Here is a 144179-nt window from a genome sequence, read left to right on the forward strand (position 1 = left end):
GCATAATCCTCAAATCATTGCAGGTTTCCCAACAGAACATCACCCAGAGCATCACACTGCCTTTACAGACTTGCCTTCTTCCCATAGTGCCATCCTCATGATGTAAACAATAATGTGATTGATCTGACCATGCCAGTATCCTCTACTGCTCAGAGGCCCAGTTCTGATTCTCACATGCTCATTGTACTGTAGGTGCTCTCGGTGCTGGACACGGATATCTTTTAAGAGATTACTTAAAAAATAATAATCCCGAATAAATAAATAACACAATTTATTTCAGCTACAATACCCAGGCTTTTAAATCTGTTCATTATTGATTTCAGACTATGTGGAACATCTGCAAGTTCCTGTGTTTGAGCTGTTACTATGGAAACAATTACTTAACAGAAGAGACAAATGAAAAATAATGCTGCACACCTTCCGATCAATCATATTAGAAAAAAAAAAACAACTAAATAATTTAAAATGAAAGAATTATAATAATGAAGCATAGATTTCATGTGCATTATTTAAAAAAGCTTTTTCACGTGGATGATTGAGGAAGCCGTCTGCCTGGATACCTTAATAACCAACCTGACCTTTGTTCAAGCACTTATCATTATAAAAGAAATTGTTCTACTGTTTTTTATATTATTTAATTATCTGTAAATGTCACCAGCGGTAATCTGCTTTCTACTTAGCAATTCATAAACGTAACAAACTCGTGAGGATTTTTAAACACTTAAAATGGGACAAAAATAATAAACGTTAATTTTGATTTCGTAAATGCGCCAATGTCAAAGTTGTTAGAAAGTTGGCTGAAAGTTGATTTATTCTAATGTTTAAAACATCTTCTGAAAAGTATGGCTGGTCTGCTCGTCTCTGCACGATTACACCATGTAATTAACGCAATTTTGTAGTCCTGCTGTGTAATTATATGTACTGTTCTGGATCTTACTCTTTATACACACGCATAAACAATGGGTTTACATTACACTTTCCAAGCTAGTTACACTTCATGTCCTGGGTTGTGTTGTAGGTTGTTGCTTCGATGCACAACTTTGGGACAACAGTTAAACTGACTTATGTCCCTAAAGCCCCCGTGTGGTTAAATGGAGTTACTGCAAGTCATTTGTTTTTTTTTTTAAATAAAATATCTAAAACAAAAACAAACAAAAAAATCCAAACGATATTGCCTAATATTACACTATTTTTGATCTGCATCCAGCAAAGATAACATGACTGGGTAAATGGCAGAGATTGTGTTAAGACTTGTCGAGCGCATCATTAAAACCTGGAAGCACAATAGTGAACCATCAGCTTTACAGAGAAAATGTGGTCAGAAAAATTTTTAAAAAGTTGAAAAGTTATATATAAAAATTTGTTTGCTATAGAGCTTAAAGATGGAAAAAAAATATTTAACTTTTTGTGATGGGAATGAACTGAAAGATTAGGTTATCATAGGGTTATTCATCCCTTATGCCATTATTATTATTATTATTATTAAAATTAAATGAATATATAAGTTGTGCTAGCGAAGCACGTACATGTTTAAACTAACTCACTAACTGCCAACAAATGACAATTTTAATCCTCCACCTGAAAAACACTACCACTACTAATTATAGGGGGGGACCATGAAAAAAAAAAAACCTTATTACAGTCAAATGTAAGATTAGCCATTCCATGCAAGGAAAGTTTTTTAAGCAAAACTTGAAAGATGTCAAATATCTTTAAATAAATATATAAATGCCGATGGTTAGACACACAAATCACACCAACTTAGTATTAAACCCCAACTGACACTTTCTATTAATTTTTGTAATCTATAACCATAAATAATGTAACATTTACAGACATTTTAACATAATTGAGAATTTATGTAATTATTCAATTTATACGATACTTCATTTAACTCACATTATATATTATTTAATCACTTTATATAATATACTTAATAAAAAACTTAAGTATATTAACTTAAAGTATGTAAACCTTGTACTGAACTCAAAATTATGAGGGGCCATAATTTTAGAATTATAAAATGGAATGTGCTACTACTAATAATAAATAATAATAATAAATAATAATTATACACAGCTGCAAACAGTTAGTCAAGATGTGGTACACTTAACCTAGAGCTGTAAACTCCGAACTGTTTTAAATTGCATATTAATACAACAAAGAATTGCTAATATATAGCAATATACAGTATATTATGTGCGCTATACATTTGCTTTTTGGCGGCTTTGCTACCAAATTCGTTAACAGACCACGAACGGATGATTTGCCGTATCGGCAAACCAACCAAAAGAATTAGTAAACCTTTATCTGATTTAATGAAAAACTCCAGATCTAGCAACCTGAAGAATCATTTCTCAACCAATCAAAATTGGGGGGAAAAAAAAGAAAAAAGTTTTTCTGTTATAACCCATTTTAATTTGATTTTATCTTTCAGCATGTAACTTTCAGATAGGGGGGAAAAAAGCTAACCTTGTCATGATCATACACGAAAATCAAAAAATTAAATAAAATACAAGAGTAACCGACAGACATCATGGATAGTTAGAATACGTTTAATAAAAATAATTAAACCTCAATTTTTTTCTCTATAGAGACTTCATAGAAAGTAATTCAATAAATTAGAAATCACTTCTTAAGACATGTAATCTCCACTACATGAAGTGTGTTTTTTCCGTTTTTTTTTTTTTTTTTTTGCATCTAACACAAGAGCACAACTTTTGCAAATATTGCAACTGTCCAAAGAACAAAATCCAACAAAAACAAGAATGATTTGTAGTATCGCCTATCAAGAGCATAAAATAACTAAGGAAAAAAAAAAAAAAAACACAGAAAGGCCATTTTCTATTCGTCATTTCAACATCTATTTCTCATAGTTGGAAATAATAATAATAATAATAAAATAAAACAGCTTTACAGTAGTGTATATGCGTTGTTTTTTTATTCTGCTTGCAAGTTGCATGTTGGGAAGGAAGTGATCTGGTCAGGGTCAGTGGTGCAGGATTGGATATGTAAATCAACACCATAGTCATTAAATGGTAATATCTGATGGATTAACAGGAGGTGGGGAAAAAACCTAACTTTTAAAACATAAAAATAAGTAAAAATAATAATAATAATAATAAATTGGCCAGCTGTCGGTCTTGGAGATATATTCACAAGATAATTTTTTTTCATGGGATTTTTTTTTTTTTTTAAACAGGATGTAGTTTTACACACACTTCTTCACAAAAGTGAAATAAAGAAAAGGATTTGAAATCGTTATTATTGTTGTGTAATTATTATATAACATGAGCAAAGACAGATGTTAACAAGTTGGGAAGTACAGAATGTGCTCAGGAGCAAATAATTTAGACACATTTGATACCATGAATATTAATTATTATAATAATAATAAAAATCAGGATGATATTTATAATATTGAAAAAAAAAAAAAACATTGCTATTTTAAGAAGTACGGAAATGCGAACGCGTTCCTGCCCTCGTGTCTGAGGGGCAGATTCAGAGGTACGGTGTAAGAGCACTTTTCAAAAAAGGGCAGTTTAAAAAAGTCAGTCAGCACTTGCGGATACACTGATGAGACTGGAAAGTGCGGGAAAAAAAAGATTTGAAACAGTGATGTTTTTTATTAAAGTGTTCAGTTCAAACGTTGGAGCTTAACAGCTGAGGTTTCTTCAGGAGTCGAGTGAAAAGAAAAACAAAGCAAAACAAAAACAAACCAACGTACAACCCTGGAGTTTACTATACTGCTCGTTAAACATATCATCGTACATAATGTCATTATTAGCGATGAATAATAAAACTGGCACTGGCACTGGAAACTCCTTCGTGGAGGTGTTATGCTACGAATGTGACGACCTGAAGCACTTTTCCTCAATCGATCCTGGAGGAAATGCGTGCTGTTTTTTTTTTTTTTTTTTTTAAATAGCGCACGATTCAGTATTTAATGCACGGTTCCATGCACGGATCGACGACTGGAGATTCGAACAACAGAAAGCTGAGATGATGCTTTTACACACCCCATAACACACATACATACACACACAAATGCTGCATTTCTGACCTGATTCTCAACCTCAGGACCCGAGGAACTGCGCTTCAGCATATTAACACCATCTTAGTTTAAATTCTCGAAAAGAATGCGACTCTAGATTCTCTAGAGTTTTTTCCCCATGCACCGACGACGAGATGTTTATACACACCAACAACGTGATTATTAGCTTTAAAGACTGCTTTAAATACCTTAACTTGCCTTTTTAAAATTTATTTATACCTACAAACATTATACCAATACTTTAAATGTTCTGGAAAGCAGGACCATCATAAAGGAGCATCGTGGTTATGAAAGACGACGCAACATAAAAGCAGCACATGCCACAAATTAGCAGGAGGATTAATGGATGCGTGTAGAGAGAGAGAGAGAGAGACACACAAACACATGCTAAAGGAAGCCAGCTGATTTAGAGGAAAAACAAGGGGCCTATATGTTGCTCCCACACACACACACACACTCTAAAATAGGCATTGTAGGTTCGAGCCCTGTAGTACTACAACATGACGCAGCACATACTCGCATGTTTTTGTCTTTTTTATGTTTGTTTGCTTTCCCACAAAAGCCTTTCCAGGAACACTTGATTCATTTTACCAGCGTTATTCCAGTTTATTACGGAATGACATTTGGTATGAGAACACACGCACACACAACTAGATTTCATTTCCTTCAGAAACGCAGCCTTAGACAATCCTTACATCTACATCACCTGACAAGTACTGTAATAGCATTACACTTATACTGATAATATCCTGGTCCATTTCATGATCCAACTTTTAAATTATGGATTTTGGTTGTATTTTTATGGAAAGAGATACCAAAAAAAAAAAGAGAAAAAAAAAGTGGGAACACAGAGTACAAACAAGAAACGCTATGTATAAGACAGAAATACTATTGTTTGTAAAAGTTTGAAACGTAAAAGGAAAAAAAAAAGTAGGAAGGAAAGAAGGATGAGGGAAGAATGGAGAGTGGAGCACGGTGACTGCGTTATCTACAGCTTCAGTGACATTCGTTAGCTGCCTGTGTTATTGCTGAAGTTATAAAGAACCGGACTGTCTGAAATTCAGATGTCGTATGATCCTGCAAAATTATTTACCAGAAAGAAGAAAAAAACAAACAAACAAACAAAAAAATAGTCAAGTTCTGTTTCTTCCACACAAAATATATTAATTATACAGCTCGGCTTGAGCGATAACGTCCTGGTTTTTCTTCTTTGTTTTTAATAAAATTAAATCCCAATATAACTCATACAGTAATGCCAATGATTTTCGTTTTGAATTCTTGTCTTCTGCAATTGTACATCACTGTGCAATACAAGTTCACCCCCCAAAAAACAAACAAACAAAAAAACTACTAAACTTCCCGGACATGCAAAATGTCTTTTCGTTTTTTTTTTTTTTTTTTAATCAAACAAACGCTGTACCTAAACAAACACCGAAATCTCATTTCAGCATTTGTGGAGTTCCGTCATTTTTTTTTTTTATCCCCCAAGCCCCTCCCCTGCCATCTTTATTACACAACACTTTCGTTCTCATATTTACACGGGAAAAAAAAAAAAAAACACAAACCTAAATCATTTTGTAAGTGCTCTTATATATACGTGTTTACATGTGTACATTTCTAAGAGATGTAATATAAATATATATGTATTTATATTTATTTATAGAATATATATAAAGGCTCAGTCTTCGTCAGTGGAATCAGAGTCCTCTGATGACGAAGACGAAGACGAGCCTTCTGCGTCTGAGGAAGACGACTCCGCCTTCCCCGAGCCCTCTGGACCACTGATGTCCTTCTGCTCTTCAGGCTCCTCCCCTTCGTCCTCCGCGTCCTTCTCCGAGCAGCCTGAGCTTTTGTGTGTGGCGTCGGAGGAGGAGGCGGCCTGAGCTGGAGGGCCGGGCTGAGGACTTGTAGCTTGTGCCTGATTGGCCACAGGCATGTTAAGGCCTGGGTTGAGAAGCATCCCTGGGTAAAGCATGCTGGAGAGCAGCAGGGGGTTGAGGGCCAACGCTTGGCCTGAGGCTGAAGCACTTGTCGAGCTTGGACTTTCTGTCCTCTCCGACTGGATCTCTGAGGTCTGAGCCGCCGCTTCCCCGCCGCTTTTCTTCCCTGAATCCTCGCCAGAGGCAGCTTCCTGTTTTCCCAGCAGATTGCTCATCCCAAGCAGGTTGGGCAGGCCGGCCATTCCCGAGAGCATCATGGGAAGCATGGCAGCCATGTTGGCAGGGTCAGTCTGGAGGCCCATGAGTCCTGCGGTCAGCTGGAAGCTCTGAAGGCTCTGCAGGGCCTGCAGGCTGTTCATGTCCAGGCCGGAGATGAGCCCGTTGCTTAGTAGGGGACCGACGCCGAGAGCCGCGCTGGCGTTAGCATTAGCGGTGTTAGTCACTTTGGCCAGAGCGTTTTTGGGCCGACGACCTCGTCTGCTCACCTCCTCCGGTACAATAGGACCTGTAAGGATGCGGTCAAACATGCTCTCCGGGAGGTAGCCCTGGACAAAACGAGAACGTGTGGTTTGATTATAAAATGCAAAGAAGATGAAAAGGTAACATGCTGAAAATGCCATAATGATTAAAAGCCTAATCTTGTAACAACATTCAACTTTTTTTTTTTCACTAAAAAAAAGAAAAAAAAGAAAAAAATATATATATAACTATATAAAAAAATATATATAACTGACTATAACAATCACTAAACAAAAAAGTGACCAGACTAAATTTTGGGGTTTTGTAATTTTTTATTTCAATTTGATAGCACTTAAAACGGAATCTCTTACCGACTGTTTGACAACATCTGCCCATTCAGGCGGAATTCCATACTCTGGATTTTCCTGGAGGAATCGACTCAAATCCTTCAAAGGAGGAGCAAACGCACCACCGATCTGTACACAAAGGAAAGACATGATCTGATACAAACTGATGTTAAATAAAAATAAATATAAAAAAAAATCCACACAACGCAGCTAAAAGTGTTATAGTCTGCTGGGCCTACAGGTCATTAAATTGTTCAATTTAGATTTTTCTGGTCAAACCAGATTTGCACGTCATGATGATTCACACTGATAATTTACTTTTTAAGTGACTACACTTTTTGCCTGTCCTTTGAAATGGCACTCGAGTACAGCACTACATCTTGTACATAACTATATCTTTGCTCGCGCTACCTGGGCTAAACTCTCTCAGAACTTTCTTTCAGTTGGGATTCGTTACTAAAACCCAAACAGGTATCATATTCATACTGTAGTTTAACCAAACTAGTGTAAGTGGATTCATGCGGCAATAATGTTGTACAGTGTCTTGACAACACTTTGTTACTAGGCTCTAAAACAAATCATCGTTTCATCATCTCACGAGTTTATACATTTTAAACATCGGACGCGATTTTATCAAAAAGATATGCTTGGAATTTTGCCCTGGAAGAATGGAAAGGAGTTAGTCAGCTGTATTTGTTAAGGGTCAAAAGAAAAAAAGACGCTGATCATGTCATCGCTGTAATTATGCGTACAAGTAAAATAAAGCTGGCGTGACTTAGAATTATATGATAAAAATGTCAGAAAAATATAAAAATGCTAGCACTGTGAACATTGGGAGCGTTTTAAACCTTGCGAGCGTTCCTCCTGTTAATGATTTGGACTCTTTCCTCTCCTGTCAGGCTGTTGACATCAATCTTATTAGGATTTCTACAGCGATGTCTCTTCTGCTTCGGCCGTCCGTCCTGAAACTGGATCTTGTTCAGCCCCTGTACAAACAAACCACAATCGGTAAACAGACGGGCTTTAACGCTCATCCCGAACATGTAAATTATTCCCACTTCTTATACGGCTTAAGAATAAAAAGAAAACACATATCGCTGTTCGTTAAAAGACAGCTCGTGAATTACATCACTGTGCTGATGTTGACGCTTTAATAAAGTTAATAAACAAGTTAAAACCCCATTTCTCCTGATGTACACTACACAGACAAAATGATTTTAAAAACCATGCTTTACTTTATTACATGATTATCTCTGCAGCTGAAATCATGTAATATGCCGTATATAACTCCAACAACCAAGAAAACTAGATTTTGGACATTTACCACATGGACATCCAAGAAAGCATGTTCTGTTTATTACCGGAATGAAGTCTCCAACATCTGCCACGAAGCCTGGGTGCTCCTTCAGCCACTGATCTAGATCCTTCCTTTTGGGAGCGTCATCCCCGGCAAGCCGTGTTCCATCTTTCACGTTTATGACAGGGACTCGGGTCTCGGTGTCCACCGGTCCAACAGCCTTAGAGGTGCCGGGGGTTGAAGCAGGGGTTGTGATCCTGCTCCATCCTTGAGGGACCTGTAAATAAAGGAACCATTTGAGCATCTAAATTTCCATACAATTTTTACAGTGAGCAATTTTTAAAAGTTAAAAAAAAAAAAAAAAAAAAAAAAAGAGAGATACAAGCAGTCCACGACTTACAAACAGGTTTTGTTCCGGGAGCACGTTTGTAAGTCTGATTTGTTCTTAAGTCCGAAATGTTTGTAAGTCAGGGACTACATGTATTACATTATCCCACTTCCTGTTGTTAGACCTTTATAGATTGCTAAAAAAATAAAAAAATAAATAAATTAAAAAAAATCACACATTCCGCATACCTGATCCACCATCACAGTAGGTCTGTTCTTGTTCATGAACAGATGATCCATCCCTTCTACATTCTTCCTTCTCCCTCTCCTCTTCTTCATCACTGGCTGATCATTGACCATTCCATTCAGTCGCATTTGTCCACTCAGGGCTGCACAGAAAACATGACTTTATGACTTGTTTTTATAAATGTGGTGTGGGGTGTGTGCTGTGGTGACAAAGGGGTTTACCTTGTGGATAACTGTTCTGTGTTTTAGTGTAGTCAGTCAGGCTGCTATCAGACGCACTCTGTAGTTCCTGCAGTCTAGCCAGATACTGCTGCTGGGCCAGAGGTCCCTCCTCTCCATCTAGAGGGCGCTTCAGTGGCAATCCCTGCTTCTGGAAAGTCAGTTTCAGACTGCCTTCCTGCTAAAGGTTGTAATAGATATTGGAGGTCAGATTTAAATTTTTTAAAACATATATATTTACAAAAAAATGTTGGATTATTAGCAGGCTAAGCTCAAACTGCAATTAGAAAAAAAAAGCAAATCCACCAGAAGGTGCGGGTTAAATTAAAATAAATAAACAGAAGCAAAAAGGGTGGTAAAAAAATTAAATGAAACCATAATATTTAAATTAATAAAAACTTTAGCAGAAGCGCGCCAAGTACTGCAACAGCCACTGCAGCTTGGCTTTTCTTTTTTTCTGTTTTTTCAGCAAGGGGTGGGGGAGAACTTAAAAGAACATACGTCATTTATTTTGACTGAGAACTCCTTTTCTCTGTCTGCATCATGCTTCTTCACCTTTGAACCCTGAGGAGAGGCTGCGGGGTCATCTGCCAGATTGGCAGCGTGGTCCATGAGCTTAGTGGTATAGAACGAAGACACTGCAGCACTTCCCTCATACGCACGCCGAGCCCCGGGCCACTTTCCCTTCAACACCGCCTGACAAATACTGTCCAGTCGGTTTATCATAACACGGTCCTGTAAGGCGAGATAAATAAACACAAGAATGACTGACTGGTGCCGATTCTTACATTAAACCCACCTTCGTTGAAGTGCATGTTATTTTTTTTTTTACCTTTGGCCAGTAGGAAGCGGCGAGCATGTAGCCTCCACCATGGAAGGGGTGGGAGAGGTTAGCGACACCGTTGGTCACGTGACTGTCCTGCATGTCATCATGTGTAGTGCTATGGGATGCTATGCTGTCCTCGTCAAAGCCTTTAACGCCGGGCACCGCTGCAGCTTCACACAAACACACAACGATAAAAAAAATTAAATGAAATAAAATCATTACAGCAGAACGTATTCCATAAGATTTGATCTGGAAAACCATTCCAGAGAACTTTGTATGATGTTTCCTCTGCTTCAGAGTTTGGATTACAGTACGGTTTTAAAACAATTCTTCATATATAGTGTGTATATTTACTGTTCTTTGAAGCCTCTTCTCCATCGCTCTCTTCAGAAGATGAGGACGACGATGACGAAGACGATGAACCGGAAGAGCAGGAAGACGACGAGGACGAGGAACTGGACCCTGACCGCGATGAGGACGAGGACGAAGACGAGGATCTGGACGACGAGCTGGATGAGGAGCTTGAGGAAGACGCGTCCGAATCCGTGTCTGACCCGGACCTCCTCCTCGCCTCTTTGCGACTTCTCTTGCTCAGTTTCTTCTGCTTCCGACTCTCGGGGTTGGGCGCGAGCGGCTTCGTCCTGGCTGCCTCCATCTGCCTTTCGTTGTCTCCTTCTTTCGGCCCTTCTCCTGTAGGTGTGGGAGGCCTGAGGGAAGGCCAGCTCTGTGCCCCTGCCTCGTCCTCTCCCTCCTCCTTGGGCGTAACCTCCCTAGGGATGGAGTTAGTTAGTGGTAAAGGTGAAGCCCCAGGAGTCTGGCTCTGTGCTAATAACGGGGTCGGGGTGCGCGTCTGTCCGAGCAGCAGGGCCGGGTTTTGGGCTTGGCTTTGTGCCGGCGCTCCCTTGTTTTGGCTGTAGTTTCTCTGGGCCGCCATAAAGCTGAGCTCGGGGTCTCGGAGGATGTGGTAGTCAGTCCGGCTCACTCCGTGCTTGGCCGCGCCGATCAGCAAATCGCGGTCGTGAGTGCCTGTCTCCCACCACACGGGCAGATCTGAGCTGGCCTGGCACAGCGCCAGGCGCTCGAAGAGCTGAGGGTGGCGCAGAACCTGTTCCCGAATCTGCCGCAGCAACTCAACTCGATACAGCGTACGCGAGGCGCGCTCTTCTGTGATCGGCTGGATGGAGAGCGTCGGATCATCTGTATCTGAAACAAGGGGCGACGCAAACGGCGTATATATTTATATACGGTTTATTATAAAAATCTATAAATTTCATCTATAATATTTAGACATTCATAGCGACAAACAAATATAGTGTAAAGTAAAGCCACCAATCACAGTGGAGTCCAGATCTCAGAGGGTTACATCACACTTCACCCAGAATTAAACCGTTAACTCACAGAGAGGTGTGTGTGTGTGTGTGTGTGTGTGTGTGTGTGTGTGTCAGACTCACCGCCCTCCCTCGGTGGTAGGCGGCAGACCCGCCTGCACATGGCAGTGAAAGCGCAGAGGTATTTGTGGAGACTCTCATCTGTCTTCTTGTGCAGCCGAGCCATGGCTCTGAATTTGGTCCAGTCGAAGCGGGCCAGTTCCGGATCGAACACGACGCCGAACGTGGACACCACGCGGTAGAAATCTGCCTCCTCTCTCCTGGTCCACCTGTAAGAAAGAGACAAAGTCATCATCAGCTGATCTGAAGGACTATGTACAGGCGTGACTGTATCCGGTCTCTAAAATGTTTACTTGCGTTGCGTGCGAGACTCACCTTTGTTGCCGCTCGATCTTGGCAGCAATTTTGGGATTGATGGCTTCTGTAAGCATGGGGGGCATGGGGCAAATGTCAGGGGTCATGGTTTGCTGCGTCTGGTGGATCTGAAGGATCTGTCTGCTCTTGGTGAAGCGTTGTGAAGCAGTGATCAGGCGCCGCAGCCGAGCCGTTAAGGCGGACGAAGACGGCCAGTACGCTCCCGTTGCGACGCCCAAGGAACTGCCTCCGACGTCCAGCATGGACCCGCCTTCTACACACACACACATACAAACATAAGTCATAAATGCTATGTGTTAGTGCTTTAAACACACTTCACTTCATGTGGTTGGGTGTATATTTCTAACTACAATTACAATTTCCGAATCTCCAAAAATACACAATAAGTCATTTCCATATTAGTGTTCCAGAAGTCCTAAAAAAACCCTGATGGTTTGTTAAAAAAAAAAAAAAAAAAAAAAAAAACCCAGCAGTGGCCCAGTGATGCACATTCTGCACCCTGCACTGCACTCTGTCCAAAATGTCAAAACTACCAGTGATTCAGGAGTTCTGTAATGTCTGGTGGGTCCAGAAACAGGAACATTTGTAGGCTTTCTCTAAAAACTGATTTGGGAAACACTTTCCTACCAGTTGTTAAGCTGTTTAAGTACAACACAGCAAAAAAAAAAAAAAAAAAAAAGAAAGAAAAAGTAATATGGGTGCGAGCTGTAGCGTGGACGTTCTCATACCTCCTCCCGTATCTGTTATGATCAGATCGCCAGGAGAGGACGCATCATCCTACAGGAGAAATGCATTTTTATTACCATGCAGAGTCAATTACAGTCTTTCGATTACAAATTTATTACTTTTTTTTACGCAATTGCCTTACCTCCATATCATCTTTAAGTAAAGTAGGAGCAGGCTTGTACTCTGGATCATCACCATCCCTGCAGAAGCAAAAAAAAAAGAAAAAGAAAAAAAAGTCACATCCATACGAATACTAACCATTCCCTTTATTTTTAAATCATAATCGTAATAGCCCTGTACTGTGCATGTGTGTCTCACCCGTCCATAAAGTCGTTTGCTCTCTGTTCAGCAGCGATGGCCTTCTCGTCCGGCCGGCCGACCCGCTCTAAGAAGCACAGAGCGGGATCTGCCCGAATAGTGTTGTACTTCTCATAACCTGCAAAACACATGTGCTGATTAGTCAGGATTTAATTTAATCACAAATGCACATGAAGAACCCGCTGAAATTCAGGGAGGTAAAGACGTGAGAGCGTAAGACTTTCACGAAGTCGTGTACGTGTGTTAATAACACAGAGTGGGGAATAAAGATCTTGAACATTTTAAAGGCGTATTAAAAATAATAATAAACTAAGCTCGATTTGCTTTTCATCCGTTCCTTCAAATCCTCCAGAGATCGAAGACAATGTTTGAAAGCCACATGGGCTTAAATCTGGTGACCGTGCCGGCCATCCTTATGTCTCATGTCCCCTTAAAGAGATCGAACATTCAGAAAACACAATTCCCTCAACACTCCCGAGCGACCACAGTGCTGTGTGAGCAGCGGTTCTGTCCTGGTGAAATCACACGTGTATTCAAATCGTCCGATTTGAGGTGCAGAAATGTCTCCATGCACACAATTACTTTCGTACCGCCTTCCTCGAAAAAGTACAAGCCGATCTCATTGAAGTTGTCGACTGCACATCAAACCGTTACGCAAGGAGAGTGGAGCAGTCGTTCGTGGAATTCATGAAGGTTCATGTTCGGAATGGTAGCAAAAATTCTGCTTGTTTACGGCTCCACTGATATGGACGTGACTTGATCTAAGCTCGTTTTTATAACGTGCTTAAAAAAACCTCACCCACGTATTTTAATGCCATAATTAATAACCGTTAATAATCGACATGGGAGAAATCCTTTGCGATCTCTTCCTAAAGTGTATGACTAAGTGTGTGAGCGTGTATATCCTTACCATGCTTGAAGACTCCTATCAGTAGACACTTGTCTGCGACCATGTCCCACCACATAACAGGAAGCTCTGAATGATCCGGCTCAGGAACCCAGATGTCTATCTCGCTGTAAGAGCAAAGCAAAGCAGATGGTTAGGGGCTAGGACGAGATGCGTTTTTATTAAGAAGAGGCTTAAAGCTAATCTGACATTTAAATAGTAGCTTAGTCATGTTGGCTGGTGTCACTACAGAGATATAAAAACCCTGCTGCAGGAGGAAGAACAGGTATATAGGGAGAAAAAGATTGTTTTAGTCAACAAATGAGTTTTAAGTCACCAAATCTTACACAAAATTTTTATGTTTTTCATGAAACTTAAGTGTAATTAAAAGCAAGTTAGTTATTCTAATCTTGGTAGTTTCCTTACAAAAAAAAATCTTTGACTAGAACTGTGATGTAAATGTCAGACTTGTGTTAAAAAGCTGTAGTTTTGGTTGATGGACAGCAGATGGCGTCCCTGAAACCCTGACCAATGGACACCCAACAACGCAAGCATTCTTGGATGCCAATAAAATTAGCGAATGCGTACGTACACCAAAAAAAAAAAAAAAAAAAAAAAACTTCCAAAAATTTTTACGTATGTAAACAAGGCTTTTGTTAAAAAATTGTTAAAAAATTTCTTTATAAAGTATCTTGACTTCTATGCTGGTTCCTGAGAGATAACCATACATATTTTTAATATGATTAGCTAAGATCTGTTGTAACAAACTTGAGAAAAACATGACAAATGCAGTACAAATCTTTAGTTTTATTTTTGGCTGAGAGTAAACTTTTTCACACCATAAAAACATAAACCTATTTAAAACAGTTGAATGTTTCCGTAACCTCAAATCCTCTTCCCCGCCCACTCAAAGCAGTTTTACCACAGACAAATAAATAAATAAATACCACATCACAGTCGTTTGTTAACAGAAGTGTTGTGCAAGTACACACATCACAAGAGCGAGTTCAAAGTTCTCACACACACATTAAAATGGCAATGGCAGTCTGCCTTTAAAGCTGAAAATTCTAATGAACTAATGTTAATAAACTAAAGTTGACGGTTCCATAACAATTAACTAGTTCACTTTATTTCTTTGTTTTCTTTTGAATCGGGAACGGTCATTAAACTTCATATTAGTTATAAAAATTTGGTACCGAAAAGTGAGGCATTTGATGGTACTGAAGGAGCAGGAAGTGTGTGTGTGTGTTTTGCAGAGTCAAGGTGAAAGGGCTCTCATGACTCACCTCGCATCGACTCCATCCAGAACTTTTTGACACTGAGAACCAATCAGCTCCTGTTTCAGATAGTACAGCATTCGCACCCTCAACAACACCCTACACACACGCAAGAAACGAAAGAGAGAGGAACACAAAAATGAGAATTTCAATTCATCAATTTGCAATATAATAGATTTACATTACATGTGGGAAATGAAACACATGGGAGTGAAACGTGCTGTTAGAGGAAAATTACGAGTTGTGGCGTTGTGTACACTTACTGTTACTGCACTACAGGTACTTGATTTGCTAATAGCAACCCATACTCAAGTGTTAAACTCCTCATTTAACCACGGCGGACTGTCTATAACTTCCTTTTTTCAGAAACTTAATCCATTTGTCTTGCAATTAACCTGGTACCAAGTTCTGAACACTGTCGACTTCTACCATAAAAACTAAACTTGCATTACTGACCTCCATACAAGTCCCCGCTGTACTTACTGTATATAAACATGTTATAAAACTCTGATTTATATTGTGCAACAGTCAGAGATAAAATCAACACCACTCGACTGATCCGGATCAAGTAGTGTCATGTGCATGTGGAGTCTAGACCTACTGATAAGCACAAAAACACACAAAACTGCAGAGTCTGACATTAGTTGCATTCCAGCCCTGAGGGAAAACTCAGACGTAAGCAGAGCTAATATACGTGTGTGTGTGTGTGTGTCCGAAAATAAACAAAAGAATACTTTCTAAGCCTTACTGTGACAGAGCCAATAGGGTGGGGTTGGGGGAAAACCGAATCTCTGACACACACCTTTTAAGATGAATTTAGAAGCAAAATTGAAACTATATGCCTACGCTTTGTGTGCATCTGCTTTATATTTTATGTCCAAAGAGCCAGACTGGTCTTGTATATTTAATGTAGTCTTGAAGAATAGCATCTCCAGGTTTTCTCAAACACTTATTATTATTTTTTTGGTCGCTGATTTTCAGTTTAAACAAATTTTAGTTTAAACAAAAGGATCCTTTTTTTTTTTTTGGGTGCAGATGATGACAGATGATCAGGTTGATGATTAGTATACTGCTGATGCTGAATGCTAAGCGGTTGGAACAGATAAGAGGGAAAATGAGGCTGCTACTGAAGATGTTACATAAACAACCGATTTTAAAATGATATTTTTAGGTACTTTGCAGCCTGTCACAGTAATAAATGAGAAATGTGAGCCAGTTTATTCTATATAGTGCTGATCTCCTTATCATGATATTCAAATCATTTTACACACATGAGGACACACACACAAATATATTAATACATTTGTGTACAGAAGTCCAGAAAGGCCAAGAGTCATTTCATTTCAAACATTCGCTCCCATTTCTTTACTTTAATCTAAAACATTTTAATATGAAGTAATGAGGGGATCATGGAAAAAAAGAAAACAGGGGGCTTTTGCACCGTCTGGTATTAATCGCCACATCGATTCCAAAATCTAATCCTAAATTAATTTTTAGGATTAATTTTAAATTCATAAACTTTTTGTATATTTAAGGTGATAATACGGGGCTGTTCATCTATGATGTCATGTGTTACAGGAAGATTGAGTAAATTTTTTAAATATATACATTATATATAAATATATGATATTTACAGAATCGCAAATAAAATTTAATCGGCACCTGGGTATTGCGATAGTAATGTATCGTGTAATGTAGTAATGTCCCTGGTGATTCCCATCTCTAATATAATTTATGATTTATTGTCTATATATTGTTTAAAAACATACTCAAGACAAAAAAATGAAATAAAAAAAATGAATTAAATTATTTCACACACATTAGGTCACATACACAAATATATTAATACATTAGAAAGGCCAAGAGTCATTTTATTTCATTTTTTTCTGTACGCTCATCAAGACTACAGCTTATTATTGCTTCTGATCTCATATCAAATTAGTGTAATAAAGACACGGTGTTATTCTAAAATACCTCAAAATACCACTCATCACGTTGCATATTTGCACATGGTCTACATTTTGCACCCCTGGAACTTTGCACATGGTTCTGTTCATGATTAGATGTTGCTGTTCTTATTTAAATCCAGTTTGAGTTTTTATTGTAAACATTAAATTTTACAGCTAAATGTTTTCTATATTTGTATTGTTTTTATTATATTCTTATTTAATTTATATTTTTTATTGGAACATTTAATTTTTTTAATATACTTTTTATGTTTTTATTACATATTTTATTATTTAAATACGCTTAAAAAAAATTAGGTCATGGGTGGCTGTACAAGCATTTCACAGCATGTAAAACTGAGTATTATTGTGTAATTAGAATTTTAATCAACCACTAGGTGGCAGCATAAAGCTCTAAAACCTAGTTTTAACTCTCACAAACAAAACCTTCACTATGTGGGTTTAAACATTCATACTTCTAACGCACACACGTGCTCTGACACCTACATGGCTGTGTGTTTACGTTAATTACAGAGAACACTAACATTTGAACATTACAGTTTAACCCCATAAAAATTAAGCATTTTTGCTTAAAAAAAAAAAAAAAAAAAAAAACTTACTTGTTACAGTGATGCTTAAGATGCTTTTTGTATCCGTCGTCAGACAGCATGTGCTCCGGGTTGTGCTTCCTGAGCCACTCGGCTTTCTGAATGTCAAACCCGCTGGACTGAGTCTTCATCTTCTTCCCCTTCCTGCCCCGAGGAACCGGTGTAGAAAGTCCTGAAGGGGCAACAAAACCACATGGTTAATCGTTTGCTCTTTCCCTTTTAATTTTCTCCATGTGCAGAAGCATGAAGAGTTGTTGGTACCTAAGTGGTTCTGGAGTTCTTTGGCTCTGCCGTCTTCTGTCGGAGCGATTAGGTCCCACATGAAGCTCTTGATCTTGTCGTCGCCTCTGTAGTGCACTAAGCAGTAGGCGAGCAGCGCTCTGCAGATCCACTCCACGTCTCTCTCGGCCAGCTGCTTCTTAAAACGGCCGTGCTGCAGGATGTCCCTCCAGCGGCCCCACCTGAACACGCAGAGGCACCGTTACCACTTTAACAAGGTTTCGTGCCACAACTTTTACTAACTAGAGCATTAAACGTGTCATTGTACGATGTGTCAACCTCTGACATTCATTGAACTTAGCTTTATTTTTACTTCCTAAAGAAAAAAAAGTTAATCTATAGTTACTCCCTAAATTTCAAAATAAATGCCTTTATAAGGTTTGTTGATTTCTCTACAATAACTTCTTTTTATCTTGACTTAACACAAGGTGTATATGTTCTCGAAGAACATATAAAAACAAAAAAAACACACACTCACCCATAAACTAAGAGGTTCTTCTCTACCCTAAAGCACTCTGTGCGTCCGTAGCTGTTGAGGCGGTCGTGCGGCCGTCTCAGTTTGGGCTTGTCGTCTCCGCTGCTCTCGCCTTCTGACAGTTCGGCCAGTTCGTCCTTAGTGGCGCTGAAAGGCCGCGTCTGCTTTCTTACTCTTGGCGTGTCGATCACGAGGCTGTTCTGTTGGTCAGAGAGGGGAAAAAAGAGAGAGAAATGAAACAAAAACAAAAATAAAACGGTAAATTGTAGACGGCAGAAGTCATAGTTCGTACAACACAATTTCTTGGTAGCTATTTTATTTCACGCAGAAAAAAAAAGTATTAATTGACAAGCAAGAGTTTACATTTCACGTCTTCAAGTATTGACTTTAAATTAAGAAAAATTATTTTATACAGTAAAATTTTTTTCTTTGTTTTTAATTCAGAACGTGATTAACCAAAAAAACCTTTATAGTGTTTATATACTGTATATTTTTTATTCAATTTAAGTTTTATACATGCTATCAGGTACCTTTATTTATTTTAAGCATTAATTTGTAGAAAGAACAACTTGTCTACTTAGGTTTGAAATGAGAGCATGTGTCTAAAAACTCCATTCACATTTAATAATAATCTAAAATAAAAATAATATCCTCTTATGAAAAATTAAGATACATTAGACTATTTTCCAGAAACCTTCAACATATGTAATATCATTTGATATCAAGCCAGTTTTTTTTTTCCGTTTGTTTGAAGCGATGCCTGATTTTCTCCACCGGTCTGCACTCACTCTGCCGTTGACGGTGTCCAGATCGATCTCGGCCTTCTTTGCCCATTTATCCCAGAAGTTGGGATCGTCCAGTGAAATGTCTGTGCGATTCCCAGAGGCTACAAAACTGGCCTGGGAAAATTGGGAAAAAAATTATTACACATAAATAAATAAACGAATAAATAAGTAACGATCAACGTATTGAACAATGCAGAAATGTACTGATTTTAAAGACTCTAATAAAAGACTGTCAACTCTTGCAAAAGTCGTGGGAAGTTTTTCTCAGTGGACCGGACGAACATGGTCAAAGCCACTTCTCAAATTAAGTATAATCACTTCCTCTGCCGTGCTCGACTTTTTCAAAAGAATGAAGAGATTCTCTGAACTCGCTGAGCGTATAAACATTCCTGATGAAATATCACCTGTATGAACTCGGCAAAAACAAAACTGAAAGCAGATCTCTTTATAAAAACTTCACAGTGTGCTTCGCTTTGCTATTCAAAAGAGGATGAACTTTGATTCAACTCCTCTTGGATCGCTCCTTCGGGCTTAAACGAGTTGCCCGAGTTCAGCGAGTGGATTAAACAGAGCTGTTGCACGTCCATTAAAAAGAAAACCCCGTTTCCGTGGTGTTTGAAAGGTTCAGTAGAAACAACTGCGTAGTGTTGAGCTACATAATATATAATAATCTTTTGTCATGCTTTGACCATAATGATAAATACTCGACATTCATTATAACAAAAGCAGAAATAATAATACTCTTATCATCAGCATTAAAATCATACCACTATGAACTGTTTTTTTTTTTTAACATAATATATTGACGTACGCTAGTAGGCGTTTTCCATCCTGTCTGTCTTATAAATAGTGTGAGAAATTCGCACCTGCCTCCAACCAAACGTGAAAAACATCTCCCCATTTAATGTACTGCCTCTGATTAATAGTGCTTAACGGAAACTAATTACAAAGTAGATCTAAAGTTGTAAGACAAAAAATAAACCTTGGCGAAAGTGGACCCCCGTCCCTCCGACTCGATTGTGATGGTTTTAGTTCTGCGTTGCAGGATCTGGTCGATGTCTTCCTCGCAGAACTTGGCGCCTTCGTCCTCTTCGTCCATGAGTGCCCCGTATGCACCGCGCCTCAACAGGTCCTCGATCTCTTTCTTAGAAAGCTGCTGCTGGATCGTCTACAGGACAGAAAGGAAGCGGGAAGTTAGAATAAGTGAGTTGTAGACGCTAACGTGAGAGCTATTTAACCTTCATGTCGAGTTATTTTTGGACGAACAGTCTGTCCCTGGTCAATGTACCATGTGATCTGATGTCTGACCGCGACATAAGAACTGACGTAGGGTGAAATAGATTTTGACTCCTTACCCCTCCTCCTCCGAGGCTGTTGTCTCGCCCACTCATGCTCTGCAGCACAGCTTTGTCCAATCCCAGTTTGAGACTGGCTCTGTCGAACATCTCCCGCTCATACGAGTTTCGCGTGATGAGCCGGTACACCTTCACCGCCTTGTTCTGGCCAATTCTGTGGCATCGAGCCTGGGCCTAAATTTTTTTTTTAGAAATTAACGAATGAACAAACAAATTAAGGTAATAAATAAGCAACCGAAATGCAACATTAACACTGTTTACTTTTATAAAAAAATAATTCTCAGGTAGGTCACTAGACTGCAGTAGATATTTAAATACAGGTAGTCCCCGACTTACGAACATGTTATGTTCCGTTGGCACGTTTGTAAGTCCGATTTGTTCCTAAGTCTGACAAAGTCTTACATGCCTTTGACACAAATATACTAAAGCATACCAATCCATTTAACCAAGTCTCTGTCCCATTTCCCAACACTGTCATTATGTGGCCAAAAACCATAACCATGCCTAATTTGTGAGTAAAATGTACAGTGCTGTCTTTGGGCCTTTAAATCCGAGGGGAATCCCGGAGGCCCTTTTGTCTCAGAGCTGTTTTTTTGTAAACTTTGTTTTGTTGAGGATTTTCCTGAAATTAGGATTATTGACAATCAGGACAGTTATTTTCTAACATCATGCTCCCGGACTGATTCATTAAAACCGGTGAGGTCGACTCATTTCTCCCACTTTTTCTACCGGACTTTAAACATTTTACACATTCTCTTACACACTGAAAATATTGTATAGAATTGTAAATATTGATATCTGGTGCACCGCAGTGTCTATTTATTGTACAATACATGTGAGCTACTTCTGTGCATTCATATGCACATTCTATTTCATGCAAAAATTCCTTATCCTTACTCAAACGTTCGTAAGTCAGGGACAACCTTTAAAACCCACAAATATTTTTGTTACTCATGCAAAGCTGGCACTGATGACTTCCTTGGTGTTAGATTACTAAATTAAATCTTTGCTTGTGTGTGCGTCTCTCTCTGTCTGTCTATGTGTGTGTGTGTGTGTGTGTGTGTGTGTGTGTGTGTGTGTGTGTGCGTGCGCATGAGTACCTGCAGGTCATTTTGAGGATTCCAGTCCGAGTCAAAGATGATGCAGGTATCAGCAGCAGTGAGGTTTATGCCCAGGCCCCCAGCTCTCGTGCACAGCAGGAAGACGAAGCGGTCCGAGTCGGGCTTGCTGAAACGGTCTATCGCAGCCTGGCGAAGGTTTCCGCGCACGCGCCCGTCTATCCGCTCGTAGAGGTATCTACATACATACACACACACACACAGGACAGAAGATTAGGAGTTTTTTCTTTTTTTTATTTGCATTTCTTTCTTAGTATTTGCCTCTAAACATAATAGAAAGACTAAACTTTAGTTTTAAGATTTATTTGAATTTCAGCAGCTGAGAAACTCGAGAAGTGTGAGACTTACTTACACAAAAGGAAGGAAAACTTTATTTAAAAAAAAAAAGAAAACTTTTTTATTTAAAAGTAAAAATCCAAGATGTAAGTAAAGCATGGATAAGCAAGTGCAACCTTTTTTTTCCCCCATAATCTACACATGGCCAAAGGTTTGTGGACAATTATTTTCCCCTCTCTGGTCTTCAAGCTGAGGTCATTTTAAGTTTGATTCAGATCATTATAGACAGTTATTGTAAGCCTATAAAAAATGACCAGTTCATAATTTCTATAATATTTGTCAATTTTCAGTAACTACGTTAAACATGTGGACAGTTTGGACTTTAATGGCATTGTATTTGTATTTCCTTGTATTTGTATGGAAAACAATCTTTACTCAATCTTTAGTGACTCTTCATTTGCAGGGCTGTATGTAAATGTAAAAAGACTCCGGTTGCTCCGTCATACTGGGCTCTCAGTTCATGCCCTCACCTTGGACAGTTGTGGATACGTTTGCTCAAATGACCTGTGTTTTTTTGTCTCATAGGGGCACTTTACATTTCTGTTTTTTGTCATCACTACTGTTTCGGAACGCATGAGACAAACCAATTTTAAACTTCTGTCTTTGTGTGATGCAGCGTTACAATTTCCTTTTACTGAAAATATGAGGGCAATAATAAAAATAAATAAATAAAAAAAACATGTATTCCAGTATGACAATGCTCCTGTGCACAAATCCAGTCTCATGCAGTGGAAGAACTTGACAGGATCAACTGGAACTGGAGCCTCCTGAAACCCGACACCAGTACCAGAGCTCAGGAGCACTCCTGAATATGAATAAACACAAATCCTCACAGTCATGCTCCAAAATCCATCGAAAAAGCCTTTTCAGAAGGGTGGAGCTTATAACAACGGTAAAGGGTGAATAAAGGTGAACTGGAAAGTCCTACACACATACAGCAGTATGAACGACAGAGGTGCACATACTTTTGGCTTTATAGTTTATAAAGTTATATTTCTGGGTCTATAAATTATTAATCTTGCGCTTGAATTGAATTAATCAATAAGTGAGAAACGAGTAGGGTTATAAATAACGCAGAGCTGGACTTCACGCGTTCTGTCAGTGAAGAAGCGGGGGGAATTAAAGCTCGGACGAATCGACAGATTATTACTGGATGCATTTAAATAATGAGACTCAAAGTACTTGGATGAGGTTTTAAAAAAATAAAAAATAAAAGAAATTCATTTTACGGCTGGATTGAGCAGTGAAACAAAATTAAATAAAATAAAATAACAGTTCAGAAATACACAACATGTAGACACCTAGACAAAGCTATCAAGTTCCTAAAACTATATATACTTATCCTGTTCTTTTTTTTTTTTTTATATCATTCCTGTAACTTGATTTCTAAGAGTGAATTTTTAAGGAAAAAAAATCCATTTCTCTGCCCCCAGCTTTCTCTCTTCCTCCCTCTGACCTACTTCAGTCTGCTCAGTGCTCCAGGCATTTTTCCACGTCTGACGTGAGCTCTCCTGGGTGTCTGTACCCTCCAACTGAACCATTGCTACACCTGCCAATCGACTCTCTAGGCAAAGACACACACACATGATATCTATTCCTAATGCTGCAAATGATTCTTCCCTCAAAACCACTCACTTTAAACACCTGCGGTTCTAAAATACATCCACCAGGAGGCGCTCTTTTATACTTTCCGCACGACCGAGGTTCTGTAAAGAAACGACCTAAAACGCACCGTCTCTGGATGAGGTAGTCTTCGAGGATGTCGAGGCAGCGCACCATCTGAGAGAAGATGAGCACTTTGTGGCCGCCGGCCTTCATTTTAGGAAGCAGCTTGTCAATGAGGACGAGTTTTCCAGCGGACTGCACCATGGCCTGCAGGTGGAAGTCCAGGGCTGAGGGGCTGCAAACCTCACGGAAATCCTCCAGGATCTTCTCCTCTGCGCCTAACGTCGGAGAGAGAGAGACGTTTTAATGATGTCAGGACACTAGTGGGTTAATTATTCGTATCTGACACACGTGGGACGTGACTCACCCTTGATGAGGTAGGGGTGATTGCAGCACTTCCTCAGCTCCATCATGGTGTTCACCAGGTTGGGGACGTTGGCTTGGCCGGCTCCTTTGGCCAGGAAGGAGAAGTTCTTCTCTAAAATGGCACGGTAGTACTTCTTCTGGATGTTGGTGAGCTCCACCTCGATAATCGTCTCTTCTTTAGGAGCCAGCTTCTTCTCGACGTCCTCCTTCAGGCGGCGGAGCATCATTGGCTTCAGTATGCCCTGCAGCTTCTGGACCTACACACACACACGTAACGTATAACACTTGTCTGTCAAACCCCTTCACAAACACCCCTGTCGCTTATCCACTCACCCAACCACCCACCCTCAGACACACACACACACACCCAAACCCTTTTAACCACCCATCATCTCACACACACCATTAATTATTTACCCACACACACTTCACCCAAACACACCCACACACACTTCACCCAAACACACCCACACACACTTCACCCAAACACACCCACACACACTTCACCCACACACACACACACACACACACTTCACCCACACACACACACACACTTCACCCACACACACACACTTCACCCACACACACACACACACACACACTTCACCCACACACACACACACTTCACCCACACACACACACACACTTCACCCACACACACACACACACTTCACCCACACACACACACACACTTCACCCACACACACACACACACTTCACCCACACACACACACACACTTCACCCACACACACACACACACATCACCCACACACACACACACTTCACCCACACACACACACTTCACCCACACACACACACTTCACCCACACACACACACTTCACCCACACACACACACTTCACCCACACACACACACTACACCCACACACACACACACACACACACACACTTCACACACACACACACACTTCACACACTTCACACACTTCACACACTTCACACACTTCACACACACACACACTTCACACACACACACACACACATCACCCACTTCACCCACACACACACACACTTCACCCACACACTTCACCCACTTCACCCACACACACACACACTTCACCCACACACTTCACACACACACTTCACACACACACTTCACACACACACTTCACACACACACTTCACACACACTTACACACACACTTACACACACACTTACACACACACTTACACACACACTTCACCCAAACACACCCACACACACCCACCCCACTTCACCCAAACACACCCACACACACCCACCCCACTTCACCCAAACACACCCACACACACCCACCCCACTTCAACCAAACACACCCACACACACTTCACCCAAACACACCCACCCCACTTCACCCAAACACACCCACACACACCCACCCCACTTCACCCAAACACACACACCCACCCCACTTCACCCAAACACACACACCCACCCCACTTCACCCAAACACACACACCCACCCCACTTCACCCAAACACACACACCCACCCCACATCACCCAAACACACACACCCCCCCCCCCACTGCACCCAAACAAACACACCCACCCCACTTCACCCAAACAAACACACCCACCCCACTTCACCCAAACAAACACACCCACCCCACTTCACCCAACCACACACCCCCCCACTTCACCCAACCACCCACCAACACACACCCATACACACACACCTTCACCCAGCCACACACTTCCTATTAATTATTTATCCATCCACCCCCCCCATACAGTCCCCATCACCAACCTGTTCCTCTGTCTTGAGGTCTCCAAACTCCTGCATGAAGGTACTTTCAGCAGGGAAGCGTGTGGGCTCTAAGAAGTGCAGAAGACTGAACAGTTCCTCCACGGTGTTCTGCAGCGGCGTCCCAGTCAACAACACTTTATGCTCCTGAAGGTCAAAACGCAGCACATCAGCGATGGAAAACAAACAGCGCAAAATGTCAAAACTGTGTTTATGCGTATGTGCGCGCGCGTGTTGTCATCTCTGTACCAGGCGCATGAGTTTAAAGCCCTCCAGCAACTTGCAGTTCTTGTTTTTCAGCCGATGAGCCTCGTCGATGATCACGCAGCGCCACTCGATGGCGTTGAGCTCGGGGCAGCCTCCTAAAATCATCTCGAACGTTGTGATAACCGCCTGAAACCGGTATAGACCTCTCACCACACGGCCCTGAATGAGAAAGAGAGAGAAAAATAGAATGGCAAACAGTAGGGAGAGACATGAGACAGAGAGAGACATGAGACACAAAAAGAGAGAGAGTATTAGAAACATAAAAGAAATAAAAAAAAGATATAGAATGGCAACAGGAGAGACAGAAACGAATAAGACATAAATATAAGTAAACGTACAAGTGAGAGAGAGCGAGATAAGAAAAATAGAGAGAATATGAGAAACATGAGAGAAAAAGGGTTAGAGTGAAGAGATAAATGAGGAACAAAAAGGAAGTTACAGAAAGACGAGACAAAAGACAAGTGATAGACAACAGAAAGGAGAAAAATAAACAGGAGAAGGAAAGAAAATGGAGAAAGAGGGAGCGAATGTGAGAGAAAGAGAAAAACAAGAAACAGAAAAGAAAAGTGTAAGAAAAAACATGAAACATGAGAAAAGTCATAAAAGGCCAAAAAGATAGAGAAACATTTTTTCAAAATATATATATATTCTTAAAAATGTTATTGTACACAATATATTTAGTGTCAATTACAGGACAATGAATGTCCACATTTTTTATCTATGAGAATCAGAAAGAAAAATTTCTTTAAAGAAATTTTTCCTGGAAATGTTGTATAGTAGAAAAGAAAAAGGTTATGTAGTCATATTTTTGCTTGATATTTCTTACACCTACACATTAAATAAACGCATAAAGGCAAATCAAATGTCTCGAGTATATAAGGTACATGTTTATTTAGCCTCTGTCTGTGTGTATGTGTGTAAACTTTAAGCTACGGGTGGACAAATCCCCTCTGAGCTCCAACAATCTAAAGAACCAAGACTTCACTCTCTTCATTATACACACACAAACACTCATTATAAACACCCAAGAGGACACATTATAAAGTGGATAACGTTCCCGAGTGTACAATCTTCCTGTCAGTGTCGCATCACTATGACTCTCGCATCTGTACAATGAGAAGTGTGTGTGTGTGTGTGTGTGTGTTTACCGACCTGAGCGTCTCGGAAGTACATCTCATATTGCTGCAGCATCTGACGGCTGAGCGCGCTGCCGTGATAGACGATGACGTTGAGGTGGGTCCACGTGCGGAACTCGCGCTCCCAGTTGGCGATCGTGGAGAGCGGTGCGATGATCAGGAACGGCCCCTTGATCCCCGTCGAGTGGATCTCGTCCAGGAACGTGATCGACTGGATGGTTTTCCCCAAACCCATCTCATCAGCCAAGATACAGTTACGCCTGAGAGAGAGAGAGAGAGAGAGAGAGAGAGAGAGAGAGAATTCTTTAGACGACTTAAAAGTCATGTCGTGTACACTTGTACTTTCGTAAAATGCTAAATGCTTATTTATTCTAAAAAGGTTTAAAATACTTCTATATTAAATAGACATAAAAATAAGTATATTTTAAAACAGGATTTATACAGTACTTTTTTTTTTTATATTAAAATAGTAAAAATTCTAAGGAGGAAAAAAAAATCTAATTTATGTAGCGTGTACAGTACTGTGCAAAAGTCTTAAGATTATAGTATATATATTCAATTAAATTACACGTGATAAAGTGTTTTGCACGGTGCCTAAAGACACAATTTAAACATTTGTAATTGATGTAACGATCTCAGCAGCAACCTCATTTTCTCTCTCGTTAGATGTTTGTTTTTTTGTTTTAATGCTTAAATGATTCAAAGGTCATTGTGTAGCTTAAACGTAAAACCTCCGTTAGGTGACTAGGACGGCACAGTGGATTGTTTGTTAGCACTATCTGTTAGCAGGGTCTGGGTTTGATTCCCGCCACGGGTCTGTGTGCGTCCACCCACAGTCCAAAGACTTGCCGATTAGGCCAATTGGTGTTCCCAAATTGCATGCAGTGTTTGAATGACAACTGCCAGCCCGACCCCTTAAGTAACTGCTATAGAAACGACAAATATGGGAGTATCTGTCGCCCCGGTTTATTTTATAATTTTATGAATATGAGTTTCTTCCAGAGTTTATTTTATTAAGTTTATTGATTTATATCCAATAGTTCCCTATAATTAGTGTGAACATTAGGCATGAAAGGAAAAAATAAAGAGAACTAATGAAACACCTTAGAATGAAAAGTTTTAGAAACATTTTCAACTATGAGCGCTACAAGTACGTGGAATCACTAGATGGGTATAATATGAATAACACCTCAATCAGTAAACACCTCGCTCGGACCCGATCCAGCCTGATCAGAATAAATGAGAGGGGGCTTTGATGATCGGATCAACAGGTAAATATTCGCCAAGTAAACAATTGATCTGATCATTGAAATAAATTCTTTCTGCAAATTTTTTTTCTTTTTGCCCAACATGGGAGTAACATTAGATAATGTTGAGCGAAATTTAGCTTTCATTCCTGATCAGTAAACTCTTCGTCCAAACGATTCTCTCCCACTTTAAATTTAACGGGTCTCTGGATGAGGAAGGAGCCCTAATTGGCTCGCCGTATCATACAGAGTTAGGTATCTAACCAATCACGGAAGCGACTGAATTCGTGCAACTAATAAGGCGAGATTTATCAAAGATGGAGGAGAAAAAGGAAGTTATATTTGGATTAAATGCTAGTTAAGCTCAAACCTCTAATTAATACGATTTCTTCTCTCTCTCCCTCTTTCAAATTGAGGTGGATTAAAGCCTGTTTGTATTGTTTCTGCACTGTATTTGTTTCAGCTTTAAAAAAAACCTCGGAAGCGCCACTAAAATGAACAATGGGTGTGAAATCTCATTGTGTTTGTGCCTCGGCTTTTCTGAATACGTCTGTATGAAATAAGATGGGGTGTGTGCGCGTGTGTGTGTGTGTGTGGTTGGCATGTGGGCTCAGACATGCCGTCAGCTGCATGCTCCACTGGTTCCTCTTCCGCACTACTTAACAATCTGGCGCCCGGATCCACGTCTATCCCTCTCCCTCTCTGTCTGCGCGCTAACCGCTGCGTGCTCTAAAAAAAAAACTATTTTCTCTCTCTTTCTAACACATACACACTATATCTCTACTGGATTCCTTGGTGACACACACACTGGATTATCGCACCTCTGCAAAACTGATGCAGCTACACAACACTGTGTGTGGGCTTATTAGCATTATAATAATAACAAAAAAATACTTTCACTTTCTTCCACTTCCTGAAGTGCTTCGGGTTGTAAACAATTACTTTCCAGCATTAAAGGTAAACCAAACAAAAAAAAAGATGCTATAGCAGAAAAACGGGTGCGAGTGTGCAGTCAGTTGTTATGGTCGGGGAATATTACAAGTCATTAGCACCTTGAGTCTGCTTTCAAAACTCTGGAAACTGGCACAGCAAAAACTTTTATCCCTCTATAATAAGAGAAACTCATAACCTCATTAAAACTATTCCCTTTTAATCCCTTTATCGTGTCTATGCTAGTGTAAGAAGAGTTGAGAGGACTCAATTAACAAATAGTGTGTAGAAGCAAGTTTATCATTTCCTCCGGTTAACCTTAGTGTGAGAGCGTGTGACACTTTCGGATTTCTGCATCGTGATGTATCGTCACACCCTTTATCCGGAGAAAACATCACTGACCTGTTGTACCAGTTGAAGAGCAGCCAGTTGACGCCTTCCAACTGGTATTCCCTGAGACTGTTCCCGTTCCGGTACTCCCTCGATTGTTCCAGCTTCTTCCAGTGACTCGCTGGGGGGCGCTCCTGAGCACAGTAGAGTTTATATGAGTGTGTTGTGAGAGTTGCAGCAGCTCGGAGATACGTTATGTATTTACGGGGTTGTTTGTATTAAAACGTTTTTTGTTTGTTTGTTTTTTTAAGAACTCTGATTCAAATAAGTGAAAGAGGGGGTTCTTACCATTCTTCTGGAGTCTGGTTTCGCTGCCTGCAGCTGCTCAAACTCCACAATCTTACTCTGATCTACGTCTTCCTTGAGCTCCCACGTGCTGTCTTCATACGGCAATGAGCACCACTTCACCAGGTAATACACCACCGGCTACAAAATACACACACACACACCTTTATTACACACTGACAATAGAGGAAACATGAATGCATGCACATTGTATCCTGTACATCTGTAATATATACACAGATAAGCCATAAAACTAACACTTAATTATATATGTATACACTATTGAATTATATTTCAATAATGTATACATATAATAAAACTAAAGTTGGCGTGTCTATACATTGAAGATGTTTAAGAAAAAAAAAAATCATTTTAAGATTAAGAGTAACAAATGGATTTTTTTTTTTTTTAATGTTTGCGTTTGTGCACGCATCACATAAAAATTACTAAATAAATTTCAATGGGGTTTTCACAGGCGTATCTGGCCGAGCTTGAGGCAAAATATAGACTTTGCTTCATCACAATCGGCCCAAGAGAGGAGAAGATATGCTACTTTGAAATTTAAATGGAAAACGCCCTGATATCATTAACAATAATAATAAAAATAATTAGTTCATCTCAAAATTTAACAGATGGCGCTGTACATTTTTAATACGCGTTTATGAGTCTACTAAAAAAAGATTTTAAAAAATTTAACATGATATTGCAGCTTCATTCAGCACACTTTACGGTGACACACAAACACTTTTTTAGCTCACTCCAAAATTCAACAAATGGGCTGTGCATTATTTTAAAAACCCACTTGTAAAAGTGTGCAATTAAATTCCACACGAATTAAGTCGTAGGCACATCTATTACATTATATATCAGTAAACTGGTGCATCAAGCACCCTTGGGAAGTGCTGAACAATCAAGTCTGATCCACAGAGACCTTCACCCAACACCCACCTGGTGCCAGACACCACACCATATAACACCCCCAGAGGTCTCGTGAAGACACCCTGAGGAGGCCAGAACTGCACTGCTGGCACAAGTACAGCTGCAACTAATGACTAACTCGATAGCTGAATAATCTATCACTTAAACAAACGATCGGCCAAACAGCTCGTGTCACAAAAACTCAACAGGTAGCAGTTAAAATAAGCTTGCTAAAGTTGTACGCTACTAACAATGAAGATGATAAAAGGCAAATTCTTGACTCAAGAACATGTCTTTTAATAAGCCTTATGGTAAGTGTTTGTTTATTTTTTCAACTTTGAAGTAGGGCTAAAATGCTTCTTCGAGTAATTCGATTACAAAAAATGATCGAGGTATAATCTTCTGCCTCGAAGCTTTTTTAAATGAATTTTTAAAAGTTGGCATTATGTTTTTGAGTAATTATTTGTTGACCGCGCGCTTTTGACAAAGTGCGCTTCCCAATGCAAGCCGCCAGTAAACACCAACGAAGAAGAAGCTCTTACGTCACCCAATAAGCGGAAGGAGGAGCAAACAGTTAGCTGTGTATTGATTTGACAGAGTTCTGTTGCAGCTGCAAAATAAGAGAGCGATAAAATTTTTTTTTAAAAATCAGCCAGCCAAGAGATGAAGAAACCAGCAAAAGAAAACGACAGAAACTGTCAGTAAAGGCTTATATGTTATTTCTGAGCTGTAAATTTAAAATTTTTTGGTCTGAAAGTTTAGTTGCACACCTTAGTGTTTTTGTATAATTATTTATTTCAATGTGTGCCTTTTTTTTTTTGATACTTAGTCATTTGAAATGCCTTTTTTTTGTATCTGTGAAAAGGCTTTAAAATAAAGTTTGTTACTCAAATATTTTACATTGCTGTTTAATTAAGCAAAAGTAAATTTTATCCGATTACTAGATTAATTTTTGGTAGAATACTCGATTACTAAAATATTCGGCAGCTACAGCCCCACCCTGAAGTGATAAATATTAGCAAACATCCTCTTAACGAGATCGCTTGTGCTATCATCTGGTGTTAACGGATAAACACAAAATTGTACATTTAATAGGTATGTATCACAATTTAAATCACAAAATCATAATCGCAATATCGTTTTTTTTTTTAATCATCATCAAATATTGCAGCGGTCCTTTTTTTTCACAAATTCAAGATCTTTATTTACAAAAAAGACCTTTATAAAAGTCCCAAATAAATAAAACGTTGTTTTTCCCCCATTTGCTCGGACACGTTCAGATCCTGGTGCATCATCATGAACTTACAAGAAATTATCCTGTAAGTATCCCAGCTATCACCACCTGAAGGCAGTATAATTCAACTGACTCTTAAAAAAGGCCCGCGTCCACCCGCTGCCGCTGAAAGTGTGTGTGTGGACTCGCTCCAGGGTGTCAACAGCATTTTTGAGAGACTCTTAATGCTGCTCCTCATGTGATTTAATACACGAGGTCTCACTTAATCAACCGGTCAGTTAAAGTTGTGAATGAAGGTTTGTGCGAAGTGAAATGAACCGAAAAATTAGCGCTGGATTTCGGGAGCCCTCGAGGGTAAAAAATTATTTAAAAAATGGTGCGTGTTCGTCAGTAATTACCTAGAAAACTCTATAAACACAGCAAATGGCAAAAGATAAACAAAAAAAAGATTTTCTGAGATAAAGGTTGTTTAGATGTCTAAGACTAAGATGTCTAAGGTCTTATTAAAAAAAAAAAAAAAAAAAAAAAAAAAAAAAAACTTACCTCTCCAGTGTCCTTATCCTCACAGTACGAGACCTCCAGGACTCTGTCCACCTCTACGTAATCAGGATTAAATGGATCCTCCTCCATCTACAACACACCAACAAAAATTATTACAGGGTGCTTGTAACACACATCATCCACGCAGCTCCTATTTTAACGAACAAAAAGAGCCAAATTTTATGGACTAGTCATCACGGATGTCTTGTCCTGTTGCTTAAGCATAATCCCTATGAATGATGCTGATATCTCTTTAGACCTCCTTTACCTTTGATTAGGGCAAGCAATGTTGTGTTTGAAAATGATTCCTCACGCTCCCAGAACCACTCTTTTACAATCCTGGTTTATACCGTGCCATCAGGGAAAAGATTAAATAAACTCCATAGATGTAATAACCTGGTCATTCAGTACATTTAGGTTGTCAGCAAACTTCATTTTTTGCTTTTGAGTATAACACTGCCTCCAGAGGCTTGAATACGCTTCCCTTCTTACCCTGACGCTTCCATCACTCTGGACAAATCAGATCACCTGATCTTTGTCCATCGCTCCAAAGTCTGAACTTTAACCTAACTAAAGACTTTTTTTATGAAATTTTAAAAGTTCTTATCACATTTTGTGCGCGCTCTTACTTTTACTAGTAAATATAATCATGGACTTTACTGCGTTGTTATAACAAACTTAAAACACTGAGCATTAAAGTGATTCCAAATCATGCTAATTTGTTATGTTTTTCCTTTGTGAAATTGACGTTTCAGCCCTATCCTTCCAGGTTTAATAACAATAATAATGCACTGGATGTTTTTAACCCAGTTCCACCTGTGGAAATGTTTTCTGTGCTTCATACAGGGAAATAATTTACTCCTTCTGAAATGCTACCTTTTATTTTTTTGTTCACGCAATATATCTGACCTGAATCAAACCTACAGAGGAAAAAAAAAAAAAATAAATAAACTGGACGGACTATAAGCTGATCTTTTATATATTCATCGAGGTGTGTTATTTAGTTCAAAAGCAGCACTACTGTAGATTTCCTCCACACACAGCAGATCCTGGAATAGAGTGTACTGTGACATAACAGCACTTAGCTGTAAACGGAACAAAGGGGAAAAAAAACAAAAATAAAATAAAATCAGTAAATGAACTGGAAAGCGTGCAAATCCACAATGACACACTTACATCGGCAAAGAAGTGCGCTCTCTGCGCCTGTTTAATCTTAAAGCGCTTGATTTTCTGCTGGATCCTCTTGTCCTTCACCAACTGCTGCTCTGTAGCCCATTCACAATGCAGATAAGAGCTATACACACGCACACACACAAACAAACACACAAAATCAATTTGCATTTCTGTGCGTAAACACGCCAACTCACAGTCAACAGCTTTCTCATCCTTCCTTATGTATTACTCGGGCTTGTGTAAGGAGATTACACATTATTAACATGAAACGGCGACGGATTTAATTTGCTTTAATTAGGGGGAAAAAGAGCTGATCAGAGCAGGAGAAAATCCAAAACCAGAACTAGCAATTTGGCTAGCAATATGCGAGCGTGCCTTGTGAGTTTCTACAGAATTGGCGCTCAGAACATAATAACAGAGTCAGGAACGGATTCTATACTGAAAGGACTTCAAAGGGGAAAAGGAAAGAAAAATATTTATCATCAAAATCTTCATCATCTTGGAGAAAATGAGGGGAAAAAACAAAAAAGAGACGACTTACTAGTTTTTGTATTTTACAAAAAACTCCTCCACTTCAATGACAACCCCTGGAGACACCTGTTGTACAGAGAACATTAAAAAATTATTTAATTAGGCGAACATAAGTCTACATCATTTTTAAAATACTAAACAGAAAAACACTAACGCAAGGCATAATTATTGTGTGCGTGTGTGTATAAAATAAGTATTTATGAGAATATTTATGAAATCTTAATGAGACTTACCAGTACACCTCAGTCACCAGATACGATAACAAATCGGCACTGAGGTTATCGTCATGATTAGCATTACAATTCTATAAGTAACATGGTTTTATAAATTTTGTAACCATTTAAGACCTTAAAAAAAAAAGTTTAATGATTGATTAAACGCAGACCGTTCCTTAAAACAAATACAAAATAGCTTCGTATACAACAGATTAGGGCTGCTCAATTATGGAAAAAATCATAATCACGATTATTTTGGTCATGATTGAAATCACGATTATTTTACACGATTACTCATTGACTTTGAACAGAACAGTGAATTCTCCTTAAAACAGATTAAGACAGATAAAACAGATAAGGGCAAACAAGATCAACAATGTAGTGTACTTCCACAATCTTTTGAAAACAAGTAATAAATAAATTATAAATAATAAATTATTATAAATGGTGTCGAGATAGCAAAGCATAACGCTTGTCTGGAGTATTTATCATTTTCCTGAATCTTTCGTTCTTAACCGTGCTAAAAGGGCACATGTCTTTGGCTAAAAAGTATGCAACGGCATCTGTTATTTTTTTGTGCCTTTCTGAGCTGGATGGATACGGAGATGCACTGAAGAGCGTGTCTTTAATGGATGACACGTCCGCTTCTTCAAATCCAAACGGTTCCCAAACAACAGAATTGCTTCTACCTCTTTTGATGTTGAAAGACTTCTGTGGCTGCTCTTTTTCTGCCATCTTCACTCGCGCTGATTTTTAAATGCAATCAGATACTACATACGCAACTTCTTTGCTGACAGTATAGAGTGAGAGAGTTCTGGCTTCTGGAAGGGCGAAAGTGCCGATGCGCGCGCACGCCAGAAGCAGGTCAAAATAACTTAAAAAAAAGTAAATAATCGTGTTTCTCGATTACACCATTTTTGTGATCGTTGAGACCTGAAATTGAAATCGAAATTCGATTAATTGCACAGCCCTACAAGAGATTAACATTAACCTGAGCAGCGTATATATCTATATCTGTAATTCGCCATAATTATTAATTTTAAACAAAACTTAGGCAATAATTCACTCCCACCCCATGGGATGAAAACGTGTAAATAGTTCAGGGTGTGCCACCTGTAGGATTATAGCAAAACAGTGACGATTTATTCGTTTTACACGCATCATTTGAAAGGCTGCGAGCATGTGAACGTGTGCGGCTTCTAATACATGTGATTTTTGTAGAATTCGCGTTTGCAGTCTTTTTTGGGACTTGTGTAAGCGTGTGTACGGAGTGGGTTTGAGACTAATTCGCTCACAGAGTTTTGGGAAAAAGGCAGATCTGATGCTTTTAAACACGGGTGATTTTTGATAAATGTAACGCCATAAAAAATGCATTTCTGTTGCATTACTTGGAATCTTCTGCGCTCGATACAAAATCGTTTATGTGAACAATGCTGGTCACTGGCCGATCGACCGGTTCATCTCCATTATAAATGTAAAAAAATGTTTTTGGAGTCAGAGTGGCGATACCTGAATGACACAAAAGAATCACGACTCATAACTGAATTGTGACACAATAAAGTATGAGGTTGTCCCTACAACTAACACTTTAAAAAAAATATATATATAAATAAAAAAAATGTTCACACCACAGATTTGACATTACCTCTTTCTTCGCTATCCGAGAAGCCATTATTTTATCCACCACAGCTCCCTCTTCCTCACTGGGGTTCTCCTGGGGAAAACGAAAAAAACACTTTCACTTTCATTCGGCAGTGAATCACCTGAACAATGAAGAACGTCACAAAGTAGACGGCCAACCACGTCTGTTGCATACAAAGCAAACTCGTTTTATTTCTCTATATAATCCCCTGCTACACTAATGCTCTTATCCTAGTGTTTATTACTAGTGCTTGGACACTATCGAGGTAGACAGTTTTCTCATAACACCTGCTTCATGGGTTTGCAACACCGGCCTCCCAGAAACTTCTTTAATGGCCCGAATTGGTGGTGTTGATGAATGATCGTGTGTACAGTTCACACAGACAGATGCATCTCGTCCTCAAGATGATGAGAAATCATCAGATCAGGCGCTCCGCTCACTGAACGTTCACGGGAACTGCAGTGTATTCTCGCACGTCTCAATAATCACAATAAAGTACGTACAGTACTGTAATTTCTATTGCCATTTTACCAAGCCCTTTCCCTACTTACACACAACAATATAGTGTTTGCACAACGTACATATCGAGTGACATCCTGTTTCACAGAAAGTATCCTTAAATGCACAATATTTCCTACTGGTTCCTGAATTTTTAAAACACCCTTCATATATTTCACAATCCTAAAAAAAAAAAAAAAAAAAACATTATGACTTTTTGCACATCACAGTATTGAGCTTGTTAAAAACACAATATCATCGACCGGCTCTCAAGATTCTCACGCATGATTTTTCAGATAAAAAAAAAATAAAATACATGGTCATACAAGAAGCACTCTTCCTTAGAAGTGCACTGTGTGTGTGTGTGTGCGCGCGCGCGCGCGTGTGAGAACGTTCCGCTTGTGCTCACCACAAACAGCTGTACTGCAGGCTCTTTGTGAGTGTTCGTATTGATCTTCTTGGCTTTAGCGATGACCTTCATTTCCTCATCAGACAGCCGGGCCTCATGTTCCTCAGCGTACCGCTTCCTCTTTATCTGTCTGTTTGAGCGACGCTTCTGTAACAAGCACACACACAAAAAAACATGAGATAATACATATACAATACACGATACCCCTGATATTGCACTACTGGTCGTCCCCCACTTGCGAGCAAGTTCTGATCCTGGAGCACGTTCGTAAGTACGATTTGTTCTCAAGTCTGACGAACTGAGTCTTGTACGCCTTTGACACAAATACACAATGTAAGGCATGCCGCTCAGATTTAGTCAAGTGGATTGGTATATCTGTTCCCTGTCCCTGTCACCCCCACCATTTTCCCCCATGTGGCCAAAAACTATAACCACATGCCTAACGAGTCAGCTGACCTTTTTTAAATTCAACTCGGGAGGGAGGGACGGCAGACAGTGTTTACTGTGCGCTTGAACGGACGCCATTTTTCTCCCAGAGCTGTTTTCCACTATATTGGACTGTGAACTCCGTTTTGTTGAGGATTTTCCGAAATTAGAATTATTCACCATTAGGACGGACAGCTTTACAGGACAGACCATTTCTATCATCGTGTTCCCGGACTGATTCATTGAAACTGGTGAGGCCGATTAATTTCTCCTGCACAACCACACACATACAAAATATACCTGACTTTAAACATTTTTATACATTTACTTACACACTGAAAAAAATATTGTAATAAATTGTAAATATTGATATCTGGTGCACTGTAGTGTCTATTTGCTTGCATCAAAAAAATTTCGTTGAACCACGGTCTGTTCGTATCTGAGGAAAAATTTATAACTTGAATGTTCCGTAAGTCGGGGATGACCTGTATTAATCACGTGATAATAGAATTATTAAAATTTTACATTTTAAGCTGCCAAGGAACACACACACTTCAGCGCATCTGATAAACCTTCGACACGACCTAGTCGTTTTAAATTTTACATTTATTTCTAAATAGATTTTTAGCTTGATGCGACTTACACCTTGTTAGATTAATTAACAGTAACGACTTCCGTTACGCAGCATTCGTCACCTCGTCAGCAGGTTATTAAATATTATATAAAAAATGTATAATAATAAAAAACTGACTCCTAACCAACTTTAAAATGTAAAGTAACACCCGTTCTAGCCACACCCAATTCTTTTGTCCAGTCAATGAAAAAAAATTAAGGGGTGCATAAGTAGACGATGGCATCCTGCACTAGATCTCTCCCTAAAAAGCTGAGCAAAAATCTTGTACTCTACACGCGAGTAATGTTAGCGTTACAGCGTATATCATTTCAACGGATTATCACAGAGGCTTAGGCATGGATATTAATTTATGTGACATTTAAAACTAATTACATGCACTCTACTGTCAGGACACACACACACACTACGTGTCTTTAAAACCAGTCGTCCATTTTGTTCACAGCCTCGTCCCTTATGAGGCCAAATTAGTTGGGAAACTTGTGTTTTAATCTTTATTTTGGGAGCTAAAACATTAAACATTTTAACTTCAATTAGGTGATATTATTATAGCTATAGTCAGATAACGGCTTCATCTGCAACCTCTCTATTTAGAAGACCAAATGCTTAGATTTTTACGTTGCCTTTTTCACCTCAGAGTTGCAGTCGAAGATGATGAGATCATCTTCGAGATGAAGTCGAATCATCGAATCAAACATAAAGCAGAGTTTCTCTACACACCAAGTATATCAAAGGTGGAATTGTATTTATTATTAATATTATTTTGTCATGTTTGTACAGTTGGTTTAAATTAAATGTAATTTTGTTCATCATATTGCACAGTTTGTTCTTACAAAATGAATGTCGATCTATAAGGCACAATTCTGGCCCCTAGATATATTTATTAAAGCATAGTAGGGAAATTAAAAAGTCTAAAAATGCTCAGTGCCACATTTTTAAACCAAAAAGTGTTTTGCTCTTAGAAAATAAACAAAAAAAATAAGCACCTTGCATACTTTTCACTCTTCGAATAAGGGTGAATGGAGGTGTTAGTAGGTTGGATCTCTGAAATGTAAAATTAATTAATCTATATTAAAAAAAAAAGGAAAGTGGGCGTGTCTGAAAAAATAACTTAAGGGGACATAAGATGAGTAATTAAACATATCAGGATTTTTGTAAAAAGTTGTCTTTGTGCACGCATCACGTAAAAACTAGTGAGGTCACTTTAATGGGGTTTTCACAGGTTTATTTGGCCGAGCCTGAGGTAACATATCGTCTTTGTTTCATCACAATCAGCCCCCGGGAACAGAAGACATGCTGCTTTGAAATTTACGGGGAACGCCCTTATAATAATAAATAAAAAATTTTTAAAAACGACATTAAAAAAATCATTAGGTTGTCTCAAAATTAAACAGATGGCACTGTAAACTTTTTTTAAAACATGCTAATGAAAGTGCGATTAAATTCCACGGGCACATCTAGTATCAAATAAATCTAAATACTGTGTTAAAGGTCACATGTATTTGTTGTGCGCAGAAAGAGCACCGCAAGTGTATGTATGTGTGTGTTTATATGTATATATATCTTTTACACCTGTGGGGGGTAAAAACTTTCGCCTTCTCCCCACACGCTCCTTTTAGTTCTGCCTCATCTTCACGACTGTGGGATTCCACTTGAACATTTTTAATTGTGTTTAAATTTGCATTTCATTAAGCAATATTTGTTCTCAGTTACTTTTTATGATGTAATGACCCAGTCGAGATGAGTAAGGACACAAGTTATAATCACACACAATGGCCGTCTAAACCAAACTGTCCTGGTAAAGTAATAACGTGCTGCATTTATACAACTCCGAAAGAGCTGCGTGTTTGTGTGCAAGAGAGAGTGAGTGAAAGAGACCAGCTTATACAGACACATCAGCCAATCAGTGTGTGTGCACCAGAAGAGGCCACTCTTAATAAACTAGTACAGTGTGCCTGAGCGCCCTAAATATATCTGTGGCCTAAATGTCAGAGCGAGAGCTAATAAAGACAGAGAGAAAGAGAGAGAGAGACTTTCAATCCGACCAACTGAAAGACCTCGATGTCATCGCTGTCGGGCCTCGTGGTCTTCAAGAACACGTCAGAGCCACACGGGCCAACTGAGTCATCAACAGCACACTGCCTTAATTAACACTCAGGGCTTTAAGCTGGATAATTAGATTAGATCACATGTTAGAGAGAGATAGACGGCTAAAAAGAGAGATAAAAAGATGGGGAAAAAAGAAATGGAAATAAAGACAAAGAGACAAGATAGAAACAAAGGAAGAGATAAAATTGAGATGAATAAATAAACAATGCAGGAGTTGAAATAAAGCTACAGACAGAGAGAGAGAAAAAGAGAGAGAGAGAGAGAGAGAGAGAGAGAGAGAGAGAGAGAGATACTGAAAGGAGCTTCAAAGTAGAAAAAGAAAATATAGAGACAGATCCAAATACACATATATACACACACACACACACACACACGAGAGAGAGAGATACTGAAACTTGGAAAAGAAAATATAGAGATGGATCCAGAAAAATATGGCTAGAAAGAGAAAGATAAAGGGATGGAAAAAAAGAGAGCGGGAGAGAGAGAGAGAGAAAATATGGGTAAAGGAAGAGGCAAAGAGAGAATGCTAGACAGACAGCTAAAAAGAGAGACAGATAAAAGAGAGAGAAGAGATGAAATTTAAGAGAGATAAAATGAATAGACATAGTCAAAGAGTTAAGACAGAGCGATAGATATATTTAAAAAAGAAGCGATAGAGATCAAGTAGGATATGGTTAGGGAGAGAAATAAGATGAGAAGAGTGATGTAGAGAGAGAGAGAGAAAAATGAGGATGGATGGGGATGATGTTATCAGCTGTAACCCTTTAGTTCATCACGGTCTGTGTGTGCAGCCTGAAGTGCTCTGAGTGCTCACCGAGTCGTCGTCTTTCGAGGGTCGTCGAGGCGGTGGTTCATCGTCTGTGAGCTCGTCTGAGGATTCCGTCTTGCGCTTCTTCTTCTTCCCGATCTTTATCACAATTTTCCTAAAAAGATTTAAATACACACACAGATCAGTTTCATCATCAGAATAACTGCTACAAATTTCTAACGCACATTAGCCTCGACATCCCTCGCACTACATATCTGAGAGCAAAAGTTTGTGCCCCCTTAATCTTCAGTCAAGCTCGGTGAAGCCAAGCGCCTCATCAGAAATTTAAAAAGCCTGTGATGCTGCTTGCACGTGTCAACTAAATTAAAAGACGTGGTGTTGAATGACTCCATAGAAAAATCAACACACCGTGTGTTGATCGTGTCATGTCTTATTTGTGTTTAAGCAGAACTTTCGAGCAGGTTGGAGCGAGTACAAAAATCAGGATTTCTAATGTAATAAATCCCACAAACGTAATTAATTTCACACAGTCGCACTGGTAGTCACTGGAACATGTGTGCGGGTAAAAATCTTCAGCTTTTAACATTGTAGTAACGTTCCACAAATGTAAGACGAAACTTATTACGTTTGTTGGATTTATTACATTAAAAGCTGCAGATTTGTGGACTGAAATCACGTTAGCGGCTGATACAAGAGAGTCAGGAGGAAATCAGAGAAAACGCTCACAGCTGATGACAAGATAAGAGAGAAAGGAGAAAATAAAAAGGTCAAATTAGGACAATTATATCACCATTTTGTATTTTATTATATGGTTTTTACTTTATATTTTATTTATTTTTTTTACATTTAACTGTGCTAGGTCTTATAAATTTTCCTGGTCTGCACACCGACTGTAAATGTCATCACCCACATCATGAGTACACTGTAAGGGTGTGTATGGGAAAAATCTAAAAGATATCCATTTATCTATCGAGTACATTGACTCATTTTATTCCTGGTTAGCCATATTGTGAGCATGCGCGGTTATCAGCATTATAAGCATGTGCTTTTCCGCTACAAAGCAGTTTCCGTAAAACGTGGAAAAAATATACGCTGTGTTTTAGGATAGTTTTTTTTACCGATTAAAAAAACGATTGCCATTCTTCATAATTGCTAGATTAAAATACACATCAAATCAGCGTTCTTATCATGGTTTCACATTTTCTTTTCGAGTATGCCTTTAGTTTGCAACAGCAAATGGTTAAGATGATGACAGACACGACTTTCACAACAACATTTTTAATCTTCTTACTAAAACCACACGTCTGTATGACTGGACGAGGTCGTAGGCAGAACTAGTAACGAGTACAAACCAAGTATGATCCGAGGAAATTTCTCACAGGCATGACTTCCTTTATTTTTAATCGTCTTATGATGGCTGTGCGAAGATTTTATCACTCGGTTTAACGTCCACTCACTCTATGAGTGACCTCATCTTTCATAATTATGACCATATTAACAGAGTTATTTTTTGTTTCCTCCCTTTCTTCATTACAGCTACATAAACTTCCTGTGCATTTGTCAGGAGTGTAAATTCCCTGTGAGCTTTGTGAAGCACCTGTTCGCCTCCAACTTTATGCTTTAACAGCACGAACACACGGCTGATAAATCAAGCAATTTGCAAAGCAGCACTCTAACTGTTTCCTGTTGGCCATTTTTCACTGATACAGAACACACACACACAAGGGCTAGAGAACGCAAACCTTCACCCAACAACAAGTGACGTTCGAGTCAAACTGGGACTCGTGACAAACTTTCTAGTGAAAGCAGCATGGTACATGAACTCTGTTCAGAAGCACGCAATGAACTCGGCTCCAAGTTATCACCGCATCCCCTGGGCAGTCCGAACCTCGCGGCAAGCTATTTCAATACGTTTTGACCATTAGAGGAGTTCCTGGGAAGTCAACATTTCAGACATGAAGCAAGCAGTCTGATTTTGGATCTGGCGTACTGAGGAAACTTTCTACCTTGATGGGATCCAAGCACTAGTAAAACACTGAGGTAAAGACTGCTTTTATTTTTTTTACCCATCATTCCCATGCCCTGTTATTCTGCATAAACCGATAGTCCCAGTCTGACCTGAAGAAGAATGCAATCAATAGTGACCATTTCGTTGTGTTTCGTTGTGATGGCGTAAGGCCGAGTCTGATAGCACAAGTTGAACAAAAACAGATCAGCGCTAAAGCAATGCCTGGAACCTAATCCTGTCCTGTGTTTTGTGTGTGTGTGTATACGTGTGTGTGTTTTTCTTTTTTTTATCCACTTAGACTTCCACATGGCGGTTTATCCTTCTCTTGCTCCATGCCAGAGGGAGAACAATATATTCTATTCTTTGTAGCTTAAAAACGAGTATGGTTATAGAGGAGTAACTTGTGTACAACGAAGGAGGTGAAATCTCCTCCAAGCCACCGTTTCACGTTAAAGAATATTTTTGTTTTGCAGGCTCACAACAATCCAAACTAAAAAAAAAAAAAATTATTGTATACAAATTGTAAAAAAAATTGTAATTGTAAAAAAATAATTGTATAATTAAATACATTAGTTGTGTTTAAAGGTGCGAATGGTGCTTGAGTTAAAGAGAAAGAAACCCGAACCGGTTTCAGATCAACATGGCTGAGTCTTCGGAGATGTCCGTAATGTTCAGCGTCTACTTATGGCTTTTGGACGAGACCTGGTAACGGAGCTAGAGAAATGCTAACTAATGGCAATCTAGATTACCTAGGACAAAAAAAATAAATAAAGAAATACAGGTCGTCCCCGACTTACTAACGAGTTCTGTACCAGGAGCACGTTCGTAAGTCGGATCTGTTCTCAAATTCTCAATGGTTATAGAACCGCGCTCTGTTCATATGTGCGGAAATTCGTAAGTCGGGGAACTACCTGTAAATTTTTAGAAATCGTTTAAAGCACATGCGCAACTTCACTCTGGATAAAGACGGCTGCATAAAAAAAACCTTGTAATGGTTTGTCCTTTGTCCCACCCACATGTAATTAAAACCTCTCTTTTTCCTTTTTTTTTGTTTCTTTGTTTCTTCTGTGTGTTTATCTAAAATTTCCACAACAGCAACATGATGTAACTAGTATTGTTTAAGCCAAGTACAAAGTGATGACCTTGTGTTTCGCTGTTAATCTTCTGCCTCCAGTCCAGTAAATGGTGATATTGCCAAACCACACATAAACCAAAGAAGCAGCAGCAATACTCTTAAAACGTAAGTATTTGCTACGTGTGCTAAACAACTAGCTATACGCTACATAAAAAATAAAACACTAAAAAAATGGGTTTTATTCCTCTTACACCAGAAAAAAATGTAGCAAAAATAATTACTAACAGTAGTTAGTACTACAGTAGTTTTTAGTGTAAACCTGCAAATTTTTAACATTTATCCAGCACAACTGTCACGTCAGGGTGGATATTAAAGTAGACAAAATTACGCCTTTTGACCAATCAAATAAAAAAAATTAAAAAAAGTTAACAATACCGCTTAAAAAATAAATAAATTAATTAATTTAAAAAAGCGCCACACTAAGATTACGAAAATTTTTCAAGATCGGTTGCCAGGCAACCAAAGCACGGGACAGATGCGTAGACGTAACCAGACGGGGAATCAGCACACGGCGACATGAAATCCGAACCTCTCTCGTGAAGTCTGGGCTGAAGTGGCGCCGCTTTTCAAGTCAAACCCTTTCTCTTTTGCTAGTCAAATCGTCTGTGTCACCACACGCTCGTCTTTCTTTTCGTTCTTCCTCTCCCCAGACATTCGTCATGCTGTCCAGGTGTGTCCGGGTCGTGACCCGGGCGGACTCACGCACGTACTTGAGGGATGGCGTTACACTTTACTGATCTCTGGGACTAATGCCACTCCCTGGTCGCCTAGCAACTAATAGACAGCGTCAAGCGGAGAAAGTGGAGAAAGAGTGTGAGGGCGGCAGACGCTGACATCATTTCCTGAGCGCGATATAATGTGATGTAATGTAATGTGATGTGATCTCCACAGCAGCTGCGATGAGCACAAAGAGAGGGAAAGAATGGATTTCCAGGAAATCAAGAGACAAAAAAAAAGGCTTTTAGATTGACCACAAACTTGTGAACTCTAAATTGTGGATTAAAAATAGAAGAAATTCACTCGAATGATTATTACCAATATTAGCAAAATGATTCATTAATCACGCCGCCGCACAGAAAGCTCACTGTAATAAAGAAAACAATTAACTACTACAAAACTAATGCACTTCTATTTAATTACAAAAGGTATGAATAACGAGTTACAGAAAGACACCTAAAATAGAGAAATGATTACACTAGCATGTTTAAAATACATTTTACATACAAAAGAATAGCTTAAAACATGACGAAAATTGTTAGTAAGGAAGTTAAAAAAAAAAAAAAAGTATAAACTAGCCTGCGTTGAATATGACAACAGTCGTGTTTTATATAAAAAGGGGAAGCAGACGTGGCCTGTGTACTTCACACAGAGAACCTCTGTAACCTCAGACACTAAACGTTTGGGACTGTCGTCCATCTACAAGCTCTTAAACTAATATCCGAGTTTCAACGTTAAATGACACTAATTATAGCTAAATTTATCGATTAATTAACTCTGACTTTAAGTTTGTAACATAGTTAAATGTAACAGCAATCTATTCGAAGAGAGACAGACACAGGGAGTAACAACAACTCGATTATAAAAAATTAGTACATCCCAAAATCAGTTGACCTGTTTAACTCCCATGTACTGGCACGTTTGCGCTTATCGTTCGCCAGTCCCTGGGCTGTAAGCGTGATGTGCTTCCTCGTGAACATGTGAAGCGAACCTTGCGATGCATGCTGTAAAGAAAAACACTATTCAATTAAGTTCCTATGTTTACACGAACAATGTTTCTTCAATTCCTTTAAAATCATCCTGATTAGAGTCCAACTTAACGGTTTTCACGGACCCTGATCTGACTGCTGAGAACCTTTAAACGGCCACCTATCATTCTTTGCTACTGCACATGCAATGAAAGAAAAGATTGCAAACGGTTTTCATCCATTTTTTTTGTTGATTATGTAGCAAGAGCAATATTCGAAGGAGATATCCATCTATCCATTAGTATATACCCCCAAATTTTCCAATAACAATAATTTATGCATATAATAAAATTGTCAAGTTGTTGTGTATGTACATTGAAGATATTTGTGAAAAAATAATTCAGCGGACACAAGATGAGTAATAGATTGTATCAAGGTTGTTTTTGGCATTTGAACACACTGAACAAATTTTAATGGGGTTTTCACAAGTGTATTTGGCCGAACCTGAGGTAACATAGTTTTTTTTTTTTTTTTTGCGATCAGCCCGCGAGAAGACATGGTACTATGACATTAAAATAGAAAACTCCCTTACATCATAAAAAAAAAGAAATTATATATATATATATATATATTCTTTGGTTCATATCAAAATTCAACAGATGGCGCTGTACGTTTTAACACGCGCTTGTGAATGTGTGATTAAAACCTGCAAAAAATATATATATAAGAATGAATAAACACGATCTCATACCTTCAATTCGCCGTTCCCTCAGACGGTGGATGAGATCTAAATGTTTACTGGTCTAATAATAATAACAATACGTACCTAATAAATAAACTATTAAGGGTTCGGACTCGTCCTACCGAGTTGGTCACACGACGCATTTTTATTATATTGGGGTTCGTAAAAATGCACATCTTGTAATAAAAAAACGCACCTTTTCCAACGAGATGCACAGGATCAGCTAGTGCCTGGCAGAGAGAGAGAGAGAGAGAGAGAGAGAGAATGCCATTCCTCTCAACTAATTAAGCTCCCTTGGCACATCTGGCACTGACATCACTATAATTCAAACCTGTCACCTCTAACGCTGGATATTATTCTCTTAACAGGAAGCGCTGTACTGTACGTCTCTAAGAGTTTAATTTAAGTCAGCTGGGGAAATCCTCTTATGCTGAAGAGCCAAAACTTTATGGACACTCACTGTAACCATCCCGTCTACGTGCACTCATTAAACATCTTGTTCCAAACTTATTTCCTTTACCCACTCTTCCCAGTTCAATTTTTATTTGTACTGTGCGTTAAACGATGTCGCACAGCAGCTCGACAGAAGAAGAAAAAAAGTAATAATAATAAAAATGCGAGGTACTACATGTTAAAAATTGTGTACTTTTGTGACTTCGTAAGCTTGTCCCTGATAAGCAAGCTATAGGTCATGGTAGCAAGGTAAAAAAAAAGATCACTGCTGTGTGCAGGTCTAAGCGAGTTACATCAGTTCAGCAATGTGAGCAAAAATGAAGAAAAAAGGAAAAAAAAAAAAAAGAAGTGTGCAGTGATTCATTTCTTTCTTTTTTTTTTTTTTTTTTTTTTGTGGTCTGAGGGTGTGCCTGGTGCCGAATCAACTCTTAGAAGAATGTAAACAGAACCGTTTGGATATCTGTAAACAAAATCCGGAACGATCCTCTAAAAAAGGTGAAAGTTTTTTTTTTTTTAAGAGAATCGTTACTGGTGACGAGACACGGATTCATCACTATGAGCCTGAGAGTAAACAGCAAAGTATGGAGCGGAAACATCCTCAATCAGTAAAAAAAAAAAAAAAGTTCACAAGTCAAGCATGAGCTGGAAAATTCATCAATGTTTACATTTTTTTTTCCCTTCCTGGGATTCTTAAGGGGCCAGAAGTATTGGAACAGGATCAGGATAAAGTTTCTCTTCAAGCTTATTGAGAAGCTGAAAACGAACCTTCAGATTAAACGCGGACACTTTTGTCCACGCTATCGATTTAGTTTTGAGGCTCAACCTTGTATAACTGCGGGCTTTGAGGTTAAATGTGCGACGGTATAACAGGAAGTGCGTTCCAGTTAGCACAAAGTCCGCTTTGTTGAAGTTACCAGCTGTGCATTAGTGGACATTTTAGATACAAAACTGTTTACGGCAACTATTTATGTTGGAGCGTGACAGTGTGGATGGATTTAATCCATATAGTGCAAACTGTTTATAAAGAGAGAGACGGGGGGATATATATATATATATATATATATATATATATATATATATATATATATATACATATACATATACACACACACACACACACACACACAAATACATACATACACTTTATTTATAAATATTTATATTGATAAAGTATGTTATTTAGTGGTATGTGATAATAGTAATAGTATATTCATAAAATACACATCACACTATTTTTCTTTTCTTGAAGTGTGTATACTTTTTTGGCTGACTCAACATACACACATACATAGAGTATACATCACTGCATCATACACCACACAGTGTCACTCCACCCTTTCTATTTCACTCAGATCAGTGCAGGAATCCTAAAATCCTCCTCGCCCGAATCAAGCAGCTCGTCTTTTCTCCTTTCTTTTTTCTTCTGTACAGTAATGAATAAATCCTAACGAACGCTGCACTAACACTCACTGCATTATTGAACTCCACCCAACACTGCATACGGCCGCGTCTAATGTATGCGTTTCGCACGACACGGAACTGCAAGACTCAGCAACTACATCCTTAAAGATCTCACAGAAATGCCTACCGAGTTTAAAGTCAGGATGTTTTTTGTGCTGCAGCGACTAAATCTTATTTTACAGAACTGATGCGGAACGCAGTATGTAAGCGTTCAACGAAAGAAAAGACACCACCTACATGATGTCTGCAAACTGCACGTACAATGACATTTACCCATAAAAGGTTTATTTAATGCCGATTTAGTTTCACGCGCATGGCCACTCACGCTAGTATCTCGTTCGTTACGGATACGAACTAGGTACACCGTTGCGAACGTTTAACGTTAAAGCGGTTACAGCACCCATCGGTTTGGTTTGTTTGGTTGTTTGTTGGTTTGTTACTGGATCACAGATCATTGAAACCAACTACAATGGGGAAAAACTAAATAAAATAAAATAGTGGATAAAATTATAAGATCTTTTAACATGACATTTTTTCCTTCATTCGGTGGAAGAAACTCTAAAAAAAATTTTAATTTGAAATTTTAATTTGAAACATTAACAGTAATCCTTTGATCTCTATAAACCGTTAAAAACACCCCCCCAAATTAAAAACGTACCGTTAACTGTCTCACGCTCACACACTTACACAATTAGTCTACTTGGTTTAAGGATTAAGTGTACATGAGATCTCGGGGTATATTACCCTATTTAAGTGCACTCCTCTGTTGTTTTATTTCGATCTAGAATGGCCAAGTTGATTTTTTTATTTTATTTCCCTAGGCAGAATCATCTACATGTACTTCTACTTCCTGTATTCAGTGTCGTGGCACGTGTACCAGGGACATGTCCTCAGATTGCGCACACACACAGAGACTTCCTAAATCATGAAATGAAACATGAAGGCTTTTGTACTCCCTTTGTGCAGAACCGTAAATCATAAAATGACTTTGTGGGCTTCATGATTTTCACTTTACAAGTTATGGTATCAGTATCACTATGGTTTACAGTCTGTTCTGTCAAACAGCCATATTTCTCACTAGTTTAAAAGTATTTAAAACTAGAAAAGTATTCATCACTGTAGACACTGAAATGCAGGGTAACTCGTAAGTCATTGATCAATTGATTAAAATGTCGCATCTCAAACGAGATGGTTTAATCCTGACAGTCTCTACTCTTCTGCTCCACACTCCAGTCCAGTATGTGTCAGTAATGCAAAAACTGTCCATTAACTCTGAAGAAGACTACGATGACGCAGCGATACTCTTGGAAAAATGTCATGTTTGCTGAAGAATAGAGGCACATATAGTTTGTGAGATTTTTAAGTAGTTTAAAAATTTTGGACCTTTAACATTTCTAAATTTACAAGAAAAAAATAATAAAAAATGATAATAGAATAATGCATTTTATTTTTATATAAAAAGGCGTCTTTCTGGTTACCCAAGGTCGCCTTCCAGATCAAACCAAGGATAAAGTAAAAAGATAAAACAAGTTAACATTGACACAAAGATAGCGTTTAGTAGTAATTATATTAAATAAAAAATGCGAGTGTCATAATGTAAGATGATTAAAAACAAACGACAATTCAAAAAGAAATTTAAACAAAATATCGATTAACATGCAGAGTCGGTTTCATCTCAGAGCTCTTAATGTGCGACTGTTGTTTTACTTTATTTTTCAAACTGTTGATCTTTGCTTCGCCCCAGGCTAAAATCATATTTTATAACTTATAAACCTGTTGTGGTTCTTGAATAAAGATCAGTGCTGTTTTACCAGTGAGGAGGCGCCAAAAAATCAAGATGCACCAATCCAATCCGAACATGGCTTAAGATGCAAGTGTTTTATCGCACTTTGATTAAAAAGCCGTTAAGTAGCATGTGACGGTCGATAACGGGCTTAAATGTATGATCACAAACCTGGAGTCATCCTGATTGCGTCTGATCTGTCTTTCTGACAGACTCGGGGAGGGATTAATCTCTGTTTGACAGTTACGTGTGATTTATACAACGATCTGATGAGAAGTCGAAGCTTTAGTTAATGAAAGCACAACAATGTTCAGCCTGTGTTTTTTTTCTTACAGTTCACCTTTTAGACAAAATATATGAAACAAAAAGTGATTGTTTTAACAGTGTACTGTTTTGTCTTTTCTTTATTAAAAAAGAAAAAAAAAGAAAGTCTCGGAAAAGTCGTTTATGAATAGTGCTTTATTCTGCTCTTTATTTAGGTTTCAGTTTCTTTCTACTAAATATTACACCATGACTAATCCCAGTACTGGCATTCATCTTGAACACGCACACAAGAAATTCAACCTAGTTAGGCGCTCATCGCTATTGCGCTTTTTACCCACAATCCACCAGGATTCCAGGACTATAGGAACCAGGGTGTGCTGAGAACTCAAGCGGTCAAGCTGACCCGTCCTCGGCTCCTCCTTTACGACCAAACGCAAGCCGCGATTATCATCAGCTCTTTATGGCGACGCCAGTAACCGCTGACGGTGCGTTCTCGTGCCAAAAACACAGCCGTGGGCGGAGAACACGCCAATAATGCACGCTCTGGCTGCACAAGGTCTTATGTGAAACGCGAAAGCCGAACTGGAATTATGCTGGCGCTAAAAAAAAAAAAAAAAAAAAGATCTTTTGTGTTGTCGACTGCTGATCTGCATCGAGCCGTCTATGAGGTTCCTTAACAGAGTTTGAAAACTGTAAAACCAAACAACTAGGGGTCGTTCAGGAAGAAATTATCTTTTTTTTTTTTTTTTTTTATACAAAATGGCTGAGATAGAGGTACAGATACAGTTCCCAGAGAATTAAAGTCACGAAAGGCACTTTCACTACACTATGAGAATAAGTTTCCTGGAAAGCAATTTCCCATAATGTACGGCAAATTACTGCAAACATGTGACGTTGTGTATTCTCATCAGACGCAGATTGGTATCCATTCCTTACAAATACAGCTTCAGATGATGTGATATTTATTCGTGGCCCCCGTTTCCTTGGTAACAATGCCGTCGGTATGGCATTTTTACTACACTCATTATTTATTTATATTATTTATTTACACTTATTTATTATTTTTACTACTATTTTTCCCAATAAAATGTCACTGAAATTGTGTTAACTTTCTGATGGAAGACTTCTCAACTTCACAGAAGAAATGTCAGAAAAAAAAATTATAATCATCATGAATGCACATGCTTGGAGAGATCACTTTGACCTTTAGTGAAGTCTCATCCCAAAAACATACAGCAGAAACCTGAGCTGTGTGTTTAGTTTAATAGGGAAAATAAAGGTGATGAGAGATGTAAGGAATGAGGCTAAACATCTGCGTCATTCATAAATAATAAAAAAAAACCCACATGATTGTAAGAATAATCAAAATGAGAGAAAAAACAGTATTTTATAACAACTGAATATTTCCATTGACATCAGACTGAATTGTAGCTTCTTTTTTGTATCTTAGGCCAAACGGAGCTAAAAATAAAACACTAGGGCATAAAAATATGTTTATTTTATTAGTTTCATGTGTGAAACAGCAATGCTTCTGAGTCCTAACGCTTGATTCCAAGCCGATGACTAACTCGCTTAGTGTTTAGAAAAAAAATCTGGATATGTCAAACCCTGAACTCGAGGTCCAAGCCATCAATCGTACAGCACAGTTACTCTGCTGCAACAGGAAATTGGATTACAACATCCTGTCAGTTAGACTTTTAAAACTGCAGGTTTAAAAAATACCAAAAAAATATATATATATATAACTCAATCTGTATCTAGTGCGACCTCTACTCTTGTACACTTCCTCCATGTTTCACTGTATTTTATCGTGCACAGAACGAGCTTCGACGCTGATCTTCTTACACAGAGCGTGTGGGGGTGTAAAATTAAAACACATCTATCTAAAAATAAAATAAATAAATAAAAAAAATCTGCCTTGCACAACCGGAACACGCATCCTGCTCGGCTTTTGTGCAGCTTGCAGCTGAAGTATTTGGGTCAGTCACACAGCTAATTTGTTTACCATAGCTGGCAAGTCTGTGCAGAAATTTCACACCCGCTGCCTTTTTTTTTTTTCCTGGAATGCTGAATATGTTCATACTTGGCCTTGTGATATAAAGCGCGCGATGCGGCGTCCTCTCAGATAGCAGAGAGAGAGAGAGAGAGAGAGAGATCGATTTTTATAGACGGTGCTCGAGTGTTTATTTAAATCCAGCAGAACATGAGGGACAAAACCAAGTCCAGGTGGTCAGGACGAGCCAGTATAGTGTCTGAGATAGAGCGCTGTAATCCATGGCTTTAACAAACAAAGAAAAAGAAACAATCCTAAGTCGTTCCTAGGTTGGGAATTTCACCCAATTTTTTCGTAGACAGACCATTATTTTGCCAGATCACCTTATCTGGTGAAAATACGCCACCTGACTCTGATAGTGTTGGTCCGACTGGGGCGGAGGACGGCCACATTGACAGGAGACATCCACACGGTGCATATCCCTCTGCTTTTTTTTTTTTTTTTAAATACATCCCTTGCGTCCTCGCATGTTTGATTAGGTTTGACGCAATTGGTAAAAGACATTTGTCCTGCACTTCGCGGTGTCGGAATCCTTGGATGTGAAATACACCAACACTTTAAGACCTTGTCACCCGGATTTTAATACCCAACACTAGTCTTTATAGACTTTTCTAGAGCAAGTCACTATCTTTATGCTGTAACTTCGGCTCGAGCTTGCTCTTTTCACAAGTACGAATACATAAGTAGGTGAAATTTTTTTTATTTATTTTTTTTAAACCTGCTAAAGATCACCTTATATTAATATATAGTAAATAACAGAAAAAATTAAAACGGCAGCAAGAAATTACGATTATTCTGTGTTAACGAGCTTAACAAAAACATCTACAAACATTTATCTAATTCGTCCACACAGGTTTCAATTTAATTTGACTCAATTGTGCTAATGTTTAATGTCCGATTCGTCTCGTTCAGCTACACCTCTTACAAGTATTAAAACTAAAAAAAAATTAAAAAGTATCTAATATGAACTGGAATGTTGTGTAATATGCTGTGTAACTTTGTTCTGTTCTTGATTGTTTAAACGTCATGTCTTATACAAAAGTTTTTTTTTGTCCTTCCGCTAAACTTTCCAATCCATTTGGTGGCAGCGCTGTACAACTACACAAACCTATGGTGAAAAAGAAGCGATACAATCAATTAAAGCATTTTTCTTTTCTGAAGACAACAAGAATTTACCGCTTGCTGAAAAAAAGTTTAAAATCAACCCCAAATCGAAAACCGACAAATGGATCCAATTAAATTAAACCATCAACAAGACTGACTCAACTGCACGATCAATTAAATCGACCCGGCGAGCTCAGTTAAATATATATATATATTCCGTTGTGATCATTCTCACGAGTTAAAAAGTCCAACAATACATCAAAAAGAATTTGCTAATCTCAGCCAATCAGACCTTCCGTGACGACTTGGGAGTTTTAAAATCTAAACGCTGACTCTTAGCATTAGTACTCAACGCTAAGTCCAGTTTTTAAGCTATGGATTCATTTCTTCTGTTTATTAAAAAAAAAATAATAATAAATAAATGTCTATTAGCTTTTAAAGGAAAACAAATAAAAAACTCGATCTGAATATGGGCTGATGTGTAAGGTTTCAGGATCAGTATCTGAAAGGAAAGTGGCTAAAATAGCTTCCGACGTTACTTTGGAGATCGCTGAGAGAAACTCAGACACCGCATGCCCTGTATAAATGCTGCTTTAATATCGCAAAGAGCCTCCAAATGAGGTAACTGATAAGTGCTGGACTTTTCTGCATGAGCTTTCAGAGAGGCGCTAATACAGATCTAAAGCCTCCGGGTCAAAACCCGATTCCTCTACTTCACCCTGCTGCGTGGGCCATCGCTCATATTAAAGAGTGAATAAAATAAATAAATAAATAAACAAACAGCGGGGGATGGGGTTTTTGAGGCAGATCGCTGAAAATTAAGTGTAAAATGAGAAGGATGGCAGTCATTAGAGGTTTGAGGTTCCTCCTGACAGGTGTGTCCTGGAGCAGAGCGCCAGTCTGTAAACGATGTCGCGTGTCAACACTGATCTAGGGTCAGAACTTACCCCTCTGATAATAACGCTGATGAGAAGACTAAAAAAGGAAAACTGATCCACAGTCAGTGAAGAGCCCCCTCTCTCTCCCTAACACACAGCCGTTGTATGTACAGGAGGACTTTCACCTCTACTCGACCTGAGCCTCAACTTATGGACAAGACCTGTTTTATCCTCATCCACTCACATTTGGACCGAAAACCTCGCTTAAACTACACAAGCGCACAAACAAGCACATCACTTTACAAATGTGTTAAACGTCTGATCTGGAGCTGATCTGATGAATCAAATCTTATGATCTCTAAACAAGGGGCCGAAAACTGGAAGGACCGTAAAAGGCAAAGAAAAAATCTAAAGATTAAATAGTAAGATGAAAATGATAAAACAATGGAATTAAAGAAATAAGTAAAGAAACTAATTAATGAGTAAAAAGGATTTTTAACATGACAAAAACAAAATTAAATATAAAATTGCGAAAAAGAAAGAAAAAGGGAGAGAAAGTAATGAGAAAAAGAAATTGTAAGGTGAAGGAGAAGGAACGGAAACAATGTAAAAAGGAAAGTGAAAGTAAAGGAAAGGAAAATGAAAACAAAAAGATAAGAAACGAAAAAGAAACAGGATGAGAAAAAGAAACAAAGAAAAGAAAAGAGTAAGGTGAGGATACAAAGAGTAAAGAAACAGGAAAAAGTGACAAAGGAAAAGAGACCGTAAAAGAAAAGGAAAAAGAGTAAGATGTGGACATGAAAATGGAGGAAAATCAGTAGGGGAAAGAGTAATGAAAAAAAAAAAGAATTAAAAGAAAAGGAAAATAGAGCAAAGATATGATATAAAAGAGAAAGGAGAAAGGAAATAGGAAATAAGAGAAAGAATAAGGTCAGATAATTAAAAATAAAACAGAAAAGACAGGTAAGGAAAACTAAGATAAGGATATAAATAGATAAAAAGAAAGGAAAGGCATGAGAAAGAAATAGGTAAAGAAGGAGTAAGGTAAAGAAAGAGAAGAAATGAAAAGAACAAAGGGAGGTGAAAATATAATTAAGAAAAAAATGGAAATAAAAGTCTAAGCTGAGGATATTAAAAAGAGAAAAAAGGTTGAATAATGAAGAGAAACAACAAAAAAGGAAAGAGAACAGAAATGAAACAAAGAAACGGAAAGAGTAAGGTGAAGATATACAAGAGAGGAAAAAACAAAAAACAAAAAAAAGTAAGGAAAGGAATTAGGTGTAAGAAAAGGAAAGAATAAGCAATGTTAAATTATATGAAAGAGGGGGAGGGAGAGAAATGACGGAGAAATAAAATAAAAAAAAGATTATGTCAAAGATTAAATAAAAAAAAAAAAACTGCTGCTTTCTAGTATAAAACCTGTTTTTTTATCTATAAACTCAATGAACTATTGTCCATGTATGGCTCGTCAGGTTCGAGTGTTACATAAGCGTTCACTGTTGACTTTTTAAAGGACACACACACACTCGAGTGCTGCTCTGTAGACGTGAGGAACGCCTGTTTGAACAAAGAAATCCGCTTCAGAGTCTGATTTTCTCTTGGCTCGTTCCGTTAGTCTTAATCCTGACTGCAGTGCGCTGACGTTTATATCTCAGGTGTGTGTGTGTGTGTGTGTGTGTGTGTGTGTGTGTGAGAGAGAGAGAGCAGATGATAGGAACGAAATCTGACATATGCGTGGTGTGAACTTTTGGACAGGCTTATGGTTAAAAACACTACAATCTGGAAAGTAAATCGCTCCGGTGTCACACCTGAACAACTCTGTAAAGTCAGAATAGGTTCAGGTTCAGCAGAGGGGTGGGGGGGTTGGTGGGGGAATTATTTCAAAATTATATTCTTTTTCCTCCGTTGTCACTCTGTCTTTAGCAGACAGTAAACAGACCTGAACTTTACTCTTACCATCTCGTGCGCTTTTAAACAGCTGAACGACCAAAAACCAAATTTAGAAGGAGGACGGGGGGATGAGAGAGGCCCTAATCTCTGATTTGACCCCAAACGGCTTTTGCTTCCTATCAATTACCCGCGCAAGACCTAAACAGCTGTGTATAAGGGCTTCCTGTTATTCAGAGGATTTTGGCTGAAGCTCGTTTTCAGACGTTAGAGAGCGAAACACAACAGAGTGAATAGATGAAAGAGGAGAAAGATAACCTTCAAATACAACCAACCAGAAATGTCAGGAGTTTAACACACACATGCACACACACACACATAAGAGACGAAGTGCAAGATTCAGCTACGGTGTGCTCGTCTGTGTCGAGTCCCTGAAATTAAGCCAAGTGTGTTCTCGCTTCAGGGTTGTGGAGTCGCGCTCAGTTAAAACCAAATCAAAACCGCGGCTTTGAGAAATGATGTGGGGCTTTGACCAGAGAAAGTGGTCTGGACTGTGACTCGACTCGCCAAAGAGTAAACCATGGATTGATTCACCCTTTTCGAAATGAACAGTGAACTGACTCAGGGGCATAAAAAAACAACCAGCGTACAGCGAGTCCTCGATTTACGAACATGCTCCTGGAATGAGACTCGTTTGTAAGTCAGATTCGTTCTTTACTCGAATATACAGTACAATGTCAATCCATTCAACTGAATCTTCGTCGCCTTTCCCCACAATGCCATCATATACTGGCGCCTAAGGTAAGGAATCTCACACTTGAAATCACGCGTGTCGTTTCTGAACCTTTAAATCGCGAGAGGAATCCCGAACGCCATTTTTGTCTCAAAACTATTTTCCACCATATTAGACTGTGAACGTTTGAAATTAGGATTATTCCCAGGACTGCTTCAAAGGACAGACATTTGCTAATCATCGTGCTCCAGGACTGATCCATCGAAATCGGTAAGACCGACTTATTTTTCACACACACAATATACCAGATTTTGGACATTTTATACGTTCACTTACACACTGAAAATATTCTATATAATTGTAAATATTGTTATCTGCTGCACTGCAGTGTCTATTGATTTTTTCCTAACTCGGATGTTTGTAAGTCGGTGACGACCTGTATCGACTCGGGCGGCATGAAGTAAAATGATCACGCTGTGTTCTGCTTGGAGCATATTTAGTAATTTTTATCCCCCTGACAGTTCTGGAGAACACCACGGATTGCAATAAACAACACAAAATAATTCACTTAATGATTTAATTCGCTAATTATTTTTCGGTGTTCGCCATGCACGAATGATTTTTGCCTCATTTCTGCACACTCTTTTCCGTCTCTCTCTCTCTCTCTGCATGTCTCATTAATGGATCATAGACTTCTAAGAGCACGGTTTCAGCCGCACACACACGCTATTGCTTCGTTAAACGATTTGCAGCATAAAATCCACTTAAACCAAACGTCTCAGGAATCAAAAGCATCTCGTTCCACGTTGGTACACGACAGGAACTGAACATGTAATGAATTAAGAGGAGGAAAAGGAGGAAGAGGAGGAGAAAGAGGGGAAGCTCTTACTTGATCAGACTCTTCTGCTTTTCTCTGGGAGACTTGATTCTGGCGCTTTTGCAGCCCTTCTTCACCTTGGATTTCGAGGATCCCGCTCTGCGCTTGTGCAGCTGGGACGAGCTGGGGAAACTCTCAGGACTCATGACACGCGGAATGTTCTTCTCGCCGCGCTCGCGCGCTCGGGCGATGGCCTCTGAGATGATGCGGTTGGCTTTCTGCTGTTTATCTTCCAGCGACGGCGTCGCCGTGTCCATCTGCTGCAGCCGCTTGGGGACGCGCTTCTCCGACGAGGACGAGTGAGAGGACGAGGACGAGGAAGACGAAGAGGACGACGAAGAAGATGAGGAGGAGGAACTGCTCTTCATCGGCGGGCTGACCAGTCGGGCCTGGTTGCTTGAACCATTAGTGTTTTTCGGAGGCTTGAGGGAGGGGAAAAAAAGAAGGTGTGAGTGCAAGCATAAAAATCCTCGCTTAAAGACAACTTTAAACTTTGATTATTGTAACAACAACCTTAAACGAATGAAATAGTGTTTTTCAGTGTTCATTGTTTTAAAAAAAAACAAAAAAGTGAAAATAATAAAAAATTGACTATAATGCAGTAAGAAGGAAATATAATAAGTAGGAAAAGAAGATAAGGAAGAATTTTAAAATAATATATGGAAGAAGGGACGGGGTTTAAAACAGGAAGAAAAATGGAGGAAGCAAGAAAGGAAATATAGAAGGGAAGGAAATAGAAAAATTTATTAAAGAAGGAACAGGAAGCAGGATGGAAAGAAAAATTAGAGACAAAAAAAGGAAAGGAAGCAAGGGAAATGAAATTCTCTTCTCTAAAGAGGAAGGAGAAGAGAATGGGTAAAGAAGGATATAAGAAAAGATAGAAAGGGAGAACAAGAGATAAGAGAGGAAACAGTAGGATACACAAAGGTATATAAAAGAATAGAAAATGTATCGATGGAGGAATGAGAGTAGAGAGAAGAAGGAAATAGGAAGAAAGAAAAATGTATAAAAACAAGGAAAAAAGGAGTAAGGGACGGAATTGGAAAATAATGTATATAGAAAAAGAGATGAAAAAGGGAGGAAACAAGAAAGTCTAGATAGATAGACAGATAGATAGATACCCACCAAAGAAAATTCCAGAAAATATAGTATAGAAGAAGAAAGGGAAATAGAAAGGGACGTGAACAACAACAAAAAAAATTATAGGAAGCAAAGGGGGAAAAGAAATGTAAAAGGAAATGAAGCACAGTCGACCCCTAAAATCTGCTGAGGTTACATTCGTTCCTAGAGCACCTGCAAATCGTGAAAAAAAACATGAATTTTAGATTGTCAAAAACGATACCTATTTTTATAGATTAAACCCTGTAACACCCAAAACACTTCTCAAACTCAGCTTCATACATTACTCTTTAAAAAAAAATATAATAATAAAAATTTAAAAAAGAATGTATAGGTAAACCCGTATTCAGTACAGTATTATATTGATGCGTTTCCCACAGTGCTATAATTTAAAATACCAATGTTACCCCTGTATGTACTGTAATTCATGCAAACGTGTTTTCTTTGGTTTGTTTACATTGGGGTTTATTGCCATATCAGTGTCACAGGGTATTTCATGGCACGATTTTCACAATTCACTATACGAACCAATAAAATAATTAGTAGCGAGGTAATAGGAGGAAACAGTTGAGAAAGAAACAAAAAAAGATGTATAGAGGAAGAGATGAAAGTAGAAAGAAATGTAAAAGGAAGTACGGAAGAAAAACAGAAAGGAAACAGGAAGAAAAACAATAAGCTAAATTGAACGAAAAACAGGAAAAACAAAACTGTGTAAAAACATTAGCATCAAATTGACTGCTTTCAACAGTATATATTCACACACACACACACACACACACACACACTGCAGCATCCACGTCATCACCGAAACATCCACTGTGACGTACATTATTGAGGAGATCAGTATTAAAGCATCGCTCTGGCTGAACCGTGCCATTTTCCCACCTGTGAAGAACAAGCCTGGAGGGAACACGGTGTTCCTTTCGCTAATTAAATTCTGCGTAAACCTGCTGTAGTGTAGTGTGTGTGTGTGTGTTCCCTCACGCTCTTGTAAGGGAATTCGATACAGGTAGTCTCTCACTTGTAATGTACAGCAGCAGGAACAGAAAGCACCGTCTCGATCAGGTATGTTTCAGACCTCATACTGAGGATCTAATGTCTGTAACAGGTTTATTTTCAGAGCAACAGACAAAAACCCTCACAGCGCAGAGGGGAGAAACCTTCCTGTCTCTTCTGGACTCGGCCAAGAAAAAAAAAAAAAAAGGATCAGAAAAACTCTGGGGTGAAACACAGCATCTTCTCTGTGGAGGAGTTTTACACCCAAGACGGCGGTTGTACCGTGGAGCTATCGGAGATGCCGCACACACACAGCTTTAAAACCTCTGGAAATCCTCCCTGTTTCCCCCCCCCTCAGACTACAGCTAAGTGACACAGCTTGTTCTGTCTGGAACACACACTAAGCCTGTGAGCAGCTGCTGAGCGGGAATGGTGTGTACACACACACACGCTCACTACTCACGCAGAGAAAATTCCTTACACGATTAAGTTAAAATATTACAGTTACGATATCGCAGGTATTTACAAAAAACAATAACACAAGGTTGGGATGAGAAAGCCGAGATCTCGCCATGTATTTAAAAAATATATATACAGAAGAGCCTTGGATTACGAACATAATTCGTTCCGGAAGCAGGCTCGTATTCCATAACACTCGTAAACCAAATTTTATTTTTTCATAAGAAATAATGGAAACTTAAATTATCTGTTCCACAGCCCAAAAAATTAAAATAATTAACACAAAAAGTAAAAATAAAACAAATTAACCTGCACTTTACCTTTAAAAAGAATCGCGAATTGTGTGTGTCTGTGAAGGCGAAAATATGAGGGGTCTGTGTGTGGGGCACGGTGTCCAATGACACGCGCACACACAGACACAAAGAGGAGGCTGAGCCTTGAGCACAGAGAAAAAATGGATCTTTAACCTGTCTAAAAATTGCTTTTGCTTTACATGCGCGCTGTACACACATGCATACAAACACAAAATAAAGGATGTTTTACACACACACACACACACACACACGTGGTCACAGTGTTATAGTAAACAGTACACGCGTGCATGAATTTTGATTATACCAGACAGAGATGTGCACTAAGACCCAGCAGGGAAGACGATTACCCACAATTCCGCAGCGCAAAAGAGCAAAAACTTGGCTCTGTTGTGATCACGTGATGCTTAGCATCAAAACAAAAAGCGCATGCGTGATACATGATACTTGTAAACCGAGTTTGTTCGTTTTCCCAAGTCAAAATTTATTAAAAATCTTTGCTCATCTTGCAAAACACTCACAAACCGCGTTACTCACAATCCGAGGTTTCACTGTATTTAAAAAAATATATTGTTACTAAATGTTCTTCCTTCTGAATTTTTCCAGAATTATTTTTTGGGGGTAGAACAGTCAGTATTTACTTTGTTGTTGTTATAAACTAAGAGTGTGCGCTCTGTGATTAAAAAATAATAATAATAATACGATTCCTTGCAATACCGCTTAGACAAAATAAGAAAGACTAGTCCTGGTCACCGTGGTGGTGTTTTTTTGCTTTTTCTTTCTGTAATTGTTTAATCGTCTAAGAGCTGTTTATTAATCCAAGAGCTGTTTATTAAGCATTAAGGAAAAAAATACATTGATCCAAAGTATAGGAACGCTCATGTGTACAAACTCGGGTGTGTAAAACGCCGGACAATGTATTTAAAGGTGATCTGATGTACAACTTCATACAAGCAAACCAGCAATGGAGGAATGGAATCTTTAACATAAAGACAGTGATTTGGGAAATCCATCACAAAGAGTGTGTGTGTACAACAGGAAATACTAGCTGGCTTACAATATGACAACGTTCTGCTTTGCCAGCTGTGTTGTGTTTATAATGTCGGTACTTTCAGGAACAGATGCTTACGCGAGTGATGCTGGTCATGTGGATGTAAGAATAGATGCACACTGCGACCAGAGCGTGATCTCCTAACCATCCAAGTTCATACATTAAAAACACAACCTGTTAGAAACTCGTCCTCCCTCTTTCTTCTTCTCGTTCTTTCTGCCGTTTCATTAATTGTTTATCATCTCATTTAATCTCTTGGTGAGGTGAGGAAAATTTCTTAAGAAAAACGACTCCAATCCTAAACTGGAGTTAAAAAGAACCTTAGGCTGCTGTAACGTGATTACATGGGAATTCAAAAGAAACTGTGTGTGTAAGCGCGTGTGATAAACTTACAAGAAGAAAAAAAAAAAAGCAAACAAATAAACCAAAAACAGGAAGTTTGCATTAAGAGTGCTATCTGCTAACGGTGTGTTAACCGTCCGATCAGACACCGTGACGAGCTGTAAAACCATAACAATCCTGACTCTCGCACACACACACAACCACCCCCAAGGACATACAGAGACAGACCTGTGTGAATTGCAGTCCTTTTAATGAACCGTTTGAACTAGAGACCAAATCACTTAGGCAATTAAATACAAATCTTCTTATATTAACAGAAGTCCATTAACATCCAAACAGCTGCTCATTAAACCTTGGACAACCCTGACACACACACACACACACACACACGAGAGACTTTAAAAGAAATTGATTAAAGCAGGAGCACAACCCTAGGAAAACATGTGGCCGTGATCTACAGGAAAATATCTGATATCAGGACAACTGGTGTGAGAACAGAAGCCCTAATTGTTACTGGGACTAGTGATTAAGAGATAAAGCACCAAGAAAGAAGAAGAAAAAAAAAGAAAGAAGATTATGATTAGAAATGAAAGCAACTTAAAAAAAAGGAAGCGAAGGAAGGAAACAGGAAAGAAATGATGTATAGTGGGAAGGTAATGAAAAAAAGTTATGAAAGGAGTTAAAAAAGTGGGGGGGGCGGACAAAGGTAAGGTAAGAGGAAGAAAAAAAAGAAAGCAATAAAGAATAAAGAAACAGTTATAGTATGTGTAATAAAGTCTAATATTAGTCTAATTATAAGGGCGGAAACATTAAAAAAAAAAACATAAAAAAGAAGCAAATAATAGTTAAACAGCATATCATACCGACATCAAATACCCTCGTTTCAATTTATATAAAAAAAATGAGTTTAAATAATATAAATAAATAAATAAAAGAGGTTATATATATCCAAAATATCAGGAGAGCTCATGAACAGAAGCAGATATATCACCGAGACATGTCTTGGAGTAAGGAAATGTCAAAACAACATGAAAGAAGAAGAGCAGGAAGAGTTATAGGAAAATGTGCAACAGAAATAAGAAACGTGTTGATGAAATGGACAATGGACTCGCACTGAAGGAACGTGTTAATGGGTAAAGCGTTTTCCGGCGTACAGAAAAATCAATCCATCCTCTTGCTCATTATTTTGGGAAGTGGATTGTTTAGGGAGAAACAGGACGGAAACGTAATTTTTTTTTTTTTTTTTTTTTTTTTTTTTTTTTAGAAATCTGAGCTGCAGTTATTTTGTAACATCCCCAATTCTGGTATGTATTTTAAATCTGGTATGCACGAAAGAAAGGGTTAAAGCACAAATCTCCTGGTTCGGCCTGAGGAAGGAAAAAATAACTGCTTACAATAAGTGTCTGCAACGTCTGAGGTATTAAAAAGATTTGCTTTGATTTGCACTTGTTTTTATTACATTCGCCATTCAAAAGAAAAATAGAAGGGAGGAAAATGGGAAAGGAAGTGTATGGGGGGAAAATAGGAAAAAAAGTAACACGAAAGACAAAGAAAAGAAACAACAATAAGACAGTTATTATTTATATCATCAAGTCTATATTAGAAAAAAAGACGAACGTAATTGTTTGAAACAGTACAACATATCGGCATCAAATCTATTGCTTTTAAAAGAACGTTACAACATCCCAAATATTAGGAGAGCTTATGTGTGAACAGAAGTCAAAACATTACCAGGACATGTCTTATGGTGTACGGAAGTGACGAGACAACACATGAAAGAAGAGCAGGAAGAACTAGGAGAGACTGGGAGAAAAAGAAACGAAAAACACACACACTGGTGGAACAGGTTAATTGGTAAAAAAAATTGTGTGATAGAGAAAAAAAATAAATCCATCTTCTCGCTCCCTGTTTACAGAAGCAGGTTGGTTTAGGGGGAACAAAACAAGAAGGGATCTTTAATTTTAACAAATCTGAGCTGCAGCTGTTTTGCAACATTGCCAATTCTGGTACACACACACACACATATACATATGACAGGAAGAAATAAGGGTTAAAGCACAAATCTCCTGTTTTGGACTGAGGGGGTCAGGGGGGCTGGGAATGTCTGCTCACAATAAGAGTGTGTCTGTTACGTCTGAGGTATTAAAAATAGTCGCATGAATTCGCCCTCGTCGTTTTGGGGTTGAAGGGTTGAGATGTGATTTCAGGGTGGGGTAAAAGTAAAAGGGATAAAAAAAAAATTTAAAAGAGAAGGAAAGAAAGAAAAAAAAACAGACGGACAGACAGCACGTCAACCATTCCGGCATGAATAATAGAGTCGGCAGCATGCCCCGGCCTGCTACACGATCATAACCTGAATTATACATGACTGCCTTTATTTCATTACACACACACAGATCCAGAGCTTAGAGAAGCGAAAAGAGAGGAGAAAATGGAGCACCTATAAACACACACACACACCTGAGCCGAGGCCTGATTCTGATGTTGAAATAAAGGGAATTATCTAGAAGCAAAGAAACAATAAGAGGGGGAGGTGAAGGAGGAGAGGAAATAAACAGTAATTCATGTGGAGGATAAACATGGCCTGCATAAGGCGAGTCACGTGACATACCCAGAGAGAGAGAGAGAGAGAGAGAGAGAGAGAGATATGTTAATCCATTTTAGGGAAAATATGAGCAGGAAAGAAAGGGTAAAATGGGATATGAAATAACAGGGGGGAGGGAGGGAGAGAGAAACAGAGGGAGGGAGAAAATGAGGGAGTTAACTGGAAAATGAAAAAGGGAATGGGATAGATAGAGAGAAAGAGAGAGAGTGTGCACCAGAGTGGGAGCACTGCAGCTGTGTAACACATCTATAAATAACTGAAATTACAGGCTTGCCAGCACTGCAGTGATTTCACCCCCTTTCTTTCTTTTTTTCTCTCTCTCTTCTCGAAAAGGGGGAATAAAATGAAAAAGGGAAGACAAATAAAGCTTGTTTATAACGCGTTACAACACACAGAAACTGTATAAACGCACGCGCGAGACCGGTGATGAATGATACACTCTAGATTAGCACCCGAGCTATCAGGGAGAGACACAGAGAAAGGGAGAGGGGGAAGAGGAACAGAAGAAGAGGGGTAAACAGGGGGGAACCTCTACTTAGCCTGCCACCCCGAGGCCTGGCCAACACCGCGCGTGTGAGTGTGTGTGTGTGTGTATGCTAACGCTAGCACTAGCAACGCGCTGCTGCTACACCGCCATGCTAACACGCCGAGCGGCTTAGCGCGCAAGATGGCGGCCGTCGCGCGAGGTTGCAGCGCGAGCCCCCAGAGCGCAAGCCCATCGCGCCCTCGCGCGCGCTCTCTTCCTTTCTCTCCAAATTTCTCTTTTTTCTTTCTATTGTTTCCCCCCCCTCTCCATCCATCCACTCCCCAACTCACTCACCCGTCCTCTCGGTCTCTTCACCGCCGACATCTTGTTGTCCCTTCCAAAAAAAAAAAAAAAGTCTTGTCCTTCCGCCGGGTTTTTTGTCTCTCCGCTACACGCGCTCGCTCGCGCCCTCTCTCTTTTCTCTCCTTCCCTCCCCAGCAGGTCTCTCCTCCTTCTTCTTCTTCTCCTCCTCTTCCTCCTCTCCTAGCCGGCCTTGGCGCGGTCACACTCCTGTACACCCGCGGAAAAACGAGGAAGCAACCGAGAACAACAACGCGCGCGACCGCTGCTCTGTCATGCTGCCGCGTGCGGCTCCGCTCCGTCTCGCGCTCCTCTCTCTCTCTCTCTCCCTCTTTCTCTCTCACACACACGCGGCCTGCACTTTTACACTCCTCTACTTCTTCCTCCTTTTTTCCCCGTCACATCATCTCGGATAAGAACAAACAGATCTGTTTTTATGTAGTATATAAAGAGAGAAAGAGTGAGAGGGATGCGCGTCGTTTTCTTTTTTCCCCTTTCTTCTCCTCCTTTTTTGTCGTTCCGGTCCTCTGGGGCGCGAGCGGAAAACGGAGCAATGCAAAAAAAGGCGACGCATCAAAATGCATGCAATGAATATTAGAGATGTCGTTAAAAATTCTCTCTCTCTCTCTCCCTCTCTCTCTCTATGAGAGCGCGTGGGCCAGCAGAGGGGGCTAGCATCGCCGTTAATGACATTAACGTCCACAAATTAACCCTAAATATACTGGATTGCATCTTGTGCTATATGCATCTATTTTTATTACAGTTCCTTCTGAGAATTCCACAACGTGAGGTCTTTTCTAAGCATTGCACACACACCTTCATCTATCCCTTCATTCATCCATCTACTACTGTATGTTGCTCTGCACGATTGATCAGACTCCCATTCATCCATCCACCATTCTACTGTAACTCATCTGTTGTTTGGCCCTATTCCTCAGCCCTCTCTACCGCCATCCATCTATCCAACCAATCGACCCACCTCTAAACAGATCTTGTGGTGGTCTGGGAAAATATACAGCATGCTCCTTTTCAATACAGACAAGACCCTTGGATCAAATAAACACCATGCGCTTCAAGAGAAGAAAAATCCCAATACCTGTATATTAATCAATAACTAAAATATTTATTTAGTTAAAACAAAAAATCCCTCTGAAGTATGTTGCATTTAATTCCTAAAAATGATTTTTTTTAAAACCCTGGAAGCACTTTTCAAAATGTGACTTTTATGCAGTACAATGATTTAAAAGATGTCGATTGCATGTTTCATGCTCTCTTTTTTTTTTTACAGTTAAATTTGACCAAAGTGATACAAGGCAACGGTTCCAGTTACGTGCAAATAATGAGTGTTGTGCATATTCCCAAATAAAAATTATAACTTTTATATTTTTGTGATGTATTTGCAAAAATCTCAAGAGTCATAATATTCGGTAAGATAAGCCAAATACATGGTTAAGATACAGATGCTAGAAAAATTCCCACTTTCATTCTTCCTATTCTAAGAAAAAGACAGGTCTATGAATTAAGAAAGTGTGTCTAAAATACAAATCTGAACTAAAACGGACAGGATGCAGCTTTTTAACTCAAACACTTGGCGGTTAAATGGAAATCCCCGGATATAAGCGCACCCCAGGACTTGTTTTGATTCCAAATGATGCAACAGCCATCTACACAGGAATCTAAGAGAGCTTTCACATTAGGCATGACTGATTTGTACCATGCCAGGAAAAGACTGCCCCAACCCGACTCCCAAACCAGCTAGCATTCACGTTATTATTATCGTTCTCTGTATTCGAGTATGCTTGCGTATTTACACTCTCCGATACAGCAGGTGGCAGTATGCACCTAGTTGGTTCGCGAGCCGCCTTTAAGAGACGATTTTCTTTTTCACCAATCAATTTCAGCAACACTAGCTGATTAGGTGCACTCGTGAGATTATGTATGTGGAAGGGGGCGGATAGCGGTTTCCTTAGAGTGAGTTATGGCTGCTCCGATGCAGCATGAGCAGCAGTTTGAAAAGATGCATGCGCCTCAAGTCTTCGCCTATAAACCTATCCGCCGATTCTGATTGAGAAAGAAAAGGAGAAAGTCAGAGAACGAAACCTAAATTTTAAAGTAGGCAGCTAAAAAAGAACGAGTTTTAACCACAAAGGGGCGGGGCTTCCAGTTTTCCAAACAGCAACACATCAGTCAATCATCCTACATTTATATGATGATGAATGGCTCATGTTGATTTTATTGGGGTGGTAAATAAGACAGTTTTTTTGCATATTTTAAGTGATAACACTTATCAGTGTCCTTCAAAGTGAAAAAAAGGAGCCTCTATGCAAAACGAGTAAAGTTTGTACAGAGGCTCTGAAGGGTGTAGAGAATGAAGCACGTATTTCTCCATGCACAAGCTGCGTCATCTTTCATCAGAGCCACTTTCTAAATGTTTTTTTTTTACTTGTTTGTTTTTGAGTGTTTAGATTTTAAATGATGTACCTGATATTAGAATACGTTGGGTTTGGACACACAATTGTAGGTCATTTTATTGTGAATCAATAACATGGAAATTAAGCATAGTTTTCTGTGTAGTCTGAAATAGTACTAAAGTCAGACGTACACCATGACGCGTCAATCAAACTGTTCTTGTCATTAGAGATATAATTAAATAATATACACAGAAGCATATGCATGGTGCATGTAGTGTGGTGATGATAACGTGTCCCTCATAGACTCTACAGAGAAATGGAGTGTAATGGAGTAAAAAGGACGTTATTGCAGAAGAACCTATTTCAGATATCTGACCTTGCTACGACCTTAACCCTTTTTGGATCATGAATGTGGATGACTTTCCCCCGTTTGTTTAAAAAAAGAATAAAACTCTGTGCTGACGAGTACAGCTGATGGACACAAGGATAAAGATGCTCGGTCGTCCCGAAATACATAATGTCTCCACCACCTAGTGGCCGAGGCTCAGAAACAGACAACATTATCTCAAATAAGTAAAAAAAAAGGGAATGATTTTGTTTTCGGTACACAACATGACTGAGTGTAGGAAAAGCAAGCTTAATTTTTCTAATAATCTTTTTAAAAAAGGAAAGAAAGAAAATGGAGTTAGTGGGAATAAAGAAATGTATTCTGTTAAGATAAAAAAACAGCTTCAACGCATACAGGATGAAAGAGTGTGTGTGTGTGTGTGTGTGTGTGTGTGGCAGTAATGTGCTGGCAGTGAGCAGCAGGGGGAACAGACACATGCTGACACAATCACGTGGCCTCAATGGCCCGGGCGCCATGGCAACCAAACAGTTAATATGCAAATGAGATGAAGTAGCTGTTCTCTGAAAGGGGGAGGGGCTTGTCTAAAAGGGGCAGGGCAAATGGACAAATCTGAATACTTATCTGACCAGAGAGAGAGAGAGAAAGAGAAAGAGAAGAAGAGTGAGACAGAAAAACAGACAAAGAAACAGAGTGAGAGAAAGAGAGAGAGAGAGATAAGCAGAGAAAATGAAAGAAAGAGAGAGGAGAAGAGAGACAGAAACAAAAGAGATAGAGAGAGAGACAGAACAGAAACAGAGGGAGATAAAAACAGACAAAAAAGACAGGGACATCACCAGTGAAAAGAAAAAGAGAAACAAAAAGAAACAAAAAAAACAGGAAAGATGGGAACAGAGAATGAGAGACAGAAACAAGTTAAAGAGAGACAGAAAAAGAAAGACAAAAACAGAGAGAGGGAGACAAACAGGGAGAGAGAAAAACAGAAAAGGTGAGAGATAGAAACAGAAAAAGACAGAAAGAAGGGAGACATCAGAGAAAAAAAGAGAAATACTGACAGAATCAGAGAGAGACAGAAACAGAAAGAAAGGAAGAAAGAAAGACAGAAAATATGAGAGATGGGAACAGTGAGAAAGACAGTAACAGGGAGAAAGAATGACATCAAGGGATAGACAGAAACAGAGAGAGACAAATACAGAGAGAGACAAATACAGAGACAGATACAAAGGGAGAGACGGAAACAAACAGAGAGACAGAAACAGAGAGAGAGGCAGAAACAGAAAAACAAATACAGAGAGAGACAGATACAGAGAGAGACAAATACAGAGAGAGAGAGTCAAATACAGCAAGAGACAGATACAAAGGGAGATACAGAAACGGAGAGACAGAAGCAGAAAGACAGAGAATGAGACAAACAGAGAGAGACAGAAACAGAAGGTGAGAAGAAGAGAGACAGAGAGAGACAGAAACAAAAGATGAGAGGACGAGAGACGGAGACAGAGAGAGACAGAGTGAACTCAGGTACATCATCACTTTCACTTTCGACTTGTGTGAAGCAGATAAGAGACGAATGAACTGAGAGAGACAGATCAGTCCGATTAGACACCACAGCGAGCTCAGTTAGAGCAAAGAGTAGAGGAACACTGGCCTGTAATAAAACCACTACAGTACACACACACACACACACACACACACACACACACACACACACATGTATTGATACGTCTAATGAACATGTCAGTTACACAGATCACCATTTCTACTGGAAACACTCCCACTGATATGAACACATACACACACACACACACACACACACACACACACAGAACAATGGCGTTATCTGAGGATATACGGTGTGCTAGTTAACCTAATATAGATTAGAGTGTCATGGGCTGCTGGAGAAAGATTAGGCTCCATAATTAGGACTGGAGCTGTGGGCTAATGTGGAGTTATAGTCTGCTGAGGAGAGAGAGAGAGAGAGAGAGAGAGAGAGAGAGATGAGGGGAGTGACAGAGAGAGATGAGCGCAATCTGATTAATGAAACAGGACATGATGTGTAGCAGTGTTTCCTGAACCCATTAAACATGGCAGCAGCTATTAATGACCCGTAGACGACAGAACACTGGCAACCCAAGCCCCCTAGCGAGGCCCTTTCCATCACACACACACACACACACACACACACACACACACACACACACACACACAGAGAGTAAGAGAGAGAGAGACAGGAGTATCGGCTAGCACACAGCTCTCTAGAGAGGCCTTTTCCAACACATGCATGCACACACACACACACACACACAAACACTTGATAGAGCACAAGTAAGCACATTGCACAGATCTCTTGAGGAGCTTTTCTAAAATATACACATGCACATGAAAAGTGTATGACCAGCTTAGCTCCCTGAAGACACTCATGTGTGTGTGTGTGTGTGTGCACAATTTCAAGCATGTGTTTTTCAGATGGCTTGATCACCGCCGCTTTAACACACTTTCTTCACCTCACCATCTATTTCCTGAAACCTTATAAAAGACGTGACAAAAGGACGTGCGGCGTCACCGTCATGTTACGTCAAAATAGTTCGAAAGCACATGACACGATACTTTGTAAACTACTTTAATTCTCAACATAAAAAAAAAAAAGCAAGCGCAGCTGTCGAGACAGAGTCTCGGAGTTCGGACATGACGGTGAGGCTCGTTAATGTTACGTGCTTTTCATTCCTTTATCTCGAGCGAGCGCTTCGTCCCCGGTCAGGGTCACAGTGAACCCGGGAACTGATCGCGCGACAGGAACGCACCCTGGATGAGACGCTTAATCACACTTAGGGGAGATTTAAATCAGCGATCTGGCTGGTGGGAGGTAAGAGGAAACAGGTGTCTCTGGATGAAAGGCGGTAAGAATGTGAAAGCCGAGCTCCTGAGGCACCGAGACGTCACGCGCCGACATTCAGTCCCCTGACATGACATTTAGGGCGCGATTATAATTGTGTATTTTTACCCTCTGATACAACAGGGGGCAGTATGCACTTAGCTGGTTTGTGAGCCACCGTTAAACAAGAGAAGAAGAAGAGAATAAGGAAGTCAGTCTTAGGGCTATGTCTTAATGGTAGCGAAATGCCAAAAAAGCGATGCTCTCGCGTGTTACCAGCTCTGGCTGTGCAGATCAGATAATGAGACGGACACGAGCACAGGTGTCTGAAAATGCTCCAGCTGAAATCATGCATTATATCATGGTTTTTTTTTTATTCAATCCTCCGACAAAACGTGCTATTTCAGTGTTTATGAGCTAGAGATGTGAGTCACCAGGGACGACCCGATCCGATTTTATCACGATAAACCTTTTTCAAGGATCTTGATTTTATAAATGTCTCAATTTAATATTTGATTTTTTTTATTATGCCAATGTGTGAATAGTTTAGAGCACCATTTATAGGATTATCGAGGAACTGCAACTTCAAACGTGCGATTTACAAATTGTACCACAAAAGAATTGCGATCTATTCTAAATACTGAATAGACGATCCTACCCTCTATCTGTACTGGAGGCCCATCTAAATGCCTAAATACGACAGGAATTTTGCACAATAACGAGTTCTAAAAATGAAAACGCTTTAAGCTATGATAAACGATTTAAAAATTAGCTGGGTGGGTCGATTGGTTGGATAGATGGATGGCGGTAAATCAAGCTAACACCTTGATTTACGCTTTAAAATGTACTCAAACACTTCTTTTTAAAATCAGTGAGTTATACTGATGTACACTGTATAACTCACACACAAATAAAAATGGGATATAAAAAAATATAGAAGATAAATGCATTTTTTGTGGGAAGGGGGTAAAAGCGGCAGTAATACCGACTACCATCTTGAATTGCAAAAATAGTCATCTCATCTCCTTCTCTTCCCGGGCTGCAGAGCGAGCGATATTAATAGTAATCATCCAGTAAAGATTTCCCCGCACGGTCAGAACATCCACGATGCTCCACTCTCATCAGCCTTAATTGGAAATAAGATTATCTCAATTAAAAAGCAGTGGTTTGAATCTTAAGCTTTAAACGTAAAAGCTTAAAAACGCACTTATATCAGCGTTATTTATTATTTTTCCTATTATTTGCCAACAATTCTGACCGAGTTAAAAAGCAGCCTGGCATGTTTGCCTACTTGATTTTTTTCCCACTTCCTGTAGCGAGGGCAAGCAGGTGCCCGTGGGATCGACATGTAGGCACACACCCCACGCTCCACTTATCACAGCGAGATCACCATCTCTCTCTTTCTCTCTCTCGATTCACAGGAAGCACTTTCTGAACCACGCATGCAAACGAGCCGTGCCAACGGGGGGCCAAAACATATTTCAGTCATAAGCAGAGGAGCAGCACGGAAAGTCGCGTTTGTTTATTTTTTTTCACACGCCGTCTTCACCCACCTGTGACATTTTGTAACCTTCTGTGAACTTCTGTAACGATTTCGATCACAGCGTAGTTGACTCGATTCTGATTGGTCACAAGGTGTCGATTCATTTCCTAAAACTGCAGCCCGGACTGGAGGTCTAGATGTAAATTAAATCACGGGTTTCCTTGAATTTTTGTCCCCAAAGTTCAAGAACTTGTTTAATGAAAACTATGACGTAGTTTTAGAAAGGCTTATCATTGAAGCTTCAAAAGTTAACATCATCAATGAAAAGTCTTCAAAGGACTTTCATTTACCAAATTTTTGCAACTCTTTGTTTTCAATCAACAAGTCTTCTCAATTCTCTGTCTTCAAACAACAAGCCTCTCTTCTTCGTAATTCTTCGTACTGTACATCTCCATTGTTGACGGAACAAAACAACTTACGAAGACTTCTTTATTGAAAACAAAGGGTTACGAAGACATATTGATTGAAAGTAAAGACTTAAGAAGACTTGTTGACAAAAGACAAATAATTCTAAAGACTTAAAGTGTTGGATTTAAGCTATTTAAAAGTTTTGTAGTTTTGATTTAAAGTATGATATTTAATATATATAAAAAAATATATACAGTAAAAAGAACAAATAATCTAATTAAAAGGATACCAATATTTATTTATCAACTAAAAATGATTTACAGAAGACAAAGGTTCATATCGCAATTTAGATTTTTAATGTGATTAATTGTGCTGAACTAAGTGGGTAAAAAGTGTAAAAAAATAAAATAAAATAAAATAAAAAGTGTTGTTTTTCGAGCCACAACCTGCTTGCAAAAGACTACAGAATAGCACAACTGATTTGGAATGAATTCTTCTTGAGTGCCCTATACAACAAAGTTTAATGAAAAGTCTAATTAAGTTAAATTAAAAACATGTTGCTAAGGCTTGCACCTTTTTTCCTAAACTGATTGATGAACACAAACAATAAATAATCAGTTATTAAATAATAATAATAATAATACTATTGCTACTAGTACTACTACTACTACTACTACTAATAATAATAATAAAGTATAACAAAACGTACATTTGTTCTTGAGTGCTTGAGTTATCCCAAGAACAAGTTAGGTTGAAACAAACGAATGAAGCTTTATTAGTTAAATAAAAAAGAAAAAGAAAACACAACTACTGCTCGTCTTTGTCGTCCTTTAAAAACAATGCCGCTAAAACTACACCACCCGCTAGTGTGCTCCGTCTGAACTGCAAATGCGCCCTCAGTGATGTACAAGTTAATCGATAGCTGAGCTACGGCGAAATATTACGCAAAACAATCGTCCGTTGTTAACAGACTTTAAATCTGTTAAATGAATTGATTCATAAATAACAATTACCATAGCTACTTGCTATTTGAATCATTAATATAATAATTAGCGATGCATCATTTGCAATTTTGAAGAAATCTGATTTTCTTTCTACAAACTATAATAACTAGATTTTCCTTCTTTTAAAACTATAACTGTGAGCATAAACATATATTTTGATTTGCTGCTGATTCCATAACTTTTTTAAATATTTGTATTCATATTTTTGATTGTATTTAATGTGGTAAAATACTGCAGTTCTTTTATACATTGATGCTTAAAAACAAAAAATTTTAAATCTAAAGAAATCATGATACTACGGAAAATATTTGTCCAAACTATGTTTCCGTAAATGAGTCAAGCTAATCTTGTTTAAAATAACAGCGTTTTAATTCCGCCGGCTCACGAAAATGTTTCGCCTTCATCACGACAACCCGCCAGCCCATTTAGCTCATGGAACGGTGAAACTTGTGGGTACGAAATTCTGCCTCATCCCCTTTACTCCCCCGACCTCACACAATCACACCCTGTGACTTCTTCCTTCCACTTCGTCGCAGTTTCAAAGATAATTTCCGAGGTGGAACTTTTCCACAAGAGCCAGAAAGAAGGCTTCTTCAGAGACGGTCTCCACCAGCTCATCCATCGTTTGGAGAAGTGTGTCCAGTCGCCTTAGGTGGAGGACATGTAAAGAAGCACTAAGCTCACAACCAACGTTCATTTTCATTATATTTTCCTAGCAATAATAATAATTTAATGACCCGCCCCTCGTAGGGATCATGATAGGTTACAGGACTTTCACTTACTTATTTTTTTTTCTTTAAGAAAATTATTTATAAATCATTTCTGACTGATAAAATCTAACTGCAAATGAGTCGACGGCTGTCATGTGCTTCCTCCAAGGCGACGCCGGCATCTTTTTAAAGTGCCCACTTCAAAAACACCGTTAGAGGGCAGGACGGAATCGCTGTCCACATGAGCAGATTGGTTAGCGTTGCTTGCTGTGCGAGTGCGAGTATGCCTTCAGTTCTCTCTCAAGTGCAGCCAATCTGCTCCCTAGACTCCTGGCTATGGAAACTGCAGTGGGATTTGAACTCATCAACACTCTTCTGTTGCACTACTCTGGAGCCTGGAGCTTATCCAAGGGGACTTGAGGCACTTAGCGGGGTGCACCCTGGACGGGTACATTGCAGGGCACAAGCACAAGCGCTTATATACTTCTGGCAAACTGGAAACGCCAATTAACCTAATCTGCATGTCTTCAGACTGTGGGAGGAAACCTGGGCTCGATCGACCAGTGCGTGTTTAATTACATTAATAATATAATTTGCGCTAGACTCAATGTGCACCTTTGTTCGTTTTTGAACTTTAAATCACCTTTCAACCTTTGTAAAAACTTATTAAAGAAGGAGATATTAAAGAATATCGCTTGTTTGTTTAAAAAAAGAAAAAACAAAATTTGTGATCAACATTTTGTATGATTTCCTTTCAGCTTTAACGATAAGTTTTAGACGTTACGGTTACTTCTAATATTAATTCATGTATAAACGAGTTAAAATTTTATGAGTTTTTAAGCCCTTATGTGTTCAGATTGTAGATGAAAAAAAAAACTTTTGTAATATCTTTAAAAAAAAGAAGATAAAAGATAATATTTTCTAAAATGCTTCTCTTTTAAGATCAAAGCAGATCCTGTCTGAAGTGGTTTAATTATTGGGGTGGATCTTAAAAATTCATACTGGAGGGTCTGTGCGCACACACACTCAAACCACACACACACACACACGCACACACACACATGGTTATCAACTACCATCATATTAACTATGTTTTGTTTTTTCATTTCAACAACAAAAAGAAAACAACCTCCATTTTGTGCCTGGCGCCGAGTAAAATATTAACACGTGAAATGGAAGACTGTGGAAGAACGAGTAAGACGAGGGGATGGAAACGCGACGGCGTTGGACGGGCGCGAGTTTAGTGTGCTTTGTTAATTTCTGTAAACAAAACCCAGAGCCATGACAAAAAAAAATATGGCAACCAACAAAATCTCACGCGAATACCTGAAAAACCTGTCGACCGTGCGACCAATCAGCGAGCGCCTCTCTGTCTCCTTCTTTCCCTCACTCACACACAAACACACACACTTTATCACCTGGCATTTAGTAACAGGTAACGACACAAAGATGAAAGAAGAATGAAAATAGAAAACGCCAAAGAGCACGTCCGAACCTGGTTATATATATATATATACTGTATATTTGAAGGTTACTCTATACATGTTCTGTATATATTTTTACACACATGAAAAAAAAAAAAAGTTTAACGGGTCTTTTATCTGTCTGGTGTGTGAAGAGTTAACACGCTGCGAGGGAAGGAGGCCAAGCTGTGTGATCGCCCGAAACGTCTGCCGTCCCCCCCCCCACACACACACGCCTTTCAAATGCACTAAATCCGGCTGGCTAACACACACACACACACACACACACACACACACACACACACACACACATATATATATACATAACTACTGAATCTCTAATGAACCACGATAAAACACTTTGAACCATCAAACAGAGACATAAAAGGTTTGTTGTTGTTTTTCATGTTTGTTTTTTGTTTTGTTTTAAAGACAGAGACAGTGTTGGAGTTTAACCTACTGTTCAGTTTGATCTGGCTCTCTTCCCATGTGCCCTAGTGTGGTAAAATGCCAAGTCAACTTGCCCCTCCTTCTCCCCTTTCTCCCTCCCTCCTCTTCCGTTCCCGACACACACTCTCCTCCACCACTTCCTGTTGAACTTTAACCCCGCAGACTCCTCCTCCTCCTCCTCCTCCTACAACTGCTCTCAGATCAGCAGCTTCCCACTCATTACAAATTACTATCTGTGAACCAAGCAAGTGTGTGTGTGTGTGTGTGTGTGTGTGTGTGGGGGCGTGTGTGTGGGTGTGAGTGTCTGACTGACAGAGTGTCACGTTACAGTTCTGCTCTCTGGTCTTCGCCTGTCAGACTGAGTGAGTTATATAAACCTCGCTGTGACAGGGTCAGGAAGCAACAAAGACGGCGATTCAACCTCTCTCTCTCTCACACACACACACTCGCACGTCAACAGGCACATAAACACCCAGATCGCATGGCCTCAACAAGTCCTCCACACCTCACACAGCTGAACGTAAGAGGCGGGGGGATAAAAAACACCAAAAAAACACACAAGTTGGAATCAGTGAAGTGTGAAAAAGTGGCACCTGTGGGGTTTTTCCCTCTTTTTGCTCCTTCTTTCTCTCTCTCTCACACACACACACACACACTCAGAAAAGTGGGGTATAATCTATAATCCGGAATCACAATTTCATGAATCACAATTTCTATCTCAGAACAGATTGATGTCAGCGGGGAAGGTTTTAATTCAACGTCTGCCGTGGCTGTGTGATGGATGGCATAATTACACAACAACAACTATAATAAATAATAACCAACACAAAGAATCAGATCGGCGCTGCTACGAGTTTACTGTACTGCTAAATTCTCAAAGCTGCTTTTGATTACTTTTCTATAAAAGCAGTTCCACCTCCGAGGCTCATTAAGCTCGTTTTAATACATCATCACATGTGGCACGCAACATGGCGTCCGGTTCATGCATGGAAATGATTCCAGAGCCACACTTTCAAAATTTGAGTCCTGGATTATACCCATCAAAAAAAACTCCACAGATGTGATGATAACCTGGTGATTCAGTACATTCAGGTCGTCAGCTGACTTCATTTTATTTCTAGACCTGAGCGACTGACGCAACCCCAGATCATAACACTGTCTCCAGAGGTACACTATGTAGTGGACACTATGCGTCGCTTCATGTGCCTCCCTTCTTAGCCTGACGCGCCCATGGCTCTTGAATAGGCCCATCAGGTCACATGACCTTCTCCATCGCTTCAACTCCAACCTTTATGCTCTCTAGCGAACTGAAGCGTTTTGTTTTTTTTGCTTCTCATGTGTCTGACTAATCAAGTGCTTTTCGTATGACTAGACAGCTGTTTAATCCCAATCCTGTGAGTTCTCATCACATTACGTGTGTGCGTATGGAACCAGTCTTACTTTCACTATTAAACATAGCTCTGATTTTTACTGTTGATTTTTCACCATGCAGCGTCACCAAATGTTTAAGTGATATCGATTTATATGTTTTTTTTCCGACCACATTTCTTCCACGAAGTCGACGGTTTATCACCATCATTCCATGTTTTAATAATGCTTCGGACGGTTATTAACCCAACTCCAGTCATCTCAAATCAGGACGGCATGGTGGCGTAGCGTTTGGTGGGGGGGTTTGGGGGGGGTTTGCACTTTCAGGGGCAGAAGGTTCGATTCCCACCTCAGGTTTGTGTGTGTGGAGTTTGCATTTTCCATCTTGGTGGGTTTCCTCCTGGTACTCTGGTTTCCTCCCACTGTCCAAAGACATACAGATTAGGCTCATTGGCATGCTCAAATTGGTGTTCCATTCCCAAATTGCCTGTAGTGTGTATGGATGGAGTGGCACCCTGTTCAGGATGAACCCCCGCCTCGTGCTCTAAGTCTCCTGAGTTAGGTTCTAGCCCCTGTGACCCTGTACACAGGATCAGTGGTATAGAAGATGAACGAATGAGGGCCAATATTTTGACTCTCCTGCAATGTGACTTCTTTTTGGCCAGTGTATGATGAAGTTTTCTTTAAATATACAAAATGTTTTCTGATAAAGTATATGTTTTCTGATTTCTTGGTAACTAGACTTATTATTATTATTATTATTAACTTAAAAAAGGATGGACTGGTAAGAAAATATACATTGGAAAATAAATAAATAAATAAATAAATAAATAATCAAGCAAGCATCATTGGGAAACCGTTGTGGTATAAGAGGAATAAAACACCCTAGAATGTAGGAGATGCTACTGTTGAAAAATAATCCACTTTCTAATCTTTACACCGCGTCGGATAAATTATAAGGTGCCTGGCCCCCTTCATCACTGTTTCCAGCTGTATATATATTTTTCCCCGTGTAACAGCATATGGTAAATGTTCTCTCCCCTGAGAAAAGCTGGTGTAAACACTAATTTAATCCTGCCAATAAGATATTACTACACGTTGGCATCTACGACCACAAGCAAGAGACAAGATGCACGCTCTGAAAATCAAAACACGAGTGTGAGAGACATTTCACTTCACAGATGTGAAGAGATTACATCACCACTACACTACACTAAGGTCGATGCGGCAGGGCTTAACGTCAGCTCTTCTAGCTTCCAGGGCGGGTTATGGCCAATGTGACGTTACAAAAATCCTCTGCTACTGGCAGCACTTAACTGCTTATACAGATGATGGATATGAGATGTGATTGCCTTCCCTGGCAGTGCTGAGGTTAAGGATTGGCCGGTTTCAGCCACTATGTTATGTTTATGTCAAGAATTATAACCAATCTATTATCTCTTGGTCTTTTTACACATTTGAAAACTTTGTTGATCAATTATTAATAACTTGACAAAATAAAAGTCGCTGTATTTGAAAAATCAAATACTTTGCATTAAATAAAAAAAAAAAAACAATGCAGCGAACACAAGGGTACGGATCTAAGTGACTTTTACAGAAGACGATTTGTACTAGCTAGACGGCTGTGTCAGAGCATCTCTAAAACAGCAGGTCTTTTTGGCCACTTCTGGTATGCAACGGTTACAACCTACCAAAACTGGAATGAGGAAGTGCAACCAGTGAACCGGCGACAGGGACGACAGTTAATCCTGGTTCAGACAGAAATGTCTCAGGACAGACCGGTCAGGTCATGCTGACCCATGTCCACTGCTTAAAGCTACAATGGGCAGGTGAGGATCAGAACTGGACCACGGAGCAATGCAGGGAGGTGGCCTGGGTGCTTGCATGTCGCCTAGATGACAAGACAAGATGTTGACGTGGCCTCCAAATTCACCAGATCTTAATCTCACTGAGCGTCTGTGGGACATGTTGGACGAACAAGTCCTAATCCTTGGATCTGGTTGTTCTTGAGGAGTCCATACTACAAAGGGGTCAGAGTTGTTTTGTTGGCATAAAGGCGACCTCCACAATATTACGCAATGGAGTTCCATCTCATCGTTTTATAATTAGGCTAAACACGTTCAGCTACCATAACGGGAGTGATAACAGGAAACTACCATGTTCTGCGAATTCGGGTTTAAATACAGTTTGAAGAACATGTACAAATATTATATATAAATATTTATAATTGCATAAAATGATATAATTATCAATAAAGCAAAGTTTGTAAATAAATGAATGAATTAATAGATAAACCATCAGTTGTACGTAAGGTATGAATAAGGCAGTGTGGGGTCGGTATCTACGTTTCATCTATCCACCGTATGTTTCAAATGGTTACGGTTGTGAGGATTGCTGTTGCTAGGCAACTAGGAAACAGGGACACTAAGTATAGGCTAGCTTGTAATTGAAGTCTAATTGACATCTAGCTAGCACAGAAGCTTTTAAATTGCTTAGACGAACTCGTTTAAAGGCAGGGTGACAATGGAAAGGAGTCAAAATTGTCCTTAAACTGTGCTGGGAAACGACTCTGTATCATTAATATTACACTGTAATTACAGACACACTACATTGCTGAAGTTACATAAACAATATTTCTTTTTTCAATCTGATTGAAATCGTTCTGAAATTTTTTTTTTTTTTAAATAAAAAAATATTATTCCAAAGCAGAAGTTGACCAAGATATGAACCTGCATCATATATCATAGCAATAATATTTTAATAACATTTTTAACCAGAAAAATGTTCCATCATCACCTAATGTTATCCTCGTACGATGAAAGATGCACAGAAAAAAACATATTTATTCCAGCAAGAGAGAAAATCTTGATCGAGAGTTTACATGGATAATTAATTGATATTAAACGGATTATCAAAGGTTTACACCACCGTCATTATTCCATTTAATTTGTCTGAGATTATTAGTGTGATATCAGGATCACAGGACATTCATTGCTGGCTTACTGGTAGGTTCCTCGTCAGCCATGTGTAAGGGTCGGGTTCAATTCCCGAAGCCCAGATAAAATGGGGGTGGTTGCGTCGGGAAGGGCATCACCTGTGCCAAGTTACGTGCGGATCGGATCTTCAGATCGGGACGTGATCAGCCAAAAGACTAACAACAAGTGTAACTTGAGGGTCCTAGTAAACACAACAGCTTGATCACAACTAGATTCAATTTCAAATGATCGAAACAAGGTAGCTTAGCTGTGATTAATTTAACCCTAAAAAGAAGCAAGCTTACAAAAAGACAAAGCATGAAGAGGTGATGCAAGCCTTAGGGCTCTCGTTCACAGCTGACGTACCAGAGAGAAATAGTGAGTACGTTTCTCCTTCCTCTCCCCCCGCCCCTCTCTCTCTCTCTCTATCTCCCTCCCTCCCTCCCTCCCTCCCTCCCTCTCTCCCCATCTCTCTGCTCATCTGAGTGTGACTGGATCACATTGTGCATCTGTTGGCCCTCTCCACTCCACTGCACATGAATAGCTCCGTCTAACCTTCATCCACTCTCTTACTCTCGGTCTCCCTCTCTCAACAGGAAGTCACACAATCCGCACATCCTGCCTAAGCTTTAATTAAGGACCCGTGAGGACAAACAAATTAACTCAGCTGGCCTTCTGCTTATGTGTCAGTCTGCTCCCCGACTGTCTGTTTCCTGACGGCCATTTATCTGCCTCCATTGGTGACATGGAGATTTCAACATGTATTTGTCATTCGAACCGTAAAAAGGATGTTGTTGTTTTCATTATTATTAGTAGTAATAGCATTAGATGTATTAATTGTAGTACCATAAAAAAATCATAATTATTAATTTAATAATTCTATTCGATACCCAGCCTAAATGCATTTCAGCACACGGTGTGGTGTCCAGTTCATGTGTGAAAATGATTCCAGAACCACTCTTTTACAATCCGAGTCCCCAGGATCAACCCGTGCCATCAGGTATGTGATAACCTGGTCATTCAGTACATTCAGGTCGTCAGCTGACTTCATTTTATTGCCCCATAACGTCTAGACCTGAGCGACTGAAGCAACCCCAGATCATCACACTGCCTCCCGAGGCTTGTACAGTGGACACTATGCATTACATTTATATTTACAGCTTCCCTATATGACTTGTGTGCAATTACTTATTTATTTTATGACCCGCTGTGAAAGAACTGTGCCATACTGACCTGTGCATCAACTTAACTTATTTACATATTTATTTATCAATACTATTATTGATAAATAATAACTACAATTTATTACTATCGCCTTGACTGTAGATTATGTTTTATATATAATATAAATAAAACAAATAGGGATTTCCATATAAGGAAGTGTAAAGGAAAATACATTTGTTGAAAAATTCAAATGTAACTTCACAAAAGTCCTAAATACAAGGTCGTGGGAGACTGATGGCACCAGGCGGGGTACATTAAATTACAGCATTTGGAGTTTGCACACTCGGCATGTGGAAGACGCCCTCATCTAGAAGTTACTTATATCTCAGTATACATCTGAACACTCCAGGGTTAAGGGCTTCGCTTGAGGGCCCAACAGTGGCAACTTGGTGTTGGTGCTGGGATTTGAACCTGGGACCTTTTGAACTGTAGGCCAACAACTTAACCAGTAAGCTGGCCCTGCTCGAATGACGAGTACGTCGCTCCATGCGCTTCCCGTCCCAATCTGGACTCACATGACCTTTTTCCATTGCTTGCTCCAAGTCCAATCTTTATGCTCCCTAACAAATTTAAATGATTCTTCCTGATTAGGCTCACCTAATATTGGTTTTCTTATGGACACACAACAGCTTTTTAGTCCCAATCCTGTGGGTTCCCATCAGATTGTGTGTCTAAGGGAACGCTCTTACTTTCATAATTTAAAATAGCTCTGATTTTAATTCTTGATTTTTGTTTTTTTATCCATGCAACTTCACCAAGTGTTCTCCTTTCTGTTTTTTTTCCCCCGACCACATTTCTTCTACAAAGTTGACGGTTCTGCGCTATGATTCCAAGTTCTGATACCGTTCTGATGGAATCTTAATCCAGTTCCAGTAACTTCAAATCTCCTTGTTTTTTTCTCCTTTTTACTTGATGCAGCCCAATAATTTGACCCTTCTAAAATGCCACTTTTTTTTTTTTGGTTATGCAATGTATGTAAGTTGAAAAAAACATAATTAATAAAAAAAAAGCATGTTTAGGTTACTCTACAAACTTAAGGAGGATTAATTACATATTATATAACTTTATATATCAAGTAAAATAGACATAATATCGATGTGTAAAAGGTGAAGCGACAGCACTGAACTGATTTCCAGAATCAGTATCAAATCAAAACCAACAAAAAAAAGAAAAGAAGGATTTGGTTGAAACTAAGTCATTTTTAAATGACCCAATCAGCGCCACCGATACTAAAGGTTTCAGTATTGGTATCAGTAATGTAAAAGAAGAAAAGTGGTATAGTATTGTCTTTAATTACAATTATATTACTTGTAATCATATTCTTTGATAGACCCTTCCCTCTCTTGCATCTGGCTGCTGGTCCGAGAGCACAGGACCAGGCGTGATGGTACAGCACGAGAGCACTCAAAAACATACAAGTATGACGGTGCACATCAGACCATTTAACTGTCGTAGATCCTGCTGTGATATCGTGTGTCTTTTTGTGTCTTTGAGTGAGAAATAGCAAGTCCTATCTACTTGACGCGCGTTAGTTAGCACGGCACACTGGGCCAGATTCAAATGAAATGTTAAATTTGATGAACATCCAAGGACATTCTCTATAACACCGCACACAAAAGTACACGCAGCAGTGCTGGGTCATATGTCCCATGTTTTTGAGTTCATCTGGAACGCCTTTCCAAAAGGGTCTCGGTTCACTTGCTCGGCGCGCACTGAAGCTTGGATGGCGGCGTTCACACTCGTCTAGGAGGACTGCACTGAGAGAACAATCGCACCAGAGCTTGTTTTAATGTCAAGTGTGAACACACCCTTAAACTGTGATATGTAAACAAAAGTGGAAAAAGTGCAATTAAATGTATCTAGGCCAAGATCTAATAATTAGACAAATGATGTCATCAAGACATATTTATTTAGCACCTTTAAATTCAATTTTTTTTTTTAAAAGAACAAATAATTAACTTAAAGAACATAAAGAACTTAAATTATTGAAAGTTCTACAGAAATTCCAGACGAGTTCGATTTTTATGCGATTACTTGTGCAGCAGTTATTATTATTACTTTTATTAACATTATTATTATTAGTAGTAGTAGTAGTAGTTAGTAGTAATAGTATTGCCATTAGCTGTTGCAATATTAACAGAAAAAAAATTATATATTAAACATACAGTACAGTACAAGTTAAAAGTTTGGACACACCTTCTAATTCAATGTTTTTTGTTTAGTGATTTATTTCTGTACATTATAGAACAATAGTGGAGATGGCAAAACTTTGACCTAACGCCTATGGGATTCGTAAGTAAGTAACAACAACAACAACAACAGCAAGAACAACAACAACAGTCAATTATTATTTTAAGACACGTTCTGAAACACGGTTGATCGTTCTGAAACCGTTCCTGCAAGAACAGTATTGTGTCAAGTGCATTTGCAAAACCCATCAATCACCATGATGAAACTGTCTCTCATGAAGATCTTCACAGGAAAGCCAGACCAAAATGTTCACCAATCAACAACCAGCACCTTAGTTTAGAGCCGTTATGGAGGTTTTACAGATAGTCAAAGTGTACTAAATAATAATTGTGGAAAGTAAAAACTTGAATTAAACCAAACTCTAATTAAAAAAATTGCAGAATATGATGTAATCAAGGACGACCAGTAGGTAGCTGTACGTGTGAGTCTACCAGCTTATGGTTGTGCTTTGGTACGTGTCTGGCAGAGGAACAGGACAGAGTGTGCATGTATGAGTGCACTCTGTCTATGTGTGTGTGTTGGTGTGGTTAACCTGGCAAGCACTATGTGTGTGCGTGCGTGTGCATGTGTGTGTGCGTGCGTGCGCGTGTGTATGTGTGTGAGAGAGAAAGAGAGAGAGAGAGAGAGAGAGAGAGTGTGAGGCAGCTGAACCTCTGAGCTTTGGCTCTCTGTGTCAAGCAGAAGCATGTGGGGAAACTGAGGCCATTGCATCATCAGAGAGAGAGAGAGAGAGAGAGAGAGAGAGAGAGAGAGTGAGATAGCAAGAGACACTTCAGACACTAGAACTGAGGATTGCCTCCAGCAGAGCTGGTTAACAGCATTTCCTCCCACCCCCACCTTCCTCTTTCTCTCTCCACTTCATCCTCTGCTTGTCTTCACCGATTCCTCGTTCTCTCCATCCCCCCCTCCTACGAGTCCACCAGAAGACAAGTCCACCACCCACTAACACGAACAAACATTCAGCCACATGAGCACTAACACAAACAAGCAAGAACATCTACCCCCGCACTGCAACCCTCCAGAGCGCACGTTGTTGTGGTAGCCCTCGGCTGGCCTGACCAACATCTTGTTATAGCCTTAAGCGTGCTTAACCCACGTAAGTCCTGAGCGCTGCTGCTGCCACTCTTAATCAGACGAAAAACTCTGATACGCTGACGTACTCAAGCCCCCGGAAGACCTTTCCCTTCCTTTTTTGCTTTCTCTCTGACTGTCAAGGAAGTCTAATCTATGACTTGCCTTTACCTTTTTAACATGGTGTACTACAGTTTAAAACTTTTCTTTCTCTCTTAGAACTTAAACATGCAAGGTTGCAATCGAGGGAATCATGAAAGCAAAGTTACAAACTACCTGGCCCAAAAAAAAATCGGCATTTCAGAAGGGCCAAATTATTGCAAAGAAAACAACTAAGGAGATTTAAAATGACCGGAACTACATTAGGAACCCTTCAACACATTATTAAAACCTGGAAGGAAAGCGCTGAACCATCAACTTTGTGGAATAGATTTGTTCGGGAACACATTTAAGAATCATGAATGGAGATCACTTAAAGGTTTGGTGAAGTTGCATGGTAAAAAAACAGCATTAGTAAAAACCAGAGCTAGTGAAAGTAATAGTGAAAGTTAGAGTATTTCTATACCCATACCAATCCATCATGCATAGTGGCCTTGGTACAAGCCACTGGAGGCAGAGCTGTGATTGTTGAGGCAGATCAACAAGGTTATGTGGCAGAAAAATGAAGTCAGCTGACGACCTGAATGTACTAAATGGCCAGGTTATTACATCTACGGAGGTTAACTTCTCTGATGGAACAGGTATCTCCTCAGGCCAAAGCAACATCACGTCATGAACAAAATGCCAATTCGGCGTCGGGAACATGAGGGTACCATATCTATAATTTGATAAATTGCATCATTGTACACTTTTTCACAAATTGTACATATTATGATATACTTTTTATAACACTCTCAATGATTTTAGATAATAATTTGAAGTTCTATCTGGATCAGCAGATTTGATGTAAAAGTTTTGTACCATAAAATGTTCAGTTTTATTTTCATAAGAGTTTTTTATTCTATTTTGCACCATTATAGTGTCATCCAACTTATTGTTTTTTACTTGTTTAAATGTAACACTAAGGAAATGCTCAGACTGCCAGGCCAAATCCATTTTTTTTTTTTTTTTTTTTTTTTTTTTGCATATCCAGATCGGAATCAGATTGCTTTTGTGTAGTCTAAAGAGCAGAAAAAAAAACAATCACATAAAATCCTTTATTTCCCAAAATTCTTGTTAATCCGATTTGAACCACATCCAAAGGTTGTTTGAAATCAGACTCCAATAGAGATCTGCTTCAGTCCGGAACCCACTCAAATCAGATTTCAAACTGACTGTCACTCACTACACCCAAGTGGGACCGCTGATATTGTCTGGTGTGACCAAGTTGCACCACATCCATATGGGCGAGATGTGATCTCCATTCTTACACGTCTTTTTGTTATCTGTCTTGTTTAAAGTCGCTAGGATTGAACGTAACACAACACACATGCTACGGTGTACTCACACCTCCGGACTCGTCACCACGACCATGCAGGTAGTTTGACAATGTGTTGGATTTGGGCTGCCAGTCTGACCCGATCTGACCACTTTCAAATAACAGTGTGGAGTCAGTCCTAAGATCAGATTTGTGAAGCAAATCGGATTTGCCTGCAGTTTGAACAAGGGATCAGATTTTGCTGTCAGGTGGTTAGCAGACCTTTACTATAATGCACATAGTGTATCGTGGAAATGTCTTCAAGTACCATGGTATGATACTTTTTCCATTTTTTAACAAGCCAATTAGATTTTTTCCTACTGTGACCTCATGTGAGAAGATCCCATCCCCTGGCATGTTGCTCAGCTATGCTGTTCTCTGTGGGGTGTGGCTAAGCAGTAGCTCATTTACATAGACACGAAAGTGGTGCATTTGAAGGAGGAGTAAAATAATGGGAGACCTTTAGGAGGAGCTCTGAGACCTGTGTTAACTTGTTAAAAGAAATTGTAAAACACGGGACCTTTAAACAGTAAAATACAGTATTAACAGAAGTATGAATGATCTTACCTGTGCCGCATAATGCAAAGTTAGTGAATCCTTAAAATCCATGTTTTTCTCTCGTTCCAGATGATTTACTGCTTTTCCTCGAGTTTCTTCATCGTGCCTTGTATTATTCCACCCAGCTGTCTCTTCCTGAACAAAAGCTTCAAGCTCAGGCAACAGCTCTTCTTCCAGGATATTATGACCTTCTCCTATTGCTCCAATGCCTCCATGCTGATGATCTAGCAATGAGACCTCATCCAGACCCTGAAATCCACTACCGCTGACGCCGTGGTTGTTGTCCATCTCATTTGAGAAAGGTCCATTTGCTGTGGAAAAAGAAGCTAGGCCTTCGGAGAACATCTCAGAACCACCGTAAGCATTCTGGACTGGCTTAGAAGGCTGTAGGGAACGAAAAGGACACGCCTGAGGATGGCTTCCTGGGCCCTTTTGCTGCTGTTCCATTAAATGATCTGCCATGAACAGGCAGCTGGAGTTCCCGGGACCGATTTCAGAACCAGGTGGAATGGTGCCGTGAGGCTGTGATGAAGTTACGACAGAAGGAGGTTGACCAGAAAAGGAATACTGAGAGGAAGGATAAGAAGAAGCCATATTGGCTGAACAGGAAGACAGGGTATAGGCCGCAGGGGAAGACTGTACATGGTACCCAAGATTATTACCATTGGAGTTGAAAACGCCGTGAAACCCTTGTACCGTTTGAGCCATCTCAAACCCGCTTTGTTGCTGAGATGTTGCCGCGATCATCGGTACATCAAGGTAAGACTTAGATTGTGGATCAACCCCCGGATGAAAAGGGCTTCCCTCTGAATTGATTGACCTGTGATGACTTTGGTGGGTTGGAACATTCCCCTGGTAGTAAAAGTTTGTATGGTCTGGATAACTCTTTGTTTGCCGGTGTAAAATCTGGGGGTTAATGTGTTGCCGGATCTGGTGCTGAGCTGGCAGCTGCTGCTGGCTCAAAACCTGCTGACCATGTTGTAGATGTGAATGCTGCTGATTGAACTGATGGCGTTGTTGGCCTTGACGATGCTGAAAATGTTCCTGAAACTGATGCTGACGCAGTTGCTGTTGTTTCTGCCGTTGCTGTTGAAGCTGTTGATGCTGCTGATGCTGAAGCTGCTGATGGTGGTAGGCATTTGCTCTCCGTTCCCCCCATATCGGACTGCTGTTGGGATACAGTCCGTTGGTCTGAGCAGCTGGATTTATGGTTGTGTCCTGAAAATGGGACTGCTCGTTAATGAAAACGCCTCCGACACTGCTGTCTCCTCCTTGGGTAGGATAAGACTGTGCCATGGTCGTCTGGACTTTCATCCCATCAAACTGCCCCATTTGTTGATGGTAGTCTACCCCATGCTGGTTAGCAGATGGCATGGAACCTGCCACCATTCCAGGGTGTTTCTCAGCATCCACCGCATTGAGCTGCAGAGGGTCGAACCCTGAGCCAAGGTCCAGCTCATCCGCCAAAGAAACATGGTCTGAGGAAAAACAATCCTCGAAAATGTTGGGGTCACCAAAGTAGTCCATTATGCAATCAGCTGCAAGTGTTGCATAGAGGTTTGGCTTCTATCAGTGTCCATGTGACAGGACAGCCAAGTTCATTGTCCTGTTGTAGAGCATCAGGAGGTGTCCATTGCAAACACGTCTCTGCAAAGAGACAAAAAGGATTAATCAAAGTTTCTAAAGACAACTGTCAAAAAGATATTTTAGGTGACCCAGAATAGTGAACAATAAGAAGCCTGATTACTGGAGCACATACACAAATAATGTGGCATTAATTAATTCATTCATTCATTTATACCGCTTATCATGTACAGAGTTGCAGGGGACCTAGAGCCTATTCCAGGAGGCTTCGGGCATGGAGCCAATCCACACACACACACACACACACACTCATACACTACCGGTAATTTGGAAATGACATTTAATGACAGACAGCCTAATCTGCACGTCTTTGGACTGTGGGAGGAATCCGAATTACTCGGTGGAAACCCACAAAGCACGGCGAGAAAACGCAAACCCTACGCACACAGACCAGAGCCGGGAATCGAACCCATGATCCTGGAGGTGCAAGGCCACAGCGCCAACCACTACGCATGTGGGGTCCTAATTACAGCAAATACCGTTATCAGTTGGTATGAAATTTTAAATAAATTACTAAAATCAATGCCTTAAAAAGTAGTAGTCTAAACAAGGTGTTAGGAGTAAAACTCGGCACGGTGTGACTGAACCTACGTGTGAGCGACTGGGAAACCCGCCAGTGAGTCAAAGGAAATTTCATAGTACCTCTGTTATGACTCAGCTTCAGACTCAGAACACCTTAGCACTGAAAACAATACAACATTACTGATGTGTATTTTAACAGCTATGTGTCCCACAATAGTCCCTAGACTTTGACAAATGTGTTTTTTTGTCCCCTGTAAAGGTCAGTTAGTGGACCAATTTTGTTTACAAAGACAAAGGCAAGTGCATAATTGATATCCTTATTAGAATAGTCTTATACCGAACTATAAAACCTTATCATATAATGAGAACTGATATAGATTAGTTAGTTAGATATATAAAATCTGATAACCTTTTTTTTCCTTTTAAGTACATAGTTTCCTGGTTTGTGCACTGTAGTTGATGTTAAATCAAAGGAAATTAAATAATAAATAATCAATGGCTGAGTGATGCCATATACCCCAGCAATTATGATTGATCATACTAGTCAACCTTGTAATTCTTGATTTTTATTTCTTTGTGCTCCGTAAAACAATGCACCTTCAACAGGTGATGTTGAGATGTATCTGCTACTTCTGCTCTGTAAATCCTTCACGGTTGGTAATTGGTGATTTCTGAGGCTGGTGACTCTAAATAGACTTCTCCTCTGCAGCAGAGCTCAGTTTTGGTCTTGCTTTCCTGAGAAGGTCTTCACAAGAGACAGTTCCATCATGAGGTGTTTGATGGGTTTTGCAAACGCACTTGACACAATACTGTTCTTCCAAGAACCGTTCCAGAACGGCTGACCTTCGAGTCTCAAAACAATAAGTGTTGTACATGTACATTACATCAGCTATTAACAATCATCTTCTCAATTTTACAAACGAATAGAACAAAATTACTTAATGAATTAACCTCAGACTTAGATTAGAATTATATTAGGCTAAGATTAGAATTGAACATTTCCGCCGTAGACGCTCCTAAGAGTTAGGTGTTACTACAGAAACTAGGTATTGCATTGATCTGATACTCGGGAGCGCTATGGAGTGTGAACTAGCAACTGATGATCAGATCGGCTCGGATATCGCAGCGAGCAGGCACGATAACAAATCTCACGGTAACAAATGCAACAAAAGTCGAATATGGATTCTTTTAAAAGAGACTCATTGTTTGTTTTAGCATAATAATATGATTGATTTTGTTCAACTTTATAGTTGATTATATGGAACATTTTTATAACATAACAGGGATTTTCGTGTGAGACGGTTACACTAAAGTGCTACGTTCACATTATCAGCCTAAAGTGACTATCAGACAGATCTGATTTGTAATTTTTTTTTTTATGTCTGTCTGTTTTCCAGATCGGATCCGAGTCACTTTGGTACGTCAATAGACTGGATATATATGTCTGATACGTAGCCATGTGACTTGAACCAGCACGATCAGCTCTTTTTTGCCTGTGCCTGGTGACGTCAGTCGGCGCCGATTGCACAGGAATTTCCTAGCAGTGCTAGCATTTACATTTATATTTACATGTACGGCATTTGGGAGACGCTTTAATCCAGGGCGACTTACATAACCCGGCTGCTAAAACAGCTAAAAGCGAGACGTGACGGCACGACTAACTGCCTGTTCACCTCCCCGGGGGGCAAAACCCCAAGCATTTGAATTTTTGCTAAAATCACATCAGTTATTTGAAATGAACGCGTGGTCATACAGATATGATGACCCAGATGGCGTCAGCAAAGACCTGACGCGGCGCTTCAAAGGACAGAAGTATCCATTAGAGTCAGATAGAAGTCATTTGTAAAAATGAAGGTGAAACTTCATGACATGCAAATCTGACCTGACCATACTGTAAGATCGTAATCAAACAATTGTAAGAACAATTGTAATGTGAGCGTAGCCTGATCCAAGAATCCAACAGTCATGTGCTGACATACACTCCTTGATTGTCTATTTTTTCTACCACAATCGCTAACCTTTCATCAACTATAAACTTAAATGATATGATCCTAATGATATAATTAATAAGCGCTCATATTTTTTCCAATGACGTTCCTTTATCTGTAAACGACAGCTCTGAAAAAGCTCCGTCTCCGAACACCTCCGGGTTTTCCTGTAGACTTCCTAGAAGAGAATTACTAAAAAGGTGTAGTTACAGGTTCCCATTATTCATCAAAGCCTTCAATCCCTGGTTTGTTGTTCTGTTATTCATTTTATTCATTATTAAGGTATGTGGTTCAACCGAGACTTTTGAATGTTGTATATATGGTTCGTATCAACCCTATAACACACATACATACTGTACATACACATATAACACAGGGATCAGTGCAGCAGGCATGTGTGTACACATACACACACAGAGACAAAACACCAGTAGGCACAGAGACAGACAGGCTGTCCTGACCAACACTGGCTGCGGAAGAGGTCAGTCACGACCTGCTGACTCACCACACACACACACACACACACACACAGGCAAATCCACATAAACACACGCACAGATAATGCAAAAAGGTTTTGCTTTAGATTACACTACTTAACCTCTAAACTACTACTACTTATTATTATTATAATTATGTTTATTATTATTATTATTATATCCTGTTTACCAATAACCATATTTTAAATGTTGTAGAAACAAATTTTAAATGTTGTAGAAAAATACAAGAAACCAATGGCTTCAACATTTTTCTCAATGGTTTTTAACTTCCATCGAGAAAAAACTTGCTAAATAAATGATTTTTCACGAAGAAATTAAAATGTTAAAGGTTTTGTTTAAAACTTGCATGCACTAAAAACTGAATAAAGTCATCGCTACTAAGAGATGCACGATGTTCTGCTGACGGATTTTTCATTCAGGTGTAGAGCTAAACCTGTCACGACTCTGGAAATCACACACACACACACACACACAAACACACACACACACACACACACACACAAACACCCTGTCGCTTACTTTCCAGGAAGCATTTTGCACAACAACTGTAACCTAGTTAACATCTCTGGATGGTTCAGTGCCGTGTGATGCAACTGCCGAAGACATGTAGCCGAGCGTTTTAAAAGCACGCATTGGGTAAAAAATTATAGATGGGAGATCCTTAAAAAGCCAGGAGAACATTTAAAAAAAAAAAAAATAAAAACTTTTTAATTACTATATGAGAAGGTTTGGGCTTTCCCAGGCGAGAGGGGAAAATGTCCAACTTAAATCACTGTGACATGATTAAATCATTGCACTTGAAATTACAATACCTGTTTCATTCCATAACGATTACGATATTGGGTGGGGGGGGGGATTTCTCGATGACATCAACAACAACAACAAAAAAAAAAGTCCTACATTCATTACAGCCCTCATTCGACTGTTTATGTAGTACTTGCGTATTTTTTATTTTTTAAAACCTCGCTCAGGATCATAACTCGATAAAACAAGTCTGAATTGGTCTAAATCTGTGTGTTATTCCTTTATCTTAGTCTTTGTTTCCTCTGTGCTCCTTTTTCTCATTTGTATCACTTGGAATTGTCCCTAATTCTCGAATTAAGACTCGAATTACTTTGTGAGGCGTCTAATAAGGCTAACAAAGTCTCAACAGCTCTCTGAAGAGGTGGGATGGGGCCCCAGAGCTACGGCTTTGTAACGGTAACCATGTTAGAGCTGCTTACAATAACGCGAGGACACCTACCGCGATTTCCCCGGCTTTTAATCTGACACTAATTCACAGTGGTAGCTTTAAACGCACTGTCCTAAGGTGTGTGTGTGTGTGTGTCTGTTAACATCAGTGGTGTGGAATGTGTGAAATTTCTCGTTGTGGTTTATTACATTTGCGATTTGTTGTACGGATATGCAAAGTTTTGCGAACTGCGTAGCAATCGCTAGAAAAACAATATGAATGCTGGAAATGCATAACACTTAACTATACATCCATCCCTCCATCTAGGAACGTCTGTAGTCCAACTCTGGACTGTAAAGGCCAATGATGTACGTTGTATTCATTCCCATTTTTATTGCTGTAGTAGGACCTCCAGTCAACATTCAGACACTATGGGCAGGTCGGGAACGCTGATTAACCTAACCCACATGTCTTTGGACTGTTGGAGGAAACCAGAGTACCTGGAGGAAACCCACCGAGCACGGGGAGAACATGCAGACTCCCTGCACTTAGACCCGAGTCGGGAATCGAACCCGGACCCTGAAGGCTCAGGACAATGGTAGCAACTACAATTCCTGAATATTTCCATTTTGTAAAACTTCTTCTCCATACTATACCTGGTAATATTTCCATTGTCATATATTGCTTACCATTACAAACCTTACGTGAATGAAAAGTCGGTCAATTCATTCCTCAACTCGCAAAGTGACACAACCTCAGATTAAGGTGTAAAAGAAAACCCAGAATTTATTACGTGTTATAAAATAAAGACCGGCTTATAGTCCAGGCCCTGCTCTTATCCTGCGTATGAGACGAGGTTACAAATTTCCCACCTATAACCAGTAAAAACCACAGAGAGCGTCCCCTCATCTTGTTACCCCCTCCTAGTCGACTTGGGGTAGTCATCTCAACTAGCGGTTTCTTCCCCGTTTACAGAGAGACGTTAGATCCTAAGATCATCATGGTTCACACCGCGACCAGTGTAACGCTCACCTTCTCTACTTCTACATGAGTTTACCCAAGTTAAACTGGGTTAGCTAGTTAGTTTTTGTTAATTTATGTTGTTAAAATTTATGTTGTCAGGTCAATCTGTCTTGTCTCCGCTAGCCAGCTAACTAGGCCTCTTAGTTAGCTAGTTTTAGCTCTTCTGTTAATTTATGTTATAAATTTAGGTTGCATGTAGCACCTTGGTCCTGGAGGAACGTTGTTTCGTTTCACTGTGTACTAACTGTATATGGTTGAAGTGACAATAAAGCCTACTTGAACCTGAACACTTGGATTGACTTTTCAATTAAAAAACATTAGTATTAAAATTAACATTATCCAACCTATATCACATGCTATGATACTGCCAATCGTCTTCTGGCTAGCTTGTTGCTGAACTACTCGCTTGGGTTCGCTGTCGTCAGGAAGCTATTATAACAGCAGATTATATATATATTATACACTGCACATAACTGTCTACCACTTACTCACTCATCATCTATACGGTTTAATCATGTATTTAGGGTCACGGAGGGCCTGGTGTCTATCTCAGGAGACTTAGGACACAAGTCGGGGTACACCCTGGACAGCGTGCCAATCCATCACAGGGTGCCCAGTGCACTCACACACTACGGCCAATTTGGGAACGCCAACTATCCTAACCTACATGTCTTTGGACTGTGGGAGGAAACCCACCAAGCACGAGGAGAACATACAAAGTCAATGCACACAAAGACAGGAATCGAACCCGGCCAGGAATCAAACCCGGACCCTGGAGGTGCAAGGCACTGTGATTAAAAAAATTATAAATACACGAATCAGCCATAACATTAAAACCGTTAACATTAACACCACCTAGGTTTTGGGTTCTTCTTGTGCCAATGAGGCAGTTCTTGCCGTGGCTCTGCATGGCACCAGGGCGTTGGCAGTGGATTCATAGGGTGCTGTGAGTTATGGGGTGGGACTTCAGTGGATCGGACTCAGATTTGGATCCTGGAAATCTGAAGGCAGCATTCTTTGGCTATTTGCCTGTTGGAGCCCCGCTTGTGGTGCAATGGGTGCTCTGATCATTCAGAACTTTCTATCATGACCAGATCTTACTTTTTTCACAGTGTTGTGCTGCAATGGCTTTTTCATGAGACTGGATCGGACCGGACCCGACTGGCCGTTGGCATAAATGAGCATAAATGAGACTTGGGTGCACCTGATTCCGTCAACAGTTTACTGGTATATAATAGATAATGAATGTTAATAAGAGAGTATACAAAAACCTTACTCTATTTCACATCCTGATTCCTCTCTCCTCTTACATTAATTATCTTTTTCAGCAGGGAAATTTCTTCTGTGTTCAGTCTGATCACTGCCCGAGCTTCACACTGTACATCAAAAATGAGCAACGTTACAGAATGTCATGCCGTCCGATGGAAAAGAATCGATCGATCGGCCGGTGACCAGGATCAGTCAGGTTTAAGCTTGATTAGCCAGCAGCAGAGATCGTCTGATTAGCCTCGGGTTCGGTTAGCTCCCGAGTGGCGCGACAGGAAAGCGTTTGTGTCCAATCATGGGAGTCAAATCCTGCTACAGCCATCTGTAACCTAGAGACTACGGTGCATCTCGGCCATGCTCTCACGTGGGAGATATTAGCACGTTCCCTATAATCATAGCGACACTAACCGATCACGGGCGTCTACGAGGTCAGACGGATAGCACGGAGAGCAGCGGTTGGAAAAAATCAAATGGTGTTATGTCTCCAGAGGAGATTTGTCCACTTTATTATTTTAGGGATTTTTTTTAAAGGAGAGAAAATTTTTATTGTGTGGTTGTAAATAAAAACATTATTTACTAGCCAATTTTTGTTTTAGATTATGTTTTAAAGAAAAGTAAAAAAAAATAAAAAATTTGTGTATGCTGTTGGATTCTTAGAAACTTTCAATCTGATTGAATCGAGACTCAGCAACAAAAAAAATAAATAAATAAATAAATCAGAACCTGGCGACCTCACCACACTTTGATGTGAAAGTTTTCCAGCATGTCAGCATTTCAGAGATATCATCACTAAACTAAACATGCTGTATTTAAACGTTATTAATGTTTGCTGATGAGGTTCTACAGGAAAATGTCTGTGGTCGGCTATAACTCACATCATAGTCACATCACTGCTTCTTTTGAAGAAAATCGGCAGATTTTGGCAGCATTTATTGATAAAACATGCAGCCTGAGGTTTGTCTTGCGATACTAAAATTCCCTAAAACTTATGAGACAGACAGTTTTATAATTATATTATCTTGCAGTATCGACCGCAACTGGGTGATGTCTTCACTTTTTCAGCTTCCTGTCAGCCTGGGCAGATATACAACCATCATTTAAAAAAAAAACTGTCTATATATAGATATGTATGTACCTGTAGAGTACCGACACCAAATCAGAAACTTTCCTCTCAAACGCTGAATGGTTGCTACCGAGAGACGCGCACTCATCTGTCCAACACCACCGACTCAAACCGAAAGCAGTCGGAAGTGACTTTTTACCCCGAGAACCGATCCGAAGCCGAGATACGAGATACGATTTGATTTTATTTGTTCCAGGGCGTGGTGTACAAGGTCAAACCTCAGGAAGACTCTGATGGTCGAAGAAATGTCACATTCGATTTTTTTTTTTTTTCAATGAGCAGTATTGCGTCTTGGCCTTACTTCCTCTTTCGGGTACTTAATCGAAGAATGACAAGTCATGATCTGAAAACCCCTTAAAATATATATCGTATAGTATGACACTTTTTCCACTGAGTAAAACAAATTTCCTGTTTTTTTTCCCACTTATTCAGGGTCACGTAACAATTTTAGGTTTGGAAAATGAATGCATCAGGATTCTTTAAATATCAGGTCTAAGATCGCACTTATGGTTGTAAACGATACTCCAATACCAGCATCTGAAACGGTGTGACACGTGTGGTTATTCTAATGACACGACATGACCGAGATGTCATACGTCATGTCATACGTTCTGCGATGACATTAATCACGGCAGCACGAGGTGATCGTGGGTGTCTCTGGGATCATATATGCGGAAGGGGGCAGACGGCGCTCTGTGTGTGTGTGTGTGTGTGTGTATGTGTGTGTGTGTTATGACACTGCATGAGCAGCAGGCCGAAACGCCTCTACAAGTGTGTAGATTACTCATTCACTCTGTGTGATAGGGGAGAGAGAGAGAGAAAAGCGGTGGGCGGAAATTGGCAGGTGACCAAACTGGGGAGAAATTATGGGGGAAAACATTTAGTCATATATGTATTTGTAATGGGAAAAAAAAAAAAAAAAAGATATTGACACATAAGGAACAGGCTATAATAAAAACGTTCCTGTCCCCCTGCTGTGGTTTCTACAAAACTGTGAAAGTGGAAATAACGCCGGCGACAAGATGTTGACTCGTAATTATATAAATACACTCGCCGAGATAAATTTCTTCAAAATTAATAATGAATATTTATTTATTTATTTTTAAAGAGCATTTGAGGGCAGCAGCAGTTGTTGTTTTTATTAATGGTCTTATCAGTGTTGCGAGGGTCCCAGCGTCGGCAGGTCACTCTAACGACTTCCCCGTAGTTTTATCTCGATCTTGGCTTGCGCGCGCCATTATCACCCGCGCACACGCGCCGCTTTCGGCCGACTGGGCTTCGGCGCTGAGGCATCACCCTTCCTGAAGTGTCCCGATGACTTAGGTGGTCGAAAGTGTTTCTCCGGCTTGACGTAAAGCTCGAGCGCTATTACTCGACATGACATCATGCGGATAAGAATATTGACGATGCCACTGTACGATGTTTCCTCCCTTCAGCCGATGTGGTTAACAGCTGCGTATGTATACACTACGTACGATAGTTAAAGAAAAAGTGTTCTACTTCTCCTTCGTGAGTTTAAAGACTTGAAGAAAAAGAACAGGGAAAATGAGTTTTGTTACCGCTTTTAAGTTAGTTAAATTAAGCCCTTAAGATAGAAACATGGAATAGTTGGGGCGTGAAAACTATGGAAATCAGACTTTCTGTACGAAAAAACAAGCACTGATCTCCTAACTCATAGATCCGAATGTATATCTTATTAATCGGTACGTAGCGTAAATAGGTGCTTTTACATGAAACCTAATATTTCCCTAATAATTGGAATAAAAGTCCAATAATATTCCACTAATAATAAAAAATCAACGCTTCAACGTAAACAGTCTGAGCTGATCTATTCCATTCAATAGGTACTGTATTTATACGCTGCCAGGCCGAAAAAAAACAACAATAAAACAAAAAAGGTTGTCGCCGTTTCAGAAGGTTAAAATTATTGTGTTGCATCAAGCAAAGAAAACAACTAAGGAGATCTGAAATTACTGAAACTGGGTTAAGAACCCTTAAACACATTATCGAACCTGGAAGGGTAGTGCTGAAAGGTAGTGTGGTGGACTGTGTGGAAGAAATGTGGTCGGAAACAAAAAAAAAACATGAATTAAACGCATTTCCATACACACACACAAAATGTCATGAGAACTCATGAGAACTCGGACTAAACAGTTGTGTCTTCATAAGAAACCAGTTAGTGTTAGTGAGGCTGGAATTTGGTAGAGAGCATAAAGATGCTTTTGAAGCGATGGAAAAAGGTCATGTGACCTGATGAGTCCAGATTGAGCCTACTGTATCTCAGTGTGATGGATTATTTCTTTCCTGATGATAAAGGCATATTCCAGCATTTAGATTGTAAAAGAATAGTTCAGGGGGCACGAGGAATCATTTTCACAAATGAACTGGACACCATATTGTGTGCTGTAATCAAAGCTAAAGGTGATAAAATTTATTTATTTATTTTTTTGACCAGGCCGTGTATTAACCATGTAAACACTTGATCTGATCGTTTCTCTCTTGTTAAAATTAAAACTGTGGTACCTCAACACACAAACGCCCCGGCTTAAGAATTTTCCGTCTTAAAGAACTGAAAATTTTGCAAGAGATTTGGCTCGGCATGCGAAGCATTTTCAGAATACGAGCGACTGAACCGAGCTAAACTGGACGGCGGTTTGTATCTACAATGTGAGCATGCATAAGTTGTTTGCATCAGTGGAAAGATTCTTGTAACCAGTCATAATGCAAAAGGCGGGATTTATCTGGAAAGTTGGGAAGCCTAGTTTATATTTATATTTTTCTCTAATATATTATTCTATTATAGTTTCAGCAGATGAGACATTTCATAAACAAAAAAAAAGATAGATGAAATGACTTGAGTATGTAAACGGCAAACGTACTGCATGAGCATCCGTGTAAACAGATAAACTGGAATCTTTTAATCAGTATGACTGCAAGCTGGTTGGGGAAATATCGCCCATAATGATTGAAAAACCCTTCTGACGTTCTCAAGTCCACCCTACGGTATATACCTCTAATCCAGGTTTACTATTAGACGTAAGCATGATTTATCGACAGAACCACACTGTTTCTATATTATTTGCAAAAAATAAAATCCTCTCATCACTGCCAACTATAAAAATGTCCTTTGAATATTTTCTTAAACATGAAACCTTTTTACACTTTAAGTTTTAATCTTATTTCTATAGAGAATATGGAGAACCTTCTTCAGATCGATCTGCAATGTGCGTTATCATCCTACTGACTACCACCTGTTGATCGAATGATATTTATAGAGGTCTCATCAGAATCTGTAATCATTATCAGTCCTGATAAAACCCTAAAGTTGTTGAAAAACAATACTGACACTGGAAGAATATTAATGCCTTGCTTCAGAGGTCACACTTTACAGTGCAATGTGGTCTTAATTACAGGTTATTTAATGGCTTATTAGCTTGGACATATGTCTAGATTTATTATTATTATTAGTAGTAGTAGTAGTAGTTGTTGTATTACACTTTTCTTGCTCAGCTGAAGAAGGTCTTTCATCCTAAACACATCTAAAAAAAACTTTGTAGACAACACCTTTCTAAGCCCTACTACATGGATATGATTCAGAAACATTTACAAGTTAATTTGCAACACTAAAGGAATATTTATTTCCTGCATGTTACATAAATAAATCCCCATTTACAGCTGACTTTCAGCTCATTCGCTCATAATCAGCTTATAATATATACTTCTAAAACCTTTATAATTTGATCACTTCCTCTTCTTCTTCTCTTTATTATTATTAGTTGAAGTAGTAATGCAAGACTTAACCTACACAGTTGATGAAAGACTTTTACACTCACGGCATTCAGCAGACGCCATTATCCAGACTGTGCTTTCAATTTTCCATCAACAAACTATTTAAACCAACTATACTTTCATCCAAAACATTCATTCATATTAGGCAGTCTCCAGGACTGTGCTTTATCAGCTTCAACCTGTTAATTAGACTGCGTTTATGAACGTTTGGGATCAGACACCTAATCCTATATATATATTGGATCTAATTTAACATGTTACAATGTTTTTTCCAATAGAATTTTTATTTATTTATTTATATTATTATTATTATCAATATACCTCGATAAATCCAAAGTTAAAGGTAGTTCCATAAACCTTTTTCAGATTTTGTTCATCATCATTATTATTATTTATTATTATTATTATTATCATGCTAATTTTATTATTATTATTATTATTATTGTTTTTGTTGTTGTTATTACAGTTATTATTACACTTTGCTTGCATATCTTACTTCAAGACCTTTGTTAAATGATTCAGTGTCATTAGAAACTTTCTGTTCTACACCAGACTCTTACTACTTTTACGTAGTATACATTTTTTAAAGCAGCTTTATTTTACAACTATTTCTGGGTAAAACTTTTCAGGAACGTGTAGCTTTTTCAGCCTTAGATTTCAGGATTAGACTTGTGCGGTTATTATTATTATCTGAGTTTGCTTGCACAGCTGTTAAAGGACTTTTTTAACAACACATCCTGTTTCTCTGGAAACTTTCAGCACTACGCCTGACTTTTACTACTACCACTATCTCCATCTCCAGGATCTTCAGCACCGTGGAGCTGATCAGACTCCCACCAGTTGATCGGATTATATCTATAACGGTATAATCCGAGTCTGGGATTATACACTTTACACATGATTTGTTGCTCGTGTATGGATGGACAGGTGTCCCTCTGATTTGAAGATTTTTTTTCCACCTGGAATGGATTATTATTATTATTATTATTAGACCTGGTGAAAGTTTTGCTGTTTATATTGGGTGGGCAGGAATGTGATCGTGGATATCGTTTGTACCCCCTGCGTGATAAATCTAGTAAATTTACAGCTTGATATTAGTTTTCTGTGTATACAGGTGTAGAGTTATTTCTTACATTCTACTTCTTATTATTATTGATGTAATTACACAATGCTTACACAGCTGATGGACAACTTTTTTTATCCAGCTTGTATGGAAACTTTCTTTTTTTTTTTTTGGCCTAACTTTTTACTTTCTACATCCTTTACACTTTATCATCCTCCCCACCTGTTGATCGGATTGTATTATCCTACAGGTCTAATCCGAGTTTCTGATCCAAAACTTTGGCTATGATCTGATCAAACAGCTCTGGATGATTCAGATCTATCTAAGTCAGTCAAGTCTTTGTAAATCAGACCCGGTGGGAACGTTTGTTCATGCCGCGTGGTGCGGTGCGCGTCGTAACACCATCTGCACAAATCTCAGGGGGGTTCGAGAAGTCCGTGAGCGTGTGGCATGTAGCTGGGGAAGGAGAAGTACACATGCGTAGCTAAACCTTCCTCAATGGAAGGAGGTGGAGGAGGACAGGGTTCAGCAAAGGAGGAGAATTAATCCACAGAATAGAGACTTGTTGTTAGATTAGACCTGGTGTGATCAGTTTCTAAGATTGGACACTTGGATTTGATTTGTTGCATGATGAATGACCTCATTATTAGGTCGTCTCCTTCTTCTCATTATGACTATTATTATAAGTAGTAGTAGTAGTAGTAGTAGAAGTAGTGGTTATTGTAGTAGATGTACCCTACGCAGTTGACAAAAGAATTTTACATTTACAGCAGACGCCTTTTTTCCCCAGACAGACATACATAAGTGCTTTGAAGTTTTTATCAATAAACTTTTTTAACCCAACAATACTTTTATACAAATTATTCAAAGCCTTCTGCACTACTATTAACTTTGAATGCGTAGAACGCCTTTTAGAACATTTGCATTATTTTTGAGGAGAACTTCAGCCTTCCACCTGTTAGCCAGTCTGCATTTATAAAAAATAAATAAATAAATAAATAAAAAAGTTTGGAATCATACTTTTAGAGGGATATAGACTGGATCTAATTTTTCATGGATTTTTCATTCAGGTGTGTGTGTGCGTGTGAGAGAGAGAGTTTGTTTTTGTTTTTCCAGATATTTCCAGCAGGGATTCCCTGCAAGTGTCACACTCTCTCTATTTCTCTCTATTTCTCTCGGTCTCTCCTTCTTTCTCTCCCTCTCCACGCCTTTCTATGTCTCTATCTCTCTCTCATTCTGTCTGTCTGTCTCTTTCTCTCTCTCCGCACTGACAGCCAGCCACCTGAGTTTCTTCTTGCCTTCACTCTCCTCCTCTCTCTCTCTCTCTCTCTCTCTCCTTTCCTTCTCGACGACGTTATATTTCGTTAAGCAATAAATAAATAAACACACACACACGCAGCAGTACTTACCCAAGCGAGCCGGAACCCCTCGCTGACGCGGCCGCAAATTTCCGGCGGAATAAAAAAAAAAAAGAAACAAAAAAGAAACAAAATATCGATTTTCTCTTTAAACATGTACTTATATCGAGCTCAGCGCTTCCACCAGCGGGTGACGCAGGCGTGACGACACGCGCATTTCCATCCCGGTTACGTCCTGCGCGCGCCCATTGGTCGCCTTGTTTTGAATCGCAAACATAAAACAAACACAAACTTCAAACAAAAAAACGGTCAAACTCGCCCTCTGTACTTCCTTCGCGCCGTCGCAAATAAAACGACATCAAAGATATATTTTTCCTCGCTTTAGTTACATTTGAATTCAAATCCAGAGTGTTACAAAATGGCCTCGCAGCTGTCGGCCAATCAGAGCCGGGCACACACACACACACACACACACGGAGTCCTCGACCTGTAGTGGTGCCTGGACACGAACAAGTGTTGCTCTAATTCAGGGGGGAAAATAAGCAGTAAGACATCTTATTACAGATTGAACGTATATTAATAATAATATCAATATTAGTGTTTTTCTTTATATTTAGTGCAATTTAAAAAATTAAAAAGTCAGTTTTTTTTAGATGTTATTTGGGCCGCCGGTGTTTGTCGACATCTAGTGACAACATTTGGTATTAACACTCCATGGGGTCGTCAGGTGGCTTAGTGGTTAGCACGTCGCCTAGCACCTCCAGGACCCTAAGGGATCACCTCCAGAACTCCAAGGATTCACCTCCCGCCTCAGGTGTGTGTGTGTGTGTGTGTGTGTGTGTGTGTGTGTGTTGCTTGGTGGGTACCTTCCAGGTAATTGGGTTTCCTCCAGCAGTTCAAAAGCATACAGATTAGCATACTCTAATTGGCGTTCCCAATGAGTGTGTGTGTGCCACCCCAGCCACCCTTGACCCTGTATACAGGATAAAGCGGTACAGATGATGAGTGAGTGAACACTTCTTACCAGGTTGCTAGGTGAGTTTCCTCCGGGTACTCTGGTTTCCTTCAACAGTCCAAAGACATACAGATTAGGATAATTGGCGTTCTCAAATTGCCTGTAGTGTTCTAATTTTATTCGTTGCATACACGTCCATACGCACTAGGATATGCAGTGAAATGCTTGTACGACTGTTTGTGACCTAAGATAGAATGGTAGAAAAATTGCACTGAAAGAATTGTAAATTTTAAAATGTAAAATACTAAATAAATCAACATTTTACAATTTCCATGCCTCGACCCTAACTTCTGTAGTCCAAATAGGCACAGTGGGCTAATGCAGGATAAAACGGTATAGATGGTGAGTCAGTGAACACTCGCTCACTCATCATCTACACCGCTTTATCCTGTATGCGGAGTCACGGGGGGAATAAAACTTCTTATCTAACCCAGAGGAAACCCACCATGCAACAGGGGAGAAAATGCAAACTGCTGGCACACAGATCCAAGGCAGAAATCAAACCCAGACCCTGGAGGTGTGAGGTGCTAACCACATCACATTGTCTTACATGTAAACAAATGCGCCAAATTTGACTTACATTTACATTATGGCATTTGGCAAACACTCCAATTCAGAGCAACTTACATTTTATCCTGTTTTACATCCGAGCAGTTGAGGGTTAAGGGCCTTGCTCAAGGTTTCAACAGTAGCAACTTGGTAGTGCTGGGGTTTAAACCTCGTACATTTCGATCAGTAGTCCAAAAGTCTTTTTACTGGTCATATTGAAGCAGGTGAGTGGAGAAAAGTTCAAGCAGCTTTTTTGGTGGGTGCTTTGAAACATACACAAATTTTCAGGAACTGCCTAATCCTGATTAGGATTATGGTGGATTCAAAGCATTTCTTGGAAACACTCTAGGTGGAAATACACCAAGTTCATCACAAAAACACCATGCACTTTCACATTTAAACAAAATACTTCACGCATTGGTGCAGTTTACACAACATGCCCAAAATAATGTGGACACCAGACCAAGACACCCATTATGTGGCACTCTAAAGCAAGCTCCATGAAGACTTTTACTCTAACCGCTTAAAAAAAACTCAGTGTACACAGTGTACAAGTGTTACAGTTTGCATACGGTCCACATCAGTTGACCTCCTACACTAATTCTAACGTACCTTGACACCAGGAAGGTGAAATTATGTTAAAATGCTGTTTTGTTACAGCATGGGACACCTCTGTGTCAGTGGATCTCCAACTTCTTGACTGGCAAACCATAGGCAGTACAGTTGGGCAGATATGTCTTAGCCTCGCCAACCCTAAGCGCAGGAATCCCCCAGGGTTGTGACCTGAGCCCCCTGCTGTATTCCATGAACATAAATGACTCCGTGGCCACTACCAACTCCACAACCATCATCAAGTTTGCTGATGATAACAAAGTTGTGGTAGGCCTGATCACCGACAACACCGAGAAGGCCTACCTGAAGGAGATTAAAAACCTGGAGAACTGGTGCCAAATGAACAACCTCCTCCTGAACATCAGGAGGCAACAGAGCTGATAGTGGACTTCAGCACAAAGCAAGAGAGGAACCAACAGGTCCCTGTAATCAATGATACCGCAGTGGAGAGAGCGGACAACTTCCAGTACCTCTGACTTGTCGTGGTTCTGTCACATCAGCACCGAAGTGAAGGAACATTTACACCTACCTCATAGAGAGCATCCTGATGGAAAGTATCACAGCCTAATTGGGAACCGTACCATGCAGGACAAACAAGCTCTACAGAGGGTGGTGCGATCAGCTGAACATCAATCACCCTCACCAAGCTCCCTAACCTGCACTCAATCTACAGCAAGCGGTGTTGGATCAAGGCCAGGAAGATAGTGAAAAACCTCAGCCACCTCAGCAATGGACTGTTGCGGTCAGGAAAGTGCTTCCACACTCTGAAGGCCAACACAGAGAAACTGAGGAGGTGCTCCTTCCTGCAGGCTATTCGGGCCCTCAACCAAAACATCACAAAGGACTAAAGAAATTGGATTATTTATTTATTTTTTGTTCCTTCACACAATAAACACACCCTGAATTCCTGTTTTCACATCAGACTCAGGACGCAGCACATTACTCTCTACATTGCACATTTGCACACTGCTCACATGGTGCACATTTCTTGTTCTTGTTTACCTACTGCTCATTTGCACATAAATGAGGACTAACTGCACTTTGGCTCATGGACAACCACACCACTGCTAACACAAATATCAGTACCGTTCCATTTCATACTTCATGTTTCAGTCATACTGTTGTCATACCAACATAATATATTTTTACCCTTCTATACTCTTCAACATGTATTCCTCAGCAATTACAGTTTCTTTTTGTACAATCCTAAATAATTGATACCCTTCTATTTTAATTCTATTTTTGTAACTTTTGTAAATATTGCAAATTTCCATCATACATTTTTTTTATAATTTCTAAAAATGTTTATTTTTATTTTACTGTTTTTAATTCAATTGTACTTTCTAGTGCAATTTATTTCATTGTAGTGAAATCTTTCTTTTATGGTCACAGGCAGTTGTATAAGCATTTCACTGCATATCCTAATGTGTATGGATCTCAGGGTTGAACTGAAACACAGACTGCCCTGCAGGCCTTCTTGTCTGGGATCAGTGTGTGGGGACCAGACCGATTGGGGGGGAAAACCTTTTGGACAATCTGGCAGAAGCAGTCCTGATGCTGCAATACCTTTTTCAAGAACAGAGGAGAGGGAGTCCACCAGCCAATGTTGGTGGCCTTCAAAATAGGACGTTGAAAACTCCTGGAGACAAAGAAGAGGAGTTTTCTATCTGCGATCCTCTGAAAAGCTCTCAGGTTGGAGGCATGGCAGTTTCTATACCAGACAGTAATGTAGATGATCAAGACACTCTTGGCCCCCACCTGGCAGTGTACATTGTATACAGCGTGCTTGCAAGAATCCGTGAGGAAATGTGCATCTTCTTGGGCCACTGAAGAAAGCACACATGCTGCAAGGCTGTCTTGACCTGGGAAGTTGTGTTGGTGAAAAGGAGAAATCTTATGGGATGTGGACGCCATCTCTTCTCCCGCTTCACCATGGCGCACCTGTCTAACACTCTCCAAACCCTCAGATCGACACTCTGAAATCCAATTGGAAGCCTTCCCAGACAATCGAGTGTTATTCCAGCAGCACAGAGAACTAAATCCGAATTGGATTTTTAACAATCCACAATTATGGATGTGAGGGTCAGGTGTCCACAGTCTTCATATGCGTCCAAATCTTTGGTAAGTTTCAAGTGAACCTCTTTGCCGAAGCAAGTCAAGCCATTGAGGATAGTGTTTTGTTTCCTGGCAGAACTGGACAGGACAGTATAAGCAAACATGAAACCCGACTTGGACTGACTGTCCTCAAATTATACTACAGTATATGCTTATCCTTCTCTAATGCCAATTCTTCCAGTGGTAGCTGGCAGATTCCCATCAGAGCAGAGTCTCTGTTCCAAACAGATGGAGGGATTGGACAGACACACCTAGGTTACAGTACCCGTGTCTGTGGGTTTAAACTCTTGGAAATAATCAAGGGAACTGTACAAATAAACATAGGAACCTAGTACACCCAAAAAGGACTGTCCTGCGAAGGTGTCCAACACATCTAGTGCATTACCCAATTCTGAAAATACTTCTTTTTCTCCAAGGACTGCTAGACAACTGCAAGTCTGCATCTATGTTAAAGGACTATGCGCCAGCACACCGAAGCACGATGGGTGGGATGTCTCTGTGGACCCATAAGCTTATTATAGTTTTTTTGAAAGGCCATCTGTCACAATTTCCTAAGAACCAAGTGTCCCTTAAGACCTCATTGCTGAGCCTATGCACAAAGCTACATATATCGAAAAATTTTTGCTAGCGATAATCTGGGTTAAAACAATTGGAGAACTCAATGCTCTGTTGATAACCTCACCTTGATTGTGATTATCATGTGTCAATGACTCTGAGGTGACCTTGTGAGTGAATACATCGTCAGGTCCATGAATTTTGGAGCAAAGATAAGTTCATATCTTTGACACATAAGTATTGGTATAAAACCCAAAGGAGTTGCATGGCCAGGTGTTCCCTGTTGTTAGGCAGAATCCTACAAATGGTAAAGATAAACCCTTTAACATCATCTAGCCAAGTCAAGAACACTCTTGAGGAGGTAGGCGTCATTGTCAAAGTCTAAGAGATGGCTTTATGAAGTAAATATCTTGATAACAAGGTGTAAACCTCTGGCAACGCTTAAGAACAGAACGGTCAGATTAGACTTTGCCAGATTGATGAAACCGAAAATAACTTGTAGCAGAATGATAGGAAGGATAAATTCTGACGTATATATGGCTATACCATCTGCTCAGACCCAGTCAAACTCCGCAAAACTAACAGGACACCACTTCATATTGCAGACGAATAATGACCCAAAACATGCAAAGCTACCTAAGGCAAAGAAATAGGATATTCTTCCCTGGCCAAGTCAGTCACCTGCTCTGAACCTGATGTTACCGTTCCTTCCTAAGTTACTATTTAGACTGAATGGTGATTTTCCAATCCTCAGACTGACTGCTTGTGTCACAGAGGAAAGACACAGGAGGTTCCTTAGGGAGTACATAGGTTTGATCCAGTGACTGGTGAGTGTAGTCATAATGGATTACAGACGAACAGGACATACCACTCTACAGTGTGTGTCTCTTCTTTTTGGGCATTACTGCATTTCAAAGAATGCCACACCAGGAAGGGTGTACCAGTGTTACCAGGTTCTAACAGGTTAACCTCGCCCCTGCCAGTGACATAACGACACTCATCTTTAGACACATTTCAGATTAGTCATAAGGTAAGTCCTGACATTGCTGGAAAACATTATTCATTTCAATCTCAGTCTACTCGTTACCTACATGGTATATATATGTAGTTTTCTGACTCAAAGAACCACCTCTTGAATCACGTTTTTTTTTTTTTTGGTAATCTTAAAAAAAAAATAATAATAATAATCTTTAAAATTACAACAATTATACCAGCACAAAATGCGTCACGGTCTAATTAGCATCTTCAACAGAGAGCATGACTATTCAGAATCACAAAAACGAAACAAGTAAAGTGCTGCACATGATTTAATTTAATATTCATTTTATGGCATTCATCAGATACAATTAATCATGATACAATGCGTGTTGTAATCGGTTTGAGGTCTATAAGCACTTAGTCAGACCCATGTCAAGACTTATCTTACAGAGGAAAATACGTTATACTGTAATTCACCATGTTGCAGCGGAGGGCAGAAATCTTTTTGTCGACTTCTGGGACATCAGTGGGCTTTCTGGCAACTCCACCAAACACAACGGTGGCAATTTATAGAATAAAAGACCTTTAGTGACTTATCAATAGGAATAGAAAGGAAGCAACATTATACTGTATTTAGAATTATCATAAAAAAATGAAAATCCCAAGACATAAAAAAAAAGAACCTTAAAACAATTATTTACTGTATCCCTAATCTGATTAGAAGATCGTCTGGTGTTGGGGAGGAAGAAAAAAATAAAAATCTTTCATCACTACTGAAATAAACACAACCTTTTGGTTTACTAGGCTATGCATTTGCAAGGTAAGCGCCGTTTCCTGTATATTCCACTTTTTCCATGTGGAGTGCATGGTAAGACATTGATATCAAAACGTATACTGTACATATACAGGTTGTGAAACAAACTTTAAATTTATTTGCTTTAAGAGAGCAGTTTAAAACCTCACAATTCCTTACACAGTCCAGCCTTCATATTAAACAAGGGTAATCGGAAAAGACACATGAAGTGCAGGAGAATAAAAAAAAAAAAAAAAAAACTTTAACTGTTTAATATTTGTATATAAATAAACCAGTAATTTTGAGTAAAACTCTGAGAGGGTGGCTTTTCATTTGCACAAATGTCACTATTTACATATCAAACCCCTCCTGTCCTCAGTTTATTCATAGACATTTACTGTACAGTGAGGAAAAATTATGCATAACTTAATCATAATTAAAAAGGTATTCTCCTTGCTCTGCATTATATATTACAGCTATTTAAACATAGTTCATTACACAGAAATGGGATGAAAATAAAAGGAAATAAAGTGTAGTGATTATCAGTTTACAGAGATGAAACTGGACATTAAATGTAGTTGTGTGTGCATATATGATAAAAGAAAAATTCAAAGCCAACTTCAAATCTAACTATATTTTACAAAACCCAAGCGTTCTGTTCTACCTTTCTGTTTGTCAAATTATTCATTCCTGACCGAGACTTTAGGGTCAAAATATATATTGCGTAACTTAAACTGATCACAGCATTTTGTAGATCTGTTTGGATCGGGGTAATTTCTGGATATTGCCCCTTCCTCTTTCAGTGTTATAAGCCCATGTTACATTTTGACTGACCATAATGGTGCTAATGCTGTTGACAGGCAATAAGCTTGGATTCTTTATTAATAATTTTTTTTTTATTTAAGCTAATAATTCCTCCAAACATATCCCTCAAAGCACATCCAACCTTTTACTGAACATTCTTTGTGAATTTACTACCAAGAACCGTTAAAATGTTCTCCCACAAAATAGTGAGGTGGTCTGTTGCGCGCCCCCCCCAAAAAACAAACAAACATGTGCACAATGTTGGAAAAATAATTAGCTCTATGAAATAAGCAATTCTGATTGCATTCTTACCTTGTGAGTTGTGATGACTTGCATCCAGTTTGGGTCTACACCTAATAAAGTCTAGTTTAAAAGCACTAAATCTGTTTTTCAGCATTGTGAGGTGATCTATATGAAATTTCTTTAAAGCTGAGCAAATTTTTAACCATGAAAACAAAATGAACAAGTTCATGAAACTGCTTTGAGATTTCTCGACTTAGGCAGCAACAACGAGTCCAAGTGGCACTAGATGGAGCCTTGCACCAGCTCAACCTTCACCATCACCACCTCCAGTGCTACAGACTCAGGTCTGGAGTGGATACTCCTCTTTACTGAACGGCAGAGTGGATCCAGGTTTCACCCACGACAATCCTGACACCTGGAGCCCTTTGGGTTGATCTTCAGGTCGTCTCTGCGGGGATGAAAGAAGGTATTAAGAGCAAGGAAAAAAGCTTAAGATAAACAATTAAGTAACAATGCCACAAAAAAAAAAAAAAAAAAAAAAAAAAAATGTATACAAGTCGCCTTTTATTAATTTCATAATTTGCCAATCGCTTTTGGTTTAATGGAGAAACACCAATGTAGAATTTTACTTTGAAGAAAAAGTTCACTCCCCATCTGCATCATTGAATCCGCTAAACTTTTACTTTCTTCTTCTTTTCACCCGGAAAGGAAAAAAAGAAAAGATGGCGTTTACACACTCACTTTCTATAGTTTTGAGCGGAGTTGAAGGCTACGCTAACTCAAATTGTCTTTGTGTGCGGAGATGTTTGTCTGTTTACTAAAATGTGGACAGAGTGGTTATTTGAGTTACCCTCGCCTTCCTGTCAGCTCATTCTTATCATTCAAACTGAGAGAAAGAGAAAAAAAAAATATATATTATCTAATCCTGCTCGCTGGATGTTGGTTTTTTTTTGTCCTATTGTGTGTAAACTCTAGAACTCGATGTGCACTTTCAGTTTGATGTAGAATTGAAACGTCTACTGTGTCTGCATGACTTTACACACGTGCTGCTGATGCATGAATAGCTGAGCCGATAAATAGCATAAATGAGCAGGCGGTCCGTGCAAGTGCACACAATGATGCCTTCCTTCCAGATGTATAATTAATACGTAACCACTTGTTTTGGTGTGTAGGTACTCACTTTGTGCGCGAACATCTTCTCTTTCGCCTCTTCGTGCACAGTCGGGTTCCATGGAGAGAAGCTAGGTGTGAAAATCGACAGGGTCAGACAGGAACGAGACAAAAGCAAAGCTACATTTGTATGTGCATTAAACATGCTCTGTTACATATTAGCTAATAGAAAGTGTGCATGTGTGTGGGGGGGTTTGGGGGGGGACAAGACTGAAATCTAAACGTGAACCTTCACCCCTGGAGGCCTACTTGCCTTATTGCATAAGGATCATCGATCTTGGGCTGGTCAAAAAGGTGGCTGTTGCATAGCTTCACACTGTCGACTACTTTACTTTTAAAAAGCTGAATATCCTTGTCATATCTGAGTCACAAGAAAGACATGTGCAGAGTTAGATAGATGAACATGAACACACTCCTGTAAACATTAAGCATTATTAACCCCTGTGTCATTGCTGCTTATTTAAAAAATTTATACATAAAAAAAAAATAAATAAAAGGCCTTACAACCTGGGCTTTGTCTCATTAACCATGTTATTCGTGTTATACACACACAGACCACACTAATGTGTGATGCGAACTGAACACCAGCAAGTCTACCAAATCTGCATTTAACCAAAGCAGAATTTTTACATTTGTTCGGTGTAGGAAAATCGAGTGCACACACACACACACTTACAATACAGCAGCCTCAGGGTTGAGCGGATCCACAGAGTTAATCTTGTAAAAGATTGTCCTGGCGAACATTAGCACCTGCCAGATGTGGTTATGGTTTCGTCTGCGAAATAAATAATTAAACAAAAAAGGTATATAACTGACAATCTAGAAAAAATAAACGGAACGTAAAAACAATTTTTTTTTTTGCATTCTACTTGTGCTGAGGGTGTGTAAATTTATGCACAAGGTAAATTGCTAATGCAAACCCTGACTTGCTTGACTTTATTTGTATAATTAACATGGGTTATTGCAGATTTAGTTCACCATAGACATTTAATTACATTTCTTTTGGCATTAATTGATGAAGGAAGAAAAAAAAAAAAAAAAAAGCCAATACAAACTTGTACATTAAGGTAAATAAAACAATTTTGATTATGACATTAAATGCTTATTTATTACATACAAGAACAATGCACACAAAACATTGGTTATTTAAGTGTTTATGAGAGGAGACCACCACAGGACCGACCCCCGAGTTACTGTACACCCTCACCTCCACTTGGTGAACGCCTTCTTTACATCGAGCTCTCCAGAAACCGGGTCCACGAGCGGATGGAACACCGGGATATCAAACACCACTTTCTGCAACGACAATCGCAGACACACAAACTTGTCATAAAGCTTTATAACTCCTGTTTGTTTTGAATATCTTTATCTTCTACTCCATTTGATTACAAAAGCACAACATGGACAAGCCTACACACACACACACCTCATTTCTATTATTATTTTTTTAAATCACAAATGTGACAGAGCAACTCCACTTTAGTTTATACGACACGGCTATGAGGTAAAATCTGTGCAGTGTGTGTATGTGGTACTCACAGGACACTCTCCATCAGGATAGTTATCGGGAATATACACTGTGAATTTAAAAACCCCATCCTGGTACAAGCCGTGGCGGATGAAAATCACACCGAACCACACTGCGAACGGAAACAAAGAGGCTCATCAACGCACTTGATTTCATTCATTCAGACATTAAATATCTACGATTTGTACTTCTCGACTTACTCAGTGCTGATCTGTAAGAAGGCTGGACATAGATGCCTGGAAGTTTCTGCTTTATCACCAGCGTACTGCAAAAACAAAACAGTCAGCATTTAAAAAAATGTTTTTATAAAAGTATTAGAAATAAAAAACAAACCCCAATATGTTTAGGATATTCTTATTCAGTATTATTTGCTGTTTAAAATGTAAAGCAAAAAGATGAATTTATAATTCATGATTTGTCCTTTACTCAACCAATTTTCTTTAACTCAAAAACGTTTTATCAAAGAAAAAAAAAACAAAAAAACATTTTAAACAAACAGGTCAGGCGTCACTACAGGCGCCGATGGTTATCATGCATGTAGTTCTGGTTGAGCAGCTTCCTGTACATTGACCCCTTTCATTCATTTATAATGTTCACGCTGATTGATAGTCAATATTTAAATATCTTTCTAATAGTTTACAAAAATGTTAATTCCTTAAAAGTCTTGTCATTTGTAATTTTCTAGACTACTTGTTATTCTCAGTCATCAATTTATAAAACATATAAAAAATAAAATGAAGAGACAAAGAAAAGTATCAGACACCATAGATTAGATAAAAAAAAAAAAAAAGTCAGATAGATTATATTTTTTAATATTATATCCTAACCTATTATGAGATATAAATCATCTTGACGCACCAATCAGCCCACAACAGAAAATACTATGCCCAAGATCTTGTAGGTTCCTCTTTTAGCCACTTTTTGCTTTTGGCAGCTCAGGTCCATCATGCTGTGGCTCCATGGGGACCTCTGGGGTGTGCTGGGACCAGAACGTTTGCAGTGCATCCTTTGGGTGCTGCGTGTTGCTGGGTGGGATCTCCGTGGATCGGACCTGTTTGTCCGGCCTCATAGTGCTCAAAATGGGGATCTGGGGGGTTTGCAGACAGGGTGGCATGTCGCCTCGCACCTATAGGTTCCGGGTTCAATTCCCGCCTTGGGTCTGTGTGTGTGTGTGTGTGTCTATTTTAAAATGATTCAGGCATATTGTTTTCTTTTTCGTCAATTCACAGATAATCCATTTTCTTTTTAATATAAGCATTAATTTTATAAAATCTAAATTCAGTTTGCTGCAAAAAGTTAACAATCATACAAATAACTTGTGCTTGAAAGGGTTAATTCGCTTAAAACTCACCCCTTGTATGACAATGATCCATTTTTAATGCTCTACAGTTTTGATTTACTGTCTTTCCAGCCGGCTTTTCCTCTTACTGCCACAGCAGGGGGCAGAATGAGGGGGAAAAAATAAATAAATACTGTATTTTGTTATCAGACAAGCAACAGCTCAACATCAAACCTAACAGCGCTGGGTGTTAAGCATTGCTCTAGGATATTAAACATGAAAAATGAGGGTGTTAAAAGTAAGAATTCCTACAATCTGTCTCTAAACTTGCAGCTGGCTTTTGTGGAAAATCAGTCCAACTCCCTCCCTGACTTCCTGTTTCTGATGGCAATCATTCAACATCCAGAATCGAATCCTGGCTTGATGCAAACAAAAAACAGCGTTACATACCCAATTATAAAAAGAATAGAATAGTGACTGAACTTACAATCTGATTGTAATTTACTTTACAATCAGAAGTAAATAATGAGCCGTTTAATAATTATTTAGGGTGTATTGATTTAAAAAAAACAAACAAAAACAAAAACCGGAAACTAAGTGCATCAAATCAGCTTTCTATTATTTAAGCATCTGATGCAGTACTGTACTATACATTGCTGTACCTTTTGACCACCGGCAGTTTTATTCTGCACATCAAAGTTAAAATAAATAAAAGAGCTCGCTAGTCAGCTCTGAAATGATGAGATGATTATTTTGTGTGGCAATTTCTTTATTGCCACACTGAAGGAAAAATTGTTTATTATTATTACTACGTAATTTCAAACGTAATTTCCCGTGTTTCAAATCATAACAAAACCGTGATCTAACAATCACAATGCAAATCGAATCAGCACTCGGGTATCGTGATATTGTGTCGGCTGGGTGCATTCATGCATTGTGGGGGTGTGTACGATCCCTGGTGATTTCCATCATGATCACATTCTTTCATTAAAACAGTATGCGCCGTTACCTGTAAACCTCTGAACTTCTGAAGTGACCAAAAGCACCAGATCACAATGGCTGACATGTATAGTGCATTTTCTTTACAAAGGTAAACCTCTATTTTATACAAACCAAAATGCAAATTTAATAATTTGTAAATAAGGAAGGACTCTGTTTAGTCATCGTTTTTTCCCCCCTCTTCGTTAAAATTAGTTTAAAATATTTGCAACACGGAAGCGAAACAAATCATGACAGAAGTGAATTGTTAAACCCCTACTTACGACCCTAATATAAAGAAACCCACTGAATAAAAACAGTACGTACAACTCTGCGAGAAGGGAATACTCCAGGTAAAATGGCCCATAGGAGGCATGTGTGCCATTGGTAGCCTGCGTCGCTGCAGCTGGCGACGATGCTTTAGTGACTGGAACTGCATTCTTGGGGATGGTGGGAAGCTGCTTCTTTCCAAAGGGAGGACGAGCTGGACTGGCTTTCTGCTCACCTGGACCATCCTGCTTCTCGCTCTCGGATCTCTAAACAAAGAGAGAGACTATTTTAAGCACTGGAACTCCCCATGTTCATAAACTTCGGAAGCCCAAACTTCAAAAAACAATCTTTTTTATTTTTTTTTTATTGCAGCAAGGAATAAAGCTGGAAAAATGCTTAGAAAAATTATTCTCATTCTCTTGAAGCACTCAACTCTCAGTCCACTGACCAATTGACAAGCAGTTTTAAGGTCTTAAATATCTGACATTTGACTGGTCAACTATCTTCAGTCGGATTTCCAAGGCCTCTTTAAACAAATAAACATAAATCTAATTGAAATCCATTCAGTGTCTCACAGGAGAGCGTGTGAAAGCGAGGCTCCGTACAGAAACGTACCTTGCGACTGGCGTTCATCGACGTGCTCCAGAACGTACTCATTGCTCATTGAGCAAGTGAAGGATGTGCTTCTGAGCCACTTAAACAAGATTCACTGTAAAACATAATTGATGAAGAGAAACAGTAGATGAAAACACTGCTGCCGGATTAGCCCACTTAGTCACCAGATTTGAGACGTTAAAAATTTTCACAGCACACAATAAAAGTTGCTGGGTAAATAAACTGAGACCAGCGTGTAATATCAATAACCAAATGCTGACCACCATTATTTAAAATAACCAGGCACTGTCTAAAAGTCCCCCGAGCCAGCCAATCACCGCCCACCGTTGTCCCGAGCCAGCCAATCACCGCCCACCGTTGTCCCGAGCCAGCCAATCACCGCCCACCGTTGTCCCGAGCCAGCCAATCACCGCCCACCGTTGTTCCAGTTAGGCAACTATGGATTATTCCTTAACCTTTCATATTTTCAGAATTTTTTTTTTTCACCTAACATTTGGACATGCAATTTACCCTAACCAGTCTATGACATCACTTGATGACTTGTACAAATTTTTTGAGTGAGATCAGTCAGACCCCCACTGCAGCACAATGTGCAACCTGATGCTGTATGACAGCTGCTAATGTCCCCCTGTCTCTAAAAACATTAAAGTCAGAGTCACAGCCTACATTAACAAATGACTGAAATGATGTTTGTTGATCAAAGTTAAACTTAATATTTATTAAGTGCATATTTGTAAGTTAATTAATCAATCAATTAATAAATTAATTAATAATTGCCCTACAACAGTTCAGCACTTCTCAGCTAACATTAACTGACTCACATCTTCCCCGAATCTCTTTGCTATGCTAGCTATCGTTCTACCAAAGTCATGACGACTTACTTAAAACAGACCCATTGCTCTGTCAATATTTCACTTTTTACTGACAGTCAGACATTTTATTAATCCAAATTTAGCCCTAATACCACCATCTGCACCCAGCTACCCACATAATCTATAAATCTGAGTTACATTCTTTCCTACCCGTATTCCAAATAAAACCCCGCCTCCTCATCCTCCGATTGGCTGATTCCTTCACTTAGGCGCTGTCCGTTATCTTCGGACCAATCCTAACAAAAGAAATTCAGCTTGTCGGAAAACCGGTGCGCGAAAACAAATCCACCCAAATACCTAACTAAACGTCAAACGACCTTCATAATAGGCGGGACCACGTATACAAGAAGCGCTTTCATTGGCTGTACATATGAAACGTCGTTCAGCCGCGACATCTGATTTGTCATCATCTTGTCAATCGGGAAACACAGAAACCAGCACGCACATATGTAGTTGATATTATTTATTAGCAAAAAATAACAAATACATCGAACAAATAGTGAAAAAGGAGAACAAATACAACAAAGGGAGTGTTAATAAAACGCGGCGAAAAGTCAGGAATGTAATTTTATCGTGAACAACACAAAGCTAGCGAGGTATTGTTTTTTTTTTTCCTTATCCCGTAAGATACTTTCTAAATGTCTAAATAACAGCACTCTTACCATATATCCAGCGCGATGCGAACGGTTCCGCAAGATTATTTTTACCTCTAATTAAGTAACCCAAACCATAGCTTTTGCACCATCCTAAACTCCTGTCCAAGCAGACATTTTTAAAGCACTTTTATAGATATTTGAGCTATTTCCGGACTGACCGGCACCGACAGTCCTGCTTTCATTCTATTGGTTAATACGGGTAAGAGAGGAAATCCATTGGTCAGTTTCTTTGTCAATTATTTAATGATCTACATAGAGCATTTTGATTGGTTGGTGCGTGTGAAGGGCGGGATTTAATTTACCCATGCCTTGTGCCACTTGACACAATTAACTGACCCAGTTTATTATTATTATTATTATTATCAATCAATTAAATTACATTTTATATATTATATTGTGTTATATTTATTCATTGTGTTACAACTATTCTTTACATAAATGTCTAAGAATTCTCAGATAAAATGATATACTGTGCCTTTAGTTGTTTATATTGTAGAGTAGTGCTTTAAGGATAATCTACATCTGTGCTTCAGTTATGTACCATATACAGTGGCACAAAAAAGTATACAAACCTTTGGGAATTTTATGGTTTTTGTAATAATTTGTCATAAAATGTGATCTGATCTTCATCTAAGTAAAGAAAATTAACAAATATAATGTGCCTAAAATAATAAGACAAAAGAAAGTCTGATCTTTATTGTTTTTATTGAGAACAACCATAAAAACCTCATAGTGTTAGTGAAAAAGGTTTATGTATCCTTGAGTAAAAAAAAAAAAAAAAAAAGCTAATTGGAGTCTTGTTAAGAAAATGAGTTCGGAGGTGTAGACTAGAGCTACTTTGACTGATTAAAAACCACTCAACATGCTTTAGTTGCTCCATACATGAAAAATATGCTCATGTGAGCCACGCCTCACCAAAAAGAGCTTTTAAATAATCTATGATTAAGAATTGTTGGTTAACATAAAGCTGGAAAGGGTTATTTTAAAGACATTAGAAATTCACCAGTCTACAGTTGTGGGGATATGAAGATACTTTGGGACTGTGGCTTCCTTAACAAGAAGTGGGCGCCCAGTTAAAATGACCCAAAGAGCACAACGAAGACTCAATGGGGTAAAGAAACAACCTTAAGTGACGGCTATGGTTTGATTTAAAGGCGTCATTGAAACTGGCTTACATTTGTATTCATGAGTATACAGTACATAAAACATTCAACAAGTAGGGTGTCCATGGCAGGACACCACGAAGTCGCTGATTACTGAAAAGAACATCGCTGCATGGCTGAAGTATTAGTAAGAGCACATTGATGCTCCAACATTTTTTGTAAAAAGGGCACTGCATGTCATCATAAACATCAACCGTAAAGTATGGTAAAGAAAACAGCATGATTTGGGCCTGCTTTTCCGCATCAGGGTCTGGCCAGCTTGCAGTCATTTAGGGGAAGATAAATTCCCAAGTGTAATAAAAAATCCTTCAGGATAATGTAAGAATGTCTGTACATCAGCTGAAACTCTGTAGAGTGATGCAACAGGACAATGATCCAAAACACTGGAGCAAGTCCACAACAGAATGGCTTCAGGAAAAACAAAATCCACGTTTTGGCCAAAGCGGGGCTCAGACCTCAACCCAATAGGGATCCAATTTGTATGAACTATTGGCACATTGATATCAGTATTTATTTTAAAGTTCAACTGGGTGTATAACCCGAATTCTGGAAAAAAAAAGTGATGACCTAGAGAGTCAGAATAAAATAAGGACAGAGGCTCTCTAATCTGTGAAAGAGCATGGAAATAGCTTGTGGGATACTTTAAAAAAAAAAAAAGATCCTTAATGTAAAATTGCAAAGGCAAACTATAGGTCTCATTCTCGTTCATCTTCCTGGCTTCTTAAAGCGTATTTTTTCAGACCAACCTCTCTTAAAACATCTTATGCATCCTTACCTGAACTTGTTCTGTGTCTTAAGCTTGTTGTCTTCCTTACTTCTCCGGTACTTCCACACACTCATTCTTCTCATCCTGTTTCTCTCTCAGTCACATCACCACCACCTTTAGATGACTCTTAGCTTCCCTGATCTTTAAAGTGGACTTTCCAGTCCATTCTTCCTCAAAAGGAACATTAAAGGTTTCATTCCCTGATCAGTAACTCCCGTTTTTTAAAGACTTAACATTGCCTTTAAGTCTCCGTAGTTCTTGGAGCTGTTCCACCATATCTGGATTCTCCTGCATACAGTATATTTCTAGAATGAGAGCAATACATGCTACACAGTCTCACTTTTATAGGACTAGAGGTTACCCGCGGTTTCGCTGCAGTGTTTAAGTAATCTCCCTTCATGATTTTTTTTTTGACCACATTTCTTCCATGAAGCTAAAGGTTTAGCACTGACCTTACAGATGTGTATAATATGTTGGACAGTTCTTAACCCACTTCCAACAATTTAACATCTCCTTAATTGGTTCTAATACTTGATGAAGTCCAATAATAATTTGTGTACATTTCCAATGGAGCGTAAGAAAAGATTAGAATCAGGTTGTTTTATCCAGTGTGAAACAAAAGGGGGAGACAAACCCTCAGAATTAACCATCTACTTTGTCTCAGTCTTTTGTCTGCTTTAAAACACCAAATTCAGATCATAAAGGAATTCATAATTATACAGTTAGCAATTGTAGTGTAGGTGAAACATGCATATGTTATGTCTTTTCCAGTGGTAACATGCCTAGAATATGGACATCATAGATACACAAACCACGACCAACCTCAAGGTTTCAGTATCAGTACAGTTTAGTATTTGTCTCTTGTTCCAATTCTAAATCATTTGAATCATCTTTTTCTTCCTCATATCAGAGGTCCTCTCCCATCTTATGGGATATTTTCCCCCCTTTTTAAATTTTTTAAATTATTTAATTCTTACATACCTGATAACCACATGGCCAAGAGATATTTCTAATTCTTCTTCTCTTTATTTACAGTACATCTCTCCTAAGTCACAACATACCATAAGAATTCTTTTAATACATTTGCATTCAAAGCTTTTTTTTTAGAACTTAGACTAAACTCCTTTCTCGTGCTTAACACGCACTGATGTTCTTTTTTTATTTTTTTTATGTATTGTGTTCTTAACCGCAAAGTTCTTTTTTGTATTTTATAGCTGGTATCAAAAAACATTTTTTAAAAACTGTATATAATTAGATATGAAGGCGGGAAGTAATTTAAAAGTTTGATTCTCCTGATTGGTTGTTAGCCTTGACCTTTTCACCTAGCATGAGCCCAACACGTTTGTGCTTGTCCCACAGAATTACGCAAACTTTTATAAGACGATGCGATCACTGGTTTTGAACACAAATGCGCTTAACGTCCAGTCGAGCGCCACGAGTTTATTAGAGTCCTTTTCTAATTTGTTTTCTGTAATGCATAAGCAACTTTCCAAGTATGTTTGATTGATTGATTTCTTGACCCTTTTTATTGATCATTAAGAAGGTGGATGGAAAAAAACCTAATTTACTGCTTCACCGATTTACTTAATTGAGGAAAATGACATTGTCCAAATTTGAAAGGAGGAACTAATTATTGACTTCATTATTGCTTAATTGTCTGATTCCATTTTGTTTCCACTACACTCGGTTAATAAAGGTAATTGGCCTGCGGTTTCTCCGTGCGGTCAGTAAACAACGCAAGGTCACGCGCCTCTTTGCTACTTTGGAAATCAAAAACTCCATTAACACAAATGGGTTTGCTGCTCCTCTGGTCCTGTTGGCATTTTCCAAACACCCGACATGAAAAAGGTGACGGCTCACCGGCGTGCCTTGATATTCCGACTGTTATGTTTCGCGAGCGCATTAACTCGGGCCACAAAAACAATCCTGTGCTTGGATTGAAGCTAATCTTTTTAATGATGACCTGATATTGAGCAGAAGATAGATAAGGAGACACTGAACTTTTAATATGGTTCGAGCTGACGAAGGTGTTTAATATTCATAGATAATTTGCTCAACGACAATAGGCTGATCTCAGGGGGGAGTTGTAACGTCTGAAACAAAAACGAAAGAGCTCAGGGTTGGCGTGTTGGGTCAGACCTGGCTGTTTGGGATTCTGTACTGCAACACGATAGTGGTTGTATTTTCATCAGAAATTACACAGCGTTGTGTACCGGAGGTCAGAAGATGATAGCATGGAGTGCGGGATGTGTTGGGATGATGACCACAGTCATCATCCCAACAGTGTAGCACAGCTATACAATCCTATACCGATCTCATTGATCTCATCTAAATGTCTGGATGAGATACTTGTGCTGTTTTGTTAAAGTATTATTAGCTGGTTTACACAATATAATTTAGACGAGCTGTTCGTGTTTTCTGAAAATTTTTCCCCAGAACATGTTAACTCTCGCTTTGTTCCATTGAATACCTCCTTCGGATATCTATAAAACTTTCCTCCTTCAGATTTCCATAAAAAATGCAAACAACTAATGCTCTTTGCTGTATGTGATATTTGTGAAGTTTGGCTCAGGACTTTATGTGAATAAACAAGATCACAAGCTGGTCAACACAGCAGACAGATCTAGAGGTTTATGGTTTTTGGTTGGTTGGTTGTGGTTCAGTGGGTCCGAGTTCCTGATTGGAATGTTGCGGTTCAAGTCCCAGCTCTGCTATGTGTTGGGCCCTTGAGCAAGGCCCTTAACCCTGTCTGCTCCAGGGACTCTGTATAACAGCTGCCCCTGCACTCTGACTCCAGCCTACTAACAAAAAACTAGAATATGCGAAGAATAAACAGTTTTACTGTGCAGTAATGTACAGTATATGTGACACATAAAGGCTGAACTTATAATGTATTTACTTTCTTAAAACAATACACAGTATGATCAATGTTTTAGATTTAACTTACTAATAAGCCTACTTATCTATAAACTAATATTGCTATAAAAATGTACCAAATGTTAAAGTAATGAAATGATTGCTAATTTACTGTTAGAAATATGAAATTCAGGGTTTAAGTAGGAATTCCAAATTTATGGGTGTTTTCTTTGTTGTTGTTTTTGTTGTTGTTTTCTGTGTAGTCTAATGTTATAAATTAATAATTGCAGGCTTTTATGAAATTCTTAAAAATTCTTAGCTAACTTGCTAGGGCTTGGTATTTACACAACCCTACTTTATAGTCACCCTTGTGTTAGCTAGCTTGCTCATCAACCTTAGGTACCAATTTACATAATATAATTTAAACCAGCTAGCTAGCTTAAACTATTTTATTCTGTATTTATTTTATCAGGATATTTAGGCATTGGCTATTAGCATGTGAGTAAAAACAGAAAGCTTGGAAACTATTTGCACATAAGCTTAACACTTGCTAGTTACGTGATTGCATTGATGTTAGCTAGCTTGCTAGAAAATGTCTGCTAGTTTAGGCAACATATGTTGCATTTATTTTTTTATTTAACTTTTAAGCATACAATCTTAAAGTTAGACTAAGGTGAGCTAGCTTGCTAGTGCTTTGTTTTATTTGCATAGTTAGCTAGCTTGCTAACATGTTTGATAAGGCAGTATTTTCAACTGATATGTTTGGTTTTACCAATTCAGTCAGATTGCAGATTATTATTTTAATAATAATAATAATATCAATAAATATTCACAGTGTGTCTGTGAAGGTAAAAAGCTGCATCTTTACGTTTTCTGTATTTTCCTGATGTTTATCTAAAACTGTATTAATTACACCGCCAATAGTTACTTAGCTTCTGAGCTTCAAATGCTAGCAGGCTTGGTGTACTTTCAGTTTTTTCCCCCTTTTTTCCATTGCAGCACCTGTAGCTCTCTTTATCTTGTTCTTTCTTTTGCTTTACCTCCATTAAAATTAATTCCTAATTATCATTGGCGACACTATGGCTTAGCACCGTCGCCTTGCACCTTCAGGGTCTGTATTTTGATTCCCGCCTTGGGTCCGTATACATGGAGTCTGCATGTTCTCCCTTGGCTTGGTGAGTTTCCTTCAGGTACTCTGGTTTATTCCCACATTCCAAAGACATTCAGATGAAGTTACTTGGCCCCTTCCAAATTACCTGTAGTGTACGAATGACCCTGTGAGTATGTGTGTGCCCTGCGACGGATTGGCACCCCATCCAAGGTTTACCCAATCTCGTGCCCTAAGTCTACTGGGATAGGATCCAGGCCCCCTGCGACCCTGTATACACAATAAAGGCTCACCCATGTCTGCGATGACCAAAGGCTAGCCCACCTGGACTAATCCCACAAAAAAGTTAATGGTGCTCATAACAGAAAAAATGTAATGCTGGTCATGATGGAAAGGTGTTAGAGCACTCTGCACCCCCCTTAACCCACAGCGGCCAAAAGATCCAATACCAATGTCCTGGTGCCAGACCCCACAGTACACCCCCAGAGGCCCTGCAGAACCACGACCTAAAAGGGGAACTCAAAACATAGGTGGTTTTAATGCTAATGGTTTCAATGTTATGGCTTATCAGTGTATATCAGATGAAAAACAAGCCCCTAGCTGACAGCATGACAAATCAATCCCATCACGCATCTTGATATGACATGGGCTCCTTAACTCTAAATAGATACTACTGAAGAGATAAAAGCTAGCACAGCTAATTTTACTTAAAAAGGATGTGACAAGAAAGCTTTCTTGGAGCTTGTAGTTGTAAATCGCTGTGTGGGTCCAGGGGTGTTTTAAGCCAGACGCAAACAGACTCCAGGAAAAAAAAAAAGGGAAGCAATTTCAAGATTAAGAAAATGATTATTAGTTGCAATCCTCCACCACACCCTTCCAATAGGTGAATGAGCTGTGGATGAAAAATGTCCCGTTCTCATTCCTTCTGTCAGTCTCATTGCCTGTGAAGCCTCGCTCGTCCTGATGTGCAATTTGGTTTAGCTGACAGTTAAAAATTGCGATTGGCAGCCCCTGGTGAAATTTGCCGTGACAGCAGAAGCCATAAAGACGGCAGAACGAATGACTCCACGTCCAGATAATAAGTAATAACAATGTTAGTTTGAATAAGAAAAGGCAAAGCTGGATCCAAATGCAATATTCATTGTTGGAATATGCGTGACTTGGGAGTGAGGAGAGAGAGGAGAGAGAATGAGAGCTAGCAAGTCCCTCACAGAGCAATAGGCTTGTCTTATCCCTTAGGCTACGGCCCCGGCTAACACCTCGATGCAGCAATTATTTGCTGTAATGACTGCACTTCAAATAAGCCTGGAGATTTTATTAAACCAAATGAGGGAATCTTCAGTGTATTACCACCTAGTGATTGACAGTGACAAGTGTTGGGCCGGCTCTGATGTGAGCGTGATGAAGAAGCTTCCAGCAAAGCTCTCAATAATGTTCCCCCTGATAAAGTTGCCCGTTGAACCCCAGCCAAAAGTGTGTCTGAGTAAAAAAAAAAAAAAAAAAAAAGAGAGAGAGACTGATTGTAAGGCTGTACGCATATTAATTCTCATTGCTGAGCCTCGGTTAAGGAAGTGAGGACGAGGTGGCGGGTCAGGTAATCTGGCTGGGCTCGAGGACCCTAACGCTCGGTGAGTGGCATTTTACAGCACTAATGAAAAAAAAAAAAAGAAAGAACGCAAAATCCATTGTTTCTGATCATTTTCAGTATATAAATAATAAAAAAATTATGATGAAATAGAGGTATTCATATTAAAAATAAAAGGTCAGTTCTAGATCAGGCTAAGCTTGTCTAAGCTGCAACCTTTACTAGAGAAGAAATGGAGATCAGATGGTGTGTATGTGTGTGAGAAAGAGACAGAGAGAAAGAGATGTACTTTTTCCGGTTTTCTTCAATAGTTTTTCACCTTTTATGATGTATCGCTGTGTCCATATGTGGAAATAACACCTCAAACACACTTTATAGTGAGTCCACTAAGGTCATTTGTACATCTGTACTTTTCCTGACTGACACTATATTATTATTATACAGATGTTATATTCATATTAGATCACTGACAGACGTGTTATTTATTTATTTATTTTTGAGCACCGTGTGTGAGTGTGTGGTGTTTGCATATGCATGATGCACATCACCCGTTATTAGTGCCATGCCCTAAGTACGGGCCGTGTTATTGGATTTGAGTACCAGCTCACCGGCGCCTTCCTATATTGTAATTCCTCGGATTAATTCATGCAGACAGGCAAATGAAAAACTGCAGGATGACTTAGCATGACTACACGTTAGCTGTTCAGGGGTTTGTCGGTACTCAGATGTTCAAAAAAAAAAAAGAAAGACAAATAATAGGTGATGAAAACCAAATGAGGTCACTTGCCTTAATATGATACTTTTTTATAATAACGGTTGGTATTATTGTGATATTCTGTGCCTTGATGATATGATATTAAACGTATATGATATTGGCACTCTGATCTTCTGTACAGCCATCTACAGAACTATTGGCACCCTTCATATGTAATATTGTCAGTTTATACAGTATGTATGAAGTTCTTTTGTATTGTTTTATTTTAACACAATGTCTAAAAGCTCCACAAAGTGATTCCAAAAAAAATATTGGCACCCCACTACGTCTGAGCTGGAGGGGAAAAACATAAACTCAAAAATAATATAAACAATATGATTTTTTAAAATGATGTTGCAGATGCTTACAGAAGATCTTGGAACAATTTTCCCCATTCTAAATATTTCAGGGTTCATTATAGTTTTATGTTTATTCACATGACCTGCCCTGACATATCCAACCACAGATTTTTTGAATAATTTGGAGAATGAGTTGATCATAATTGTGCAAAACATAGCTGTTGTGTTCCAGCAACCGTTTCCGTTTAGATTTGGATGTACAGTATGTCTGGAGTCATTATTTTATTTTCCTGTTTAGTCTTCTGTCAGAGCCAGAAGAAGAAGAAAAAAAAAAACCAAATGAACCATCAATTAAACTTTAAGTGATTTGTGTATTGCGTTTAACATTTCCAATAACATTAATGTACAAATATAAACTGTGAGTTAGTCCTGAGTTTTTTCCCTGCAGTGCATAATGTGCATGTAATATCAATATCAAGTATCAAAAACGAAAAGTTTTCATACTCATAACTTCTTGTTAGAAGGAACCAAGTTTTGTTCTCAAAAGTTTAGAATTCATCTCAAGATTCCCAAAACATCAATAAAACCAGAGAGCTGTCTTTTATTTTTGTTGGATTTTGAGATGGGTTTCTTTCTCACTTCTGACATCCTAAATTCTTATGACGTACAACATTCATCCTTTATCTCGATTCAGCCTCGTGATCTGATATATATGACTCTTTCAACTTGCGACAGCATTTTTACTTTGCAGGCAGTCAAAAACCACAGGGCCTCCGAAGGCCGGCGTACGTGTTATTGGCTCCTCCGGATGCTGCGCGCGATGTGTCTGCATATGCACGGTACACGCCACCCTTTATTAGTGCCATGCTCTAAGTACAGGCCGTGTTATTGGATTTGAATACCAGCTCACCGGCGCCTTCCTGGCTCCGGATATATATTAAGATGAAGCAATCTCATTTAATAACACCCAAACTAATAAAAGGAGGAGCGGATTGGAAATTAAATTTATGAATATTGCACGGCGGCAAGGGTTATCCTAAAAAAGCCAGGCTTCAGCTGCTGTCATTTCTGGAGCTGCCACTTTCCTAATGTGACTCAGATCAGGTTGAGATTCAGAGTGAGTGAGAACTGAACCATGAGATGCAGAGTCAGAAAGGGGAAGGAGTTTTTTTTCTTTTTCAAAGTAGGGTCACTAAAAACCAGGGCACTCTAATAAACAGGTTTGGATAAGAGAGAGATAGACAAACCTGTAACCATGTAAGCATTGTGAACTGTGATGTACAGTACTCTGTATTCTATTTCACAAAGGCGTATGCATTAACAGCATGGCCAAAACCTTTCAGATGTGGGTTCAGTGGCAGCATGGCAACCTTTTGTCATTTCACATCCAATGAGATGTTTGGTCTAGCTAATATTTAAATTGAGTTTGCTTTTTCAGCTCAAATCACTTCCTTTATGTATCTAATGCATTTATGCAATTATATAAAAAAAATGTTGAATAAAACACTGTAATATTGTGTTTTAACTAGTTAGTAAATTTTTTTTGACCAAATTCCTCATACATTACAAATAACATAACATTCATAAAAAAACTAATTGTCCTCATCTACCTTTTATATACCTCTAGCTCAAATTAAAGTAGCCACCCATAGTTACAGGTTTAGGATAGAAAGGTAAATGTTCCTTTATAAATGATGTGCTTGGACAATTAATAAGGATAAGAGTCTCCAACCTTGTGACTAAAATCACAGAGCCTGAGTTTCTAAAAGTATTATCATTGGGGTGCCAAAACATCTGAAACATGTGTCTTGCACAGGATATTGCCATTATTTTGCACAGTGGCACAATGTCATGGTGGTTAGCACTGTGACCTTATACTGTACGTTCTAGGGACCAGGTATTCAAGTTCCGCCTTCAGGTCTGTGTGTATGGAGTTTGGATGTTCTCCCTACGGGTGCTCTGGTTTCCTTCTACAGTCCAAAGACATGCACAATGAGGGAGTGTGAGAGAGTGCATGAGAGTGTGTGTGTTTATGTCCTGTGATGGATGGCACCCTATCCAGGATGTGTCCTGCCTTGTGCCCGAGTCTCCTGGGATAGGCTCCAGACCTCCTGCGCCCCGGTACAGGATACGTGGTGAGAGAGCGTCCTGTATATAGTTGTACAACATTTTGTCCTGTCCTGGGTTGTACAGTACGATGGTACAGCAGTTTAGGGATAGCCCAGTCGTTAAGGGGCATTGGACTACAGTTCGAAAGGTTCCTGGTTCAAATCGCACGACTGCCAAGTTGTCCGTGTTGGGCCCTTGAGCAAGGCTCTTAACCCTCAACTGCTCACATGTATAATGAAATCCAAATGTAAGTCGCTCTGAATAATGTCATCTGCTAAATGCCTAAATGTAAATGTCACATTGCTGCCTCATATCTCCATGTTCCTCATGTGTCTGAGATTTGCTCCTGCTTCCCAAAAACATGCTAATAGCACTAGATTGGCACATCAATTGACTGTGTGTGTATGGTGCAATGATATCAAGCATGCATCCCATCTAAAGTGTATTCTTACCCCATGCCCAATGATCCTGGGACAGGCTCCAAGGAATCAGGGTTCAATACCCGAATAAAAAAACGTAATTAAGTATCTATAAAATATAGATTTTATATATAAAAAAATACCAACCATTTACCCCCTTAACAACGTTCCACCCCATGCCTTAAAACCTGCCTTTGAAATTCTGCATGTGTAGTCAGCAGTAGGCAACAGCCCCAGATTGTTCAAGCTGAATTGTGAGTCTGATTTTCCGAGAGCCAGCCGTGCTGTAATCGTGCGTCGCTCCTTGCTCGAGCAGCCCAGCCGTCACCATCGATCTCGGCATATATCTTACACTGCACGTCCCGAGCCTCCATCAACAGATGCAGCCGTGCAATTGATTAGCAGCCTAGTCAATGAGCCGGTCTCTTCGGAAACATATTTATTTATGTGCGTATGCAGGTAAGTTAGCAGTCCATTACTGTGATTACCTTTGAGGCTTGGCAGAACAACAGATGTTCGAGGATGGCTCATTCAATATTACTTAGCACAGAGTGGCTGCTGAGAGACTAAGTGAGAGTGAGAGAGAGAGAGAGAGAGAGAGGGAGAGAGGAAAAGCAAAGGCATTTCAACTGTTACAATAGTGTCACTTTAACAAGAAGGGTTTTACTGTTTGGCGATTGTGTTTCCATGATGAACATGGTTTGCGAGTTTTCCGAGCACACCCTCAATAATTACACCATGCACACCTTCGATGTTCTTTTGAGCGATCGATTTAGGAAGTATGCGGCTTTGTTGCTCACGGCGCTGGGGGGCGCTCCTATCCCATAATTCCATGCAGTCTCAGGTGGAAATTGTGCCGGGACATCCAAGTGTCTTAGTAGACTTTTATGGTTATTTACCAATAATCCATCATAAGGTGCTCAAGTATGTTCAAATCTTTTTTTGCGTGTGTGTATTCATAGGGGATAATTTCTGTATTTCTGTAAAAATATATTAAAATGCTGCAGGTTACCATGTTTAAAATGTTCCCTATGCATAACTAGCCTTTTGTACAACATAATGCCCTTTCTACTCCCTACTTTCATACAAAATTCAATAATGGAAAGTGCATTATGGGTATTTGCTTGGAACACCATTTGGTGTTAATTTAATGCTGTGTATAATGGGATGTCGTCATCACACCGATTCTACTCCACTATGCTTTCAAAACACATTAAATATATGGTTTAATTTGAAATGTTATAATAATAATAATGTATATTATTAGGTTATATGTAGTGAGTTGTGTAGTCATGAGGTTGCGCCATCTTCCTGGACATGCCATACAGTAGGTGTAGCAAAAAAATACCCTAAAAATATGTTACTGTATAATATAATGTTATTTTATAACAATGCACAAACATGAAGTAATCTAAATTCTAGACATTTAAAAATAATATAACTCTATTTAAATCTATGTAAATGTGTTATCATCCAATGTGACATTCTCAATTTTTTGCTAAAAACAATTCCTCTATTGCATTAACAACCAATTTAACTGGCCTTATGTGTGCTGCTCCCTTTAAGAGACCAAAGTCAAAGCTTGAAAAAAGGAATTTAAAAGTTAGAGTGAAACAATTTGCATTTGGTTTGGATGAAATGCTAATTTGTTCGAGCAGACATTTTTTTTCTCCGCTGATTGTTCTCCGCATGGATGCGCCCATTCATTAACACAAAATTATAAACATAAAGGATATCTCCGTATTAATATTTCATCTTTTTGTGAAAGCTCAATCAACCGTGATGTCCTAATTTTTTCTCTCAGAACCTCATTTCACATTATCGCGACTACATTCGAGAGACTGGAGGTCCCAAAAGGGATTTATTTCATTTATCAGGATTATTGAATTAAATTAAAGACGACGTGGGTAACTCATCTACTTATGGCTGCTCTTAAGTATAATTTAGGCAGACGTGTTAGGGTGCAAATCCGATCTGTTGTGTTACGTTTGTTTGAGCAATTCTTGCATCCGGAAACAGCATGAAATAATAATGGGTCTTGGATGAACCGGTTCTTTTTTTCTTTTTTTTCTTTTTTTTTTTAAGTGACTCTTTGAAGTGAATGAGAATGATCTATTTGCAGGCAGGAATTTAAGTTAATGTTGTTGTTTTTTTTCTCAAATGTGTTGGAGAACTGACTGTCAAAGGCAATTTCTTCAACCGTTATCTGTTAATAATATTAAAGCCGGATTGTGGATTATAATATATCGTCATGACTTGGCTACTATCACACAAATTGTAATTTAAAAGAAAAAAAAATCTATATCCAAAAAGATTGCTCTATGGATTAATTTATTAATTTATAATTTAAGTGTACTTGCTATCATTTTTCTTATGTATGGAATAGGGAAAATATCTCAATGTTGGTTTTCTGACACTTGAGTGGGCAAAGTGTATTGAAAGTAATATTTCTGATATTCAAGTGGGTAAAACAAAGTTCAACTTGAACATGGAGTTTAATGGAAATGCATATAATTCTATGCCTTACTGACAAGGTTTTTTTTGTCCATTTTTTCTATAATAATCTGCATATATATATATATATATATATATATATATATGCATTAAATAAAGAAATGCTTTTACCCTGCTCTGCTCTACACCATTTAGCGCTCTGTCTCAGGATGGATACTGTTCCAAAAACATTAGAAAGGACAGTGACGTGATCATTAATCTTAAGTAAATAATGTCACTTGGTAGCTTAAAATATCTCTAATAGCTACAGCATGCATGAAGAATTCCTTCCCTATGAAATCTTCCGAAGCCTCTTGTGTCCTTTCCTAGAAAAATATTATATGGTTTCATTTAATCGGAAACTATCACAGACCCAAGCTCTCTTCTCTGACAGTGACATGTTGGTCTAAAGTGGGATTAAAAACTCATCTGGTTCACAGGACCGAGCACACGCAGCGTTTCCTGTCGTTCCACGAGCGAGCAGCTGATGGCAGGCTTTCTCCACCGTTGGCTCACGCCTGCGCTTGTAAAAGCCCTGTTGTGTGATGTTATGTTCCCAAGCCTGTGCGTGTACGCCTGTGAAACGCATTGCCCCATTAAAGTGATTTTAAAAGCCAGCACCAGGGCTATAACCATCATCATCTCAAGTTGTGTGCCACACTAAACGCCATGTGGTGTGAGCCACAGACGAAGGCACGGCTCGCTCCGGGTCCCAGTCGCCACCGTGCCAGCTCCGGGTCCTGTTAGGAGCAGAGCAATTACAGCCCGGGCCCGGTGTGAGGTCTTGGGGAGCAATCATGACTAACAAGATCAAGGCCTAACTTGTACTAACCTCCAACACCTCTTTCCCGCTCACTCACACGACTTCTTACTCGATCTTCGAGCCTTCGTTCTTTACTTTTGGAGGAAATGAAAAGCTTTATGGTCTGTTTTTCTTCCCCTATAAATTCATGCAGCTAATAATCAGAGAAAGTTGTTTCTTTTGTCCTAACACAAGATCTTCTTTAGTGTTACAATCATCTCGGTCATTACTGAGATGCTTTTTTCCCCCTTCACTCAGTGTTCACTTACACCTGTTTGTACACCTGTTCAGTTCAAACACCATATGGGCTTTCTCCTCTGATTTTATTTCAGTACTTCTGGTTCAGTAAAGTCCCCGCGGAGCAGAATTGTATTCTCGGTTACACCTGGTGTCGTTTTCTGTTAGGGGATGAAGTGAAGTTTTCTGGAAGGAAATGTTGAATGAAATATATTGATAAAATATATTGTTTTTTAGCATAGTAGATTATTTTCCTGTTATAGCATCCCTCATGGTATTTTATAACAATAGAAGATTTTTCAAGTCTTGCTTCAGATTTTGAGGACATGAAGATTGGCATAGGTCTTACGCTGGATGCCCTTCATGACACAACCCGCCCATTTTATTCAGGCTTGGGACTGGCACTGCATCCAGTGGCTGGGATTTGGGTATTGGCCGGTCCTTCTGCATAGTAGGTGTGAAACCTACCATTAAGCCCAAAGCCACCTTTTATATGCCAATGCCAATTTACTTATGTATATGTGTGTGTGTGTGTGTACAGTATATGTATGTGTATATATATAGACTACCGTTCAAAAGTTTGGGGTCACTTGCAATTTTCTTTATTTTTGTTTAGCGAATTTTTTTCCACATTCTACAACAATACTGGGGATTTCAAAACTATAAAATAACACATATGGAATTAGGTAATTACGTAACAACAAGAAAAACAACAGTTAGTTATTATTTTAAGACACAGGTCAGCCTTTCTGTAATAGTTCTTGCAAGAACAGTATTGTCAAGTGCAATTTGCAAAATCCGTCAAGCACCATAATGAAACTGGCTCTCATGAAGGCCGTCCCAGGAGGGGGAGACCAAAACCTACCTCTGCCACAGACGAGAAGTTCATTTAGAGTTCTTAACAATATTGAAAGAAATAAAAATCAGGAACGATCTTGGAGTTGGAAAGTGACCCCAAACTTTTAAACGGTACGGTGTGTGTGTGTGTGTGTATATAAATGTGTGTGTGTGTGTGTGTATATATATATATGTGTGTGTGTGTATATATATATATATATATATATATATATATATATATATATATATATATATATATATATATATATATGTGTGTGTATATAAATGTGTGTGTGTGTGTGTGTGTGTATATAATATGTATTAAAAAATAAATGCACCATGTTTCCATACTTTAATGGCCTGGATTTAAACAAACTGTTGTTTCTTGACAACTCCAGATAACCAAAGCAGAGCTATAGTGTGTATATACTTTGTGTATGTGTGTATATATATATATATATATATATATATATATATATATATATATATATATATATATATATACACACACACACATATATAATACATATATAATATGTACATTATCAGATTTTTGTGGATTTTCCCTTTAGCATCCCCATGGCATCTTTTTAAATATTTTTTTTTATCATAAAAAATGTAATAATAAAATGATACCAAATTCCCAAATATTCTTCTGATAGCACTAAAGTTTGTTTCCAGCTGGATTTGTATTTTATTTTTTTTTCTAACAACTAATTTTGTTAGATGATGGTGGTGTAGTGGTTAGCACTGTCGCCTTGCACTCCAGGGTCCGGGTTTGATTTCCGGCCAGGCTCGATTCCCGTCTCCGTGTGCATGGAGTTTGCATGTTCTGCCCGTGCTTGGTGGGTTTCCTCTGGGTACTCCGGTTTGCTCCAACAGACTAAAGACATGTAGTGTGTGAATAAGCGTGTGGTAGCAGGGTAGCAGGGGTAGCTCAGTGGTTAAGGCATTGGACTATGGTTCGGAAGATCCCAGGTTCAAACCCCACAACCACCAAGGTGCCACTGTTGGGCCCTTGAGCAAGGCCCTTAACCCTCAACTGCTCAGATGTGTAATAAGATAAAAATGTAAGTCGCTCTGGATAAGAGCGTCTGCTAAATGCCCTAATGTAAATGTAAATGTGTGTGTATCTGTATGTGCCCTGTGATGGATTGGCACCCTGTCCAGGGTGTACCCCATCTCCTGGGATAGGCTCCAGGTCACCGTGACCTAAATACAGGATAAAGCGGTATAGGTGATGAGTGAGTGAGTGAGTGAGAACTCGTTCATTTTAAGTAAAAAGGCACAAAACAGATTAGGATGAAGCAATAACAAAAAACACAACATAAAAAATACCTGTGTCAGTGTAAGACTGTACCAATTCAACCATCAAAGTGAACCAGAGTTGTCTTGCGATATAGACAGCTTTATTAAATGAGTGAAAATGGTGCGAGAGGAAGGAAATGTAGAAGTGAGAAAGAGAGAGATATCAGAGCGATCTGTTAGAGCATGAGCATGGAGAAGAGGGAAGCCACATCTCACCATCTCAGAATCTCAGGTTTCTGGGTAACCGAGTCTAATTAATCCCCACCTGATCCACACCAAGCGACATCATTTGTGGAAAGTAATCATTATGTAAGAGCGTAGCACCAAACACATGCAGTTTTAAAGCTCAGTGACTTCAAGCGTGTCTCTCCTTGCAGCTACAGATAGCAGTAAGAGGTAGAAGTGATACCTGAGCCACCTTCGGTGTGTTCTGCTGTCCCGAACCAACCCTGAGCACCTCAAGCAATCACCTTATCAGCTTGCTTACAACCATCCATCTCTGCTTTCAAGAGAGGCAAGAAAGAGAGAGAGAGACAGAAAGAGAGAGAAAAACAGATGCCAAGGGGATGCTAAAGGGGAAAATCCACAAAAATCTGATCGGTTTGAAATCAAATTTGTGTAGATTAATATTTATTGTTCTTTTTTTTTTTTCGTAAAACTGACTTGATGTACTGATATAATCCCTGCTTTAACCTGGTAACTTGGCAAGAGTGCGGCATTAGCTGCAACTGGAAACCGGTACATTTGTGAGGTGATACTCGTAATGAATATGTATTAGTCAGGCCGTCTGTCTCTCTTCTGTCGTTGCATCTCCCTTGGCGGCCTCGTATGGCAACGGTACCTCTCGGGCCTCACGCATGTGTCGCTAGCATTCGCTCTGGCAGCTTCCTAAATAATTTGTGCTCTGTTAGCGGGGTCATTGGATAGAGAAGCTGCCCACTGAATAATTAATCGCTAGCTACAATCTGAGCCTGCCCTCTCTTATTTCCTTCTGCTTGGTCTCCTCCGATCACTCCTCCCTCCCTCCCTCCCTCCCTCACGCTTTTCAACTCCTCACTTCTTTTCAACAGAAATAATTGCAAGCAATCATAAGCAAAAAAGGAAAAAAAAGAAAAAAAAGAAAAAGGATACAGGACAGCAATCTGGCGGATTTACAAACCAATCACGACCCAAAGGATCTCTTGTCTCTCGTCGTCACTCGTAAGTTCCAGTGTTGTCTGTTGTGTGGGAGGAAATGGAAACAAAACCCCTGCGTGGCTGCGGGGCTTTGTATACCTACCTAATTGCGTTTCATTATTCAGAACACAATGGGAACCCGAGGAGAGCAGATGAAAGGGCTACAGTTGTTCTTATTAGGGCCGGAGTGTAGCGTGTTGATGTGGCAGTGTTTCAGACGTGCGGAAACAAATGGCGGATCGGTACCTGGCGGCCCGGACTGCCTCGGACTAAATATTAATGACGACCATATTCATTACCGCTTGATCAGAAAACTGGAACGCAGGCCGAAATACACACCTGGAGACTGTTCAGCATGCTTGTGTGCTGCTAGAGCTGTGTTACACAGGATTTAACTACTTCCTGTCTGGCGTAATTTCCATGTCCTTAACTACAGGTTAATTTGTATGTTTTGTTCAGATACTCTGTGCGTCAATTAAGATGAATATAAAAACACACTGGAGCGTGATATTATAGAACAATAATCAATGATGTGATGAAGCGGAGATTATGTAACCTCACCATCCTGAAGTGGTTTATTCTTATACCACAACTATGTGTTAATGGTTTATCAATAATACAGCATACATTTCATTAGTGTATAGTTACTTTTACTGTTTGTATAACATATAAGAATAAAAAGGAAAAAAGATACAGTTTCTTTATCTACTTATTGTTTCAACAGCATGGTGACATGGTATTTGCTTTAGTTTGTTACCTTACATAGCACAGGGTACCCGCGGCTCCATCTGTGTGCAGATCCTGATGCCCGCATGCTACCCTTACCTGCAAATGGTTTGTGCAGTTCCTCATGCTGCTCCAATGTTTTGGCAGATATTTAATGATGATGATACTGTGTACTGAATCAGGGGTAGCTCAGTGGTTAAGGCAATGGACTATGGTTGGGAAGGTCCTAGTTTCAAATCCCACAACCACCAAGTTGTCCCTTGTCCCCTGTAGGGCCCTTGAGCAACCTCAACTGCTCAGATGGATAATGAGATAAGAATATAAGTCGTTCTGGATAAGGGCATCTTTCAAATATATGCCTAAATATAACTGAGGTCACTTTCCAACTCCATGATGGTTCCTGATTTTTATTTCTTTCTACATTGTAAAGGAATGCTGAAGGTGTCCAAAAATGCATTAATCTCCTTTAAACAGTTAATGGTGAGATGTTTCTGCTACTTATGCTCTGTAAAGACTTCATAATGCCTCTAATCTGAGGTGCTGTTAATTGGTCATTTTTCAGGCTGATAACTCTAAATGAACCTCTCGTCTGTGGCAGAGGTAGGTTTTGGTCTCGCCCTCCTGGGACGTCCTTCATAAGAGCCGGTTTCATTATGGTGCTTGACGGATTTTGCAAATGCACTTGACAATACTGTTCTGGCAAGAACTATTCCAGAAAGGCTGACCTCTGTGTCTTAAAATAACAACTAACTGTTGTTTGTCTTGTTGTTATGTAATTACCCAATTCCATATGTGTTATTTTATAGTTTAGAAATCCCCAGAATGTAGAAAATAAATCACTAAACAAAAACAAAGAAATTTGCAAGTGACCCCAAACTTTTGAACGGTAGTGTATATTAATTTCAGAGTCAGGCAAAAAAATGTATACACATTCAACATGAAAAAAAAAAATTCCTTGCTTCTGACGATCACATGATGGCATCAACGATGAGGTGACTACTGAAGAGCACTTTTGTGCTCTCTCTCTCTCTCTCTCTCTATATATATATATATATATATATATATATAGCACAAAAGTATTTGGCCAAACCTGGTAATTAGTGAATTCAGGTGTTTCAATCAATCAGGCCACAGTGAGGGACAATCTTAATGCTTCAACATACCAAGACATCTTCAATGTTATACTTCCGACTTTGTGCCAACAGTTTGGTAAAGGCCCTTTCCTATTTCAACATGACTATGCCCCAATGCACAAAAAAAGGACTATAAAGACTTGGCTTGATGAGTTTGATGTGGTAGAACTTGACTGGCCCGAATACAGAGCCCTGATTGACCTCAACCCTATCGAGCACCTTTGGGATGAACTGAAATGGAGATTGCGAGCCAGGCCTTCTCGTCAGAATGAATTGGCACAAATTCTCACAGAAACACTCCAAAATCTTGTGCACTGCCTCCCAGAAGAGTGGAGGCTGTTATAGCTGCGAAAGTGGGAACCTACTCCATATTGAAGTTTATGGTTTTGGATACAATGTCATTGCAGGTTAGGCCAAATATTTATATACAGTATTTATTTATTTATTTATTTATTTATTTATTTATTTATTTAAGATGTTCCTTTAAAAATTGTATCACACTTATTTTTCATGATTAATCCCACAGTAGACCCAGGACCTGTCCCAGGAACACTGTGCATGGGACGGGAATGCACCCTGGTTTGGATGCTAGTCCATTGCAAGGCATTACACATACAGTTCACACATAGAGACAATTTATTAATCTACTGCTGACATGGTTTTGGAAGATGTGAGAAAACTGGAGAAAAGAAGAGGACATATGGAGGACATGCACAAACAGATCTAAGCTCAGGATCAAACCCGGGACCATTATACAGGTTACACCACTGGCTAAATTTGTGTATGAATTTAGGATAAAAGTGAAAACCCAACAGACCTTCTCATTTTGGTGTCTCTGCCTTGATTAAAAGCTCCTGTACTGTATATACAGTACAGACAGATTGCTGAACTGTATAACATATGACAAGAAAGCAAAGGTTAAGCATTTGTTCCTGGTGCAATAGAACCAAACACCCCCAGATACATTTGTATTTGTGTGTGTATGTGTGCGCACAAGTTTTGTGGAATGTCGGCACATGACCGTGTAGCCCATTTGCTAATTTTATTGTATAACACAGGCACGAACGAAACCTAAAATAACCCTTATAACTATTAGAGCGCTCCTTCGCGCTCTACTCTGCAGCAGCACACGCCACTGACGTTCCGACGGAAAAACGCCCGCTTTAACAAAGTTTCCTCCTGCAAAAAAGTGACATTGCGGTGAACCAGTACGGCCTTTAAGTCACCAGCTCGCACGTATGAGAGAGACACTCAGAGAGGAGAGAGAGAGAATAGAGGGAGGGAAATTACCCAGCAGTCAGATAACCACATCATGCTGGATGTGTCTCGTTCTATCAGGTCGTCAGAGCCTCAGCCGGAGCTGACTGGTTCCCACTGTGGGGATCATTTGGTTTGGGGACTTCCTGCTTGCAACTGCCAGAAATTACAAATGACATAATTAGACCAAGCAGAGGGAACCACTTGACTACAGTGCTGTCCCAAAGACAGAAGCCGCAGATGCAGCTAATTTTACTTCAACGCAGTTTGGGTGGAACAACACTGCAAAGCCTTGTGGAGAAAAAAAAATTGTTTGTACTGTTTGTGATTCCTGATCTGTGTTTTTACCTACTGTTTACATTCTGAGCATCTTGGATACTGTGAAATTATAATAAATGGGCTGTCAGATGAATATGAAATTATGTATTGTATAATGACCTGGAAATAATATACACAGTGTTGCAATCATTTATAAGAGTACTTTAACCTTTGCATCATTCTCAAAACATGGTGACAAACTTGTTCCTTATATACTTTCTTGTTCTTTATACTTATACTGTAGATTATGGGACGAGAAGCTACACCTAACAGACACCATTGTATATTGATTCCTAATAAAAATGCTCATTTTTTTTTATTCTGTATTTAGTTTTCCCTGTGAAACTATTACATGCTAGAAAAATACCTTGGGCTGGTTGTAGCTTTTATAAGGCTTTTCAAATATATAAATCGGGGCAATCATTTCGTATAGCTGCTATAAAGTAAGTGAACTAACAGGAACTAACCTGTCTCATAAGTGTAAATATAACAAAACATATTTCTATTCTGTGGTGTTTTGTTCATGACTTGTAATCAATGCCTGTTGTTCATGGTGTAAGCAGAAAAAAATCAACAGTTAAAATCATTAAAAGATTTGACTTTGTCTAAATCAGTGGTTCTCAAAGTGAAGGAGAATAGTGGGGAATACAGACATGACAGGTGGGGCGCAATGAACGGGAGGGAATTAGTGGAAAATAATAGGAAAGTACCTATTCTAATTCATGCTTTTCTTTATTGATTTATTTAATCTTTATTTTCTTTATCGGACACTCAAAACTAAATAATGACACGCAAAGAAATGGATCATTAATACAAGTAAATTAAAATAACATCAGAGAAAAAGTGGAACCATAGTGCAACAATAACGGTTTAACGTCCGCATGTTATTTGCAGAGGAACAATATATAAGGAAACATTCGGTATTATACATGTAGTTTCATTAATTCCAATGTGTATGCTGATGTTTCTGTATTTTTTCAGGCAGTACTAGTCTGGCATTTCTAGTTTCCAGTGTGGCAACAAAGTTGCTTTTTGACCCTTCAGGCGCTGAACAGAAGGGAAGATCAATATCGTTCTACGCTTTTTGTTGCTGTGCGGCATTTTGCTATGATCCCTAAATCATTCATTGCGCCGTAGAGAATAATGGTGTTTATGCGTTTAAACATGTATAATTTAAGGCGGATGCTTAAAGACAATGTAGAGAGGAAATATATCTGTGTATCTTATTCACGGGTTTATTTACGCAGCTGTTGAATTCGGAGATGCGAATATTAAACTAACTTTACCGCGGACACAAACAGGTGCTATTCGCTAAAGTGCCCCCCTGCCACGGATTGCCCCCCTACATAATCTCTATCAAATATTATATTAGGACATACATTCAAATGTTTATTATTATTATCGAATATATTATTACTATTATAATTAACCCTAGGCACGTGACACTCGTCGAGACGATTAATACAAATCCCTAAAAATGATTATTTTATGGCACATTTATTTTGCAGGGGTTTGTCAATGTACAAATAACAAATTATTTATCACAAATTACACTAAATAAATATTGTTTGTGGTGAAAAATTACAGGAAACGATTTTTATTATAAAATAAGCAATATAAAAATATACATGTGGTATATGAAAAAATATATAATTTATATATTTTCCCCCTATACAACCTTTTTTTAAATATTGCTTACTTTATAATTAAATTCGTTTGGTATAATTTGTAATTTGTAAACCATAAACCTATGAATTTAGGTGGGCAATCCGTGGCCTAGGTCGAGGGCATTTTAGACCATAACACAGTAGCGTACTGTATGTAGTGAGCATAATAACATCAATAGATACATTTGTTACATGGGCCACAAATAAGCAGGTGATTCAGCACTATCAGCCCAATCAACCAAAAATCCAGCCAAAAGGAAAACATGATGTAGCCTACTGTATGTTGCGGCAGTAAACAACAGTATGTTGTATGATGGTGAGGCAGAGGAGAGACCTCTGTGTGTTTTGTGTCTTAAACTGCTGGCAGCAGACAGCATGAGACAAAGTAGGAAGACACTTAGAGACAACACACCCCAGTCACGTTAATAAGCCACTCGACTTCTTTGAAAGAAAGCTCTAGATAAGTGACAAAGTAAGCCTGTTGTAACAAGTGCATGTGTATTTTATCTGTTTTGAACTTGGTGTTATTTGATCTTACTGGTTTAGAAATAGATTTTTCAATAAATAGTACACTTGGCCAGTTTCGTTATCATTTTGTTGACAAGTGGGGCTTGAAAATTCGCCCACCCCCTTAAGTGGGGAATGACAGAAAATATTTGAGAACCACTGGTCTAAATGGAGAGTGGTCCAATGAGTTCAGATATAACCCTATTCCAGAGCGATGGGTGTGTCAGGGTAAGAAGAGAAACAATGCACCCATCATGCATAGTGTCCACTGTAAAAACCTCTGGAGGTGGTGTTATGATCTGGTGTTGCTTCAGTTGCTCAGGTCTAGACTCAGCAACGTTATGCGGCAATAAAATGTAAAAAGTCAGCTGACGACCTGAATGTACGGAATGACCGAGAGTTTTTCTTCCCTGATGGAACAGCCAGATTCCACGACTCGAATTGTGAAAGAGTGTTTCTGAGAGCATGAGGGATCATTTTCAAACATCAACTGGCCATCACATGGTGTGCTGTAATGAAAACTTAATGGTGACTAAATGAAATCTTAGAGCGTGTGACATGAGAGTTTTGTTTTTTTTTAGCCAAGGAGTGTACAATATTTTATCAAATGTTTCATTTCTGAAAGGAAATTATCGACAAACATGTTAAAATCGTATTCCTAAAATAGTATTCCTTAATATTTCTTTTTCTATTTATTATTATTATCATTCTCACTCATTCACAGTCTATACCACTTATTCCTGTATTCAGGGTCACGGGGGCCTGGAGTCTATCCTAGGAGACTTAGGGCACAAGGCGGGGTACACCCTGGACAGGGGGCCAGTCTGTTGCAGGGCACACACACACACACACACACACAGTATGGGTAAGTTCTGGAACATTAATTAGCCTAATCTGCATGTTTTTGGACTATGGGAGGAAACCCACCAAAAGTGAGGAGAACATGCAAACTCCATGCACACAGAGACGGTAATCGAACCCGGACCCCGTAGGTGCAAGGCGACAGTGCTAACCAGTACACCAGTGTGCTTCCTATATTATTATTATTATTATCTGACACTGATCAGCCATTAACATTAAAGCTACAGTACCTTGGTTTGGTGTTCCCCTAGTGTCACTGGGGCAGCTCTGGGTGGTTCTGCGAGGTCACTAGGGTATGCTATTGTATCTTGCACCAGGACTTTGGATTAGACTGGACGTGCTTGCCTTTGGTCCCTGTGGTCATGGTGATCATGGTGGGTTTGCATGATTCTATCACCAGTTTACTGTTACAAAATGTTATGTCTGATCAGTGTAATTTGCTTTGCAAGTCAAATTTCTCAGTCTTTCTCAATAATGTGACACATTGATCTGATTGGGCAAATTCTAAAACTGGGAGTCATAAATCCCACAAACAACAACAGTTCTGAGAAGAGTTATCCGCAGCAAAATTCCCAATGTTAAATTAATATCTTAGAGTGTTTATATCCCTCTAGGACCAGTTGGTTTCATAAGAATTTGAAAATTGTTAAATCAGCACTAGGAATTGTACTGTGTGGAATCAGGACCATTTAGATTGAACCAGTTCTGCGATCCTAAACTGTTCTCCAGAATTTGTCGAATGCATGCTATACCATCACGAGCTACAATCATTGAGCTACGTTAGTAATTGGGTACAAAAGCACATTTTATTAATGAACACTGGTGTAACTACTGATGCATTAATTTAATTTAAACATAAAGAGATTATCATGTTAAAAAAATTCATCCACTCACAACCCTAAGATATTGTATATGTATATTAAAATAGCTACACTGACACTCGCGCGGTAGCTGAAGTGATTGTAAATTGTCCAGTCCTTCTCCCCATCTTCTCTACAGTGTCTGTTTGACTGGGTAAAACGAACGCAAGCCTCATTTTCCAGATCCGTGCTCAGCTCTTGCCATACACTCAAAGCTAAACGAGCCGTGAACCACTAACCGCGGCTTTCATTTATCACACAAAAACGGACCGATATTAATAAAGCTGTCCTAAATCACACTGAATAATCCTTACTGACTTCCCCGGTAGTGTTCATCCCCACCAGACCTGTTAAAAGGTTTAACAAAAAAACTGGGATGAATTCCTTAAAAGCAGCGTAGCATAAAATGATAAGCTTCACGCCTTTAATAGCAAGAATAAACTTAGTTAGACCAGCAATAACTTGCCAGCAAACATTTATTTTTATTTTAAACCGATTGGACGGTATTTGTTTTATTCAACCCATCTACCAAATGTCTTTATTTGTAATAGAGTTCTATCAGTTCTATTACTCTATCTTCTACATGAACAACGTGAGATACCTGATAGATAAATAAATAAATAAATAAATAAATAAATAGATAAAAACAAATAAATAAAAAAACAAAAACAAATCGAAAATGCGTAAAACTCATTGGAATATTAAAATCATTTATCATTTATATTATTTATTTAGTTCATAGAACCGTTTTTTATTATATTATCAGCTTCTACCATTTTTTATTTATTTTTTTATTACAAGCCTCGCCAACTTGCAATCATTTATCATTTCTATTATTTATATTTATAAGGTGGTGCAAAACCACAACCGTTTCTAAATCGTTATAAAATACATCAAAAACGTTTTTCCCCCCTTATAATCAAAAATTAT

The 144179-nt window shown here is 39.2% G+C and overlaps 2 protein-coding genes across 12 annotated transcripts; both read right to left on the reverse strand.

Annotated features, from left to right (window-relative positions):
* Window positions 1-2395: 2395 nt before the first annotated feature.
* On the reverse strand, window positions 2396-103309 carry chd9 (chromodomain helicase DNA binding protein 9). Of its 9 annotated transcripts, none has more exons than XM_053493385.1 (39): window positions 103028-103309; window positions 87542-89179; window positions 57790-58199; window positions 40760-40868; window positions 36780-36926; window positions 35876-35944; window positions 34026-34081; window positions 33488-33605; window positions 32315-32401; window positions 29623-29760; window positions 29347-29468; window positions 26784-27027; window positions 25614-25790; window positions 25368-25511; window positions 23620-23875; window positions 23320-23530; window positions 21234-21429; window positions 20134-20307; window positions 19761-19946; window positions 18782-18892; window positions 17997-18193; window positions 17501-17700; window positions 17252-17411; window positions 14695-14784; window positions 13433-13536; window positions 12523-12640; window positions 12347-12404; window positions 12207-12255; window positions 11479-11731; window positions 11167-11372; window positions 10070-10918; window positions 9722-9879; window positions 9391-9624; window positions 8893-9067; window positions 8674-8813; window positions 8162-8374; window positions 7649-7786; window positions 6825-6929; window positions 2396-6539 (listed from the first exon to the last, which is right to left on the reverse strand). In XM_053493385.1, exons 2-39 carry the CDS (start codon window positions 89057-89059, stop codon window positions 5733-5735), a joined length of 8727 nt encoding a protein of 2908 aa, XP_053349360.1. In that variant the 5' UTR covers window positions 89060-89179; window positions 103028-103309; the 3' UTR covers window positions 2396-5732. The 9 variants fall into 9 exon arrangements, with proteins under 9 accessions (XP_053349360.1, XP_053349359.1, XP_053349362.1 ...); XM_053493384.1 differs by having other exon boundaries at window positions 8893-9070; window positions 103028-103308; XM_053493387.1 differs by having other exon boundaries at window positions 9445-9624; window positions 9722-9885; window positions 103028-103308.
* Window positions 103310-109111: 5802 nt separating this feature from the next.
* On the reverse strand, window positions 109112-118175 carry aktip (akt interacting protein). Of its 3 annotated transcripts, none has more exons than XM_053493482.1 (10): window positions 118015-118175; window positions 116481-116574; window positions 115923-116131; window positions 113539-113603; window positions 113350-113450; window positions 113018-113106; window positions 112487-112585; window positions 112064-112171; window positions 111821-111881; window positions 109112-111088 (listed from the first exon to the last, which is right to left on the reverse strand). In XM_053493482.1, the coding sequence occupies exons 2-10, from the start codon at window positions 116520-116522 to the stop codon at window positions 110981-110983; spliced, it is 882 nt and encodes a 293-aa protein (XP_053349457.1). In that variant the 5' UTR covers window positions 116523-116574; window positions 118015-118175; the 3' UTR covers window positions 109112-110980. The 3 variants fall into 3 exon arrangements, with proteins under 3 accessions (XP_053349457.1, XP_053349460.1, XP_053349458.1); XM_053493485.1 differs by lacking the exon at window positions 118015-118175 and adding an exon at window positions 117362-117486; XM_053493483.1 differs by lacking the exon at window positions 118015-118175 and adding an exon at window positions 116805-116880.
* Between the last annotated feature and the right edge of the window lie 26004 nt (window positions 118176-144179).

Source organism: Clarias gariepinus, chromosome 3 (genome assembly GCF_024256425.1).
Source record: "Clarias gariepinus isolate MV-2021 ecotype Netherlands chromosome 3, CGAR_prim_01v2, whole genome shotgun sequence".
Lineage (NCBI taxonomy): Eukaryota > Metazoa > Chordata > Actinopteri > Siluriformes > Clariidae > Clarias > Clarias gariepinus.

Bases quoted from the DNA above. Each gene is read 5' to 3' on its own strand.
- chd9 (XM_053493381.1), bottom strand. From the start codon at position 89,059: ATGGACTACTTTGGTGACCCCAACATTTTCGAGGATTGTTTTTCCTCA. The intron at 23,876-25,367 runs GTTGGTGATGGG...GTGTGTGTGTAG, and splicing joins ACCTCAAGACAGAGGAACAG to GTCCAGAAGCTGCAGGGCAT. The intron at 19,947-20,133 runs GTAAGGAGTCAA...TCTGTCCTGTAG, and splicing joins ACAGCCTCGGAGGAGGAGGG to ACGATCCAGCAGCAGCTTTC.
- aktip (XM_053493482.1), bottom strand. From the start codon at position 116,522: ATGAGTACGTTCTGGAGCACGTCGATGAACGCCAGTCGCAAG. The intron at 113,451-113,538 runs GTAAGTCGAGAA...TTCCGTTCGCAG, and splicing joins TTCTTACAGATCAGCACTGA to TGTGGTTCGGTGTGATTTTC. The intron at 111,089-111,820 runs GTGAGTACCTAC...TCATCCCCGCAG, and splicing joins AGAAGATGTTCGCGCACAAA to AGACGACCTGAAGATCAACC.